This window comes from Haliaeetus leucocephalus, unplaced genomic scaffold, assembly GCF_000737465.1.
Source record: "Haliaeetus leucocephalus isolate CR32 unplaced genomic scaffold, Haliaeetus_leucocephalus-4.0 Scaffold317, whole genome shotgun sequence".
In the NCBI taxonomy this organism is placed as follows: Eukaryota; Metazoa; Chordata; class Aves; order Accipitriformes; family Accipitridae; genus Haliaeetus; species Haliaeetus leucocephalus.
In genome coordinates this window covers 1,984,234-2,128,412 of record NW_010972753.1, presented here as the reverse complement: position 1 = coordinate 2,128,412, position 144,179 = coordinate 1,984,234, and the positions used below count along the sequence as shown (strand labels likewise).

The 144,179-nt window shown below is 42.8% G+C and overlaps 1 protein-coding gene across 1 annotated transcript; it reads right to left on the bottom strand.

The window, feature by feature from the left end:
* Positions 1 to 39,293: 39,293 nt before the first annotated feature.
* On the bottom strand, positions 39,294 to 135,109 carry PHEX (phosphate regulating endopeptidase homolog, X-linked). Its single transcript, XM_010571276.1, has 22 exons — positions 134,998 to 135,109; positions 130,889 to 130,957; positions 128,206 to 128,367; positions 111,006 to 111,092; positions 109,688 to 109,914; positions 106,405 to 106,473; positions 105,278 to 105,394; positions 102,016 to 102,099; positions 101,560 to 101,705; positions 98,195 to 98,288; positions 93,797 to 93,925; positions 90,176 to 90,277; positions 72,731 to 72,808; positions 71,029 to 71,132; positions 63,711 to 63,769; positions 53,302 to 53,356; positions 50,033 to 50,100; positions 48,065 to 48,195; positions 44,991 to 45,056; positions 44,765 to 44,869; positions 42,898 to 42,974; positions 39,294 to 39,396 (listed from the first exon to the last, which is right to left on the bottom strand). Exons 1-22 carry the CDS (start codon positions 135,107 to 135,109, stop codon positions 39,294 to 39,296), a joined length of 2,244 nt encoding a protein of 747 aa, XP_010569578.1.
* Positions 135,110 to 144,179: the final 9,070 nt, after the last annotated feature.

Genomic DNA, 144,179 nt, shown 5'->3' with positions numbered 1-144,179 from the left:
TTTCCCTAGAAAGGGAATTCTCACCATCACCGCGTTTGGATAGTAACTGCTGAAAGGTAAATGACCTTCACAAGCACAAAGGACTCCCCACTGATGCCTGTGCTACTTACAGCTAAACTCACTGCCCATATATTTAGAGGGTCCGTTTGTTCCTGTGGGGGTTTCAGGACCTCCCAGGCAATCCAGAGCTGGACCCATTCAACCAGGTCTTTATTGCAAAGACTGAGTCTGGAGGTGAAAGGGAGTTCCTTGGAAGGAGCCGTATCTGCCAACATGGATAGCACGGACTATTCATATTGCAGTTTCCATCTTTATTTTAGCCTTAATAGGTGCTGGTGGATCCCTGCTTCTCATGGTGGGCTCAGATGTGAGTTGTGCAGATAGGAAGGTAGAATCACTTGAAGAAATCTCTCGAGACTTCACCTCCTCAGAGCATCTACACCACTCATTGCTAAGTCAGTCCACAGCCTGAAGATCATCTCTGACTGCCTAACATACCCGGGACCACAGTGTGAAACTGTAATTATGGCAAAAATAGTTTTTTAAAAAAATCCAAGCATCCCTCTGAAGTCCAGGAGGTCAAGACTCTTGGACTAATAGGAGCAATTATAGGATGAGTTCATAATATCATACTGTCACTTGCATTTGTATTCAAGGCGAATGATACAGTTTGACAGGAGCAATTGGTGGCCTTGGAAGAGGACCCTAGTTCTAGTGCAGAGAAAGCTCTGGCTGGATTTTGGCTCTGATACCAGCACAGAGATCCCAAGGAGCATAACCCCAATGCAGTGCACCTTGGACTAGAACACTTGCAGTGATTACCCACTGCAGTCGAAGAGCTTTGCTCTCCTGCAGGGAAAGGACAGCATCAGACTCAGGAAACAATAGACAAATAAACCCACATAGTTGGGTGAATAATCTCCCTATTCTATTTAGCACTGGGAAGATCTTGGCTGGAGTAAGTGTGACCGATATCCAGCATACATCAGTAAACCTGTGGGCTCTCTTGGGAGAATTTATTGAGCACTGGATGCGGATGCTGTACACAAGATGCTTGGGTTTATTTTTTTCAAAAAGGAGAAGGCTGCAAAGAGAGTTGATAATTATTTTTGGCTATATGATCAAGATATAGAATCAAAGCAAAAAGGAATTTTTTTCCCATCCCTAACAGGGCTAGGACAAGCAGCAGTGAGCTTAAACAGCAGCAGAGGAAATTTAGGATAGACAAGGGGTAATGTTTCCTGATGAAAAGGGCAGCTAACCATTCCACCACTGGAGGACTGTAAAGAGTAAATTAACAACCATGAAAGATCCAAGATCTTGCCAGGAAAAAAGACAGAGAGGGTAGGTAGTCTCTTCTGGCTCTGTTTTTTAAATTTCTAAGGGGTTTTGTAAAACTTTCTGTTGGACTGGCTTTGCCTGCTTGAAAATGTCTTCCTTAGTGAGCCACAAAGCAAAATTCTAGTGAAAGTGTCAACCAGCAGAGACTATTTACATGGCTGCAGAATACAGACATAGTGCTAGAAAATGCCAAAGTCTTTAGGATTTACAGCAAAGAAATGATCAACAAAATGTGTCCTAGGATTTAAAAATGTCACTTCTGAGCCTCAATTTTTCTAAATAGTACCTCAATCTTTCATTTTCTATTACATGTATGTACAACTATTACACCTAAAAAAAATGAACAAGCAAACAAAAAAAGTGCTTCTGAGCAGCAAAGAGGAATGCACTTTATAGTATTATTGTGTTTGCACTCATGGGAAATGCAGAGATGCTACAGTGATTGCAGTGCGGGATGGAAAAGGGCATTTATTCTGAAAGTACGAGACTCACCTGTCCTTGACCCTCTCTTTCCAGGAAATCAATATCGTGCCTGGCATTATGCATACCACTAGATTTTTAGCTAGCTTTGACATCTAGTTATTTTCAGCTTGAATGGATGTCCTTCATTCACTAGTTCCAGTTTTCCCGGGGTTTTTGTACAGAACCTTTTTTTTCCCCAGGTTTTCTCATAATGAAAATTGTTTGCTGATTCACCAGGTAACTTTCTGACAGCTATTGTGAAAGAACAAAAGGTGGCTTATCTCTTCCTCATTGACAACATTACCTCGACTTCAACATGTTTCCACATTGTTGTGCTTTGTTTTCTGTATGCTTTTAATTACAGCTCTTGTTCCTTTGGAAGAGTGGGGTTTGCTTCCCTCCCTCCTGGGGGCTGTCCTTTTTCCCCTAAAGCTCTCTTTTCTCTTCTCTTCTCTTCTCTTCTCTTCTCTTCTCTTCTCTTCTCTTCTCTTGCTATCTCGGTATTGACAGGATCTTCATTACTCTCTGATTATGTCATCCCTCATTCATTAAGGATGCTCTCTATCTGTCTCAGAAAAGCATTTTAGGATTAGGGCTGTCTCTATGTAGATGTTTTGGAGCAGGGTCGGTGCCATCCTCAGACCCCCACTCGCTGTGCCCTCACCGTGGTGCAGGTAAGTCCATCGTAGCCTCACTCCACACGTCAGGTGCCTCTAGAGCTGCACCAAAGACAAACAGAAGTTTGGATAACCTTAATTTAGCAATTAGTGTAGTAGTAGGGGCCAGGAACATTCCAAGGTCCTTCAGCAGCTCTAGCTGTCAGTAGGTGATATGCCTTAACTGCCAGGAGAGCAAGGACGGGCTGGAGGGTGGGGGCTTTGTCTCCCCTCATCCCCTTCCTTTTAGAAGCATTTTCTTGCCGTACTTCCTCAGAGACAATGTTAATATGTCCTTACTAAACATACAGCTACCACAGGATGATGTTTCCTAGGCAACATTCCTATGGAAAAGCAGACTACTGACCATTCTCACCTCACTCTTGTGAAGTCAAGCAATAATTTCATTTATGATTCTTCAGAAATGTGGTGGCCACTTTGGAGGTGAAAAAGAAGAAAAAGTAGCCACTGGTATTTAAGAAGAACCACAAGCTGGTCTTTACACACCGCTCTTCAAGACAGCACAGCTGGCAAAGTGCTCCGTAGGCTCATAATCATTCCTATGAAAATTAGCATCAGCTATCAGATCTAGGTGCTCCACAACTGAATAAACTACAACTAGTCTTCTTATCTAAACTAGCCGTAAACCCCACGTCAGCAGCCCCAGATGGAGGTGACGATAGTCTCCAAGCTCTGTTGCAGGAGGCTTGTGCTGACTGCTGAGGTCAAAGTAACGCACTCCAAATGCGCACAGCACCGCACAAATGCTAAGCGCTCTTACTGAAGTGCTCCCCTTTTCACCGCATCTGTCTCTAGGGCACCGTGAAATTTCTGTTTATTTTTGTAAGCTAATTCAACCCTGCCTCCCTGATAAGCATGGCTTTAAACTTAATTTTTCTTTCCTTTTTCGAGGAGGAGGAAGGAAGGAAGGAAGGAGCAAAGGAAGCATCGCGCACTGATGTAATCAAGCACGGGAGAGAAAAACAAAACCTCTCCAGCAACTGGTGGCACCTCAACAAATGGTGAACAAGGCAGTTAGTCGATATGCTGGTCCTGTGCTTCCTGGGCTGTCTTTCTCCTCAGATTCTTAACTTGACGGACCGTTGATTGCCGTTTTTTTCTCAAGAGACAGCACTAAAGCCTGTCAGAGGAACTTGCCGTGTCTATTCTTAGCCTCCAGATCTATTGCGGGAGAAGAGAGGTGGGGTTCTTCTGCTAGCTGAGACAAAAAAGATCCAGCTGCCTGCAGGCTGATAAAAGCAAAGCTGCAATTTCCATTTATTTTTCAGTTTCATATATATGGTGTTGGGCTGCTTCAGCTCCCTGTCACTGCAAGATTGGGCTTATATTAGCAAAGCTCACGCTGGGGGGAGCAGCAGTAGGTAACAGGAGAGCTACTGCCACTTTCTTTTTAGAAAAATCACTCCTAACCAAGAAATAATGCTCTCCCCGCAATCACAGCAATTGTATGCCAGAAGCATACAAAAGAATAAAACAGGTGACATGTTTTAGATGGTTCAGACACGGATGTGACACTAAACCGAGGTTGTTATTTTATACTGGGGTGATGGGGATTCCTGCTTTTCTACTTTATCCTGAACAAGCCATGGGAGAACACGGGCTGCAGAGGGCAAGGTGCTGGCCATCTGCCATCCCCAGGGGATTTTCTGCTCTGGCTCCCCCAGCCTGGCAGCATTTACCAGCACTGTAAAATTACACAACTGGCTCTAGAGCAGAGTCGATCCATGCAACCCAGAGGCACTGATGGTGCGATCCTGAGTACTTGCATGAGGGAACTTGTGGACCTCACGCAGAATGTGAGACAAAATATCGTTGTCTTTATGGGTCTTGCCTATGGCCCTATACATTCAACAATGAGGAGGAAAAACTCCCTCCCTCCCACGGTCCCGGAGGGCTGATGCAGGTCACACGTGAATGAAAGCAGCTATTTCACACTTGGCTTGCGGAGGGCACGGTGTGCATGTCTGGGGAGAGGAGGGACCGGGGGAGGAGGAGGAGGAGGAAGGAAAACAGCGCGGTGGGACTTGAATCTGTCCTTGAATCATTCACAACACTGCTGGATCTAAATGCAATTCACTGAAGAGGCTTTGTTTGGGTTGTTTGTTTGTTTTTATCTTTATAACTTGTCAAAGAAAGATTGGAGCTTTTATTACTTTGGGGGTTTTTTGGAGTTCTTACCTCGTCTTTGGTCCTCTCTCTTTGGCTCGGTGTTGTTTGAGACTGCCGAGTTTATCTCCCAGTCCTAGGAAATCCCACAGGCTGCCCTCCTAGTGCCTTTTAAAGTTTTGAGGCCACTCGTTAGATAGATACACTGGAAAGAAACAAACTAGATTCATTTAGCGATGGCCATGCAAGACATACCTGGCAGATCGAACCCAGCGCAGATTTTGAAGAGATACGCCTACTTCAGCTTATGCATGCTATCCCCGATTCTGCTTTACAGATCTTTAGGCCAGTAAATCCTAAAATTTATCCCAAGATCATCTCAGATAGCGGGGAAGTGATGAGGATAATTGTTCATGCCTCTTGGTAAGCGTGTTTACAAGCCATGATGCTTGCATGAAACCAGAGAGATGCAAAGCAGGCTGAGTAAGTGAAAACTGCCTGCTAGAGGTACTATATTTAGATACATTTGCAGCTCAGGTTCTTAAAAAATTCCAGCAAGAAACAGAAACAATGTTCAAGTCTTGCTGAGGGAACAAGTTTTGAATCAAATAATCTAAAAAAATTTCCCCCAATCATATTTTTCTGAGGAAAAAATATATTTGGAGAGGTGGAAGAATGTTCTTAAAAAGTGAGCAAGGGCAGCAAATGGATGCAGATTCATCATTTTATTCCTTTTCTGCTTTGGGCTCAAACACAGGGTTTGATATGCGTGTACTCGATAGAGAAAGGTCCCTGAATGCAGCTTTTTAAACAGGTTACGGTCACTGTCTTGAGAATTGGTCACAGAATGGTTTCCCTCACACTTTGGCACAGGAAAAAACAGCTTGGGGGTGGTAAAGTTGTTGGCACATATTTGGCATGGGTGGCACTAGGTGGGCTGATGGGTTTCTTCTCAGAACCCATCTTACACTCCTTGCAGAGGCTGGTATCCCTGCTTATATCAAGCACACCCTGACTGGGACGTGTCCCTGCAATGCTGTACTTACAGCTTAATGTATCAAAGCCAGCGCACATTAATTTTAATTCCTGTGACTATGCCAAGCTGTAAATTGAGGTGGTTCATGAATCATTCAGCTGGGGAGGCAGCTTCCAGGAGAGAGGCAAGGCAGACGGTTGTGACAGCTAAACCTCCCCAGCTATCCCAGGTTTAACTTACCCCTCTAGGGCAGTATTCTTATTATTTACTCTGCCTGCTGCAGTCCTGCAAAGACAAAATATTACCACTCCCCAGCAGCTTGTTCAGCTTTCCTCCTCGCAGGAGTTACTCAGAGCTGTCAGCTCACCCCTGTTTGTCCCTAACCAGCTCCAGACGAAATGAGAAAGGAAAGCCAAACAGCTTCAGCGGTAGCTTGCCGGTAAGAAAGCCCTGTTTGGACTGCAAGGGAGCTGAGCTTGTCTCAGCACCTCGGGCAATAATTCAGAGGGACGGGGACAAGCAAGGGCAGGGCACCGGCAGCTGAGTTTTCCCTGGGAAACCTGGCCAGAGTGCTATCAGCCAGAGGTTATCCCAGAAGCTGGGGAGGAAGGTGTTTTCTCTCCCTTTCTCAGTCAAGGAGCGGTGTACAGAAGAACTAGAACGCTCCTGGAGCCCGGAGAAACGTGGGCCAAAGATGGGATGTTGCCTCATCGTTGTATGGTGTGGCTCACACGCTAGCTCCTTGCCCCTGCAAAGGAGCAGTCCTGATGTGCCTTGTAAAGATTTTCTATTTGAGAAACCTCCCTTGAGGAGTCACCCCCGCCTCATCTCTCCGTCTCCCAAATACAAAGCTCTCCGTCTCCCAAATACAAAGCTCTCCGTCTCCCAGATACAAAGCTCTCCGTCTCCGAGAGAAGGAGGGCAGCTTCTCCCCAGGCTGTGATGCACGGTGGATGAGAAGTCAGGCAGGGCTCTTGGGGACCCCCCTGCTCCCCGGGTACGGCAGCCCTCGCCTGGCTCCTGATCCCCGAGAGGTAAAGCACAGACACCCACACAGCTACAGCTCTGGGAAACGCTTTCGCTCTGGGGGATCCAAAAGCTCGTCAGCGGTGCCAGGGTCCAGCTCTCTGGTAGTTGTCTGAAGCTCAAGTAACCCAGGGTTGTCCTTGGACTCTCCTCCATTCCTAAGGTTCAGCAAAAAGTGAGGCAGAGGTACGTACCCAAGGAGTGCCCCAAAGTGAGTGTCCGAGGAGGACGTGCTACTTCTGAATCAGCTCTGCGGTGTGACAGGAGTCTTTAAAACCAGTTAACTGAAAAGCTGAGGGAAGCCTCAGAATTTACTTAATTTGCATTGTGTCAGTTTTGTGAATACCTCAGAAGCGATATAGCCAGAAATACTGTTTCTACCATTAGATAGCACTGGCTTTGCATAGTAATGAGCAAAAAGTGAAGGAAAGGAGCAAACAATGTTCTACAGTTGTGTTATGTCTCCTGCAATTCAACCAAACAACTCCCTGTTTTGAGCTCATGAACATTTACTGTGCGTATATTTTATGGGATTTGGGTAACTCTTCTCTGTCAAAGGATCTTTTTCAGCACATATGGGCTTCCAAATGTAGTGAAACCAATTTGCTTTGAAAAGCAATATATCTGGTAAAGGGCAGTTTTATTTTCCTTTAGGTAATGCACATCTTTTATGCACAGCAGGATCCTGAAGTACAAAGCCCACTAATTGGGGGCAGGGAGAGACAGCATACTAAAACTAGTTAAAAACTTGGTGACATATTTTAAAATCTCAGAGGATCCTGACCTCAGACTTTTTATAGCAGCTATTCCCAACTATTCGAGCTCCTGCCAGCACTTGAGCAAGAATGAGCAATCACTACTTTACTATCTGTGTCTATTAAACAACAACAACAAAAATTTCATACATTTGAAGGATCATTTGTAGATATTTCACTGAGAACACTTTTGACAGTGATTAAAGCCAAGCAGGTCTGCCAGGAGGTCTGCTTAGTAAAACAACGAGACCTCTTCTGCCACATCTTATGCACTGCCCCACTCATCCCTGCCTGCCCCACGCTTCAAGCTCTGCTCTCATGAAGAGCAGAAGCTTCGTTTTTTTTCTCTTGCTGCTGTAACTCCATGAGTAAAAGCCAAAACCTGGAGTTCAGAGATATCTGGGGGTCTAGGTGCCATGTCCAGCAAGCTGAGGACAGCAGGAACCAAAAACCTACAGTCTGAGAAGGAAGTTGCCAAGAGTTTGCCAGTGGGAAACCCTAGCAGTGAGATCTCGCTGGCAGGGTGTGATACCTAAAGCTAAGCGAGGTATGTTAAGTGCCAAGATGTGAACAACATGCCCAGACCCCGACTGTGAGCAGTGGGGCATCAGGTTCCAGTTCAGGTCCCCAGCATCACCTCCTGGTGCCATCTGAGACACCAAAGGGTGGCCAAGACACCCACACAGGGCTGGCTGATGTGATGTGGAGCTTAGGGAAGAGCTCAGCCTCCCGGAGGGAGGCAGGACATAATCCCAGAATAATGCTGCATTTAAGCAACTGAACCTTGCCCCTACTCAGTCCAGTTGGCAGGGTCAAGGGGGTTCACCTACAACAGATGCCAACTTTTGGCCTGGTCAGGAGTTCTCCTGGCTCAATTAACTCTATTGACAGTATGGTCCACTGACCGTAATGGGAGCATGGCTGCCAGGTTCTTATGTAGACAGCTACATTTTGGTGTGTTAAATTGCAGCTGAATCTCACTCTAAGCATAGTAATGCATCTGAATTCCTACTCACCTCTGGAGCGTAAGTGCCTCCATCCACAGGGGAACAGAGCGGGTGTCCTCTGCAGGAGGTAGGTATAGAGCTGAATGAGGTCCAGTCTCCTTAAACAGCTGGTGAGGCTGGTAAAAGTGCTCTTCTTCTCCAAAGCGGTTGCCATGCACAGCCAAACGTGGAAAGGACATGGGACGGAAGGGTCCTGACGGTAGACGAATGTGGTGAGCGCTGCCATGGGAAAAAGGAGCTGGTTCCTGATCTGGATTGTGGGGCTTGGGGGGATTTTTGAGTTAATTTGTTCATTTTGAAGGGGGGGGGGAGGCAGTTAGCTGTGGACTGCAAAAATGCATCATCGATCCCTGTAACTGGAAGCAATGTCCGCCTCTTTTTTCTCCCCAGGTGACTGACTGAGTAAATCACAGGGCTAGAGAGCTCAGTTCCCACTTGCCTGCCCTTACCCTCTGTCATTAGTATCCCTAGCTTCATTATGCTGCAGCAGAAAAAGAAGTTTTGGAGGCTACTCCTTTCCTGGCCGTGCTGCAACCTGGTCTCATGAGTCTCACATTCACAGTTACACAGTGAGAAGGAAAAACTGAGAGAGCTCTTTGCTGCATAAGCATCCCTGTTTGAAGAGACTACCAGGGTAGAGAAGACGTATGTTTGCTGGTGAAGGGATTCCCCAGCCAAGAAGCATGAGCAGTGCCCTAGTCCATAGGCAGACACAATACTCGCTATTATAAATACAGCACAACGTGCAAACAGGGTCCATGGAGTAATATTACACCAAAATAATATCCTGCAGGGATATTCGAATATTTAAATTATTATATCCTGAGGACCTCTCTATAGGATCTGGAGAAGCTTCTTCTCCAAATAATGCATCATTCTAGGCCCCAAAGACAGCTTTTATAGCTGTGTCAAGTGCTGACAGAATGCCCCCCCCCCACCGCCTCCCCCAGTGGCTCTACAGCCAGGGCTTGTGCCACCTCCAGCCGGGACAGGTCCACCTGAATTGCTTCCAGGACATTAAAAAGCTGTTAAATTTCAGCAACAGCTCTTGTCTTCCACAGCATTTTGACCTCAACTCATTGTGGGAGAAAAGGTATTTTATTACTATTCAATAGCTGCCACAGTAAATCAAACTCCATGTATTAACAGGAGGCTCAGAGTAAGTTAAATATCAATGGATTAATAAAATATGATGGATAAAGATTTCTAGCTAATACAGGCATTTGTAATTTTATTGCATGTTTTAATAAACAGTCCTCGAATTCATTTCTGAGGTCGGTGGGTACTCTGAACGCATTCTTTCTGCCTTCCCTCGCCTGCCCCGCTGCAAAACGCATTATCTGCTGCTGGTGTGTGGTGGCGAGCAGCTCTGCATGTGGAAGCAAGTGCTCCCCGGTTATCACAGACTGACATTCAGCAGCGTTGCTGATGTGTAGATAATGTCAGCCTGGAAAGGTGGCAGGCAGCATCTTGTCCAGCCTTCCCTGTGGTAAGGAAAGATAAGCATCTCCAGCTGTCAAAAACCTTCTCCTTCCTTCTGTATGCAAAACTTACATCCCATTTGTGGCAGCTGAGAATGAGAGATATGCCCTTGGTTTAACATGCTTTGCAGTTAATCCTCTCCAAAGTGTATTCTAAAGCCAACTGCAGTAACTCAGTATATTAAGGGATTTGGTCAGTGACCATATTTTAATGGCCATCAGATTGATGGTGCCCCTCTTTATATTGTAATTCTCTTGTGATACTTATGTATGCATTGCATGTACAAGCAAAAAGGGAGGAGGGAATTTAATAAATCCTGGGGCCTGAGAGAAATGCAACCCTGGCCAGGAACGAAATGTGCAGCATTTCATTAATTTTTGTATCATTACCTATCTCGATTTGCAGAAACAGGCTGCTTATAATTGTAATGAAAAGACTGATGTATGGTGGTTAATATTTTAAGCACTTTAAATAGCACATGATGATATAAGCTGGAACTATTGTACTTGCTCTAGACAGCGGCCTGACACAATGTGATGACATGGGGTATTGCAGATCTCGCAAAAAAACCCCAACAGGCACAGGTACTATAAGATAAACTATTTTGATACTGCAAAGAAACATTTTCAATCCTTGTTTCTTGAGGTTTATGTGATTGCACTGAGTGTGTCTTTGCCTCTATTTGTCTGAAACCCTTTGAGTCAGTAGCCAATTTCAACCAACTTTGACGGAGCTTCCAAGGGCATCATCCTGCTCTTGCCACCTCTGTGAACGCTGGGTGTCTGGGTACAGTTAAGAGAGACCCATTTAATACCCTGATGAGGGAAGAGGGGGAGATAAAAAAGGAAGGGAAAACCAAAAAGGGAAAAGGAGAAAAAGTTCTCGTCTTACTAGACATCAGCACGCTTGCTGCTGGACACAGACCTTGGGGCATTCGCCGCTTGCCTTGCCCCGACACCCGGCACCACATAACCCAGCTACAAAACCCAGCACCACATAACCCAGCTAAAAAGCAGCAGCTGGGCTTTAAACCTGCCAAGCCCAGTTATACTCAACAGCAGGAGCACACCTGGAGGTTCTGCTCCGGGGTTCCCTGTGCTCCGCTCTGCTGCGTGGGCCTCCGTGGGCTGGGGGAGAAGCAAATCCATGGAAAATGAGGGAGCTGGAAGAAAACGCATCCACCTTCCCCATCTAAGAGCTGATTACTTTTGGCCGCTACTACAGCTTGAGACTGGTCTCTCCTGAGTACTTGAGTGCAGTTGGGCTACAACCAAGAGGACTCTGAGCAGCCCTCACTCGCACCCCCAGGCTATAAATCCCTTGGCGCGGAGGGAGGGACAGGTCCAAATCTCCCACAGCCTGGTGGAGAGCTTTAACTGCTGAGTTATTGCACAGCAGGACAAGCACCTGAAGGAAAATCTGCGGAACTCTGGAGTATGTTTTGCATCCCTCTTGGAGGCAGGCATTTGGCAGCAACCAAAAACCACAAAGGGGCAAGTTTTAATATCCACAGTCATCCGTGTTCTGTACAGACTACCTGTGGTAGCTCTGGTTTTGGCACTTAGGTGCCACGGATCCTTTCTGTCGTACCTTACCTCTCCTGTGCACTTCACCAAGGTCGCAGGTACCACACGCGGATTCCTCCAGCGAGTAGTGCCCGCGTGTCTCACCAGGGCTGAGCCACATCCCTCGGTCTGCTGGTGACACTGGTGACATGGGTGCCCCGTGCAGCCCAGGGTGCTGTTGGCTTTCTCTGCAGGTAGGGCACTTCTCATGTCCAACCTGGTGCCCACCAGGACCCCCTCATCCTCCTCCGCAAAGCTGCTTCTGAGCCAGTCGGCTCCCAGCATGTACTGGTGCCTGGGGCACCGAGAGGCCAGGGCAGGAATCTGGTCTATTTACTACCCTAAAAGTAAATTTACGGCTCTAGACAATTTACAGATGAACACCCAAGGTCTGAAAAGCCTCAGGTGTGCAAGCACGGAGACCATGCCCTGAGCCTTCTTTATGTAGCTCACCTTAAACTGTTAATATCTGCTTTGCAACTCCTTGTCTGAAACTGTATTTCAGCTGAACTAACTGCTGTGCAGGACCTAACCAATATTTTGTAGAGACGCATGCTTCATGCAGCAGAAACTACATTTCTACCTCCAACACAAACGCTTGCCTCCCCCATCCTTATGTTCGCTCAGGCCCAACAATAAGTCATCTGTCTTACATTGCTTTTTCTACTGGTAGCCACCAAAAATCAGTAGGGAAAGAAAGAAAAACGTGGGAAAACCTCAGAACCTGAGAATTTTAGGACAGTGCTGCTAGAAATATGGGTGTATTTTTAAGGCAGCTACATTTGGCTAGGTTCATGTAACCAAAAAGGAAGGTAAATGAAAAATATAGTTATTTTGTCGGCATTGTGACTGTCTGTTTTACCTTTCCACAAGCAATACCAGGTTCTAGATTTTGCCTGAACACATAGGATTTCAAATGTACTTTTACTGCAGGTGGAATAAACAGAAATAATGGCAGGTAAACAAAACTGCAAATGTGTCTGGGGGAAAGGTAGGGAGGATGCCGAATAAATACTCACACCTCTATCAGCCTGGCTGCTCACAGCTCGGATGGCAGGACGGTGCTCTCTAGGTATAATGGAGATCTATAAATAGCTGCATCATTATATAACCCAGCAGCAGCCTCATTCCCTTGCTAAATATAGGCTGTGCAGCAAAGGACAGTCTGGTGATGTGTTGCTACTGATAGCGATTAATAGCATGACTCACACTGCCCAGCTAATAAAAATGAAATGTGTGCCTTGGAGGTACCGCACTGGATAGGGTATATTTATAGGAGAAAAAAAAAAACAACACAAAAAAACCACATTGGGTTTGGTTTTGTAACCAGTGGAGGAGAAACGGAAATCTAAGCAATTTCATAATGCAGGGCAATATTACATTATGTTTCTCTAGTCATAATGACTTCAAAGAAATGTGAAGCTGTCATTAACAAAATGTTTAATATCTTGTGTTCTGTTCATAAAAACTTGTTTATTGCCTTTGAGTAATTACAGCAAACTCATTTCGGGGGTTTAATAACCTCACATTTCCTAGGTTAAGCTGGTTGGCATGCACGGGACAGGAGTTCAAAGGTGGGTCACGTTCACCCAGGACACACGTGCAGAGCTCCCACCATCAACCAGGGCTGCACATGCAGAAGTGAGGGACAGTTTTCTGTAATGTGCAAATAAAGAGCTTCGAGATCAATGCAGCAAATTGCAGCTAACACACACTTTGCCCTTCAAACTTTAATTATCATAAATAGTGAGGCGTGTATACACTTGTTCAGTCACGCTGCCTGCGTGCTCCCTCACACCCAGTCCGTGCAATCAATATTGCCATTTCACACACAAGGATTTTACACCTACCTTTTTGTATTTCCAGTTAGGGTGCTGTCTCTGGTGAAGCCCCTGCTGATGTCTCTAGTTCTTTATTTGGGGACGGTGAATGTCTCACCCTAAGCTGTGAATTTAACTTAGAAAGTGCTGCAGTGGAGTCCCCTTATAGCTCAGGACGTTGGTCGCTGCTCAGGAGTGAGAAACCGCCTTCTGCAGCCAAGTGCGGCATCGTTTTGTACCACTGTCTCCACCAATTTATCCAGACTGGTTAGAAACACTTTGCCTGTCTTCCAGGGGCCTCCTTGTGCAGTAAAGCAGCTCTCAACGAGAGTAAAGGTCCCGAATTGATGTAACATCTGTTACTAGAAAGAAATTACTTGGGGAATTGAAGTAACCCCCTCCCTTTGCACCCTTAGCTTGGGACGCAGTGCGGGGAGCTCAGGTCTCCCGTTTCTGTCAGTTAGGAGGTGGACGGACAGACCCCTTGGTACCCGATGTCGGGAGAGACGTCAGGTCTGGCTAAGGCACCGGTTTGGGACACTTCTGCACCCTGACACGGACACACTCCAGCCCGGAGCCTTCTCGGCATCCTTGGGCAAGCGGGGTATTTCTTGCTCACCTCTGGGACAGATGCTGCTGCTGCGGGAGGCTGAGGTTTCGTAGCTGTGAGGGCACGGGAGCATCGAACGACGCCGTCTGAAACTTAAGTCTCAACTTCCTTCTCGGATATATTTCATCCACCGCTTCTTCAGGCTCCAGCCCCACGGTTCAACAGTAGATCGGCCATTTCCCCACAGCACCGCATGGTATTTTGATGAGGAGAACCCTGTTAGGTTAGCAAGCACCAGAGAAGAGGGAGTGTTAGGATCTGTTTTGCACAACTTCTCTGACTTTTCCTAGTCTCTTGTTTCAAGCAGCTAGGTGTTCAGTTTGCACCTCCAGCAGCCACAGTGTCAGTAATTCCTAATTTAAACGATTTAGCCGAGTTTCCCACCAAAACAATATTTTTTCCTCTTTCCCTTCAGGGTGTAGAGCTCTGCTCCAGCTGCTTCTCTTTGACAGATTTACGGTAATAAAAAATAAAATTAAAAAAAAACCCCTTACTTTTGCTTTCAAACACAAATCTTTTGTGACAGATTAGACATGGAGGGATAACCTACCCAGCTGGAGGAGTCAGGTCTTTATCTGCAGGAGCGCACAGCAATATTCAGCAGAGACACGGTACCGGCAGCTCGATCTCGGTCACGTGAATAACCTTAAAACCTTCAAAACCCAGGGAAATTCTAAAGAGATGCTCAAAGGGAACTTGCACAGAAGTGACAAGCCTTGTCCATCAGGAAGGTTTCTGCACCCAAAGCCTCGCCTCCGCTGCGCAGCCCGTGACGTCCCCACCGCTTCCAGCAGCCAGCCCACGGCTGCTCCGTGCCCCGCGGGATGACTCAAATCACCAAAATATGACCCTGGGGGGGCTTCCAAGCCCACGAACTGTCGTGAAACCAAAAGCTACCATACGGTGAGGAAGAGCCAGACCCAAAGAGGAAAGCTGCCACTCTGATGAAAAGTCACATACGTAAAGATTTTTAGTGTTCCTGGGTATTTCTATCAGGCTTGAATGGGGCTGGAGAGGTGCTAACCCCGATGGACATTCAGGCAGAAGATGGCTTCCCACCAGACCCTGCTGTAAGTCTTGATCTGTAAGGCATTTTTAGAGCAAACATAAAACGTACGGACACTTTGGGGTCTATGGTAAAGTACAGTGGCACACTGCTGCTTGCATTTAAACTAGGAGGAGGCAAAGGACCACATTTTAGATACTCTGTTGGAACATGAACTTTCCATGGAAAGCCAGACTGCTTCTTCAGGGGAGCGCAGATCCCATGGGAAGGCTCTGGGACAGGCGTTCCCCAACGCACCGGGCGCATGGAACCCCACGCAGCGAGGAAATCCAGAGTAACTAGGTCTGAAGGCGCACGCAGAAGGTAGCCAGACGGCAACACGGTAATTAAGTCACCGTGCAAGCGCCAGGAGAGCAGGCATGCTGTCCTCTGCTCTGCCCTCCACCAGAAAACGCTTGCAGGTTCTCCGTCACTGGACATGAGCGAGGGCAGGCTGCCTCGCAGGCAGGATTTAAAACTCGCCCGGCTCTGGCATTTCCCCGGCGGCTGGGCACCGAGCCGGCTGCAGCTACGGCCAGCACCCTGCCCAGGCTCTTCTCTTGATCTCCTGAAGGCTCTCGGGCTCCCCTCGCCCTGCCTGCAAAACTCCCAGCCGTCTGCATCCGCATCTCGGCGAAGCCGCTGTCACTGATTTACAGTCTCTTCCCCGATTAATTATTTTGGAGTGAGTAACAAATCATTAAAGCCCAGGCCTTTTATTGATAATTTGCGAATGGGAGCGGTGGTTCGGTTCTTGGAACTGATCATTCGTCACAGCCACTTCCCCACGACTATGCAAAACATGGCATTTGTTGCTTGGATCATGTAGGTTAAAACTGCATCTAGGAAGAAAATATGCCTCCCTGTGGCATGCTGCAAAGGCATCTTGTCTTTTACAAAACAGCTGCAGGAGGAAAGGAAAAGAAGCAGTATGCTGCCTAAAAATAATGTGCTCCTGCTCCTGTGGAAAACAGAAAGGTCCTCCTTTATTAGCTGCAAGAAAAAAGGTTAAGGTGCAGGACAGCATGGTGATTCAAAGCTTACAAGCATGGGCTGGAATTTGTTGAATCTTCCAAGCTAAGACACAAACAGCTAGGCCAAAGTAAAAAGACCTACAAAGCTAAAAAATCATTTGGGGCTTAATAAAAGCTAATTTACTAAAGCTGGGAATACCCATCCCGCCCACCCCTCTGTCCTGCCGAAAGAACTGCAGCAGCCCTGCCTGTGTCCACATCTGTCTCCAGGAGCCCTCCAGATGTGAGACCCTCTCCCATCCCCTCCACTATTTTCGGCAAGATGCATCATGAGCCTGCCTCACCCAGAGAAGCCCAGACCACAGAGGGGTTTAATATGACGAAGCGCCAGACACTACAATCCGGTTACCCTTTCCTGTGGCAGAAATCCCTGACAGAGTATCTGACTGAGCAACGGAGCAGGAAAGCGTGGAAGAAAAGCAGTCAAGGGGGAAAACAAACGAGGGAGCTGGTTGTGAAGGTGTCTGAAAGGCTCTGGAAGATGGCAGGCGACGTGACGCTTTGAAAACACGTTACCTGCGTAACGTAAGCAGGTCAAAGAGTTGTCATAAGCTCTCCGTCCTGCACGCATCCTGCTGGGGTCCACTGCACCCCCCTGCTGCCGCCTCTCACCACTTGCTGCTGCTGCTCCCACGTCCCTGCGGGGGGACCGGCTGCACCGCCGCTCGCTCTGCACCCCCCTGAATTTACACTTTTGTGCATTTCTGGCTTTCTGCCTTACTTCTTCTTCGGATGTTTTCACGCTGCAGACCAGCTGCCCTTCACCCAGCATGTCCCCCTGTAACCTGCTAGTGGAGGAAAATCCCCGCCACGATCCCAGTTCCAGTGGGGTGGCAAATGGTGCTAAACACGAGGGAGACATCACATTTTCTTTCTGTGCTTAGAAATTGAATTTCTCTTTTTTGGCAATGAAAAACACCCTCCATGCTTTGCGTAGCCAAAAGTCATGCAGCAGAGACCATGTGCTAAACTGCTCTAACCAAGCAAGCAACCTTTAGAAAGGTAAAACTTGAACATTTTACCCTTCATGAGCAAAATGCCATCACAGTTCAGTCAAATGTTGGAATTATTTAAAAGGTGATGTACATTAATCCACAAGTAAGTCTAAATAGATGGCTCACTTAGCAGCTATATTCTGTGTTGAAGCCCCTGCTAAATCTAAAATAGGGTTTATTTTATTACAGTAATAACAACAAAATCAGACGCTTTAGCTTACATTTGGTGTTTGAATGTACTAATGCTATAGAAATAATACACTGTAAGATGGTCCTACGCTGTGCAGACTACGCCTTGAAGAGACAAGAAAAAAGAAACAGTTAGGCAAAGAATTATCACCTTTATTACATAGCTGAGGAACAGGGGCACTGAGTGGTTAGCTGTCTTGCTCATAACACCTTAGGAAGGCTACAGCTGAGCCTAACCAGACCTAACAGGGTCTGGTTGCCCCAGCCAATATGTTCTCACTGCACTGCCATCTTTCTTCACTGATGTAAATGGCTTATATTAAAAGTAGATTTTCATTGGCATCAACTTAGTTAACAGACACCCAAGTTCTCAGGGCTGAATCATACATGAAAGCTGAATAACCCTTCTACCACAGATGACTACTATGGACAGCTATAGTTATAGGCACTCTAGCTCTACAGTATAAGAAATACATTAAATTTAGTAAAAAAAAAAAAAAAAAAAAAAAACACTGGGGCTTCAGGACCTGAAGAGAACATTAAGAAAAGATCTTATCATCATTAACTCTACGTGTTCTTATACTGTCAGGTGACAGGTATGTGATTCTGTACAATACTGCTGTAAGAAGCACAAGATTAAAAGCATCAGCAATCTCCCTAACATACAACAGAAATATAATAACCCAGGGCACACTGTTCAAAGTCCATCTGAGTCCAGGTGACTGCGGTTAGAAGCGCACACTGTGTAAAGAGGTTGTTGTATGTTGCATTTGTTACTTGGTGTTCTCCCTTTGCTGAGGAATTTTCTTTCATTGATGTGGACAGAGCTCTCACTGCATGCTCAATTTAATTGAGCAAAATCCCTGTGATAACAGACTATAGCAGGATAAATCTTCCTTTATGCCAGCTGCTTTGTTTACATAGCCCTGTGCTAATGTTTCTAGCACTTATGTATTTTATCGGAATATTTAATTGGAAATGTAACATTGGGTGCAAAGATTACAGACAAAGTAATGGTGCATTAATTATAATTTTTTTGCCTAAGTTGCATCCGGGCTTCTAAATGATAATCTAACTAAATTGAGAGGGAGACAAGAAAATGTGACTCACTGGAGTCTTACGAGCAGCTGTTAAGGAGAGTGATGGCTGGGCACTAAGACCAAAGCGGTGGAGGAGCAGACCCGATGCTCCAGGTGGTCTGTGTTCCTACAAACCACCAAAAAGGGCAAAGCAACCGCATCTCTGCAGCTCCCCGGGAACCGACCCAGAAATACACACACTCAGACCCCGTTTTTTTTTGTTGCAAAATATTTCCGCCTGGAAAACGGCTCTCCCTGAGATTTCCTACTCTCTAAAGCTCATCCCCAGAGACTCCACAAACCACGGCTGACACCAAAGTTAGTGTCAACACTCTGCTGCTTTTCCTCGGTGCCAGATTTTCCTCCTGTGCTGCTGCTTTTGCCCCCAACGTGCTCAGAAGCTGCAGGAGCTGTATCTAGTGTTGATGCCTCACAGTTGACTGACAGCAGGTGGGCACAGTGATGGTCTCTTCTCTTCCCATTTTCACCCAACCTTTACTTTCTCACGTTAGCTAGCTACTTTATCTGTGAAATAAAATTAACGACCCTGGTGCAATCCATTCCAAGTCTTACCCAGGCAGCACTCAATCTGAGCGTCAGGGGCCCTGCTAACCAGTTTTCAGGTTCTGGTCCTCGCCAGGAGGAGCTGAGCCACTGCTGTCTTGTTATACATAGACATTGCTTCCATATTCGTTGGCAGCTAGAGACCCCAGTCAGGCAAAAAGGCATCACCTCAGGGAGAATACAGCTATGCATTCAGCAAAAAGGCACAAGTGATAGATGAAACAAATGTGGAGAGGACGAAGACAAGGCAAAGTGACAGCAGAACTCATCATTTCTTCCATTTCCCAAGCAGCTCCGAGAGCCGGCTGTGACCTCTTTGCAGCACTCATCACACTGCAAGCAGTGACTTCACTTGTGTTTAAAATAAATATTATTCAGACAAGAAAGGGTGTCATTCTTGTCCTAACTTTCCCAGCCAATCTACCTTTTGCAGCAGACATCTATGCTTTCATGAAATTGCTTTTCTTTTTCCTCTCTCACTAGTCATAACTGTAGATAAATCTTTATCACAGAAGTTTGCGACTCTAGTGAGACCACTTTCTGCAATTTAAAGAGCTGAGAAGCACATTACATTGTTAGTCAAAAGGGCAGGAGAAAAAAGATTTTAGATTTCTAACTTAACTCGAGCTGTTCTGTGCTTGTGTTGTGCGATAACGTTAAAAGTAAAGTGTGGGCGGACACTGGTTTTATAGTGCATGAACCTCCTCAGGCCCTCTTCCCCACAACACTGCAATAATTCACTTGCTGTACAAGCTACTGTGCAGAGAATGACGTTATGTTCCAAACCTGTGGAAGAAAATCTAAGCATAGTTAATAAGGAAATATGTTTTCTTCTGCGTGTGTCAAGGCTTGAAGGACAATTGATTTTTCAGAGAAGTCAAAAGTAATATGTAACTCTCCAGTGTTTTGAAATCCAGGTCCACTGACACTTTTTCTTTGTAACTGTGGCAAAAAGGCTGCTTTCAGGGTTTCCAGGACATTTTTCTCCTAGTGCAAGTCGGGTTGCTTCAATGCTTCTAATGGGGAAAAAATGATTTCTGGGGGAGTTGGGCAACTGGAGAAAGATCAGATGGCAGCATTTCTCTAAGTACAACGTAAGAAACACTCTAAGCGTTCACATTTACAGAAGGCTGGATTTTTAGATTAACATGCACATTTGGAGAGGAACACAGTGATCTTGTAGTAGGAGGGTAGAGCAGCTCCTTACAAGGTAACACAGATGAAATAGAGACAAAAACTTCCTACCCAAGCTTCTCCTCTTCAGATCTAATTTGGATTCCCCATGGTACCCGAGTCTTGCCTTTTTGTAATACACTCCAATGCTTGGGCCAAAGCCATGGTGTCTGGGTCTCTGCTAGGATAAAGCTAATGCAGATTTTTCAAGCTAGAATTCCCCGCACGGGCAGTTTGCCGTCTGCCTTTGCAGACTGCTGCCACTTTAGATCAGACTGTCAGAAGGGAGCATGTGTGAATTTTAGTCGTAGCTAAACCAGAAAATCACCTACTCGCTCTTTCAGGTGTCATGTGCATTGGACGAGTGCGCTCTGGATTTCAGAGCCTTCTGAAAGGGTGCGAATTCGGGGTGGTACTTTGGATTATCCATTTGCTCTTTAAATCTTTTCCTCTTTTCTAGCTATGTGGCATGCCAGGGCCCATAAACCTCTTAATATTCTAGCTTTACCACACAGCTTTTACAAACAAGGTCATACAGAACAGAGGAAAAACATATAATTAATAATTATCAAGACCTACTGCTGTGTGGGCTGCAAGTCCCTGCTCAGAAATTAGAACCAAATTATTTCAGACTTTAAAAAAGGTAGTTAAAATATCCAGCACATTCAAATTAACTCCTCGGAGAGAGGTACACCAGCTCCATTAGCTCCCTGCATGTGTTTTGCTCCACGCTAACACGTACCACACCTCAAATCACAGCAGCCAAGTTCCTTCCCACGGCGCTTGCCTCGCTCCCTACGCTCCCTGAAACATCGCTCCGGTTCCTCGTGCCTTGTGTCCTTCTCTCCCCCTGCGTTAATGTCAGCTGATCTGGAACAAACGCATCGATTATTAGGCGAAGCAAGTCAAAGAAGGGAAAAGGTTTCAGGCAGCTAGCTGCAAAAATAAGTAGCGTAATCGTAGTCCCTTTAGGAGTCCTCCAGGTTTGTTTCAGTCCCTGGTGGAATGAAAGGGGAACTGCCAGGCAATGCAAACCCTCATCTAGGGTATTTCTGAGCAACTTGATTTAAACAGTATATGGGGGCATTCATTACCAGGGTCTGAAAGTTAGCCAGTGAATTGTTAAGGATGTCTAGATTTTAAGACTAGGAGGCACCAGCAGGTTAACTAATCTGACCTTGCGCATAATCCTGGATGTTGAATTTGTCCCCTGTTCCCCTGGGAAATCCAGTAGTTTATTATTCTGTAAGGAATTATCTTCTAGGCAAAAGTGTTTATATAACAATTTAAGACTCGTTAATTTACCAGTGATTTCCAGAAAGAAATGTACTTTGGGTTTGGAAGCTTGAAAAATTGAGTATACATCCCCATACGGGGCATTTGGAAGGGGTGGACCAACACCCTCCTGGAGAAGCACTCCCTGAGAAGGTCTGTCCTTTTCATGGAAAGGAGCCCCCGTGTCTCCGAAGTTGTATATTCCCTCACCATACACCGTGCTTGTCCTTCGCCCAGAGACAAGCTCTGTGGTTAGTCAAATAGTACTTCAAGGACATCTACTTCCTCCTAGTAAAATAATAAATTAGTGACTCTTAAATTGTGATATAAACACTTTCACCTAGAAAATAGTCACTTATGTTCTTCTGACAAACACTAAAAGGAACTCAGATTAAGAGCATTTATTCTATAAATAAAAAGTAAGATTGTATCCAAACATCTGTCACCAAACGAAATGTTTCTGCAGCTCAAATCCATTTGTTAATTGTCTCCTCTCTGCCTGGAATGCAGCTGTTTAAGTAATTTCTGAAGCAGCATCACTGTCATTGACAGACATCTGTGCAGGATCAGTGATGTGCAGAAAAGATTCTATTTATAGAGAGGCAATCATCTCTTTCTCTTCTTCCCTCCTCCCAGCCACAGCTCTTTGCAGTGATATCAGGGGAGTCCCAATCCTGGTATTAATTTCTTTTTAGCTGAAATGCACCCATAAACTTTAGTCAAAAACAAGTAAGATCTTTTTTTTTATGCTGAGAAATATTTTTAGATGCCAGCCACGGAGATTTCCTAATGTTAGAAAAGGGCAGGATTTGCTGAAATAGAAAGAACACAAAAATAGCATTTTAACAAATAGTATAGTATCTATTATTTATCATAGCACTCTGTGGGTGAAGACCCAAAGTAAAATACGTGACTTTGAAGATGGAAGAAAAAGAGGTGGCAATTATTACAAAAACTTTTTGTGTTTTCTTTGTGAAAATGTTTTATTGAAATTGCTTTAGTTCTTTCCAAATGCTAGGGCTTTAAAAAAAAAAAAAAAAAAATCTGTATAATGTCTTATAGGTGAAAAGTATTTTGTGAAGAGACCAGTTCTACTTACCTACCTGTGGCTTTCTGTGGAGCTGGGATGCTCCCGTTCCACCACAAACACACTGCCTCAGAATCTTATCCCACAGCAGTTCTCGTGTTCCAGCCCCAGAATAGTTGGATTTGATTGAGTACTCCTCAGGAAAAAGAATAGGAAAGCTCTTGAGAAACTTTGTAATGAAACATAGGCTAATAATACTATTATTTAAGACTAAAACATTTCAAAGTATACTTTACAGTTTGAGGCACTATTCAAATATTAAAGATCATCTATTATTCACTTTTGAAGGAAATGAGTTATTACTCTAAAATGGAACATACACAGCAGGGCAGACAACTCTGTCATGACAGACTTCTTTATCACCTGCTCTCACCCCCAGGAGAATGAGTTGTGAATTTGGAGGCATTCTAGCTAGTAATTGTTTCGTTTCCAAGAAACCTGTGCTCAACAATAGGGAATGTTTCAGTAAAAAAAACTCCTATGAAATGTTTTTAACAGCAAATGACTGCTCAGGTCCAATGTGAAGGGAAGTTACTTGGGTTTCTGCTTACCATTGTCTTCAGAATACTGGTTTTGCTCAACTTTCTGCATTGCCTGAAATAAGCAAATCCCATACTCTGGCTTTCACCTCTCTGGTCAGAATAGCAAAGGATCTTAGGATGACTTTGTGGAAATCAGGGTAACTCGGTATAGCACATGGGTTCTCACGGCTTTCCTGGGCCTCAGCAAAGGACATTGCACAAAATTAGCCAATCGTTCCACGATTCAACAATTTAATTTATATCTATGTTGTTATATGCAAATTTTTCATATGTACATTCTATGCTAACAACCGCAACTTCCATTAGAAAAATTTCTAAATAATACGAGAAATTTGCAATGATCAAGAGATATAACTGCTATTTCTAAACACCTATTCTATCTTAGTTCAGTTCATATCAAGGATAGTGTTAGCAGTGTGCATAATGTAGCCTGCTAATTGAAATGAGCATCCACCGCAATTAGCTGAAGACCTTTCTGCAGCATGGGTGGGGTGATCTGTTGGGTTTTCCTTGCCTAAGAATGATATCGCAACATTTGAAAATCCTCTCCATGGAACCAGCTTGCCATTCAAGCTACACTAACAGACAGCACCGCAGCCAGCTCTTCTGTCGACTCCCTTCTTGTTATTCACGTCAAATGTTTTTGTGTCTCATGCAAACAGTCAGGCTTGGTCCTACCACTGCTTCTGATCAACAAAACATCCGAACTAGGCTTGCACTGCTAATTCCACCAAGACCCTACGTAAACCCACAAAAGAGAGTGATTCATTTTTGCAGCCCCGACAAGCCATCCAGCAGATGGATCTGTTTTCCCCCAAGATAAAAGTTCAAGAGCCCAGTGTGACTTCTTGGATGTCATATAGGCTAAGTACTAAACAGTTTAGGCGCAGCTTTGCAAAGTCTAAAGCAAAACCCTGACAAGTGCACTGTTCACGAGGACTAGTCCTCACGGGAGAGACAAACGGAGAGCCCGACCAGACACCCACCGATTTGAAAGCCCACCTGGCAGAGCAGAGCACATCACAGAGACGGTCCTGAGTCCCAAAGCAGCGCTGCTCCAGCAGAAAGACTGCCAGGAAAACATCTAGTGGAGAACAGCTGGAGGCTAAAATCTTTGTTAATTTGCTTCCCTACCTCAATCTTTTCCTTTTACTGAAGGCTTTTGCAACCACTGCGTTTGTCAATGCCAGACAGCTAAAACGCAAGGCAGCCAGGATGGAGACAGTGGAAAACCCGCCAAGGGTTGCTCCCTAGATTCAGTCAAGTCCTCGCGTCTTGGAGCACGACAGCTTAAATTTTTAAAAGCAGTTATGTAAAACTGAGACCGCATCCCTGTCGCCTGCAGCAGCGGGTCACTCTGCCCTCTGCCCTGGCCAGGAAGGCTCAACTTTCTGGCAGGGAGCAGAGAGAACATCATTTAAATGAGCTCCTTGCCTGCCCGTGAAGATCTGCTCCACAGCAGGCTGGGAAAGTGCCACACCACTTCTGAAGGCAACCCCACCTGCTCATGATGAAGGACAAAAAGTCCAGTTTAATGCATTGTCCATGTGTGTGGCTTTCTCTGGGCTTCACGTCTTTCCTCCTAAATGATGAGGCCACAGGTGTATTTGAAAGCCAGGAGGCAGATAAATGAATTTGCTGTCTCCCTTTTTTTAAGTTTGTGTCAATTTTACTTTATTTTGCCAACAATCCCGAGAAGGAGTTTACTAGATGACCTTTCTTAGATGTGTTGTTACATGTCTGGAAATAAATTACTAGAGTTATCTGTTGTCTTCTTTTTTTTGTTCCTGTAGCACTTTGAAATGTGGGGGCTGGAAAGAGATAAGTGATGCAGGTTTGCTGGACTGGCAGAAACATAACAGGGTCACAATTTATGACTCAGCTCATTCATGGTAAATTGTATGCTTTTGAGATGCTCGATGATTTATAGCTGATGTAAATTGTGATACTTACTGTGCCATTAGCAAAGTCATTATCTCTGTCGTGAGAACTTAAGATCAATATATGTCAGCAGAGACAGAAACAGTATTGTGAGCTTGCCGATACAAATGGGTTTGTGGAGAAGCATTCTAGGATGCCATTTGACACAGCCCTTTGAGAATTTTGAGAATAGCAATTTTATTAATGAAAATCCTGAAGTCAGGTAGCTATGTCCTTTCCAATTATTGGGTATGTCATAATGGCCAGAGTGCACTAGCACCCTCCCTCAGAAAAGAATTTTGCAAGTTGCAACAAATCCATTTACTTAAAAAACTAGCCTGTGATGTGACGCTGGCAGCCATTTTCTAGACAATAACTAAGAATATGTTGAGATATTATTTGTGATCATGAATATTAGTTCCCAGAATTAATTAATTTTATTCTGCAATTAAAGAAAATGCATTTTGTGGAGAAATGCAGTACTGATTAGAGCCTCCTACCAAAGAAGAGGATCAGCACCTTACATTCAGGTGACTGAACACAGACTGGGTGTCATACTGGACAGCCACATGTCTGAACTAAAGCTATGGTAAGCAAGCGACTGACTACGGTCAGCCCACAATAAATAGCCACACAAACTATTTACTCAGAGTCAGTTTAAAAATCATTATACTTCAAGCGACAAGTCTAAAGATTAACTTCACTAAATAAACCATGTTTTAAGGTTGTTCACCTTGCTATTTTCTCAGGAAGAACTATTCATACAAGAGCATACCTGAAAGCACCACCTGCCCTTTCTCGAAGGTGTTGGTTCGATCTAGAGTTGAACTTCCTTCAAAGCTCTGGAGAGTTTGATATGGCATTTTGGTCCAGCCCACTCTGAAAACAGTTATCGACCTTGAAGTGCTGATCTCTCTAACGAAGGGTGCTCAGCTTGGTAATTCGTAATTTTATGTGCATGGCATTCACAAGCATGCAACTATTCAGGATTCTCCATGAGGCTCGTAACAGCACCACAGTCACTGTGTTTGGCCCCGGCATCAGTTCCTTCCCCTACCTCTTGCAGGACTGGCTCGCCTCATCAAACAAATCCCAAAGTGCTCTCTTGCATCTACCCTTGCAATTAAAAAGTTGTCAGCATCCCCATGCCTAAACTGACTAACCAAAGCAGTTGGTCTGATGGTGGTCTCTAATCCACCATCTTCTAGTTCCACGCAGTGTTCCTGTTAGAGGACTAACACTGTCTGAGAATCACGGAGTAATTCAGGTTGGAAGAGGCCTCTGGCAGTCTCCAGTCCACCTCCTACACAAAGCAGGACCAGCTCGAGCAGGTTGCCTGTGTTGCCTCCAGTCAAGGTTTGAGTATTTGCTAGGATCAGGTTCACAGTTTCTTTAGTTTTCCTTTTGCAATTCTGTTATAAAAGCCCTTCTTCTTGTCCTTCACATCCCTTGCCAATTTAAACTCCAGCTGCTCTTCTGGTATCTCTATGTTTTCTTATATTACAGTAAATTAGTTGAATTCATCCCATTGGTAGGAAGAAAAACTCGAAGGAAGAACTCACTGGAGCCATTTACACAGGGGAACTAGCCAAATGCATCTAAAGTTTTCAAGACTTGGAAGCAGCACCCAGATGGAAATGGATAATTTCCAGATGTCAACCCTCCATGGAAGATTTCAAGTCCTCAAAGAAAACAGCTCATAGAAAATTTATCTTATAAGAGACATCAGAGAGACAGAAAATTCATTGTTCTGTTTTGCTACCGTGCATCTCGAATCCTTTCCCAAACTCTGACTCTTGCTCTATATTTTTTTATCTCACAAGGCATATTAATTACCAATTGTATTTTAACATTCTGCCAGCACATTATATCTATTTTCACTTGGAAAACTTTTGTTTTTTCCCCATGGGGCATTAAGATAAGCACTTTATTAATTAAGATGCCGAGGATTGGATTCAGATGATTGGGAGTGCTACCACTTCCATCAAGTGTGAAACATCATTGCTAGGAAAGATGAAAGACAGCTCTGGGAAAAAAAAAAAAAAGAAAATTAAAAAATCCATAGTTGAGCAGACACTCAGGGGACAAAGCACTGTGTCCTTCAAATCTGTGCTCCCTAATGCCTTCCTAGGAGAATCTTGGTGCAAACAAAATTTTCGAAAACAATAAGGGTTATATTCCCATTCATCTTCACCATGAAAGATGACAGTGTTTCCAACATGTAAATACAAAAAGAGGAGAAGATAAAATATGTTCTTGATCTTTCCTTTAAAGATTCTTGTTTGCTGCTAGGCATTAATCATCATATTTTGTGTGAACTACACTGTAGCTCATAGAGGGTTCAACACATTCACTGTCTTCACTACTGGAAATTTGTGACATTTTCTCACGAAACACATCAGGTGTGAAAATGGCAGGAAGAGAAAACAATTACTATCAAAGGAGGTGCTGCCTGGACTCCTGTCTTTTTTTCAAGTAGCTTTCCAGCCTGAGGTTGTCACTGTAAAGCTAAGAGAAGAATTCGTATCAGGGGTTCATTTTAGATCTTCCTGTATTCTTGCTGCATATTTTGACCCAAATCCCACCCAGAATCTGCTTTCTTAACCCTCTCTCCTTTTGTCCAGCTTGCAAGAACAGCTTTTAAGTCCTTGCTTTTAACTATTCACGAGCTCTGTCATAGATTCACATCTCTGTTGTGCCACGCTAAAATCGTACCGCTTGTGTGTCATCGTGACATGGAAAGCAGGGCTCTTCCAGTTCCTGTACTACATAATCATAGTTAGTTAATTCCTGCCAGAATTATCTGAAAATTATTTTTTTAAATCGCATATATCAAACCCAACTATTTTCAGGACTTACGTGCCTTTTGAATAGCTGCATTTGTTGGTGATATCCATCCTCTGCACGAGCAGAACCAAGCACGTCTTGGGCACTCTTCAGGTGCCCTCTGAACTCCTGGGAAATTTCGGATGAGGAGACATTCTGTGTTTCTGTTCTTTCATTCGGGTTCTCTCCCGAGGATGTTGCACTCAATCACCCCGAGAGAAGGACCTGGACAGAGACCTGTCACCTTCAATTCCACCTGATCTGTCTTTGTATCCTGAGCTGTTCCTTGATATAGGCAACCAGTCCAACAAACTGGTCTGGAAATGCCTTAAAACGAAAGTTTCCCCCAGCAGGCATCATGCCCAGATCAGCCCACGTCTTCACGTGTGAAAGGGTCTCTGTTCAGCTAAAACATCCCTCGTGCGCTCTCCCCGTCCTGCCAGCTGGTTAGCAGTTAGGTGCTTTGGTGCTCCTGTACCTGGTGCGGGTGCCCCGGCTGCGGAATGGGGCTGGGCAGAGGATGAACGGGATGCCTGTGGTCCCCATGCTGGAGTAGGTCTGCCCCTTGCCAAGTTAAACGGTCCTCTTCGGGCTTCCCCAGGCTTTTGGCGATGTAAGCACTTGAATAACATTGCAGGCACCAGTCTTCTGAAAGTGGGGGTCTGAAAAGTTGTGACACTGGGGAAGTGCTAAAAAAAAAAGCACTGAATTTTCTAAAAATTCCTGGCTCCATGTCATTTTGGTGGAAATGTTATTCCCTGTAGAAAACAGAAAATCTGATTTTTTTTCAGACGCATAGAATTTCATAAACAAAATGATTGCCCAAAGGATAGGAGAAGGCACAACAGGAATTCTTCTTTGGTTCATTGATTTTAAGGCCATAAGGGACCATTATGAATAACAAGTCCGAGCATCTGAATAAGTCAGGCTACAGAATTTTCCACATTAATTCCTCCATTAAGGCCGTACTTTGTAGTTGAACAAAAGGAACAGGTTTTAGACTGGCATCCAATTAGAGCCATTAGCAAATGCCACTTTTCTCTCCAATTTCCCCAAGTAATTTTTTTTTTAATAGATACACTTAAAGTAATTTGAAATATTTTTAAATGAATGTTCAACTTCCCATCAGAGCTGGACCATTTACACCTCCTGGAAGAGACCATTTGCTGTGAAGAACACAAGCGCCCAGACTTGGGAAGCAGGTAAGAGAGAGATGAGTCCTGCTGAGAAAAAAAACCCACAACCCTCACTTCCAGCTGAACACAGGGCAACCTAGGAGAGCAGAAAATAAATTAAGGAACCATTGTTTTTAGCAGAAAAGGCGATGGCAAACTTCGAACTAGAGTTCTCCATCCAACGCAGAGCAAAACAAAAATGGTGTGTAGAGGGACAGCTCTGGATCCAGACAGAAGGCACCAATTTGTGTTTACGGTCAATACTCCTATACCTATAAAGGTGGGCAGAGGGTGAGACTGGACCCGGGCAGCCCAAGGCAGCACTCGAAGCCCCACATCTCTCAAGGTTTCCGTGATCCCTTGCCGGCAGCAGTGTGGCCCAGGGCTGTTTGCTCCTGTGGTGCATCACGGGGAGGTCACCCTGCCTTTGCACCGCGGCGAAAGCTCCTGCTTGCGGGTGGTCTGCGGGACGTGCCACGGGATAACGCATGACGCAGGGCTGGAGGACGGGAGAGGAGGCAAGGCTCAGACACCCGGGTGGGATACGCAGAAGGTGGCTGCTGAGGCAGGGAAAATGCTGCTGGTGCTTTGCTTTCGGCAAAAAAAACCCACACAGCATCAGGGAGAGGGTGGAGGCAGGAGTAGGATGTTGGACAAATCCATCTAAAAGCCTTTAGGAGTGACAAGTGGCAAATTCCCACCTCGCACACACGCATACACTTTTCTTTTTTAAGGAATGGTGTAGGGTGGCCACCAGTTGCTCCCAGTGACACGGTGAGGTGGCCTTTTGCAGCAGCGCGGCTCCGCGCTCCTTCCCTTTGCTGTGCCCGCACAGCCCGACTCAAAGGATGGCACCGGAGAGTTGCTTTGCAGCAGCGACAGTAAGTACACCGGAGCAAGACGAGAACATCGGACCCTGAAATTTAGGGGAAGACTGAAGCAGAGCTGCTAATCCCACTTGAAAGGATGGGCTCATGTCCAATTACGGGGTTTTTTCCAATCCACTGGGAAAGCCATTACACTGATGGCAATCGGATCGGTGCAGCCATGGCAATCTTGAAAGCATTTAGGATATCTTTGATTAAATGATATAGTGGGCAAAGACTGAAGTTGCTTTTGTAGCAAAAACCCAGCACAGATAGTTTTTTAATTAAAATGAGCTAATATTTGTAAAATCGCATGGAAGGGGGACAATAAAACTGAGGGATACGAGAGAGGGAGAACACCCCTTTGTTTTCTCTGCTGGCTGATTATCACCACACTGTTTTAAAAATCCCTTTGCTTCCCTGTGTAATCAGGTTGATTAAAATCCTCTAAAGAAATAAAACAGCTGCACAGACTTCCAAAATCACACTCTTCTCTACTGTGTGTGCATTGTATTCTTTTCAACAGCTTTGTTTTCAAATTATTCTTCTCCCTTCATTGCCTCTGAAAGCCTATTACTGGATTTATTAAAACAAAGCCGAATAAGCACGCTGCACACAGACACAATGATTGCCTCAACACATGTTGTTCTTGCAAGGAGTACTGTGCTAGCAGGTCTGAACTGCTGGCTGTTGTGAACTGACTGCAGAACAAAGGAAAACCCAGCTGAAATAATGAAAGTGTTCACTAAAGGAAGGCTCCATGTTTTGCCCTTCTGCCACATGCCGAAGAGCTGAAATAATAATTATTAAGCTGGAGGCAGACCATGATGTTTTACTTCAGCCCGGGCTAGGAGGAGAAATGTTCCTCTATCGTCTCCAAAATGACCTGACACCATTCCACTGTCTCAGGCTGGGACCAGGTGATGCTGCTACCTGCAAGCTGTGCCTTCCAGTGGGTTAGCCTGGCTGGGGCGGCTTGGGAAGCGGCCACGCTGCTCCCTTCCCGCTCCTGCTTCTCCTTGTTTTGCCGAGCTGCGGGAGGGAGAGGGGATGAGGAGAAGCCGGTGGGCAGGCTGGAGGCAGAGCACACGTGCATTGCACGAACCCACGCTGCACATATGCACGTTACGTATATACACACGCTGCACGTATGCACGTTACGTATATACACACGTTGCACGTATGCACATTATGTATATACGCACGTTGCACATCCCTTCCCCGTTGCCGCTGCTGATGGTGACAATGGGCCAGCCAGGGGACTGGCACCTGGCCGGGAAATTTTTGGGGAGGGAGGAGGAACGCATGAAGCCTGGCAGCTGGTTCGGTGGCACGCCTGTGCTTGCACCAGTCCTTGCACTGGTGCCCGTGTGAACCAAGGTGTGCCTGACTGCTAAGACAGATCTCTCCAGGCCGAGCCCCTTCCTCCTCCCCGTTTCACTTGGCTTTTTTTGCACAGGCAGGCTTCCCTAAGGAGGCAGGAGGTTTAACCGAACTGGCTTAAACCTGATTCTGTAAGGAGGTGCATTGCACCCACTGTTGAAGTGGGAACTGGTGCTGGTGGCTCCTGTCTGGGCAGCACCGGGGTCCCCATTTTCTTACCGAGCCTCCTTCTGCGCTGCTCTCCCACTGGTGGGGGGGTTGTGGTTTTTTTTCCCTCGCTGTCGTGGTTTAACCCCAGACAGCAACCGAGCACCAGGCAGCTGCTCGCTCAGCCCCCCCCCCCAGTGGGATGGGGGAGAGAATCGGAAGGAAAAAGGTAAAACTCGTGAGCTAAGAACAGTTCAATAGAACAGAAAGGAAGAAAATAATAATGACAATAATAACAATAATATAATGACAATAATAACAATAATAAAATATCAATAACAATAATAAAAGGATTGGAATATACAAGTGATGCACAATGCAATTGCTCACCACCCACCGACTGACGCCCAGTTAGTTCCCGAGCAGCGATCCCTCCCAGCCCCACTCCCCCCAGTTTATATACTGGGCATGACATCACATGGTATGGAATACCCCTTTGGCCAGTTTGGGTCAGCTGTCCTGGCTGTGTCCCCTCCCAACTCCTTGTGCCCCTCCAGCCTTCTCGCTGGCTGGGCATGAGAAGCTGAAAAATCCTTGACTTAGTCTAAACACCACTTAGCAACAACTGGAAACATCAGTGTGTTATCAACATTCTTCTCATACTGAACCCAAAACATAACACTATAGCAGCTCCTAGGAAGAAAATTAACTCTATCCCAGCTGAAACCAGGACACTTACCCAGCCCATCCAGCCTTTTGCACCATCTCAAAACGAAGGGAAAGCCACACTTGCAGGCAGCGGCAGTTCTGCAGATGCCCACGGCTGGAGCACGCACAAGCAAGACGCCAGTGCTTTTATTACCGGCCTCAGTCAGTAGGATACCTCGAGTTTTCCCACCCTTTTGATATTCACAAGAAATCTACTTTAATTTCTTGGTCAGGACAATAGTTGTCTTTGTTTTGCTAGGCGGTATCATTTAAATGTCTTGGGTGTAGTGCAAGGGGCCCAGGGCAAGCACTTGCCCCCTTCTTGCCGAGCAACTTTTCTTGCCGGCAACAGACCACCCACCTCCTCCCCGGCCATGGGCACCGCCGGCTTTCCCCATCACTCCAGTAACACAAAACCTTTCTGTCCCATCATGGAGACAAAACCGCCTCAGTGGCACCAGTAAGCCTACGCTTAGTTTGGTAGGACATCCTGCGTTTACTTTAATGGTTGCTAGAGCCTCATCTAGGAAAGTCAAGTTGAAAAAACTACTTTGCGATTCTGAAACACTGATGAAGTAACTCTTAGAGTGTTTAAGAAAGATGAAAATGCAATACCTGCTTGATAAGAGCAGAGTCAGTCCTATGCAAATGACCGAGGAGAGGGCAGCTTTTGAAAACCCCAAAGGCTAGAAATTTTTTTCTGGCTGGAAGAAAACATGTGTCTCAAATAGTTTTAAATCATTACAGTCTATTTGCGGTTATCCAGACAGAGTAAAATGCTGGCCCCACAGATGTTAATCACCCAAGGAAGTCAGCAAGGTCAGAGTTTTATCCTGAGACTCTATTTTTTTTTAATTAATTCATGTTTCTGACGTTTTTATATACACTTACATAGCACAGACTTACAGACTTCCTGTGCCGTGCCCCATATATATATATATATAATCTTTTATAGCACTGCTTGTACTAACGCTTTTTAAAATCTTTAATGATTTACAACACTAAAGAGTTTCTAATTTCTCTTTATCATCCTATTCAGGGTCACTCTGTATGTTGCTCTCCTCTCTCCAGTGCAAAGGGCTGAAGCCCCATTCCAGCAGAATGAAATGAAAGTATTAAGCATTAAGTGTCTGGTTAAGAGCAGCCCTATTCCACAAATATGCGGGTGTTTTTAAGATGCAGTGACGCTGTATTGTTTTGCAGTATGGACCTATGAAGGCACCATTTTTTTCCTTTAAAAAGCCATGATGTGGAGATTGGTTGATTCATACGACTGTTCTGCGTGCTTGGGGGAAAAGAACAAAAAGAAGTGCATCCAACTAGAAGTCAGTGGCAGAATTGCAGGCACAGCCTTCCTGGGGGCCCTGGACACCCTAGAAAAGGCAGATAGACCCTCTGGCCCCAACAGGGTGAGCTCTGATCGGTGCTGGGACCCCCCAAAGGACTGAGCTGTAACACCCACACATTCCCCAGTGAGTTACAAATGCAGACGTGTCTCCTGCACTCAGGTTTTTCTCCCAGCAGAAATGATCTGCCAAGTTTGTGAACCATTCCCGTGGCCCAGTCTGGCAACTGCATCTTCTGCAACAGCATTTTTTTTTAATTGTGTATCATGGCATATATTCATGTTTCCCTAATTGTTGTATTAGAGAAGATGATAATTTTTTTTCCCCCTGGTTTTACCCAAATACTTTCCTGGTGTTGAAGTAAGAGGATGTGACCATACTTTTTCAGATTCCTGTACTGAAATCTCTGCTACTCACATTTCAGAAGGGAAGTATGTCATTGATATAAAATCACCAACACTGTCATTGCTCACTGCACCGCTGGTACGTTAAATAAACTCTGTGGTAGAAAATGTTTTAAAATCCCTCTTGAAGCCTTTCCCCACGCTTTGTTAAACAGGTCACTTTTTCACCACTTGGAACAGTAGTTATGGATGTGAGAAGATTTTTAGAGACATTTTAAAAAATCTGCATCTAAGTTCACACCCACATTTAATGTATTCATCTGTATATGTGTCTAACCTTGTACGTAAAACTGTTTCAGCTGTGGTGCTTAGGGATGATTAAAATTATATCATTGTATCTCTTTCTTTGATCACAAATTAGTGCAACGCATTATCTTGATTCTCAGTAAGTTCCAACTTTGATGTTATATTTAATAAAACATAATGCTGTGTTGGAGAATCCCTCAGGAATCTTTAATTTCTTTTCTTTTTTTAATATATATTACATTTTAAATGGGATTAAATTGTCTGATTAGCGAAGCAGGCTCTTGCTGTAGCAGATAAACCCTGAATTCCTCCGGGCGATCTCTAGCCATTGTTGAAGAATCTTTCCAAGATGCCGGCAAGCTCAGCAAACCCCGTGAGAGTTAGGCAAAACCATTTTCCTCGTGCCGAGGCTGGTTTCCCGTTCCAGCCCCAAACTTTGCCTTGTTCCTTCATCTTCCTCCACGCAAAACCTTTGCTTTTGCCCGCAGAAACGTCGGTAGGGCTGTGCCGTAAAGAAGGTGATGCCGGCTTTCAAGGACAAAACCTCCCTGCCACCCCAACCCCCAGGGCTGTGGGGAGAGATGCCCGCACAAAGCGACGGGCTTTGGGAGGCCATGTCACCGCAGAGCATCATTCCAAAGATGCGGCAAGGCCATCTTCAGCCGGCGTCCCCACCGGGTACGACTGCTCCTCGGTGCTCACGGGCTTCATGCTGCCTTGAGGTGGGCCAGCACCGCTCCTTGCGGGCACCCAAGCAGTGCCAGGAGACTGGTCAGAGCCCAAGAAATTGGGCGCTTAGCCCCGAAGAGCCAAGTTGGTGATGCGTAAGGCCTTGGCACTAAGGTCCCCGTGCCCAAGCAGCCCTCGAACAAGTGCTCAGTCAGGCTCGTGAAGCGCCTGGTGAGGAAGAGCAGCAAGATAAGCTACCTGCCGTCACGCCAGAGACTGGGAAGGCAGCGAAACCAGTCCTGTGTGCTGGCTGGGAAGAGACGCCACTCGCGCTCGGGCACGGCGCTAGGGTTATCCTGGTAAAAACGCTTCTGGAAAATGCTTAAACAGCAATGGAAAAGCGGGTGAGGCTACAAAGGATGGGCTGATGCAGGAATGGACCGGGGCAAGAGGAGAAGAGTGAGGCTGGTGGGTCTTCTCCCACCCCTTCTTATGCTCCGGCGGCTTCTGGTCGGGACGGCCCTGCCGCCTGCCCTGCTGCAATTGCTGCAGCATCGAGCTCATCCTGTGTTCATTTGAATTGTCTCCAGCAGATCAGTGGGGGCAAGTGGAGCTTGATAAACGCTGGCTGGAGGTGGCTAGACGACCCTCTGAGGGAGGAGGTCCTTCTTAGCCTGCCAAGCAGTAACGGTAGCCTTGAGAACCTGGAGCCATGTCATTACACTCTTTATTACATTTTATAAAGACTATATATTACAGAAGTAACATTGTAGAGTTGGACAGTGACTGGCCGAGCAGCTTTTGCCATACTGCAAGCATAGGAAAATTCTTCATCACTTTGGCTTTTATTGGCTAACACAATTGTCTTTAAAACCGCGAATCAACCTATTATGCAAGAAGAAAAATTAAAAAGTACAATAGACTGACTAGCGTAATAAAAATCTGGATTAAAAAGACATAGACACAAAAACCCTTTTAACTCACTATAGTATGGCCTCTTGAGTTGTCAGGATTTTAATATTTCTTTGGAGACAGATATATATGTATATATATATATAACATTGCTGTGAGATATACTTCTAAGCCTGTAATTTGTCGAATAATACTCAATGAAAAGCTATACATAAACCCACCTAATTATTTTATAAATAATTCAAACATTTAGCGTCATAATAGCGTTCCTACCTAAAGAATGCTGAAGTCCCCCTGCACAGGGCATGAGGCAGAGCTTTATAATGGCACTGGGTTTTTTGGTCCTTTGGCATCCAGACCCAGCTTGGACATCATTTACGTACCTAAGCAGTTTACAGAGGTAAATAGCACAGCCGCCTTTTCAGAGAGCTACTCGTGTGTAAAGCTAACTCTTTCACAATGTGATCAGCAGAACTACTACTCACAGTGTATAAGGTGGTGTTTTAGGGTTTTCAGGGTTGGGACAGAAAAAGAAGAATAGAATAGAATAGAATAGAATAGGACAGAATAGGATACAATAGGATACAATAGAATAGAATAGAATAGAATGTTTACATGTTTTCAGGACCCAAAGAAGGGGACATGGGACAGGAATAGAGGTTGTTTCTTTATGTCTACACAGTAGAAAAATATCTCTTCAAATTTAGACAGGTAAAAATGTTTCATTCATAGGTGATCCTTCTCCTCCTGATCACTAGAAGAGAAGATTACCAAGCCAACAGGAAGAAACATCTCACAATATTACTGGCAGTTAAAAAACCCAACAATTTAAAAGCTCTGGGAGAAGAATATATATAATGAAGGATCTGTTTGCATAGATGTAATAAGTGAGCCTGATAGCAGCAGAGCCAGGCATTGCCAGCATAGACCCAGGAGGCACCACGTGAAAACAAAGCAGGGTCGGGGAGTCTGATAAAAGAGGCAACGGGAAGAGCCCTCAGAAACCATCACCATGTTTTGGCTATCTTTGGTGACCGAGAGTCAAGAACGCGTTTGATTACCTTCTGCTTTGCTTTCCAACTGGTACCTAAATACCTGGCTCCAAAGTGAACTGTAAATTGCGTCATCAGCTGTTCAGTTTGAGGTGAAAAGCAGGCGGGTGAGGCAGGCCAGGAACCTCCCGCGGGCATGTACGAGACCAAGGCACTGAAAACCCGAATCAGCAGCAAAGCTTCGCCGAACGGGGATGCTACCAATGAACGTGCCAGTCAGCAGCAAGGACTTCTGGCTTTTCTGGCAGCATGTAGGTCCCATCCCAACTGGTAAAATCAGGGTACAAAACCTGGTGATGCTCTCTCTTCCTCCCTCCCAGTGCCCCCATCCCTGCTGCAGGAGATGCCCTAGCAAGGATGAAACAGTTTTGCAGTGGTTCCTGTGCTGTTGGGAATATGCATACCACAGTTCAAAAATCCTTGGTATTAAACACGAAGGGAGCAACAAGAGTGACATTTAAGGCAGCAGACATCAGGCATTTTAGAAGAAATTGCTATCCAGTACAGAGAAACAACCCCATAAACCAAAAAATGACAGAATCTGTCCCACTGGAAAATAGCCATGAGAGAGGAGCTCTTGCAAATGCATCTCTGATCTGAGAGATAAAATCAGAAAACTTAAAGATGACTGTTGTGAAACTGGCTTTGCATAGTCCAGTAATTTAGAAAGCTTAGGTAAGTGTTTGAGTTGATGTCCTGACTTTTCTGAGGACGACGACCCTATTGGTACTACCTTTAATGGGGCCAGGATGTCACCCCTGAACTTCGTGCTGTTGATCCAAAGCAGCCAACGTCAAGTCGTGTCAGTGCTCATATGAGCACAGGAATGAATTCAGTACAGTATCCCGTTTGCTAAGGAACTTTCCCATTAGCAGGCAAACGGTATCGCTTTGCTCAAGACCCATACCTGCTTGTTTGAGGAAAGTCTCTGTGAAAATACTGCCATCACAGTTTATGTGAAAAGTATCTCCAGGAAAAAAATTTAGTAGTGGCAATTCAAATGACAAACTGTAATCCATGGAACTCAGGAATAGAGCTGGCTTGAAGGAAGCAAAAGTGCTTTTCCTCTTAAGAAAACTTTGACTTTTTCAGGGAAAAATTGAAAAAAGAAAGTCCTGGTCCCACAACATATATTTTGTTTCTAAGAAGTGGCAAGAGTGCCTTGAGTTCAGGAGTGTCTGCTTCCTTCTCTCTGGAAGGCAGCTTCAGGGCCTGTTTCCTTCCATAAATTATGTTTCCATGATGTCCCCCTTCTTTATAAAGAAGCATAGGAAACTACCCTCATTTGCAAAAACTTAGCTGCAGTTGAGCCTTCCTCCACCTTGACTATTGGACAATATTTGACCAATCCTTGTAACAAAAGTTTATCTTACTAACATTTCTATACTGATAAAATAAAATTTAAGCAAATAGAAGAATTTATATATTTTTTGTATATATATATATTAAAAAGTATATACACACAGAGACATATATAGATTTGCACTAATTAAATCAGTCTAAAGAAACTCTCTCTCCATTTGAAACAATTCCACCATGTAAGAATGAATTAATGCACCAGGTATAAATAAATACCAGTTAAATATCTATCTTTCTGTTGGGGAAGAACGGGCTGGTCTGTTCTGCCCCCCCGCCCCCCCAGTAATAGTTATGTGTTAAAGTTTTTCTGCTGCAATAAAATATGTTTTTTATTAATATTGTTAGAAACCAAATGAAAAACTCACCTGGCCTGCATGCATACTGTATTTAAAAGTCCTCTACTCTTGAATCGCTCTTTTTATCCAGACAAGTCAAATGCTGCTGGTACTCTGTTTTTCAGTCACATATTTTTCTTTCCTTAAAATCACAAGTCACCCTGCCCTGTCCAGAACGTGAGGACAAACATGCACACTACTTACATTCTCCTGTAAGACCCAGGCACTAAGAAATCCCTAAATTAAAATTGGTATAGTATTTCAGGCTTAAAAATAGAGGTAGGTGAAGCTACCTTCAGCACAAGGTAAAAATCACCCCCCTTGGGAAAAAAACTGCCCACACTGTAAACAGGAATAAGTGTCGTAATACTGTGGCTGCTGGGAATTCCCTCTGCAAGCCTCTGATTTTCACCATACATAGATTTTTATCATAAGCTGTTCTAAAATTAGAAGAGGCCATGATCTGACAAGTATCCTTTCTGTTTAGTCCTAGCAGATGGAAACCATGAGGTGCTTTCTCAGCTTGAAACTGTTCCAAAACCTGAGGCACTAATCTGACATATTAAACCGAATTTATATAAAGTCTTGTGTCTTTACATCATGCAACATCATTTATGGCATGCTGGGCAGTGACAGTTTAAGCTATGAAAAAGCTGTATCACACAGCAGATCAGAGCTGGCTTTATAGCAGGTGTCATGAATTTCTTCATCCAGAAAGAATAAATTTTGTGGGGGAGCATTCTGCATAGCACCCCTGCAGAGCAATAGATTAAAACTGGATTTTAGCATTTACCTCTTGCTCAACTATAAATCAGGAATTAGAATTGATAATGGCACGTATCCATCAACAGCAGTACAACTGCAGATGAGCAGGAGCAGTTCTATGGATAAAAGGAGTTCCTTTTCTGTTACTATTGTTAAAGAAAACCTATTCTCTTCTATTTCGAATGTTTCTAGGCTCTGAGTAGAGAGTGATTAGATCCATGCGGGTCATCAGCATGGGTGAGGAAGATGCATTTGAAGTGACACCCCTCCAGGTTGCAGAACGTTGCTCCAAACTCTAGCGGTGGGCGTGAGCTCGGGCGCAGCAGTCCGTATTGCAGACCCCTCTGGACGGAAGACCTGGAAGGGACGTCTACCACAGCCGGCAGGATTCTGCCCCTCGGTTCATCGTCGTGTTCGTTGGGCAATTGAACGCTTTACGGAACTCTTCAAAGTTGCTCATGGCACCGATAACTCTGCAAAGAGAAAAACGATCAACATGCAGCTTGTCTTCTGTTAAACACTACAGACCTGTAAGCGTTTCGGTGTGTTCACTTCAGGTTGAGTTTTCAGGCTCTCCCTGTCATTTTTCCACAAATAAAACCAAAAAGTTCAGGAGAACCACTCCCATTTAAAGTTAACGTGAAGACAATCTTGTTTCATTCAGTGCTTTGAGAAGCATCTTTGCTAGAAACTCAGCGAAAAACCACCGCATTTTGTGGCTCCTATGTCATTTAGAACACCTTTCTAAACCGACCCTTGGCAGCCAAGGGGGGAGATCAGCGGTAGCCTGGCGTGGTGGAATCCTTCTTCCAGCCCCTGCCAACCCGCTGCAGCCCATCCAGCGGTTGGGAGGATGGAGGAACCCATCCCGGCTGTGCTGGAAGTGGGTTGTTTTGGCTCATTCCAGCCAGATTCTTCGAACACCCCCCTCTGCCCACCCACGTACACACACACGTGTGCAAGTGGGCTCCTGGGGGCTTCGCAGCCTGAAGCGGGGGGGAGGACCCCAGGCAGAGCTTCTCTCACCGGCCACCTCTGCCTTACACCTGCGAGCATCTCATCTCCTCTGATCTGTTGGAAATAGCTCGCTCTTTGTATGCAGTCATCCTTGACTCCTGCTTCCATGTCTGTATTATTTCATGCTGTCAGAAATTATTATTTTACCATTGCTAGACTGGGACTGTGTTGTCTGCTGATTTTTCCTATGCTTTTAAGCATCTTGGAATTTACTAACCTGAAATTTGCAATGGTATTGAAGTAAACAGCATCCTGAGTTAAAAGCAGAAAAGTATCTACTGAGATATTAACTGTATGCCTTTCCTCCCTCTTTGTTATGCAGTGGGAAGGCATTTTTCTCCATTACAGACAATCAGCTTCTCAGCATAGCTCAGCGTGGTAGAAAACATTCTTATTACATTGATTAGACTTTCTGTGGGTAAGAAAATTTGCACTCAGCTGGCGCAAAAATGTCTAAAGGTCAGTTTTGTAGGGAGAAATACAAAATGAGGTTAGGCTTCAAGTAAGATATACAGCTTTACCTTAAAAACATTGCAAATATACATTCAGGGACTGAACAGCAAGAGCTGGTCATGCAGAACTGCTGCTGAAGTTGGTGGGAGTTCTGCCTGCCATGCCAGGGATTTCACTCTGAAACCAGCATTCAGAAATAGCAAAGACACATGCTAATACTGAAAATCTGCCAATTAAAAATAAATAAAACCAGAACCTAGCCAGTGAAAGATCTTTATGTGTCCATGCACGTGACTTTCTACCCATGGTTTGATATTGCCACACATTAACTGTGGAATCAGAGTGGGCTGTCTGGATTTCATCCCATTGAACTACAGGAGAGACACCTTCATCTGAACAGGTCACCCTGGGCTCCCTTGGCAGTCAATAGAAAGATGTATTTGCAGAATCTAAGTCATCTAAATTTATTATTTACAGAAGGATATTTTATACATACACACACACACACACTTTCAAAATGCCTATTTTTCTTTGTGAAGAGAACCCGAGGTGACTAACTCAGATACACACACCTATGCTCAGGATGTGTGTTGCTCATTTCTATCTTCTTTTATAGTTACTTTTTATAATTACTTTTAAAAAGGCTGTTTGGGCTTTTTGGATAGCAAGAGCTGTCAATGTTGAAACTAGGTGTACTGCTGTTATACTCATAATGGTCTTGGGACATAAAGGAAGCAAAGTTGGGAGAAATAGATAATATAATTTGTTAGCCCAGTTGATATGATTTGCAAGAAGAGATAACCACCACAGTTTCTCTTTAGGTCTGAAACAGAAGCCTGTTCTGAATATCTCAGATAAAAGCTAAGAAAAAGTTTTGTCTGTATTTTCTAGACCCCAAATTCCTCTAATCTTCTCTGGAATTTTCTTTCTTAGCCTGATTCCTTCATGAGTTTTCCTCATGAATACACTATCCCCAGGCTTCCCTGTACATTTTGGGATTTGCACCATCTCATGGGAATGTAGCTATGTAATGATTCAGAATATATAAATATACATATAGGTATATAAATCTGAGGACTTTAGAAGTCAAGAGATGGTTATTTTACCAAAATCTTAACAAGGGTAGGAATTATAAAAAAAATCACTCTATAGGCTGAAGATCAGCCTGACAGTCCTGTCCTCATCGCCATGATGTATTTTCAATTGTTAAAAGGCATGCAGATTTGCATGCTGCACTAGTTTTACCCTCGCTAGCTGGTGTAACAGGTATTGCAAAGGTCGAGTAGCGCAGATTTCAATCCAGAGTATAGAAGCCTACCAAGACCAAGCAGACACATCTGCAACGCTAGCTTATATTCAGTTTGTGTCATCCTGTTTCCAGCTCCATTATTTCTTAACCCATTCTGGTTATAAGTAGCCCAAGGTGTGTTAATGCATGCCATGTTTGTATCTTCAGCTTTGGCGTGGCTGCGTCCAGGGAACATGTCCGAGTGTCTGTGAAGGAACACCACAGCTCCCCTGGGAAGCCAGCGTTGCTATTTTTCACTTCACCCAGAGAGAACTGAGGCAAAGGGGGCTCATATCACCTCAATTTGGCCATGGAGAAGGTGAGATCCCAGCTTCCTCTTTAGTCAAAAGAAAGCGGTAGGAATCTCCAGAAGGCAACTAATCCAGTGTATCGGAGACACCTCCACTATGAATCAGCTTGTGGAGTTAACATCCTTCCCCCAAGTATAGAGGTAATGTAGCACTTGACTGAGGACAAACACACAATTCTTAGCGAAGTAAATGCAACCGACGTGAATCCCAACAGAAACAACTTGCTCTTGGTCACACAAACTCTGTGGAGAAGCAGAGAAATAAACTCTGGCTTCCTAATTCTTAGGTAGTCTTTAAATTTCCCCCCTTCTCCAGCTTCTCCTTCTTGGGGTTCATGGGTGTCTGTGGTTAGGGGAGCCTGGGGGACACCTTTTGGGCACAGACACAAACACTCTGTTACGGCGGGACTACCACAGCTCCTTCGAGCAAAGTGTTTCTTGAAGGCCAACTGTAGAGTTTAATCTCAAACTGAACCTACAGGGCATGTTTTGCTTTGTGTTATCAATATAATTCAAGGTACTCACTTTAAAGCTTTTAATGACCTCAGGAAGATTAAATCAAGGAGCCTCCTAATAGTCACTGTTTTCTAAACTAGAATTGCATAGGGGAAAAAAAAAGTGGTAGATGAGGCATTTTAGATACTCAGGCCATGATTACAGGACATCACAGGGATCAGAGTGTGTTCTGGTTCAGCCGCTTTGAAGGTAGAGGCAAACCCCTTGTTTTTACAGAAGAGCATTTGTAAGAGCGAAAGGTAAGCTAATAAAACCAGTTCAATTTCAATCCAAGCCAAGAGCACAGTCCAATTTTCTGTTTGCTCTGAAACCCCTCTTAACATGCTAAATTTCTGCACTTGTGTGCTGCAGTGATTGATGTATACTGAGTAAATACATTATTTGCACTACCTGAACTGAGGAGGGCTGTGAGCTCCAATATATATTTGCTCTCTCGCAGATTCTGGTCTAAAGGAGTTGCATCTTACCTAATAAAAGATAAAAAGCAGAAATAGGCACGTTATCTGGGATGACTTCATAAGTAAAGCAGCATGTAATGTCACTGTTCTTAGGATGCCTATTACTTACAGAATTCACAAAATGGAAAGATGCAGCAAACTCCTCTTTTGTTTCACCTTTGCTAACTTGCAGTTTTTTGTTGGTATATTCTCTTGTTTTTCAAATGCTTTAATGGATCCAGTCTCCACCCACTGTTACTCTCCACCCACTCATTCCCATCATCTAATCATAACCACTTTACTAGTTCTTTTTTTGAAGTTCTCTATGATGGTAGCTTGCTTTTCAGCTTGTGCTGCAGCATCTCACGCCTTAATACTTACCAAGCATACTTCTTGGTTTCAAAGCTAAGTAATGTGTATAAAAGGTACATGTAATGATGCTTATCATCTGTAGAATTGCAGCTATATTACCTGACATATTTTTTCCATGTTGGAATGATTATTTCTTTTGAAATGACACAGCTATCAAGTTTCCATCAGTGGTCCCCAATTCACTATTCCTAATATGATACTCAACCCAGTTGTAACTGACCACAAAACAGGGTAGAGAAAAATATTTGCACAGCTGAATAATCCCTCTTATGCTGCATCCATTGCATGAAAAATCTCATTTAAGCAGCCTCTACCTTGCCTAACTCCTGTGTTGAATGTTTCCTATTGACAAAATCCTTTAAGCCAGACTGCCCATAGGATATGTGGACTGTAGTGCAAGTTTGTCCAGCTGAAGACAGCCCTGGCAGTTTGAATGAGTCTGTTGAGTGTCTTGAGCTCTGTGGAAATAGGCTGAACTCACGGGTACCTGGCATACACTGCTCTCACTGTGCCTGTGCCTCCCCTCAGAGGGTCCACTGGACACACGATTCCTGCAGCGGTCCTGTAAGACCCCCAGATCTTCCCTACGGCTTCAAAGCTTTCTTGGACAAAAACCATCACAGCGTGAAACTCAACTCAGCATAAATGACCAAAGTGGAGTCTTTTCCTTAGTCAATACTGTCAAACTGAAATGGCCATTGACCCATATGCTGCTACACCGATTCTCAGTAGAGAAATGATTTTCAGCCAGGGTTGGTTGCGTTGGATCCTGTTTCTTCAGTTTTAGATGATTCATTCCTTCAGCTGGTGGGCAAAGTTTTATAGCCCAACTTTTACTTCTCATATGGGGAGTTTGTCCCAACTCTTTTAACCAAATAAATAATTTCTGATTCTCTCCCTTGTTCTACATGTTTTTCTAAAAAACTCACATCCCCTAACAAAGTTTTGCTACAGCTTATTTAGTGTACAGCAAAGAAAGATAGGAAAAAATAAACAAAGATTTTCTTCACTGCTGCCTGGTTTCCTTGAACACGCTTGGTAACAAATTGTGGTGGTACCTCTGCAACAGGAGTCTGTGGTGGAAGCAGTCAGAAACTGCTGCGTATTGCAAGGACCAGAAATCTAGGAAGCTAAAATGGAAAGAAGCTAAGGAATCAATACATGCAAGAAGACCCTCGTAGTGGAGGGAAGCAGCAAGAGGAAAGTAAGCTGCTGTGACAACACTGCAGAACCAAGAATAATTTCAGCAGTTCTGGCACCATGGACAGATGAGGACAAAGAGGAAAACAGAAAAAAAATTAATAGTCCTGGGAGAAGAAGTTTCTGCTTATACCCTGAAAAGTCTGGGTTTGGCTGGTGTAGATTGTTGAAACAAAGCAGTCTCATCTCTGCACCGCACGTTGTGCAGGTTAACAGATGTGGGCTTGAAACACATTTGTACTACTCACGTGGGCATAACTCAGAAAGAAAAGCTGGTTGTGTGTGAACTCAAGGCCTGGCAGTAAAGGCTCTTCTTCTCCTCCCCTCTTTTCTGTAATCCATCTCCTGTATGCCTGATAAGAAAGAGATACTAAGTGCCTTTCAGCAACACGGAGCCTGATCACAGCTATTTCTTGTCTTTTCTTTTTTTTTTTTTTAATAATACTACATTTCAGATATTTTTCATCTACTTACCCTGAAAGCCTCTCGCAAACCTCCATTATCTGCAATGTTTTCTGCCAAAGTCCTCTTGCCTTTCACCTGGCAGAATGAAAGAACATCAGTCATTTGATCCATTTCTGAACTTCCTTCTTGATCAACTTCAAGAAACAGGGGGAAAAATAAAACAAGGTGACAATGACCTCAGCCAATTTCAAGCATCATATCTCTGGTTAAGAAAACTGTTTTTCAATGTGAAAACTTTCAGTAAACAATTCTCCGTGATAAGTTATCCTGGCTCTTGTCCTAGATCTCTGTAGCACAAAATATAGTAGATAAAATGCACTCAAGAATCCAGTCCCTGATCTTTGATCTAAGCCTCAATAATTTTCCCCTGAAGACTGTTTTTATCTGGTTACATGTGAGATCCAGTAGCCCCTTTCTTAAACTTTTATCTAAAAGGTTACATTTGTTTCTGTACATAACTCTTAATATACTCCTGGGATGCAAAAATAACTTTTAAGTGATAACATAAACCAGCGTAATTAAAAACAACTGTCAGAGACAGAATTGAAATTGATAGCATATTCAGTGCTCTAAAAATACCTGCAAAGGAGATTCACGTTGCTTTTCCCCGGTATCGATTCCAAGAGCAAGAGCAACAAGAACATATTGCGAGAAGCAGCGCTATCTAAACTTTGTGAAAAAGCCAGTCTCCTGGTATTACCAAGTGCAATATCATTGTGAAGAAATCCTCATTTCTGCAAGTGCAGCATTATCGCTGATCGCCCAGCCTGCTAAGGTCTTAGTGTTCCCAAACTGTATTTGTAATTAAGCGGTTTTGCTCCCTACGCTTCGAATAAGCAAGGTAATCGAGGACAGTTTTGAGCAGGGCCCTGAAGGTCAATGCTGACCTGCGGATCCTCCAGCGACGGGCTCTTCCGTGCCACGGGGATGAGTGCGTCATCTCACCTTCTTTTCAGGACAGTAAAAGAGGGGGAAATGGGGGAGAAGAGGTAAAAGGACCTCAGGGATACCCAGGTACCTGCAGACAGCCCCACCACTCAGTGCAGACGAGCACCCCGACTGGACTCGGGGCATCTTGCTTGATGCCTTGGGTCCAAAGTTACACCCGAGGGTGTAAAAAAGGAGAAACGGGAGCAGCAGAGGAAGGCGCAGCCCTTTCCTTCCAGCCCTCCCTCCCCTCTGGAGGCTGGAGACGGAGGTGGGGGAGAGGCTTTTAGGAGAAAAGGTGCTGGGACGCCAGGGAACATGCACACGCACCGGCTGCCTGGTTTTTCTGGTCTACCTACTCATACATTTTTATTGCAGTGGGCTGGCGAAGTAGACTGATTTAGAGCATAAGATGAGAGTAACCTAGCAGGGCACTTGGGCCATAGGTCATTTTAATAAGTGGAAGAAGTCTTTCCACTGATCACAGGCAGCTCCGGTCAGGGATCTGAGACTAGTCTGTGCAGACAGTTCGTGACGGGGCTCAGGGACCACGATAAGCCCTTTATTTGATCAGATGACTTTATGTGATTACCACACTTTGAAGCTACTTCTCTATCCACTTTTTCTTTCATTACACTTCTTTTCTGGAGACATTTTTATTGTAAACCAGACGAGAAAGAAGAAGAGTAAATAGGCTTCTCGATCCACGAAAAATATTCATACAGGGTAAAAAACCTGCAGAATATTGATGTAAATGACAGGCAAAATAAAGCTCTTTTTGCATGCATAGCTCTTCATACATAGGCTATAAAATATGGCAGAAAATATGAAGATTCTTCTTCTATCATCTAAAAAGTGCTTTAAGTCATCCCACGGAAATAGGAGGAAAAAGCCTTGTGGATGACAAGGCTGTGAGTACCAGGATCTCTCCAGTAAGCCCATCCACAGACTTCAAAGGCAGTAGTTACACCGGAGGGAAAATTTCAGCTCTACCCCATGTCAAGAGACACCACAGAAGATAAAAGGGATGGCCGAGACAATGGCAGGAGCATGGGAAGGGCACAGCCACATCCTTGGGGAAGGTTTTAATGACCTTCTTTAAGTGTTATTTTTGTATTGACAGTTTTTGTCCTACAGATATTCAGGAATGAGCCTGAGAATTTTTATTTGTAAAATAGCTTAGATGAAGGACTTCAAGTCTGAGTTGTTGGACTTCAGACTGGACTACAATATGGCTTTTTTATCTCTAAGATGAATACAAACAGCCTGGGGAAAGTGTTAAAGTTATTTCTAAGCATTCAATGTGATGTCTCTGTTCTTAAAAGACAAAGACATAATTGCATTTCTGATTCTAAAATATAAGTAGAGGTGCTAGAATTGAGTAGGGGCTGGGTTATGTATTTTATCCTGAAAATTAAGATTAAAATCATGTCCCAGCCAACGTTACTGGAATTTTAGCTATTGATTTCTGAAGGTCTGGGATTTATCCTATTTATCCTTCATTTTGGACACTTACATAATGTGCACGTTTTCAGGGAAGCTCATAGCTCTGATAAATGATGAAACAGAAACCATTCCCTTGCACTTTCTTTCTCAATCCTTTTCCATGAGCTACTGCTATCATACTCCCTTCATTTGAGATACAAATTGGGTCTGTGTGCACACATGGAAGAAATAGCAAGAGTTGAATCTGAAATAAAGTAGGGTTTATGCATCCATTTTATAGCTGTAATAAATAACAGGTGGAATTGCTAAAGGAATCTATAAAACATGCTATTATATTCTTCTTTTTAAAAAGAGTGACTGCTCAGTTTCCATTAGGGAGCTCATCTTCAGAAGACATTTAACATGCTCACAGTAATTAGACCAGCCCTGCTGTGTGGCTTCATCCTCTTCCCCTGATTCCAAAATGATGTGATGAGGAGAAGTAGTTTAACCCCATCACCAAGGTGTGGGTACTGGTATTTGACTGGACTAATCAAATCTGACAGACAATTTTTATCACAATTATTCACTTCAAAAAATGATTTGTTGTGAGAAATGAAGTTGGTAGCCTAATATCCCAATATGTTGGGATTTATAAAAAGACAACTCTAAAAAAAAACCCCCAAAACTCCTAATGCACCACTGCTTTCAATCACTGGTGATTTACATACATGTAAGCCAGCTCTCTTCCAGTAGTAATTGCTGTATTGATTAATCATGCATTTTGTTTTCTCTTTAAATTTTTCTTCAGAGTCAGTTGTCCACCAAGGGTCTAAATTTCCATTTTTGTCATATTTCCGACCTTAAAAAAGAAAGAAAACAAATGTTTATGTAGGAGAAAACCCCACACTTTTTCAGTTTTGGAATCTAATCACCTGCACAGAAATGAGAGGTGAATGTACTCATACAAGCGTGTGTATAAAATGGATAAGATCAGTGAGCGAAATCTTGACCCCGCTCAAGTCAGTGGTGAAAAGCTGGCATTCTATTTATTGTCATAATTTCCATTTTCAGAAAAAAATAGTAACGACTAATGAGTTCTATAGTACATTTTATAATTACGTAGTGCAAGAGGCATATGAGATTTCTTGTAAGAATAATTATGAGTATTTTTCATCCTCAGCCTATATGTCTTTGATTCTGCAGACATGATGGTAACTAATTTATTATTAATTAATTATATGCTTGACCAGAAAGAAAAAAATCCATTTCATGGAAACTTCTGAAGTTTCCATTTTTCGCCTTGGAGCACAACCAGAACATTTGAACCCTATTCATGGAAGCAAGGAGAATACATTCATCCCATTCCCCAGGCTGACGGTTGCAGCAACGGCTGGTGGAAGATTCAGCCTCAGGTCCCTGCTCCACCTCATCTGTAGGAGAGCGTCTAATCTCCATCACGTCTCCAGCCAGTCAGACACAAGACGTGTTAGGGCTTTTTTTGAGAGCAGGTTTAGCTGCCCATGGGGATGCAGCCTTGCTCTGTGATTTGATTCTTCATTACGCCTGCAGGAAAGAGGTAGGGAGCAACCAGGAGACACAATACCAAGTACTGCAGATGTTTTCTTTCATCTTTTTATTTCTTTATATTTTCCCTGTGTGTTGTCTTGTTCAAGATGACAAATTCCCTAGAGAGGTACTGATTTCTATATTTGGAAGGTAAGAGCCTGGGCAAGAGGTAGTGGTCTGCTTCGGGAATGAAATCTTAGGTTCCTCTCTGACTGCCTGCAGACATGATGGAGATTAGATACTCTCCGAAAAATGAGATGGGAGTTTGTGAAGAAAAGCTTCTCCATTCCGGAGTGTTTGCTGACACAAAATGTTGCAGAGCAGTGCCAACAGAATACAAGGTTTTCCTTTTATTTTTTAAAAGGTATTCAAAGTAACGCAACATAAGCAACCTAACTTCAGTTAGGCAGTGAGCCAGAAGCTTGCTTTTCCTTCAACATTCTGTATTTTCAGTGGAAAAAGGTTTCTCTAGACAGTGAGTCAGAGCGGGAGGTCAGTCAGATGCTCAGAATTGCTCCCTGGAGGAAGAGTTTCATGTTTCTCACTGTCTTGCCCCTCACTGCTTTTCTCTCTCAGGAGCCTGATTTTAAAAAGCACTTTACTGAGATGGCCAAGTGAGATGGTGGTAATGCCCATCTCCACCCAGTTTTTCAGGACAGTTGGTTTGACATTCTCAGACCATTTCTTTCTTCTTTTTTTTTTTTAATATTTTGCAATAAGTTTTCTGTTCCAGTGTTGTATTTTAGTATTTGTAAGTAATTGTCTTTTGAAAAAAGTCAAAACTGAAATGAAAAGTTTTCTTGGAAGTCATTTTTATCAATCAGAAGTTATCCCTTTGCCCTTCCCACTCCCTCCCAGCCAGGACTTTCTGAATCTGTTGCTGATTTAGTTTCCATTCAAAAACCAGAAAGCGTCAAACTTGTGGCATTCCTTACCAAAAAAATTCTGGTTCAGACAAGCAAGATTGCATGTAAATAAATTAAAAAATGGAACTTTATAATTTTTTTCATGCAATTCAGCATTGTTAAAACCCAAACCAATAGAAAAGCTAAAGCGCATACAAGTCAGCTTTCTAATCTGTCAACTCTGTTAAAAAAAGAAAAGTTATCAACCTATAGAAGAATACTCACCATTGCTATCAAATCCATGAGTAAACTCATGCCCAACAATTACTCCTATGGCACCGTAGCTTAATGACCTGCAACACAAAGAAGCAGTTTCCTTAGAAAGTCTCCACACTCATGAACATTAAAGGACTGAAGACCTCAAGAAAGATCATTATTTATTTAAACTGGGGGGGGGAATGGCTCTAAAAATCATACCTGCACAATTTTGACTTAAAGTTGTTGGAAGTCTGAATGTTAAACTCCTATTTGTTTAAAAGCAACCTTTCATATAAAACTTTAGAAAGCATTGTGATGGTTCACTCTTCTAACCAAATCCCTTATTAGCATAGGAGCTCCAGAATGTCTCCTTCAGCTGACTGCGTTGTGTATATTCTAACTGCAAACGGGACAAAGTTATAGGTGAAATTATTCTCTTAGAGTCATCATGAAAAAAGGATAGATGAAAGGTTGCAATGGGCTTCCGTAATGCCAGCTTCAATCATTCTTCACTGGCATGCAACAAACAGACTTGCGAATGACTGACTCTCATTTGAAAAGCATTAAACAGATCTCCCTTCTGTTTTAAAAAAGAGGTCATACAATTGCCTTGCACTTGCCCAGGCATAGGACATGATCTACAGTCAGATCTAATGCACTGGAGAAACAGATTAGAAAGAAATATTTCATATTCCTGATTGACAACTAATTGTATTTTCCTCATTATATCCAAATAAACAAAATGCATCTGGGAGAAATAGGGATGAAAGAGGAAAAGGTTCAGGGCTTTTTATATCAAATGCAGTGGATATCGGGGGGGGGAGGGGGAAGTGATCTACTAAATGCATCTTTCATTCATTAAGTTGTTCTTTGTGATTTTAATTATTTCAGTTATTGAGATGCCATACTTCAAAGTAGCTTATAGTATTTCTAACACATTGTATTGAAATAGGAGAAAGGCAGAGGTTTGAAGTAACATGTTATTACTGGACCTAATGATCCATAGCACACTAATTGCTCATCTCAGTTATGCCCAAAAAGTATTATATCATTTAATTCCCCCTGCTCCCATGACAATTCTTCACTTTGTTTTTTTCTTTCCTGAAAGGTAATTTGCATATGATAAAATCTTCCCTACTGTTTTTCCCCCCCAAGTACTATTGCAAACCTTCACTAAAAAACACTGGTTAAAATTATACATTTCTGCAATGGAAATATCATCCTTTGGTGTGACAAATTTGTAATCTTGTGTAGCACACAGTGATAATTACCCATACTAAATGTACTATATTAGACTTGTTTTCCACATCTGAAGTAAAGGGGTTATACAGGATTTTTTTGCGGCTGGAGAAGTATAAAAAGAATGGCACAAAACATGTAAAGAGATCAAGAGGAACCAATAAGCCCTATTACTAAATACATCTTATTTTTCCTCTAAGGTTCTTGATCACCATGAGTGGCAGGGACAAAGAACAGGCTGGTGCCTGGGCACTCCTAGGGCCTTCCCCAGCTCCAAAAGAGGAGATGAAGTTTGGGGTGAATTTTGGCCCTTGCTTCTGTAAACCCCCTTCAGCATTTTGTCCAGCTCAACAATAATTTTGCCAGAAATGCTCCCAGCTCTTCACTTCTGGGGCACAGCTGGATGGAGATGGAGGGCATTAGGTGCAGCCCAAAGGGTACCAGATTAAAGGGGAACATTCTGGGACTGGGGAGGCTCAGAGGACTGTAAGGAAGCCACCAACTCAGGTAGTCTGAAGTCTCTATTTCAATATATCTGGCACTGAAGACTCGTAACAATGAATGGTGCTATTTGAATGGTATTTTATTTCTCGTACTGAGATGTGAAGTGATAATTTAGCTTCCCTTCATGCAAATAGATGCAACTGTTCTGTAGTGGTTATGCTGGAACTGGACACTAAAACGCCACTAAATGTTAAATATTTGCTAAATCAGTTTTCCAGCAAGTGCTGATGACTTTTTGATGATTTTTCTGTTTCAGTGCCATGTACTGTTTCTTTTAAGCAGACAGAAGACAGATCCAGAATATTTCAAGGACAAAAGCAATCTGTTGTCTGATATAAACCAGCTACATTTGTTTACTAAATTTCATTTTGATACGTACTCAAGCAAAACCAATTTAAGCTAAGGTAACCTTTAAAGAAGAGAAATGAGCAAAGTATAATTCTTTGAAAGAGCCACAATTTTATCGCTATGGCAGAAGGTCAGGGTACAGAGAAATCTCTTCAGAAAGCAAAGCTGGAAACAGGTCTGCAATAACCACAGCAGAAAATAAGTTCACCTTAACAAGAAAGGACTTTCTTCTATCCCGAATTACCACTTAGAAAGTCACTTGGCTCATAAGAATTCTCTTTGAATGCAAATTTATTTGTTCCTAAATTGAATGTGTCTCTCTACATGTATTGCCAAATTTCCTGTTACGAGGACACATCCAGATTGGAAGATGGCAAACCCAAAATATTCAAAAAGTTTGATTTTTTTTTTTTAACAAAGATTTATTAAGGATATCTTTCATCTGTAACTGGCTTTATATAACTGCAAAATAACTTTCAGAAACTGCTGTCAGAAACTTTTCACGGTCTTACCCTGCCCTAAAATAGAAAGATATTGAATTGCACAAAAGCAGTGATTTTTCAAAATTAAATATATGTGACCTATAATTACTCTTCCTCAGCTACAGCAGCACATGGGCCTGCTCAGGCAATCATTTATGCATATGGAGATACTCTCAAGCACCTCAACAGGCACAGGCAAAGGCCCACTGTTAATCTTAGATATTAGCAGAAAGTGAACAATAAACTGATAATAAATGGCTTCTCAGGGTATTCACTTCTGTTCAGGAAGTGTTAGCTACCTGATTTACAATTCCTTTTAATACCTGCCATGTGCACACTGCTGCATCTGCATGCTACAGCATTGAAACTCTTCCACTCAGGTGCACTTAATTAGCAATTCCTGTGAGAAATCAGTCATCAGTTTAAGACGAGAGCAACACATACAGCTCCCAAGGGTAAGAAAAGTTATTGCACAAAGCAGCACTTTTCAAAGTCTGTTTTTCCAATAGTAAAAGCAGGACGCAGCAGAGAAGAACACACAACCCAAGGGCCAAGGTTTCCCTACAGAAGGACAACACAGTATTCCTCTGCACTACCTGTTGGTCATCTTCAGCAGCGTAGACTTCTTCTCCATGCCCTCGTCTTTGTCTATATGTCTTTCCAATACCTTTCCCTGTTATTCCTCATTTCCAGGTGTACGGGGTTCCCTGGTGCAGTACTTACCTAGGATACTCTGCTCCCCAAAAGAAAGGCTTTTGCAGTTCTCCTGCTGGGAATCCTGCAAAAGCAGAAACAGTAGTAGTGAGGTCCCTAGCTCAATGCAGCTGAATAACAATCACAAGGCCCAAGGGTTTGGATTTTATGACCTTTTTTGTTTAGTTTCAGAAGATTTTTGCTAAAGGAGCTTTCCCTCAGGTGGTAGTTTCAGAATGCAGTAGAGGATCTTTGGAGAAGCAGAGATCCTCCCTCCTTCAGGACCACAATCGCAACAAGATGCTCCACTGCAAGAACTTCATTTCATTCCATGGCTACACACGTCTGTGTGTGTAAGTGCATGTGTTCCTGTGAAAAAATGCCTAGCGTTTCCTGTGAAGAAAACTACTGGATTGCCCTCAGATGTGTTGACAGATCAACGGACAATATATAGGTAAGATGCAACAAGGACTCAGAAGGTGTTAGCTTAGTGAGGCTTCAGTGCAGCAAGAGGCATATGAAAGTGCTAAAATGTAAGCCTAATTCTATATAGTGTCTGAAAATCAAAGGTAAACGAACATTCTTAGGCACTTTGGTAACGGAGAGCTGTAGACTATTAAGGCTGTAGAGTCAGTCTAGCTACAGGAATTACCTGGCTCCTTCTGGTAGACTAACTAGTCACCAAAACCCTGTCAATGGAGACGCTCTAGTGAGTGATGATCTACTGATGTTGCACATAGGAACCAAAATTGTTCCTCAATTTTGTCACAGGTCTATTTCTAGTTCCTGGATGACCTTTCAGTGCCACAATTCTGAAGACAGTGGGGCTGAACATGGTAACAGTTTAACAACCCAAAGAACTACTAAATAAAGCAGATGCCTATGGTCAAAGTTTTTCTATGCTGGTGAAGTGTCATCCTTCCAGACCCAAATGTGGAATTTGCTGTCTCATGTCAGGAATTCCCATCTATGAAGCAGGGGCTTGCACCTACTTTGAAGATTACCCCACACGGACATCACCTTGTCAAGGAAGAACCAGTTTCCTCAGGTGATTCTCTTGCTTTCCCAGGAACGTCTGCTTCAGCTTATGGGTCTCTCTTCAAGAAATCACCTGGCCACTCACATCAAAACAAAAACCACATTCACTTGGTTCTAACCTTATTCAGTTTTTTGTTAACGTATAGGACATGGATTTCTTTATATCCGAGATAAATTGTCAGGCAAGATTTTTGTCCTTTCCTTACAAAGTCTTTAAAGATAATATGCTGAGTGTAATTCATGTCAAATGATGTGCTAAGTGGCATGTCCTCATGGCCTGCCCATCTGCTTTTTTCCCCTGGTCCTCCTTGGCTGCCTTGACTACCTATTTGCAATCAGCTTACAAAAAGTGTGTTTTTCAAACTTATTTTCTAAGTGCTTTTTCTCTTACTTCTCCAGATGCTGTTTTCTTGTTTCAAGCATGTTATCATTTGCTTTTCCAGTACTACAAAACACAATTGTACCAATGTCAAGGACAAAGTTTCCCTGATCTAGCTCTCTTTGCCTCCCAGCACACACGGAAGAGTATTTACCCGGTATGTTTTTAAACATCTCACAGCAATGGTACGCTCCCGCAACCTGATGAAAATTGCTTGCTAGTACACTAAGTTAAGAGCTGGAAATCTAGTCCGAACTACATTTCCTGGTTCCTTCCAAATACTGAACCTCAGGAAAGGGTTTTGGACATGCCAAAGAGACCATTTAATAAAGGAATCATTAAGGTCCACTCACCCTGAATGATCCTCTCCCCACAACAGCAGATGAGAGGAACTGTGGCCAAAAAGAACAAATGAGCCCATACTGAAGGTAGCACAGTCACCCCACAAATCACGTTTAGGGATCACACCGTCCTGTGCGCGGTCACCACACCAAGACGCTATCAAGATCTCGTAAGGAGCTGCAACTATTTTGTCCATGTATAGACTTGTGTAGCGAATTTGCACTTGTCTGTGTGCCAGGTAGAGGTAATGTAAGTTATTTACAGTAAACTAGGTGCAAACCTTCACTCAGGCTCATCCATCTAAGAAATATAATCTAAAGGTGTCTTCACAGCACGTTGCTGAAACAGTCAGATGTGAGTTAAGCCATGAGATAAAGTTTTCACTGAACAAGGCATGTGAATGAACGGGAAGAAGCTCCAATCCTGAATCCATACAACAGGTCGATAATTATTTTACTCCAAGTCAGGATCCATTTTAGGTAAGACATGCCTGAGCATAGAGCTTGTTGAAGGAGTGATTTCTGCTTCTGGGCAGCTGTGTGAAACACCTTTGTAGTTTGATTGCACTAAAGGAAGCTTAGGAAGTATTTTTCAGGCCAAAGCAGCGTCAAAGGCCACTAGAATGTAACACACATTTAAGAAAAACTCAGGGAACTGGAATGTATTACCTACAATAGGATTTTTTTTTCCTTTTTAAGAAAAAAAATTATCTAGTTTTGAAAGTGATTCTTGGGCAGCTAGTAAAGCAAAGGTGTCCTGTTCTCCAGAGATTAGTAGCACTAAATGAGGGAGAGTGCTTGTCTACTATTGCAACACTACAATGAACAGATTCAGACTTGGCAACACAGGGAATCCCTCTGTATGCAATGTGTCCCTCAGGCAAGCATCAACCAGATCATCCTTGGAGGGAACAAGGGTAACAATGTCCTAGACCTCGAATCTCCTTTAAATTATAACAGGAGATGGATCACCTGACAGTTTCTTATTTTGTGCTGTTCAGAATGCCTCAGTTTAGGCAATTCCCTTGTGAAGACTGTTTCTTGCTTGCTTGGCATATTGTACCTAAAAGAATTAATGACAAAACTCAGAGAGCTCATAGTAGGCTGCAGAAGCAATAAATGTTAATGGGATTATTTATATGCCACTGGAGTTCAAGCAAGCAAAGGACTGATCTGGAGGAGTAAGTCAGCCAGACTTCAGAGAATTTCACATCTTAAGGAATGGATACAGGCACTGGGAAGATACTTTAAGCTAACACTTCCCCATAAATTTAGCCTGTAGTGCAGCTTTTCATGCTTCCTTCCTCCACACAGCCCCAGAAGAGGGATACGGGCAGAAAGCCTCTCTGTACACTTTATTGCTAGTGCAGGCTCAGAGCCTACGCTCAAGGCCATTACTCACCAACAGCATACAGAAAGAAAACTGTGTTGCCTTAGCGCAGACCCCACACAAACCTATCTGCCACATGTAGGACCTGGACTTGCAGAATCTGCCTTGCCTACCTTCCTACAACCTACCGACTTCTGGAGCAACGTCATAGGACCGCAGCATCGTTCTGAGACAGACACTCATGGCTCACATGCCGTAAGAGCACTGGACGTCTGTGGACAGCTGAGTTCAAGCTGTCCCAGGACAGCACTGATGCCCTGTGCCCATGCATCTTAGAGATGGCAAGGTGGGACAGCCAGGCTAGATCGTCCTCCAGACGGACTTTGTGCCACTGATCACAAGACTTTAGAGCCCAGCAGTTCCAATCAGAGCCCTTTAAGCCCAGCAGTTCAACCAGTTTTCAGTCTACCTGACTTTCTATTTGTCTAGCTCATTCTCAGCAGCTTGTAGTTGTGAATGTTAGGGGAGACAGTGCTGAAAATCTTGCTAAAGTCAAGATGAATCATATTCACGGCTCTCCCCTCATCCACCGAGCTAGTCATCTCATCATAGAAGGCTGGTCAAGGAAACTGTTTCCAGGATTTACTCCATCATGTACGCAGGGACTGAGGCGAGGCTGACCAGCTTGTAGTTCCCTGGATCCTCCTTCTTGAAGATAGGAGTGACATTTGCTTTCTTCTAGTTCTCAGGAACCTCCCCCAGACACCACAACCTTTCAAAAGATAATCAAGAGTGGTCTCACAAGGACATCAGCCAGCTCCTTCAGCACTCGTAGGTGCACCCCGTCAGAGCCCGCGTTGTGTCTGCCCACTCTGTTTAAATATTCCCTAACCTTCTCCTCCTCCACTGAGGGTAAGCCTTGCTCCAGACTTCCCCTCTGGTCTCAAAGGCCTGGGATTCCTGAAAGCCAGTCTTACCAGTAAGGACCGAGGCAATGAAGGCACCAAGTACCTTGGCCTTTTCCATGTCATTTGTCACCAGGTCCCTGCCACCATTCCGCAGCGGGACCACATTTTCCCTAGACTTTCTGCTGCTGCCACTACACTTGCGGAAAGGTTTCTGGTTGCCCTTCACGTCCCTCACCAAATCCATCTCCAGGTAGGCTTTGGCTTTCCTAGCCCCTGTGTCGGGATCCTTGGGCAGTGACTCTTTGCTGAACTTTCCTCTTACTCCCCTTACTGCTCTGGTCAGTCCTGTGGAGGTAAAGACTGCTGTCAGAGCTTCAAGATCAGCATAAATTCAGAGTGATATATTTGAAGTAAACCAGACGTACTCCACTGCTTGAAATGCCCCTGCGTTCCAGACAAAGAAGATAGAAAACATAAATTGTGTAAGGATAGAAAAAATAAACTGTGTAAGGCACAGTAGCTGTTTCCTGCTATACATGTATACAAAGCTTAACTTTCCGAGGAGTAGTGAATAAATACATTAACAGATAAAGAGAAGCGATGGTCTTAATGCAGAGGACTCAGCAGCCTCTGGTTCAACTCTTGGCTCAGTCTCTGCTTCACCTGACAAGAGGCTCTTCGCTGCTCATGAAAAGAGAGAAGCCAGAATTTCCCAACCTCAGTGGGGCAACATGAGGAGAACCGTGAGATGGTTTGCGAGGGGCCAAGGAATACTGTGTCCTAAGGGACTAGGAAACCTGTGAAAACACCTGTTTTTACAAGGAACTTTAATCTTTATTGTCTAAAGGAAAAAACTCACTAAATTCCCCAGAAAAAAAGAACAAAGAAAAAGTTATCGTATTTTATACATTTATAGATAAAAATTTTAGGAAGAAGAAATAAAGAATGGATGTAAGGATCATGCATCATCTCACCTGTGACCGTAGTTAAATAAAAGAGAATACTAGTCATTAGTAAATAGGAAAAACTGAAAATGAGGGCTCACTTAAGAACACTTAAAGCTTACTTAATAACGGGGCTCGGAAAGTGTTCAGTCCAAATCTGTTATGATCGTTAACCTCCTGGAAACTAATGGCGCACTTGAAACTACTTCATCAATAACCTTCTAATTAGTCTAGTTCTTAAGGGAAGAGAAAGCGCCCCTACGCGCAGCCCGCTTGCCCTCCCCCGGCCGCAGCACCGGGTGCCGTTTGCCAGCGCTTCCCCGGCTCCTGGCAAGGGAAGAATTCTCCTGTGCAGTCACAGCACCAGCGAGCCGCCAGAATCAATACCCACATGCCACTTTCTATAAAGATGATACTCGTTGGGTAATAGGAGTTCTCATCTGTGGTTTCCTCTATGGATGCTAATTCGAACGCAATTTTAAAATTCTGGTGTAGATTGTATCTTCTTCCTGTAACATGTAATGAAGCCGCTCTCTAAAGAGGCCTCTTGACTTTCACTAGAGAACTGCAGTACAGGCACGAATGACTTGGAAGAAGCATGGGTATAAACTTACAGAGATAATATCAACAGTAGTTAATTATCCAATACGGCTATTCAAGCTTACGCCTCATGAGTGTGTTGCTTATATTTGCCTCAGTTCGCTGTAAATCTCCCTTTCATTACTGTTCACAACCCACAAACATTACTTTTTTTGATATATTCTAGAGGCATATATATTTACACTTGGAAAGAAAATTAAATACACCAAATGTCTAATGAGCAGTTCCCCTCTATCCTTAACATATTCAAGGGCCGATATTTTAGTGCTCTAAAGACATAAAATCTTTTCTGCAATAGAAGTATGCTAGCATACTTTGATCACCGCTTGTATCTATTTTCAGCACATATTTGTTGACTGCTCTAGGGCTCATTAAAATAAACAGAGCCTTTCGGAAAGTGTTTTTGTGTTCCAATGATGATAATTAAAAAGATAGTATTCATGCTGCTTAGATTATATGAAGTGTACTTAGACACCTTTTCAGAATCTAAAGGCAATGACATGTACCTGTTGTCCTCGTTAAGTACCTATAATTGAGGGGAAATTGATGAGCAAACGCAAAGAAAATTGAAAAATGATCCACACTAGGATGGAAGAATGATTAACAACCATTATAAACATGCATGGTTGCTAATCTAAGGCACTTTGAGTTACAGAAAAAGAGGAAATAAATAAATAAATAGAACTTATGCAGAGAACATCAGGAGTAAACTTGTATAATAATAAGATAAATTATTTGTACCACATTTTTTAAGTCTGCTCTTTGCAGCACATCTTACCTTGATATATCTACTTATTTCTCCTTTGGAGATATTAGCAGAATTGTTGGCCATTCAAGTTATCAATAGTTTAGTAATGAAAATGAAATGAAGCAATAGCAAACATAAGGATGTTTGTACTGAAGTGCAGCAAAATTTGTTACAATCTACTGCATATGCAAGTTTTGCTGTATTCTCCCAAATCTAATAATTTTCTAAATCATCTAGTTTCTACTGTCTATTAATTTTCATTTTTAGTGAAGAAAGACCTTTTCTTTCAAGTAATTGAGTAGTCAAGTTAGAAACACAAACAGATTGCCCGTGTATGAAGATTGCATGGACTTGTATGGAGATCACAGTGATTTCTTGTTTAATGCCTATGTCAGTGATACAGGCTACGGAGACAGAAGAATTTGTAATCCTTCCATCAGGAGTGTGCCAGAGACCTCCCTGTGCTCTGAGCACAGAAAGCAAAAGCATCTTCCTAAATTTCAGAAGTGATCAGGACCTTCAAGTTCTCCCCCACTTCTGCAGGTATCTGATCATGGCTGCTTTTCAGAAACCATGGTTCAAGGCACTGATGTTCCTTTTACTCTAAAGTCTTTCATGAAGCCTTCAGTGACTAATCAAGTTTGGGGTTGCTGTGGTTATGCTGATAACATCACACAGTACATTTCCATTTCCAATCTGAGCGGTCTTAATTTTTAGAATCAACTTTGGAACTAAGTATTTTCCTGTTAATGTAGAGGCTGCTTTCCAGAAGCAATTTCTATTATGCATTTTAAAATTATCATTTCTTAAATTCTCCTTCTTAGTAAACTCATTTAGCAAAAGCAAAAATAGATGGGCCTTGAACACACTAAAACCCAGTTTGCTCACTGAAGAGCAGGGGCACTCAAGCAGATGAAGAGCCTGTCTGGTTCATTCTCCGATTTCCAGCAGTAATCAGTAGTAGATGTGTAGGGAAAGAGCATCGGGCACCTATCTGTGAGGTAATTCTTCTATTAGTACATCTTTCTACCTTCCAGCAATCAGTAGCAGAGGGACCTGTCCTCCCGGACTGAGTTTCTATCTGTCTGTTCTTTTGTTCAGAACAGAACACCCTCTTTTCCAGATCATCTGCTAATACAGTGACCAGCACAGATCCTCATAACACACTCCTCCCACTATTTTGAAAACAAGCCATTTGTTCCTACCTCCTTTTCTTATCTCTAATCAGTCATTAATTTATGAAAGAACCTTCTGTCTTGTCCCATGACAACTTCCAGTTAACAGCATTGGGAAAGAAACTCATCAAAAGTGTTCTACGGAAATGAATATAGTATATCAAGCATACTTACTCGCTTCTGAATTTCAAAAAAAATCTAACAGGCTAAGAAAGCATGATTTTCTTCTAAAAGAAAAAGCAAAAGCCAAGTCACGTTGACTCTTCCCCATTATATCATATGCTTATTCTTTATCTCTTATTCATTCATGTTGTGGTCATGAACAGTTTCCTTCACACAGGGGCTAGAATGACTTTTTATGCAGATCCCTCTGGATTCTCTTTTTAAAAAAAAAAAAAGGATCTGACACTTGCCACACCTATTCTTCCTGTGCTAAGGCCACTATAAGTGATAAGCTATATGTCAAAGCTGGTTGTTTGGCAATTTCTTGTCTAAGCTCCTTTGAAATACCTGGGAGAATATTATCTGGTCCTTATATTTGTCACAGTTCATTTTATGAATTTCTTCTAAAGTACCTTCTGTTGACACTAAATTTGAAAGACTTCCTGGGGCTTACCTCCCATAAGAAAAAGCTCCAGGATAAGAACTTCCCAAACTCTTCCAATGCAAAGAATCATCTTATTTTTATGCCTTAGAGACTCTCCTCTTTCGGTGTATTCGAAAAAAGGTTTTATTATTAGTTCTTATGCTCTCAGAAAGTTGGCCCTCAAAATCTTTGTGGGCTTGCTATATCACAACTTTACATTTAACTTGCTGGAGTTCATGCTTATTTCTTATTCTCAAATAACTCTCGTTTGTAGAACTTTTTTTCTGTTGTTTAACTAGGCCTTTAAAAAGGCCACAGTTTTTGTGGTGTATCACCAGCCCCTACAGAACTTTGTATGGATAACTACTGAAAACGGCTGCAAAGCAGTAAGGTAACAACTGTGGGGCACAGATTTGCGCAGCAGACACATCACACAGTAGGAGTACACATAGGCTCGCAGGCTTCAGCCTCCCGCAGGGCAGATCTCCCTGCAGCATTAATGGGAACTCAGTAGTGATGTGTCCAATATTTCTATCAGCAACTTTGGACCTGAACGTGTTCCTCCCACACCTCGTGGGGCCTCTTCCCCTGCAAATCACGCCAGCCAGCAGTGGAAGGCTGTTTGCACTGTGCCTTTCTTTGAATCTTCCCTCCTATTGCGCATCGTTTTTAGGGCATGATTACGTTTCTACCTCTCTCTCAGGTAGGAGAGGTTCAGAAAGAGCCACCTAAATCCTGTTCCTCTTAGGAACAGCCCTAAAAGGACAGTGAGCAGCACTACCCGAACTTCAAGGTCAGATGCCAGCAGCACAAGAAGGTCAGCCGTTATGATAGAAAATACAATTGCCTTTACACCCATGACTGATTATTTACGTCTGACAGCTCTCTGCTTCGTGACACCGTTAGACACAGCCAGTGTGAAATTTAGCTTCAGTGACTCCAGCCTCTCGGTAGAGCTTTCTCTAACGTGCCACGGCAGAGAGGCCGAGAGCTGGATGCCCCTGAAACTTGAAAGGACCCGATATTAAAGAACACATAACTGCGATGGTTCTTGTTTCGTTAAGCAGCAGCGGTGGCCGGTGCCGAGTTCAGCAGCAGAGCGGCTCCACAGGTACCTCAGCGCCGGGACGGGCTCGGGGCAGTCTGTCTTCACCGCTCCCTCAGATGGTCAACAGAAATGTCGAAAATGCTTAATGATGGCAGCCCTCTAATTAAGGGACAGCTGTCTAGGCCTAGAACTAATTTTAAACAAAAGAACTGCCTAATTATCACACACGACTTTACAAATGAGCTCACTTAAATAGAAAAGAATTTGAGTGGTTTGAAGGCAAAAACTGTTTACAGAAATCGGTAGAACAGATACCAGCAGACCCAGACTGCCAGTCCTCTGCTGTAACCTCTTTGGTGTGATACATTCATTTTGTGCCTTTCAAAACCTGCTTCTCTCTGTGACCAAAAGAGATTCAGGAGAAAAAGGGGGAGTCACTCGGGGATTTTTGACACGCCTGGCCTTGAGGACTGAGACCACAGAGGTTATGGCAGCCACCTTCCAGACCCTGAGGGCACAGAAAAAGAAGGCTGATTTAACTTGCGAAGCTAATAAGAGCGAAGAGACGTGTTAGGGTAAAGATCACACTGTTGTATGCAGAAACGCTGGTATGGATTTTTAAAGCCAGTGAGAAATTTTCTACGCAAAGTCCCATTAAAGCAAATGGAAATGAACATCCAATTCTATACACATCTTTAGAAAGACTCAGCTCTTTAACTTCACATGCTTCCAAACCAGGATTTATGCTCTCTAAAAACAACCAGTAACTAAAATTAGCATAAGACAGGTAGTTCATCAAACTATACAGGTAAGAATTTTAAGTTAACTACAGGTACCACTCCTTGTCCTTGAAGGTATTGAACAAATCCACTGGACACCACTTCTTAGGTTTTCTGGTCTGTATCACAGTCTACTCTAGTCACATTCATTGCTAAATATTTATAAATGCTAGAGGACTGAGTTGCTACCACTTAAAGAGTTACTGTATATTTATGGAGGTATGTGTACACAGGGTTTTGCTACAGAAAACAGGAGACAGAAACATAAAGCTTTAATAAAAGTGGTTTAGCTGACATTTGCAAAGGCAGAGTACACACACAAGCAGTCACTGCAACTCAGCTGACACAGGGTAACTCATTAAGCACCAGTAATCCAAATTTGTGGGAGCGCTTGGTTTTCCAGAACTGTCCTCTCACTTAAGACATCTCACGGCTGGATTACCAGGTTTGAGCTTTTGATTTTCAGCCACAAACGCACAAACTGTACAGATATTATCTGAAGCTCGATACATACATTTCCCAAACAGGCACTTTATAAGGAGGCTCAGAAGTCAGATACTCACTGATCTGGTTGGTAGATGCGCTATAAAAAGCATTTACAGTAGTTGGGCTTGTAAACCACCTGTAGTAAGAGCAAAAGAGAGCGGCTGTCAGTACACTTACACATCTTTATGAATAGAATGAGCAAAGACAAAAAGTGAACGCAGTGGAAGGAAGCACAAATGTTAAAGACCTAGGATACATTAAATATTTCTCCATTTCAACACATGCTGCCTACGCTTTCCAGAACACTGAAATCTGTTGTTTAACAGCTTTATTTTAAGTGCATACAGTCAACGAATGTTCAGCAGGAGCGATTGTTAAGGTTTCTGTTAGCTCATCTCTTTTATTTCTAAGTGACCGTTGTGCTCGTGAGGTCTGTCGTGCTGACAAAGTGAAGTTCACCCCACAGAGGCTGCAGCACTGACACAGCTGTGAAAACTCTCTTAGGTGTCTTTCAACCACGTGTGGAGAAAATCCCTCTTGAAATGAGAGGAGAGCATTTTGAAACGAGTGAAGTGGCTTCAGATGCTCTGCTGAACGACTACTTGAACAACTAGGATGATGCCAGCAACATGGGCAGGTGCTTTCTGGGAACCTAAATTCAAAATAAACAGCTTCACATTCTGTAGCCTACACAATGAACGTGGCCATCAGTGTGCTCATAAACAAACAGACCTCTTGCAAGGCAAAACAAATTTAAAAAGGAATATTAGTATTTCTTCTCATAGATTTCTCATACATACTGGAGGGAAACCTAGATTTGAATAGCAAATAGGATTTATGAATCTCCTTAGCCTAAGCTCATCTATATTGACAGTGGTTTCACCCATGTGCGTGGAAAATCTCCACTGGCTTCAGCAAGATCCAAATCCCCTCTGATGAAACTCTGAGTTCAGCAAGTCCAAGTTTTCACTTTATGATTTTATAAGGAAGAACAGAGATAAAAGAAAAGTAATAAAGATGATGAAAATTAGTATTTAATTCATAATAAATTAGAAGCAACTCTAGTAAATGTCCAAACAGGAACATCCTGATGTCTTTAGCAATGCATCACTCAGAAATTTTGTAAAGCCAAATGAACGCAATGCAATTGCTTTGGAAAATTTCTTTCAAAGAGGAGAGACGGGAGCTGCAAAACAAAGAGTAAGACAAAGGAAGATCTATCAGAACATGGAAAATGTGTGATGCGTGTCAGTGACGTTCGCATACACTATCTGTGCTTTAAAATAGCACCATCAAATGAATGAGTTATCTGCAGATCCTGACTGTTTTTCTGGCGACTGATGTCCTCACATAAACCATGCAACAAAGGGGAGAGTTTTCGAATGGCAGCGTTCTGTCTTTTATCAATAAATTTATCTGCTTCTCTCATCTTCAAAGCTGAGCAGCTTATTCTACAATGCAGCAATTAGAAAAACTAACCAAGGAAAGCACAGGGTGATGTCATGTAAATATCTTCGCCATCCATTGCACTATGGGCTCTAATTGCCATAGATAACTCTGCCGGGTTTGTTTACTGGGAGATTCTGAAGGGGAGGAGCAGGGGGAGGTTGCTTTCTGGTGTTTTCTGTTTCCTCTATAATAAAGAAATTAAATTTTAAAGGTAATGTAGTGAGATAATGGAAAATAGGAGAAAGAGTGCTTACAGTGAGGGGATAAAGAAAAAATTAGGGGGCTTAATTAACTACATTTCAATGTCATGTTTGTTCACAGCAGCAATCAGTCAAACTGTTTTGAAGGATGCAAGCCAGCCACTTGCTCTCCAGGCTTAGCAGTAGCTCTGGAGGACTCTGTCCCTTTTTTGACAAGGAGACGACCCACCTGAAAGGGACCCATCCGAAACACTCAAGACTTTAATTTCGATGTTACTGTAAGTTTGAACAAAGACACACAGCGTTGTGACTTCCACCTCACCCTGTTGGCTTGTTCTACTTACAGCAGCCTTTCTGTTCTCCCAAACAGCAACTTTTAAGCATGAAAAAGGCTTCCAGGACAACAAATCCTCCCTTCTCGCAAATCCTTCTTAGAGAGAGTGTCTTACAGGGCCTCTCATTTCTAGTCACAGGATCAAGGGCCTGAGACAGATAACAGCTACTTCAGAACAGACTAATGTGCTTTGCGCTTCTCCCCGTCCTCTCCGCTGCCGCAGCCAAAGGCCGTGCTTTTGTACCCGTGAGCTCCTAGACTCGTAGCTCATAGACCAGCTGCTAAGGCTCATCACAACATCCCCATCCGGAGGCGGCTTCTTCCCTCACCACCTCCCACCGCAATAACAGCGCCCGTCCCGTTTCCTGAGCTCAGGCTGAGCCAAAGACGGAGAGCAGCCTCGATTTCCTCCCTGTAAAACTGAACTGAGCTACTTCCAAGTCGCTCTTTCATAATGAGCCCTCAAGAATGACCCCATATGGCGTTTGTTACGTTTTTAAGCAGCTAGGAAGAGGAGACTTAGCAGCTGTACCGAGGAGTCAGGAAGAACAAGAGTTCTCTAGTGACAATCAGAGTATACTGCCGAATTTCATACTTGATGTTCAGACACTCGGCAAGGAGCATATTTACACTCCAGCATTTTGTTGTACCGTTCTGAGCCACTCGCAGAAAGATTTAGGAAGCATTTTCCTCAAAAGAGCAGAAATAACCGAGACTGCTTCCATTCAGACTAGCAGAACTTCACCTCTCATATGTCATCCTCTTTCAGTAAGCTCCTGGAAATGACTGAACCTTCAGTGACAGACCTTAACTAATAACACATCAAATTACTATATGAAGGTCTGTAATAAATAGCTGTTGCTGATAAATTTTAAGGCAAAGCAAAATTTGAAATAGGTGTCATTCCTGTTTGAAGTCAGGTTGCCTGGGCATTTGCTCTAGGTCTGGTTAGAATTTCAGTGCATTTGATCTGTTAGCAGAAGGATAGAAAAAAAAAAAAAAAAAGACAGGCATAACAAACTCTAAGCTCTTACTAATTACAAACTAAATAAATAAAAAAAAATCCAGAATTGTTTACACTGTTTCCATTTGCTATTAGCATGTGGAAAAGGGACGGCTTTGAATGATGTCCTGTAACATTACCTACCAACCCCTGCAGCAGCCAAAACCCAATGCTGCAGACTTGACACTTGTATGTTTGAGATGTCCCTTGTAGAAATAAAATCTGAAACCTGCACTGAGATGGCAAGTGGGGCAGACACTCTCTTAGGTCTGTGTTTCTTTAGGCTACAGTTTTCTCCATGATATCTTCCTTTCTGAGTTAAGAGTATAGTGTGCTGCATTGCCAGTCATGAAGAGGGGCGACTGGAACATTCGCAATACAGGGAAAACTTATGAATTAATTTAATTCTCTGTAAAGCACAAACTGAATTTGCAATTTGTTCTCTCAACTTTTTGAGTTAGAAGAAATCACTCAGGTGGAGCAGAATTTGGTGTTCAACATTGCAAGTAAGAACTTAAAAAAAAAAACATATAAGAAAATGAACTTGTGAATGTAAAACGCACTTAAGCTGGTTAGAAGTGAAAGGCTGTACAAACCTGCTAATGAAGCTGGAATCTGGAAAATCTCTTCCCAAGAAAGGACTATAAAGAAAAACTTCTAAGAGGAGGCAATCTTCAGGGTGACTTTCCAAAGAGTATTTCCTATTCTCATTGTTAGTCCGTTTTATACATTTTCTCGTGTAGAAAACAGAGGATTAGCCTCCCAGGTCAGGCTGCCATCTGTGTCCCCTGGGGCTGGGCAAGAAATTGGGACGGTAAGGCTGTGCCCAGCCCCCAGTGCCACATCGCTGCTTAAAACGAGTTTCAAAGACCAGGAGAAGGCTCCAGGAGGCTCCTTCCCAGCCTCTCCTCTCCAGGACAGGTCCACCCACAGGATTTCTGAGCTCTCCAGCAGCGTCTCTCCAACAAACCACAGCCTGCCCGGTGTCTTTCACAGCTGCTTTTCCCTGTTTGCAGAAGGAGTTTTTACACTGTCCTTAATGGCATCCAACCTCTCAGAGCTGCCCTCCCCTGCGGCAAACCAAAAGCCAGGGCTTATGAACAACAGTGTGTGGTCAAGAAACTGTAATAGGTCCTGGAGGAGACCCGGGAATCTTCTCGTAGTACATCTCCTCTGCATCCTCTTATAGGGATACTAGACGCCTGCATCTCCAGCACTGAGAGTTGAGCGAAAAGTGAAGAGAGATTTGCCCAGGTCTAAAAATCTTAGAGGAGGTCTCCTGATTTCGAAGGAGAAAGATTAATAATAATGAAGTGGTACGCCCAAGAAGTCCTCTGGTGCCTTGCTACTTGCAAGTGTGATATCAGGGTTAAGAAGGATAGATTCAATCACTGTTAAAAAGTTGCGGGCGTGTGTTTATGTGTACATACACATGTGTATGCATATTTGTATGTATGAATGTATATGACTCCGTGGATGAATAAGCAAACGCCACTAAAACCCTGATTCTCCTTTATCTCTCCCTTCCACATGGCTATCACTTCCCCACACGCTGCCTTTCGCCTCCCTCTGCCCTAGTCATCTCTCACCTGGGTTATTATAATTGTCTTCACGCCTGGTCCCCTTCCTCCCACGCTCACCCTCCCAGCCCCACCTTCTCCATCCAGCCCCCTCGATCCCACCCGCGCCGTTTCGTGCACCACGCTCCTCAGCTCCTGCCACAAATCCCTCGCGTACGTCTCCCTCCTGACACCCGAGCACTTCTTCTCGGTCGATAGAGCCAGCTGTGAAGACGACAGCCATCTCCCCAGCCAGCTGTTAGGATTGCAGCTGGCATCCAAAGCGGGTGCTGAGGACAGCAAGTTGGGGTGAAGACACCCCAACGCCTTGTCACATCCTCTGGGTACCAGTTGGGTACATCCCCTCGTCTTGGCACCAGCTGGGCCGGGTACCTCTCCCCATCCATGCCCTGAGCAATGCCTGACTCGCTCCGTGCTCCTTTTTCCCGTAAGGCAGATAACTGCTACAGAGGGAGGGACCAGAAGAGAGGACAAAGATCTTGATAACTACTCCTGCTTTGGGGGACTTTTTTCCTCTTTTTAGACTTCAAAACTGTTGAATTTCCCAAATAACTTATTTCCCCTTCGATATCCATGTTCCCCCTTGCTTTATCAAACTCCTTTGTCAAACTTCCAGCTCCTCTGTCTGTGCCCTGCTGGTGTTTCCCTGGTGCTTTGAGTAAGCCATTATTTTGATTTTCTGTTCAGTTAACTACGCTGAGGAAAGTGAGTCCAGTTTGAAATAATATTGCTGAAAAATCTGCACTGTCTGCTAAATGAATATAGCATTTTACCTTTTGGAGGTAATTTTACGAGCTAGTAACCTATCTCCTTAAACACTCATTTTCTTATTTATCTTTTTCAGTCCACAACTTGGACCATCTTATAATGTCTATCTCTAAATATAAATGCTATGCTAAAAGCTACCGAACTAGGGAAAAGAAGAAATGAAGCAAACAGAAACAAAACCCCAAGAGTAATTCTCTACTAACACAGTGCCAAGCTTCAGTGTAGACCAAAGATCTGTGGACTTCTATGAAATATAAAAGCTTAAAGAAACAAAAACAGAAAAAGAAAAGAAAGAAAAAAGAGAAGTAAAAGCATCAGAAAGCAGTAGAGTCCAATAGTTAAAATGTGGCAAGTGCAGATATTTTTTAAGGCCAGATTTGACATGCCTCAGACTGGTGGGTGGGCGTTAATGGTTATTTACAATAAATTAAATTTATTGTAAATAAATTATTAATTTGTAAAATAAAAAAAAAAATTACTGGAGGTGGCAATGACTCTCTGTGCCTTGGTACCCCTCAGCAGACACAGCAAAAGCGGACAGCGTGACACTGCTTTCAGAGCCCTTCTCCATCACCAAGCAGGTGCAAAGGCAGAATAATCTCCCAGTGGTAATCCGGGGGGATTACCCCCAGCCCCGCAGAAGGCAGAGCATATCGCTGTGCTGGCAAAGGTGAGAGACCCAAAATCAAACCGGGATCCTCCGGGCCAGGGTGTGCCTCGCGGGATGACAAGAAAAGCAAGACAAAGGTGATGAGGGGGCTGCTGTTAACTGCTCCTTGAAATAAGGTGGTAAAGGCAAGCATGAGAAAGTGTTCCACCTTGTAGTGGGCAATTGGGTAAAAACTTCATTTTTTTAAGCATGCCTATGCGACAGTTCTCAGGCCACAGCCCTTGAAGTGTACAGACAGTATTACCTGCCGATTAATTTCCTTACAGGGGCGATTTTCCCGTCGTGCCAAGAACCTACGTGCTCTGCGTTAGTGCTGCCCCGATGCTGGAGATGAGGAGGAGGCTGCTAATCACCATTGCTATGGAGAGGCAAGCGTTATTTCCCTGCTCGCATGGAAGCTGTTGGTCTGAAGAGAACACGCTGTCGCGATCTAGCCCTGGCAGCCAGGGCTGCGGGAAAGCCCGTAAAAACATCCCCTGAGATTAACCATCGCAATGTCAGAGAAAGGTGGGACAGGAAGGTAAAATTCACAATTAAAATTAAGCTATAAACAACCCCTCGAAAATATGGGGCCAAATCACAACACTCCAGTGAGGAAGAGCCTGTGCTTGTCCTGCCGACAGCCTCTACCTGCCCCACGGGCAGCACAGAGCTACCCCCGAAACAAGGTACGGTGCCGCTTGAGTAGGAATTTCTGGAGCCCTAAGGAAATACCATCACAGGAGCCAAGCAGCAGCACTGATTTCAAAGTCACTGCGAAGAAGGAGTCATTTTTAAGTAGCATGATTAGGCTAATTAAGTTCTGTTTAGGTTTTAATTTGCATTTTAAGGATTTGATTACCCACCAGTAAGAAAAGAGACTGATTCTCTCATGTATTTTATGACAGTATGTGACACAATCTGCACTCTCGTGTTTACAAATTAATAAAAATAATCTATGTAAATTAAATTATGTTTTATTCCATATCATTGCTATCAACGGCAGGTAACTAACAATGCTGATTGCTATTACTAATAATAACATTATCTCTTACTAATGGTTCCATTCTTAGAAAAATTATTTCATAAATCCCTGCCGTACCATTCCAAATTCTAACTGTGACCAAGAGACATAATCCATTTTTAATTGCGATTCAATTACCCCTTTTTTCATTAAACTAAGTTTAAGCTGCAAGCATATGACTACTGTGCATTAGAACAGGGATACCTAGCACTTACAAAAAAAATATCCGCAGGAGTTTCTGAATAAATGGGGGGTTTGCCCATAGGCTTTTTGTATCATAATACATAGCTGTGTATATAATTCTATTAAAACATAAATTGTATAAAGTAAATAATAGAAATTAAAATATTCTTAGAACATTGTGCGTGTTTCCCTTTGGTCTACTCACTCTGTTTTTGGAACTTCTTTTCTAAGCCAGTAGAAATCAGACTGGGCTGTGTATTTGCGAGTTTGCAACACGTTCCCAAAATAGTCACTTTCTGTAAACTTCAGCTGTACGGACAAAGCACAGATATTTTTAAAGCATGTCCAAGGAAACAGAAGATGACATAAAACAATCAGAACTTTTATTTTAACAAGATAACCACCTAATTTCTTAGCCATTATCAAAGCAAGTAAAATTTTCACACTTGGTAGGAAGAACAAGTATTTTGTGAGCTTAGTTAAAAAACAGTGGCTGGACAGATCTACGCAAGGGACTGGAACGTGGGAAAAGCTCTTCCCTGCGCAGAGAGGAGCTGAGGAAATCTGAAGTACCCAGGGAAGAATTGCAGACTGCACGTTCCTATGGCTGTGATTAAGACAGCCTCTTTTCCAGAAGGAAATAGGTCTACTTTTATTTTTAGAAGTGCATTTCAAAACCACTTTCAAAAACATAACAAAGCCCTCCCTTTTCAGTTTGTTTTGCATTTTATTACAAATACTTCATGCTATGTGCCCTACAAGGGTTCTGCTGCTGCTTTCTTACTGTTTCTCACATTAAATGTTTACAGACATAGGGCTCCACGCTTCCATAAGCCTCCAAATCTAACAGCAACTAACCATGCAAAAAAAAGTTAATGTTTTATAACTCCAGATGATATCCCTGTCGCCAGTTTCAAGCAATCCTAAGACTTGTGAGGGAGTTGCACTTCAGACGTAAACTACGGTTTTGCAACTGTGATTAGCAAACATTTTTCTCTAGACATTGCAACTTATCTGGACAAATAATTCCATATGCTGAGTGATAAAGTTGGTTACATCCTCCATTTCATTACACTGCCTTCACAGCACCATCGCGTCCTACTCGTTCCAGGAACAAGGACTAGGCCGGCAGAGTTGGTTCTTCAAAGTTTTCCCAAGAAATTAAGCATATGTTTAGTGTTTGTTCATGTTCCCTGGCAAAGATGACTATCACTCTTGTATTTTACCGGTTCAGGATTGAATTTGTGGTTGTACTTTGCCTGTGCTGTGACTTTCAGTAATACAATTCATCACATGCATGCCACCCTTTGGAAAATGGTAAAATCTATTATTCTTCATCATCTGCCTTCCTGCCTTAGTTAGGCTGAACAGATACTGGGTCAGGAAGGCGTCCCCCCCCAGTATCCTTGTCCAGCAGCCGGCACAGTAGGCCTATACATTGGTTATACATGATTATAAGCAACAATCATAAATAAAATTCATAGCCTGGAGAGATGAGGAGAGCCTATATAGGGCATCATAAATTGTGATATTCTGAGGAAAAACGCATTCGTATTTTTGAAGACCATTACCTTGAGGAGAAATGCTTTTGTTTTGTTTCATTTTTATAACTAAATGCAATGACAGTGTATGTTTAACCTTTAAAATCCTTAATAGCAGGAAGGTTCTTGGCACCCAGGAATATTTTACTCCCAGCAGGCCTCATGGTCATCTCGCTTAGCCACACCGGCATTGACAATTTAGACATGAGAGCTAGCATACTTAATTCAACATCTAAAAATAACCAGGCAAGCAGAACTCCAGATGCGTGCCAAACAAAAGAGGAGCTTTGATTTTAGACAGCAGCGAAACAGAGCAAAGAATGGCTGCAATATGTAAAAGAAGAAAGCTGCAAGTCTGACACTTACTGTTTTGATGTCTTCATTAATATATGTGTCATTCATTACAAACTGAGGGTAACCCACTTTTGCCATAACTGCTTTTGCCTTTGAAAAAAGAAAAAAAGAAAAAAGCGTTGGCAGATATAACCATTTCTCAGTGTGTGGCTTCCCCCCCCCGCCCATTTTATTTCCACTTTTTGCCATTATGCCTCTCTGAAGGCATCCTGATTTAACTTCAAACCAACTTGCCTACAAGGTAAACTCGGTGCCGCAAATGAGCTTCGCATCACGACGTGAGGGTCCACTTTCTGTTGTCAGATTATCACAGTGGGTCTGTTGTTGCCTGCAGAGCTTTTGCAGACTTACAGCAATGTGTTTGAGTGCAAAATCTTAACAGCTGATTTCTCCTACCTTTTTTCTGTGTTAATCAGATGGTCAAATGCCTGGTTTTACAGTGTTTTCCAAAAGACCCCAGAAAACGGCCCGTTTCGCAATAGCACAGTAGCTGGTACACATCCAACTATTACAATGGATTTGACACATGGATATGGAAGAATCTGGGTCCCAGCAAGTGCAGACTGACTGGTGTGCCTCCACTGAGGGTCACTTCCATTTATACCTAAGGATGGGTGCACACTTTTCTGAAGGACACTGTACTTTCCTAAAACCGCAGGGCTAATCTTTGTTCCGTTCTCCACTTTCACCCCTCTACTTTGCAATCTTTGCCCTCTCCCTAATGTCAGTAAAGGTGTTAAAATAAGATGCTTCACTTTTTGTTAACTTTGGGGTTTTCCCTCTTTCATTCATGACTTGGTCCCAGTGTTTATGCACAATCTGTGTAAACACTCTTGTGTGAAGTGATAGTAGCTGTAGATGAGTATTCCCATTTGGTAAATCATGCTCTAAGTATATAAACAGCCTTAATAATGTCCTCATAAAAACACAAGCAGGCCATCCAGCATCTCCGTGGAAACAACACGTTTCCAGAAGAAAAGCAGAAGGATACAAATGGATAAGTGGCATACCAAGAAGTGAAATATGACAAGTCCATAGAATAAATTAAAGCCATAGTGGACTAGGGTAGCACAAAGCTTTCACTTTGTATATTTTCAGAATGCTGAACATAATTTCTCCTTAAGCCTTTGGAATTCCCTCCACCCCTCAAAAAACGCTTTTCTGGAAATTTGGTCTTCAAACTCGGATGTCTAAACTCAAATGAATATTGCAAGATATGAAGTGCAATAAATGGATTGGCCTTGAAACCAACTGCAGCCATACCAACCCTGCATTCTGCTCTCTGCGAGCAGAGCCGGGACCTCTCTGGGGTCCACTGACCTCGATTTCCCTCTTGCTGCAGCGGGTGACTGTTCAAGGGAAGATTCCACCTCCTCCCCAATGAAATCCTTGCCCCCTTCTCCCCCTCCACAGTGTCTCAATACAACAGGGCCTCCTATAACAGTAAGAATTAGAAACATCTGTTCCACGACTGTAAGAAGGAAGCTGATGGAGGACTGCCTCCATTTAACCAAAATTATTTTGTCTGCTCTTCCACTTTTCAAGAAGAAAGGCCTCTTTGCTTCTTCAAATTCCTTCCATTTCTCAATCTCATTTCCAACCTAAAGTCATAATCCTCCATTTGTGACATCACACTTAATTGTGTTTGAGATAATTAAGATGTCACAAACAGAAGATTACAACTTCAGGTAGGAAATTAGCAGCAGGAGCAGATGATCTCTTAAGCAAGAAAGATCCTATTGTCATGCAAATATACCTAGTGATAAAAAAAAAAAAAAAAAAATCAATGGAAGACAAATGCTGAAGAGGAAATATGAAATGAGCCAAATTAACTCTTAGCAGAATTTCTTCTCAGTTTTCCAGAAGGTAGAGCAGCCTTTCAAGATATTTTAAATGCCTGGAGGGGGACAAAAAGCGGTGGGGGGGAGCACAATTCATCTGCAAGTTTGTATATAATCAAGAGCATCTATGTTTTTTTCCTGGTGGTGTTGTCAGGTCCAGCTAACTGAACTTTGCAAGGAACTGGAAAATTTTCTTTTCCATTCCCAGTGTTTTAATCCTAGTTGAAACTAGTCTAAAGAAAGCAAAGAGCAAAACTCACCAGTTTTAGTTTCTACTATGTCAGCTGCTTAAACAAGTTCAGTGATTCTCAAATGTTCTGCACGTGTTCCAGAGTACCCATCTGAATCACTTACAATAGCCTCTGTGTTGGATCTACTTAATTGAGCCCCTGAGCATTTTGATTAAAGAGATTTAATTTAAAAACTAACTTATATGATGAAGAGTAAACCCTTTAAGAACAATTTATAGTGCAACCTGCAAAAAATCAAGTGGCTTTTAAAGAAAAAGTAAGGATTAACTGTGTCAGTACAACATCATTTCACTAATGATTTAGCCAGTACAACGTTGATCAAAAATTGTTGATCTTGTTTTGGCACATAAAAGAACATTTTTGGGTTTGAGCTATATTATATCCTTTAAAAACACTCTTAATTTCTAGACTGTCTTCCAAATAAAAGCAACCAAATTCACGCCTCATTGGCTGTAAACGCAGAGGACTATGAAGCCAGCCTAGATCTAGCAGCACTTTGCTGAAAGAAGCAGAGATGGGCCCTGCCCTCAAACCCATGGCGCTAGTTGTCTGGTTGTGACCACGGTATGTCCATCTCCACTTCACCGCATGGACATTCTGGGGTCTTTGTGGAATATCTGCCACATCCACCTCAGTCTCTTCTTCCAGAGGAGCCCACTGAGAGCAGCGGCTTGGAACTGCCAGGGTTTGGCCCTATTAGACCCCACTCCTTAACCGAACATCTCTAAGGGTGAGGATGATTCCTCCAGGCTCCTTAATAGCAGGTCTAACATAGGCTACCAAATATCATAGATAATCATATAATATCATAAATAATCATATGATTAATATTTAACATTAATTTTTTATTTTAGTGACACTTAAACTCTTGTCATGGCCCTGCCGCATGAGCAAAGGAAGATGGGAAGAGTTCTCTCAACCAGACCACCCCAGGAGGGCTGGGCTCACTTGTCAGGTCACACGTACTCTTGCTTTGTGACTTTCACGATTGATGTCGTGAGATTAAGATTTCCAAGCACGAGGAAAAAATGGTCGGACACTACTGAGATATATAAAACCCTAGTAAATAACAGAGTTTGTCTCAAAGATATTTTTGAAAGTAAACTCAAAGGTAATGCTGTTCCTAGTACTTTGATGTTTTATCAATGGCTAAAGCTGTCTGTATTTTGTGAGACAGTACATGTATATAAGGGGAAAAGGTTATTTTATTGCATTTGTTACCGAAAAGTTCTTACCACAATATGTGTGGTTTAGAAGACTGAGCAAATAAGACAGACAACTATATACTACTCTGTAATGACTAAACTCAAAGGTAGACCTTACTAGCACTGTAATTCTGATGACTTCTTAAATGTTCCACCAGTCACATAGGATAACAAAAATTCAGAAAAGTACACACATTGTTACTACACCACCAAGTTACTTTGCTATTAGGAAATGTAAGTACATGTTTAAACCCCATTACAAAGCTTCTAGACTAGCTAAAATGACCAATGAACAACATCCTTTAGGAGCCTTTTTGAGAACATCTAGAGCAAGAGCTGATGGAGAGCAAACAGGTACAAGGTTGCCACATGCAATCCACGCCTCGCTATACAGGTTCTCCCAGAAAAGGGATGTGTCTCAAACTGGTTCTAATGGTGTCTATAAGTTCCCTGATGCCGCCAGTGAAGGACACGTGGCTCGGTTTCCTACAGCCAAAGCAAAACCTGTGAGCGGACATCAGAAGCCCTCGCAAGTCCCTGGGAGTCCCTCCAGCTGGGATTCCTCCCAGGGGCTCTGCAGCAGGTCCAAGCCTGTCCAGCTGAGCCCAGCACACAGCCCAGCTTATTTACACAACAGGCAAGTTAGAAAGCAGGTTTCTGAATTTCCGTTTTGGAATTCTCTTGCTTCCTCGGCTTTCTTTTCTGTTCACTTGAGTAATATTTAACAGCAGTTTGAAGACTCCTTATTCATACAGCACAGGAAAGTGGAAAACTCTTCTGTGACTGGTTTGCTCTTTGATAATGAAGTCAGTATTTTCCCCTTGATAAGATAAAAAGTATGTTTAAGAGACCAGCCTTCCAGGAGGCATGCACACACATACGGAGAAAGCAAATTAAATGTGACAAATGTACAGGAACCAGCCATGTGGTAATTGCACATGAATCCGCGGTAAACGCACCATGCACAACTTCTTATGGTTTAAAAGCTCATCTAATTCCTTTCTCTAATTTGCATATTAAATAACCACGCACACAGGAAGAAAAGGGGCAACGGGGTATTTCCCCCAGCTATCGTTATGTACTCAGCCTACCTTAGGCTGTTCGGTAAATTAAGAAAAGTCATCACCGCAGGCTCCCTCTCCTGCCACTGAAAACAAGAGGCTCTCGTAGGGGGTGACGCAGAGAAGCAGCAGGCTTTAGAGTAAATCGTGATAACTGTTTTCTATCCCAGCAGGCTCTGAGGCAGAGGACCCGGGCTGGGACTACTCCCGCCGCCACCAGTTACGCATGGAAGTTTCCCCACTGACTTCAACACAGTCGGGATTTTATCATTGGTGTCTCTTTCTGTCATGATGAGAGCGTTGTAAGTTAGTTTACTACAGAGACAAAATAATAAACGACCTTTCACTCTTGACTTAACAACTTGCCAACGTGGGAACGTGCACACACGTTTCAATGCTACAAAGCATCCCAGTTTCCAGTCTAGTCAAATTCTCACTTGACAACCAAACTTGGCACATGAACCTTCTGAGAGCCTTTTTTGCCCATCAGAGTACGCTTTGGATATTTCGTAGGCCTGCTAGCAACACCAAGTACCGACATATTGTACTTACTGTAAAAAAACCAAAACAAAACACATATCTCACCCTTGACAAAGTTTTATGAGACTGACACAGATCTGTATATCAACTTGACTCACAACAACTTTGTGGAGATCTTTTTCAAGCTTCTAAAAATATAAAAAATTAATACAATTACAGTTCACTGAAAAATTAGCATGAAATACATTCTGAAAGCTAAAATCATTCACGGCAAAGTAATGTTCCATTTAATTAAAAAGATTAATTCAGCTTTTATGTACGTGTCTGGTCTTTTCATCTTTCATTGAAAACAGATGATTCAGGAGCCATCTGGTAAAACTGCTGCATAAATATCACTGCATCTATCCAGGTTTTACTTACAGAAAAACTAGGAAAATAGAATGATGGATCTTGGTAAAACACAGAAAAGTTCCATCACAGGGCTAAAGCCCAATCCTACAGGTATCAGCAGGAAGCAACCCCCTGATTTGAGTGGGAGAGGGACTGGGCCCACCTTAATGATGTATATTATTTACTGTGCAGGGGTCACATGAAATGTCCGGGATTTGCACATCATCATCTGCAATCAAAAGCAAAGTGGCAACTCAAACACAATCACTTGGCCTGAAATGATAATTTTTCAGAGTACTTGATCTGCAGTGAACTGGCTGTAATCCACATTCCAGAATGTAGCTAATCATCAAACTATTTATTTTTAAACTTTGGCTTTAACTTTCCTCTTATACTTGCATATCACAACAATACAAACTGTGTAGACTTTTCAAGATTTTCGGAGCTAGTGTTTCATTTAATAACAACTCACATACCACCACCTCACACTGCACCATAACCCTCCGCTCCATATTTCAAGAATTGTTTTTAATGTTCTAAATTAATTGATTATGAAATGGAAAATACAGCTATTGTTCCATTCTTGTAATAGCTTGAGGACAGGGGGGTTAAAAAAAAAAAAGAAAAAGTTACTTACGTGAATAATCACACCCATCAAGTACACATAAAATTTTTGCCCGTACCCGCAGCCTCCAAAGGCGGCCTCAGCTCCTTGCCACATTTTTCTGGGACACTGCTTTGCTCACTAACATAGCAGAAATCTATCCAAGTTTTTCCCTGCCTAATTTTCCGCCAGATCAGTGAGCTGAACCACTCGCTACACAGAGGGACCCAGCAAGCGCTGGAATGAGCACAAGACAAGTGCTGGAACACATAACGTGGCAAAGTGGAGAAGGAACAGCGAAGGGGTTAGGTGTTACATCGGTTGACCTCTTCCTCTGAATCGTCTTTTGAAACCTCACTCAAAGAAAACGTCCTGATGAGAAAATATTACCTAGTACACTTAGAAATACCACGCCATACATTACCATCCTAGGAAACGGAGGGGAAAAGGGACACAAAATTTTCTAAGCAAACTGTTGGTTGGTATTATACATTCAGTCTTAATATCCACCATCTAGCAAGACAATATCATTATTACTAATCATAAAGCTGCAAGCACCTAAAAGTTTAGTAGGATTGCCATGCACAGAAGAGTCAGAAAAAACAACAATAATACATCAGAGTGCACTCTTTCCTGTCCCAAATCCCTTTTGCTTCTGGCTCTCTGGAAGACAAAGACTCAGTCATTGGTTCAAGCACTGTGATGATAATTTCACTGGAATTAAATTTTTGGTTTTAACTAATCCTGCATTAAATTTATTTATTTTTTTAGCAATAGAACAGAACTAAATCACAGAAAACATGAAAGAGTTTTACTTCTATAAAAATACAAATTCACTGTGATATTTTCACAAGCCTAACTCCTTAGTTTAATGCAGCAGTATAATTAATAGACCTACTCATATTTTCTCCTACCAGCTTGGTTCCAAACTCATTCTGCTGCCAGCTTTGCTTTAATTTTGCTAAGAAAAAGAATGCCTTTGTGCATTTTATTTTAATTCCATTTTCCATTTGTAGCCTCTGTGTGACAACTACCACGATTGCATTATTTTATACATAGAATATTATATATGACAGACATAAATGCTGTCTTTCACGAACAGAACCACAGCTCTGTAAATTAAATACATTTCTTTGTGGCACACAGCAAATATCTTCCTCTCTGATTATACGATACATAAATGCACTTATACAGCAGACCAGCACAACTGAGTACCTGGCAAAAGAGAAGCCAGAAGCAAGTGTTGTGGTCTGAAGGCACAGACCGTCATTAGGATCATGCCGGTATGTATGTGCCCCATGGTATATGCTGCTAAACTGCCTTTGCCAGGGCTCTAATAACTCATGCACCTGAGTTAAGCCTGGACACATCCTTAGCACTGTAGAAGACTGTACCTCCTCATGCCTTTATTTTCAGGCTATGCTCTATGTTTCCCAATACAACTGTCTCTTAAAACAAAAAACAAACCCCCAAAACCCCAAACACACACCCCCCAACTCAAAATTCTGTTTATCTGTCTTTCTGAAATTACATTAGGTGCCCTGACCAAACAAATTTTGCATAGAATCCTAAGGATTTGCAATGACACAAAGAGAAAAACAGCTTTGACCGGGCTTTGGCACATTAGTGAGCTGCAGAAATTATTACATTGCATTTTTTGTAGAAACCCCTTCCTGGACTCATTTCGCTGCTCACCGCCGGAGCTCCTCATCAGTCAACCCGCGCTTACAGTGCCATGCCACCTCTTGCTAGAAACACACCCACCTTGCTGCAAAATCTTTTCTTCTGTTTTTGGTTTAGCTCTGGGAAAACAGCAGGTTTAACAAAACCACTGTGCTGACAAAATAAAAGCCCCCAAGGACCCAAAAAGCCCAGTGTGCCGAAGAGATCTCGGGCATCGACCACTGGGAGCTGGGCAGCCCCAGGGACCGGGAGGGGGCAAGGAAGCTCCCTCCCCATCACAGCAGTATGGGATCTGAGTTACCACAGCATTTCTTTCGGCAGTTTTATGCAAAACTCTGAATAACCTGTTCCAGAGAGGGACAACTTCTGACCTTAGCCTCTGCTTGCATCAGTTTATATTCATTTAACATTTTCAAGGTTATCTTTGCTTCAGCAAAGGTTGCAGAGCAACTTTTTTTTTTTTTTTAATGAATAGGATGTGAAAATTCTCTTTTCATTTCTAGCCACAAGTGAGCACCAGACCCAGTCAAGATACAGCGGAGACCAGACATGGCAGAGACTTCTTCTTGCACTACTCTAAAACTGAAATGGGACAGAGGACCTGAACACAAGCATCGCTCAGCTCAGGACTTCTCTGGGGAGAAATTCCTTTTGCTTGAACAGGGACCCCGACCAGCGGTGTACCAGTAAGCATGTCACCGTCAGTTGTCCCATAATATATGGGAGGAAAGCAGATGCATACACAGACAAAAACATAGGCTGCAGAATATAGAAAAACCATATGCACGAAACACTCTATTCTCTGCTCAAGACCAAATCCCCCTCTCTTCCAAATATTTACATATTTTCATTTTAAAATACATTTTATGTACATATTTATTTTCACATTGATGGAACTCACCACTTACCCAGAAAACTGAGCGCAAGAGACCTCACAGCTCCCTCACGAACGAGGGCAGCTGAGGAAGCCTTTACCCTTAGGCATAGCGTCCTGCCTTCCGAAAGGCTACCAAATTAGCAAATTCCCGAGTCTGACGACCTCCTTGTGGCAAAGCTCCTCTAAAAGCAAACTCCAGCAATACCAGTAGCTGAAGCCATTTAAATATTTCACAGCTTTGCTTCGGGCCTCCATGACTAGTACAATACCTGAGCAAGTAGATGCCTGAGGATGCCCACGCAGGGAGTGGGTGTCCCGTACCGCAATATCTGTTACTGTTGAGCTGGGGGACCACAACGTCTTTGTAACCGTGCCTTCTACAGAAGGCAGTTTTACTTGGTAAAACAGCAAAGATAAAGAAAGTTAAAGCTGAAACTGTCCGAGGCTTCCAGGGGTGGTGGAGGACTTTCTGCCCTTTGGAAGAATTAATCTGTCTTTTAGCATACCAACGCTTTGATGCTGCATTTCTGCCACAAAAGCTTCAGATTGACCCTGGGCCCTGAGCATCTGCAGGTGTGTCCATCCATCTGTCTCCCTCTTTCCATTTGAAGCATGACATTTGTCACAAATGTTTTGATGTCACGCACCCATTCTGGCCTTATGGATTCATGGTGGAGCCTGAAAAATGACAGCTGTGAGATCAGGGTTAAATACAATTTCCTCTCCCTTCACCTGTTTTCCACTATCTGTTTGCACGGTGCTCAGGTTATTAATGGAACTGACATCCCTGCACAACTGAGTGAGCAGTAGCAGCAGCCAGATAACAAGGGAGAAGCTGACAGCAGCGATCTAACCCAGAGATAAGAGATAAGCAAACATGCCATGGCTATTAGTTTCAACTCTGGCCAATGGAGAAGAACGTCTCCTGTGGTTACCGAACAGGAAAGCCCGGTCCTCCTAAGAAGGTTAAATTAAATTCAGGATGTGAGAGAGATTACTCTTTGAGTTCAAAAATTAAAGTTTGTGATGAGAAATAAACATTTGACTTTAACAACACTTTTTTTTTTTTTTACCTGATGGAAAGTGAAGACCTATTTTTATTCAGAAGAAAGCGTGGAACACTTCTACACTAGAAGGAGAGTACCTTGCATTTTCTCTGCCTTCCAGGTGAAAAACATTACTCTAAACATTAGCATTTTCCAAACAGCTATATCAGGGATGGTGCGGGAGTGGTAGCCTCAATGTCCGGACCAAATTCCAAACTAGGTAAGTAGAGCAGACTTTTCAAATCCCCTACATCATTTCGGAGCTGCGCAGCATCTACTTCACTTGGTGCTTCCTACCAAGTTCTCTTCACATGTCCACACACACGGTAGGATAAAGATGAGTTACACCGCAAAGATAAGCTCCTGGTGATATATTTAATGCCCGCGGGAACTGTAGACATGTTGGGAAAGAGTTAAAACTTGACTCTTCTGAAGTCCAACCCACGTTTCAACTTTATCAGGAGACTTGCTCATTGCTCCTTGCAATGCAACTGCTGCAATACAGGCCAGACCTTAAATTTTTGCATCCAGAGACCACCCTCATTTCAGAAAGTTCACTTCCACAAAGGAAAAGTGTGGCCAAGGTTCAATTGGCACTAAGCAGAAGTACGCTTTCCAGTTTAGAAACAACAAGGTTGTTTCAAGAAGATCTGAAGCAAACTTTCTAGTAGAACCAGTACATTTGGAAGTCTGCAGTCACGCCATTGGCTTTTGAACAGGAATGAAGTGCCTAAAGGCAATTACAGCCTTTGGAAATTCCTTCCTCTTTTCCTAGTTCTTCTGAAGGGAGGATGGCAGCTTCTGTTAGTGCTCTGAAGCAGTCTTAACACTTTGTGAAGTTCTCCGAGATCCTCAAAACAAAGATACCAAGTCATCTTAAAAGAACCTGTAAAAGGTGTCTGGGGACCTTTGGTTTTGAAACTCCATCCCCCTCTTTTACCAAGTGTTGTTCTGCCAGCCTTGTGCTGGCCTTCATTCCAGAAAAAGCCCACTTGAGGTACAGGAGGTCCTGAGACTCACGGCTGGTTCCTCTGTCATATTTTTGCATTATTTTACATAGGATGGGTCCACAGACCCCACGAGGCACAAAAGGCATTTTTTCTTTTTGCAGAGCGCCCAGTGACCACTCTCAAGATTGGATGATTTGTCATCTTTGTGCAAAATTAGCATGGCATTAAGCAAGATTAATTTCAGCTCCTGAAGCTGTGGCGTCTGGCCTTTCTGTCTGGGTATGCCTCAGACCTTAATAAAAAGTTATTTTTCAGAACTCTGCCTAGTGCACACCCTGGACCGTCTATGTGAACGAACTCAGGAGGCTCCATACTCCCTGGTGTATTGCTGTGCCAGGGTTATACAGAAGAAGAGTCGGCAGAAGAAAAGAACAGGCAAGGGTGATTCGGTGGTTTCCCCACTACAATAATGCAGGGGGAGAAGTGACATTTTCCAGACAAGCAAAAGGAGATGCCTTCTCACACAGAGCACAGGGAGGCAGTGGAACTCACTGCCTCGCGAAGTTGCCGATGATAAAAATTGTCGTGAGTTCAAAAAGTCATTAGACAAACTCACAGCAGAAAAATAGGAATAAACGCAAAGACACCGCTTCTGGCTCTGGAAGGGACTGAGCTGCAGGCTGTCAGAGGCCAGGAGAGGATAGCGGGAACGCGTCCCTTTATGCTTGCCCTGTCCTTATGCTCGTCTCTAAACATCTGCTACTGTTTGGCCACTGTCCGAGCCAGACATTGGACCTCTGGTCTGAGCAGTGTGGCTGTCATGTTCGTAGTGAAATCACCCAAATGGGAGGAGAGAGGGACCACGGAGAACCGGGAAAGGCGGCAGGGGCTCAGCTAATGGACTGGAGAGCTGGGTACAGCCAGTAAGTTCCAGCTGAGGAGCGAATGGCTTCAGTGGGATAACCCATGGACACCTACCTCATCTAAAGTACCTATAATTTGTTAAATCGGGGCTTGTACAGATGGCTCTTGATTTCCTAAGGGCTATTGGCCTAAGTTCCACTGCGTTATCGAGGGAGGTTTGCTGCAGCTCTCTGAAGCAGCGGAACAAACCCTGTAGGCTAAACGAAGGTACCTAACACTGCCTGAGAGAGACACCTATAGCTAGGCACTGTCCTTATATCTTGCCTGTAGTCATCTCGCCTCAGCCTTCAGACTCAGGGAGCTGCAAAGAAAACAAATGTTGCGTATACGACTTCCTTAGAGAGAAATAAAGCCAAGCAGCAGGCAAGTTCAGTAGGCAAAAAATGATTGCACAGTGACCTTGGGATTTGTGCTCCATGACCTAAAGAGGTTAATAATGTTACAGAAAAATCTTATTAGAGGAAAACCAAGCTTTTTTTGGCTTACCATCCATGCTTTAAAAACAGTATTGCAAAGCAAAAAAATAACTTCCTACAACACAGGCTATTTTACAGGAGATTTGCAAACTTTCAGAGAACAGGCTTTCGTGTAAAAGTCTCTTTTTCAAACCTCCAGTTAAAGCCAAGCACAAAGGGAATTTCTGGAAGGAAAAATAGTGATTAATAAAATAATGGCTCCTGCCCAGGAAGGGGAATAATTTTACATCTCGGCGATGATCTTCCACTGAATTATCCTTTGAAGAGCAGCAGCAACAAATTACCATTTTAAAAATGAGAGCCCCGATCACACAAGTCACGCCAACGGAGTTTCAGTGGTGGGTTCTCCCCTTCCCCTGTGGCCCACCGTTCCAAAACACAGCCGTCCACACCATTTGGCTGCCGTAGCGGGCTGCAATCTGCACCTTCGTTGTGAGGGAAACAAAAGGCTCTCCTCTCTCCCCCCTCTCCTCATCTGCCATCCTTCTCAGAGGCTGCAAGGGGGCCCGGAGCTCACCAGGTGCCCGGGCAGCCGACGAGGGATTTTTTGGCACAGCTTCTGTAACTCGCAGACCACGTACGTGAAGACCGTTGCCAGACACACCCCTGGAGCTGCAGCCATTTGACTAATTTCTCTGTTATTCAAATGAGGGCAAAATTTAATGGCCCTTACAAAAGGGAGAGGCTAAAAGGGAAGAAGAGGAACGTTTTGCCTTTTTTTTTTGCTTGCTTTTTTTTTTTTTAATCAGAAACCTCCATTGAAAATTCGGGAGGTTAACAGGCATAGTTTAAGCAAATTTCAGATGATAGTCAAAATAGAGCAATAAAGCAAGGCTTGCATAAAGCAGAGGAGGAAGGACAGGGCAGAAAACAGAGAGCATCACCGCACAGAGCTGAATCCTTCTCTGGGATTCGGAGCTCCTTTGGAAGCAGCGTGAGCTCCATCCAGAGAGCTAGGCGAGAACTGCGGGTGGAGACAGAGCGACTCACCGAACCCTCGTTAAAAGCTTTCTTTGCAACACTGGCTCTCCGATGGTCTGGTTTAAATCCATGTTTCGATCACAGAAAGAGAGGAATGGAGGGAGGATAGAAGGAAATTATTAGATGTTATCTCGTTATGTTGTTTTGTTACAGAGGGAAAGTCAAACCGCAACTCCAAAGTATACAAGGGCTAAAAGGGTGATTCTCAGAAATCAAGGCTGCAAGACCATTGCTCCCTGTGTCACATGGACTAGTTGATTTGATCCTTTTAATACGGTTTGGGCTCATCAAATTAGTCGTGTCCCCTCTGAGTGACTTAAAACAAAACGGACACAAAGAGAGTCACAGACGGAGAAACATTTCAGTGATTAGATGAAGCTGACAGGCTGCCTAAAGCAAAATTCAAGTATTGATTCTACCAGAGGGCCTTTTGTAAGTCCTTCAGAGGTCGATGGCCCCTTTGATTGCAAAGCATCGGGCTGACAGCAAGGTATACAAGTTTGGCTTCAGCCAAGTGCACAAGAAAGGTGGGCATCGCTCAGAAAAGGGGCAGCAGAAAACATGCAAAACAGTGAGCACCCGAATCACGGAGAGGATTTGCAGTTAATTCTCTTTAAAGCCTGCCAAGTTATTTGCACTACAGTCTTGTCATTTAAAGATACAATCACCAGAAGGAACAGAAGAATAGTCTAAGATGTTTTTTCTAGGAAGGCTTTCCACGCTCACAGTCCAGACATCCAGATGCCACATCAACCTTATTCTTCTTTCAGGAAATGATTAAAAATTTTGTTAATGACCCAAATATGCCTGAGGTTAAAGAAAAGGCTAAGGACAAATTGAATGGATCACATGGGAGCATGCCCAGTAAACAAAAACTACCAGGTTCCTTTTCTTCCAGAGCCTTCAAAGAATTCAAGAACACAATAAGATTAAAAATACAGAGGAAAAGCAAAATATATGAATCACAGTCATTTCCATGTAGCATATGATTCTGCCATAGAACTTCAGGCAGGAGCTCTACTCTGCATTGCTGTAAGGGACAATGTGACAGCTACTGATGAAAACATAAAGACCAAGACACTCTTTACTTAACTAAAAACTTCTTTTCTTTACTTAATTGATAACAAGAATAGAATAGAATATATGAGTTGGAAGGGACCTACAATGATCATCCAGTCCAACTGCCTGACCAATTTAGGGCTGACCAAAAGTTAAAGCACGTTATTAAGGGCTTTGTCCAAATGTCTCTTAATCACTGACAGGCTTGGGGCATCGACCACCTCCCCAGGAAGCCTGTTCCAGTGTTTGACCACCCTCTCAGCAAAGAAATGCTTCCTCATGTCCAGTCTGAACCTCCCCTGGCGCAGCTTTGAACCATTCCCTCGCATCCTATCACTGGATCCCAGGGAGAAGAGCTCAGCACCTCCGTCTCCACATCCCTCCTCAGGAAGCTGCAGAGAGCCACGAGGTCAAGTCCTTCTCTCAGCCTCCTTCTCGCCAACCTAGACAAGCCCAAAGTCCCCAGCCGCTCCTCAGAGGACATGCCTTCCAGCCCTGTCACCATCTCTGTCGCCTTCTTCTGGACACGTCCAGGGACCTTCACGTCCTTCTGAAACGGTGGGGCCCAGAACTGCACACACTGGCTGGCCGTGCTGTGTTTGATGCCCCCCAGGATGGGATTTGCCCTCCGGGCTGCCAGGGCACACAGCTGATGTACTGAGCCTGCTGTCGGCCAGCCCCCCCAAATTCCTTTCTGCAGGGCTGCTTGCCAGCCACTCCTCTCCCTGTTTATGCTTGTGCCCAGCATTACTCCGTCCAAGGTGCAGAATCTGGCACTTCAACTTGTTAAATTTCATCCCATTAATCATCACCTAATGCTCCAACCTATCTAGATCCCTCTGCAAGGCTTCTTGTCCCTTCAGAGAGTCAACTGCACCTCCCAGCTTGGTATTGTCGGCAAATTTGTTAATGGTGCATTCAACTCCTGCATCCAGATCATTGATAGATATATTGAACAGAACTGGCCCTCAGATTGAGCCCTGAGGCACAGGCAGAATATCCTACCCTAATAAATAAATTCCACAGAGGTGTTAGTAACCACAGAGAACTAGAACAGTTGTTTTAGGTGTTATTTGGCTCAGCCCAGCAATGATTGGCTAAAATACTACACTTTGCCTATACAGAAGATCAAAGCAGAGAGTTCTTTCTGGCCTTCGTCTGAAGGAAGGTACCTTCAGCATCCCAGCACTCTGTCATAACACTAGCCTATTTTGATAGTGATCCAAAACGAAGAGTAAACCTGAGAAGACCCCCAGGACAATACAACTTGCTCTTCAATTCAAGAACAAATGAAGCTCCTTCCTGAATTGTGAAATCCACAGCACTTGCACTATCCTCACAGATGTGGGTGACACTTATGGATGAGGAAATGTCACTTTTACAGACCTATATAATAAAGTAATAACGTAATACTCTTTTTTTTTTTTAACAACCAAACAATCCCTACTCTAGAATTCCTGTTGTCTGTACTGCTTTATTAAAGTGTAAATATTAACAAAGTGACAGCATAATGTGCCGGGCTCATGAGATTTAACTGGAACAGGGTAACAGATTTTGAAGGTTCTGTTGCATTACGAATCTTAAATTTCCCCAGTGAGTTATCTGACCATACATGTAATGAAGCTGTTTCTTGAATTAAAAACATGCCCATCCAAATGTCCCAGGACAAATCCAATCCCTATCATTAGCAATAAATAGTATTTAATAAACACACACAACCTCCATTTCTGGAAATCTACCAAAATGTCTCTCTAGACTCTTTCCTTCTAGCCAAGTAGCCATTTCTGTGAATCTGAACTTAAACTTACAGTCGTAAGTCCTACTGCATAATTGTTGCTGCAGTTTCTAAGTCACTACATAATACTTGTGTCTTACAAGCTTGACCTTGTTCCTATATCTGTAAACTGTAAAATTGTTGTTCAAGTCAGTGAGAATGGATTTAAACCATTTGCTATTCATAGTACTATGGCTTGTAGCATTCTTTTTATTGTACTGCTTGAATTTAGTTTGTCATGCATTGTTTGGCCCAGACTCGCCCCATTAACTTCAGAAACTTAAATGAGATGCCTAAATTGGGAGCAAAGTGCCATAAGCTTCCTAAGTGTGTCAACAGAGGGAAACAGGCAAATCCACCTATGAAAGATCTAACCTACCTTCTGAACAAAATTCTCCCTAAATTGGAAAAGGGAGAGCTTTTTAGGGAGTTTAGTAGTTTGCGGCAATGCTTGTACTGTTTCTCTGCTGAAAGGCAGGTCGCAAATTTGGAACAAAATGGTTAAGCAGATTGTTTGCTAGAAAAATCAACATCAGACTTGCATACACCTGTAAAGGTATATAGAAATATCTCTATTAAGGAAATAATTAGAAAACCTTCCTGCTCTTATTTTGCACCAAATTTGTCAAATATCTAAATTACAGATCATTATAGTTCTAATGGTATTGCTAGTAAAAAAACAAGCATAACAGCCAGTAAGAAGCAAGACTGCAGTCCATTTACCATCAGGTTAGCAGGAAATAAATGGCATCTTACTATTGTTCTCTTGCATTTATGCAGCTCTATTTCATTTGCACATCTGTGAAGAGCACTGCTGTATAAAATGTAAATGAGCTGTATAAAGAATTTAAAACTTTCCAATGATAAAATGTCTCAACAGCCTTTTCATCAGATTTACCAACAAACTTTGAAGTCCGTGTTTGTTTTTAAATCAAAACACCACTATTCTTATTTAAGCACAGCGAGCAGGAACAGTTCAGCTGCACTTGCATGTCGGTTTATTCAGAGAGGGTATTTACTAATTCACTGATATCCCATTGCCTCAACAAATAAGGAGACAGTCCTACACGTCACCCTCCACTCTTCTTTGTTCATGCCTCTTCCAACTGCTGCTCTGGGGGCAGAGCTCTGCAGTTGGACGAGCTCCCTCTCCACTTATCACTTGCTCTAAACATGGGAACGGAGTGAAAAGGGAGCTTTGAGTACCTCTTCCCTCCCTCACCTTTACCTCCTGCATTTTATTGTCACTCCATCTGAGAGGAACCAGGACCAGTAATGCCATCCTTGTTCATAACACTTCATAACTGGCATTATTCTACTAGGAGATGGGCGTTCAGCTGAGATAGTCGTTGCACTTCTGGAAGATGGCTTTCAAGATAGGCCTCCCACCATGACATTGGAGAAGGTATGAGAACTGGACTATTCTCATATCCCCTTCCAGGCTGGATCCTCCGTCCTCACAACAAACACCTTCAGCTGTCCCAGATGTTTTAGACACCGTTTTCTGTTTGTAGGCTGGTGTGACCCTGACATCCCAATCAAGATGAAGACCTTGTCAAGAAAAGCCACTGTACAAGCAAATCTGAAATAAACTCACAGCCTACATCAGCCAGAGCCAGACGGGGAAAAGTGGAGGCAAGGGATGAAGACCAGGGTAACAAAAATAACTTCAGCAGAGAAGCAGGAGCTCAGATGGCTCAGCTTCTAGCAAAACAAATGTGGCACATGTCCCTTCACAAACAAAACGATGGGTAAGTAACTGGAACTGCGAGCACAGTCCATGACATTCTGTTCTCGCTCAAGTCAAATCTTCACCGTAACAGGATTTTACGCGTTCAACATTTATATTTGTTACCTTCTCATAAGCTTTTCTTTTTGTTTCGGAGTCCATCCAGTCATTTTCCTTTTCCAACATGTCAATAAAAGCCCAGCGAATTCCTTCAGTCAACTCCTCCATCTGCAAAACATTTAGCAAACCCCTCCCCAGTAAAACATGTCATGGCAGAATCATTATAAGACAAGGTTTGGTGCATGCAGGAGCGATGGATTTGGGTAGACCATAAATGATTCCAAATCAGACAGTATCTGCTGTTCTTTCTTGAAGGCTAATGTCTTCTGTCTCCAGTCCTCAGACACTTCTTCTGAAAATAAGTTTCTTTCCATTTTCTTTTCCTTCAGGTGTACCACACAACCTGCTCATTGCTGATCCTTTCACATCACAATTGTGAAAATGTCTGTCTTGAAATCATAAAAAATACTGGGAGATTTTCAGTGATTTGGGGAGATTTCTGACACTTTGGTTCTAGATCACTAGCCCATGCAGAAGAAGGAGCCAGCTGCAAGGCATTTGCACACATAAAGCCCCTTCTGCAGAGAGAGCATCCGTAGCCTCGTTTGGTTTATGTCCGACTGCGACATGCCTTATTGATGCTGCCAAAGGACTGAAGTGGGGCTGACAGCATCATGATCCAAATACAAAGCAGTATCCAAATATTTAGCCTGCATTTAGCTGTGTTTGTGAAGTCCTCCTACCCTTTACTTCTTGCAGGGATAGAGGCCATGGCTCACAACACTGAGCAGCCCTTACTGCTTCTGGGGTCTCGGACCACCAGTGACAGCGTGCATCTGTGCAGAGCTAGGAAAACCCACAACCATTGTAGCTTGGCTGCTTCTTCAGACACCTATACAAAGCCATACGTATGACACAAGCAAGTAAAAAAAAAAAAAAAAAAGGAGCATTTAGTCAGTATGCACACTAAGAAAACCCTGAAATGACAGAAAACAAGAACTCTAATGGCTAAGAGATGCACTGTATCAGTCTAAAGAGCAGAAATGTCCTCATGCCTATGCATGCATCTGGCAGCCTAGCCCAGAGGTGTACACCATCACCTGCTTCTGTTTACGTCAATAGATGAACCTCATGACAGATAGACACTGAGAATACTGCGAGAGTGAGGCAATTCGGGGGATCCAGCCATTGCTTGAGTCCTTTAGCACAGACCAGAGTTGAGATAGCACAAGACATGACAGATAATCATTACAGGAAGACTTACTGGATCTTTGTGGTATCAGTTATGTTACATTTAAAAATAATGAAAATGTCAGTACCAGAGACTTATACAATTTTATTCTATAGATCTAGTAGCTCTGAAATGTCATTAAAAGTGGGGACTAAACCCTGGAAAGTAACGTTACCTTTAGCTAAATTGTCATTTATGTATCAGATGTATATTTTAATCTGGAACTGTTCTTTATCTGTGGTGGAGCCAGACAAAACATAGCAAAGCTCCTTTGATTATTCATTTTTTCCTACCCTTTTCAAAAAACATTTTCTTCTTTTTAGAGACAATATGGGACAACTGGAACAGGTCTAGCATTAAATATGACTAAACAGTCAACATTCACCGTAAACTGCATCCCAGGGAATAGGGTAACTTAAAGATATTGATGACAGAGCACTGACTCAATTAACTTGGTGCACTAATGAGGTGAACTCCCTGTATTTGGAGGTTAGGAGTTCAAACTCAAGCTCTGCAGCTGGGCCCTGGTGTATACTTAGGCTTTATGCACCAGCTGTAGCTGCAGGGGGCAGGGGGAGAAACCTATTTCTGCTATCAAAGTTATTACTGAAACTGCTCAGGCATAGCTGTAAGAAACACTGCAGGCACTCTGGCTTAGAAACAGTGCTATATTTAGACACAAATAATGTCTGTCTTGATAAAAGGAGAGAAGTATCTAAGGTATGAAACATCAGTGACAAAACATGGGGGGAAAAGAATCCATATTATCCATAACGCAGGATTTGCTTATCATAGACAGATATATGCCATGAGCCAGGAAAAAAAAAAAAAGAAAAAAAAATCTGTGCAAACAAGAGTGCTTTTCTCAAGTACTTTCTTACTGCTTAAGAAAGAGAAATAGAACTGAAAACCAGTGAAATGAAAATTATACCACCACAAATGATTAACTTGAAAAGCACACTTCTAAATGGATTGCAACAAATTTCGCCTGATCTAATTTTATCTCCATGGGCAGTTCACTATAAGTCTGAATCTTGTGATCTACACTATACACTTTATATGCATTTCTTCCTATGGATGCTACTGTGAATTCAGATTTGACGATTTTTCAAAGATTTGGTCTGAAAGGAATGTACATGCTAAGAAATATTTTAATTAGGTCACATTTCAACAGAAAACCATTCTCTATCAGCTTCCCATAATTTTCCCTCACACATACAAACATGAAAAAGTGTCCATCCCCTCCCTAAAGTATACATTTCTTACAGTCCTTCTCTTCCCATTTATCCTGCACAGAGGTCACACTGTGTATCCCTGAAGTATTTTTGCCACTTTACTGCCAAACAGCACATTACAAACTCGATCAAGAAGCAGGGGAGTGAAAAGCTGGATCTCAGGGAGGAAAGTCCAGCTGAAGGCAAGCAGCAAAAGAGAGGGAAACACACATCATAATGATTTGGACAAGCCAAATCGGAGTGTTGGTCTGTCTAAAATGGAGTCCTTCTCTGAGAAAACAGTCAAACTAGATAAAGTCAAAGAGACAAACTCAGGCTACTGAGCCAGGCAGCGCAGGACTATTGCAGAGCTGTCGCTCCCAGCGCGGGATGCTGTTTCACAGGTTTCCTAAACGGTTTTGCCTCTCCTGCACCGAGAGCTACGTTCCATGACTAAATTAGTTAATTTTAAACCGATTATTGTTGGAAAATCAGTGGCTGGAAAAGCAGATATTGGAATGCCTTATGAGAAAAATACGAACTGAAAATAAGTCATAGATTATTGTGAAGGGTAATCAATCATTTTAATATGTTTTTAAGAGAAGTGATAATGTAGCTATGTTTGAAGTGTTAGAATGAGGATGAACATCCAGCTAAAAGCTATTCTCTGGACTCAGCAGCGGGGAAGAGTACTTTCCTTCTCCGTTGAGCAAAAAAGATTTGAATCACAAATATAAATTCTCACTATGTGGCTCTAAGCTTCCCTTAATTTGGGCCAGACAGCAGTTACACTTTTCTTGCTTAGATTGCAGGCGTAGCACAGTCAGCTTTAAAAGGGCCACCCTGAAGCAGAGAAATCTTGACCAGTCTTTTAACTAGTCAGTAAAAACTTTACTATAATGAGTTACACTAGCTACACTAAGCCATTTCTCATCAATACCCCTCACTCTGTTCCTGCACAGCCTGGCTGTCATTATTTACACTGATTAATGGTGTTCAGCCTGGTTTTGATCTGGCTACATATTTGTCTGAAGGGCTGCAGATGGAAAGAACAGGCAGTGCCCAGATGGACAGAAAGGTGACGTTTCTTCAAATTTGTTCCATTTTCTCCTTGCCTTTTTTTTTTTTTTTTAATTAAAGCATTTTGAAGAATCGCATCTCTTTTGGTCTAACATCAGAGGCAATTTGTAAGGAGGAAGCCACTAATTAAAAGTTTCTAGACAGAGATCTCGGAGGACTCACCATCTCTTTCTTGTCTTCTTGAAAATGGGCACTCACAAACATTTTACCCACAACGTAAGGGAGAGCGCTTTCAACGAGGTCCACACATTTATCCCACTGAGGCAGCAAAGTTGTGGTTCCGTGGATCACCTGTTGGCAGGTGCATGTAGTAGGTTATAACATCATACTGTTTAAGAAGAACAAGTCTGCATCCACATACAGTATAGTCTAAAGTGTATTTGTCAAATAGCTACCAAAAGGAAACAACAATGAGGCTTTATAGTTACTTCTGTTTTCGTCAAGTGCTATGACAAATCTTCTGAACTCCACAAAATATCTGTAGGATTTTACACTTAGAAACAGTACAATGGTAATGACTTAGGCTAGGCTTGGAGGGTTAGTTATGGGAAGACATTCCCAAGTGCCAACTTTAGGCTAATCTTGGTAGTCTTTCTGTGTTAAGTGGAGAGACACTTTCCCTTAGAAAATCCCTGCTCTGAGATATCGCTTGAAAAAGTTTCTCTCTCTCCATTGACTAAGTGAGAAGCCCAGGGAGATCATCCTCATGAAAATGAGGTCAGTCCTTATGAAACACCTCCTACAGAGCCCTCCACTGCCATGAACTTATCTGTGCTACCTAATGATGTCTAACATTGGTAGGTACGTGTCCACACCTTTTTGCCATTTACCTGTCCAGCTACTCTTCCCACAGCCTGTGTAAAATAAATAGTTGCTTTCAGCCCCTTTCCCAAACAGAGTATTTTCAGGAGAAAACAGGTTTGAATCATCAAGAACACTGAATACATGTTTGTCCCCCCAAAATCTCACTCCATGTTGTGGTAGAAAGATGTTGGTAGAAGAGCTCGCATATTTTACTGAAGGAATGGTGGGTAAATACACACTTCCAGGCTCTGACGATGTCCCTGCAACACCATACATGAGCCTCAAAAGACACATAGTCAAGAATGGTCAACACACCAATGAACAAGGCAAAATAGAGCTCAAGCTCATGGCTGCCTTGGTTTCGGTCTCTCATGGGAAGCACATTGTTACTGTGGATGCTTACCTAGTTAACATTACATTTCCTCATCAAAGTAGAAGTTCATTTTTAAAAAGTACACACAACAAAATACAAGATGGGTCCACGTAAGCAGTAGCAGCACTGATTTAAGAAACTTTTGTGTTTTCAAGGTTCAAAGATTTCCCTTTTACTTAAGGAACTACTTAAGCTTTTTCACAGAGAACAAGCAAAATCCCAGTCCAGTAGTTAACACTGAAAAAAGCAGAGTACAGTCAACACCAGACCAGGTCAGGGGGATAGGGATTTTGGCCTCTCACAGATTGTACAAGCCTCTTAAGCACTGATCTAGCAGTGTCTGAGCCTCTTCTTTTCCCCGTCTTTTCCTCCTTTGAGCCCAAGATTAAATTTCTAGCAAAACTGTAGGGTTTGGATTTATTTTTTTCCAATAGGAAAAGATTTCATTGGAAAATTCCAGAGTAGCTTAACCCTCAGCTATTGAAGGTCAGATATTTTGGTAGTTCAAAGACTGATTTTCTCCATCATATTGTCTGTAATTAAGCTTAATCAATGACTCAAACACACCAGTGAATTGCATTTTCAAATGCTTTTTATTAATACTGTATGTGTACTAATAGATTTTCAATGACAGAGGGAACACTGCTCCTATAAGAAAGCCACATTAGCCAAACCAATACATAAGGTAATAGTTTCCTAAACAGAGCCAAATTTGAAAATAAACTCCGTTTCCAAATTCTTCAACCCTCATATATAACACAGCACTCAAGGAAAAAAAAAAAAAAAAAAAAAAAAAAAAAAAAAAAAAAAGAAAAAAATTTCTCCAGGGTGCAAGCATAACCACAATGGAGCTTTCTCCTGATGCAGGGGAAGAAGGGGAGTCATGGCATTAGTCATCAGAGCTTGAAATTCTTTCCAAAAACTCTGACTACGCATCAGCCGCAGGAGGAGTCAGGAGGCAGAGCTGGCTTTTAGACTGTGACATATTATTATTACAACATAATAATTATCATTATTTTGAGGGAGGCTTGACTGTAAGGAGGACAGAAAGGCAGGCTGTGAGACCAATAAAAACAGAGCTGAGAGGAATACATTATATCCCACAGCTGGTTTATTGATATTTATGTTACAACAGCCAACTACAACTCCCTCAAAATGGTCCTCCTAATATTAATGGACCACTCTAAAGCACGGTACTCCAGGTAGTAACAGTGACTATAAATAGCAGGTTTCCAGCCCTCCCAGTCAATTCAGAGCTCCACAAGACAATTAACCAATCTCTTCCCCGGGTGCCACTGCACATCCGCGAGGACTCGAAGCACCACTGCAGAGGAGATGCTGATAGCTGCTGACGTGGCAATCCCAGCACTTTCTCTAGAGTCAGCAGGTTTGTGCTATTTCTCAACCTGAAGTACTTTGAAGTTTCATCGTGTCTTTCTCCCCCTCTTTGCAAAGAGTTTAAGTGTCTTGACGGCAAGATTTCTATGTGTAAGATGTAAAAGCCACCAACAGAAAATGAGAACCTGGTGAAAAAAAATACTATGCTTACGGTGGGTGAGGATGACTGACAGACTGACTGACTAAGAGATATCTTTTGCTTTAAGGGTCACTGGTTCATCTCATGGTCATGCCTTTTTAGCAGTCATTCAATGTTTTCTTCACTTACCCAGCAAGGGGTTGGTGGGTCCTTTTTAAGATCCCAGAGGACCTGCGTGCCTTTACCCCTCCAGCTGCCGACTGGAGAAATGTTCAACAAAGCCTTTGCCTTGGACTCCATTTCTCATGTCCTTTCTGCTGACCTGTGAAGTCTGCTCCCCTGAGCTGTTTACTGCGCTTAACTTTAGCTATTAACTATTGAGCTATTGCTGTTTACTCCACTTAACTAACTCTCCACCTCCGAGTCCCAGGGGCAGGTAATGGGAATGAGCCGCTGACTCACTGCCCTTACTGTGCTGTTCTTAAGTTTTCACAACCACTTACATGAAACCCTTGATAACGTTGTTAATAAGCATCGAATCAACTTGAATGAGATTTCTCCCTAAACTTCTGGAGAAAATACCCAGAGAAGTGACAGCAGGTAGTTACTATATCAAAACACACAGTATCCAAAGCTTAAAGTTTCCTTCCAGGATTTTTTCTGGCCATAATATAACTCAATATAACTCAGTATTATGTTGCAGACTGGCTGATGGCCAGCATTAATTTATTTTACCTGGCTAGCAAGGAATGTCCCGGGGGGGACACACTTACAAACTTGTTGTTGTGGTTCTGACAGCCAATTTCTCACATTTTTCCATGAAGAAAAATGGCATCTTTAACAAGACTGATTTGAATATGATTTCAGAAGTATAAGAGACGGCCTTTCCTGTGTAACTTCCATCAAGCTATTGGAGTTTATTTTTAGATATTTGATCAACTCAGAACTATTCCAGTACTACTCAAGGAAAGACATTATGGGTGCTTCAATTAGCCACCCACATGCCTCACCGGGGAGAACAGAGCACCCACACCTCCTGTACCACACCACTGCCAGTATTATGCCAGCCTCCTGTCGTCATGATGTCACCAAGCAGCTAATTTTCTTAATGACAAACAAAAAGTTCACCATCTACGCTAAAGTGACATGGAAACAAGCCAAAGCACCTTTCTGTTTCAGTTTCACCCTTGGTTTTCTTGAAGAGCCCTCACACTGCCCACAGGATTATCAGGGTGGCTTTCTATTCAGGGTTCACTTAATCAAATATATGTGTTTTACATAAATGCCCATATTACTTGATAGATAATTAGCTCTGCTCTCGCATCTTGGCACAGTGATTAACGCCTTCTGGGGCTTCTGCAGCCCCAAGCTGGAAGGCACCTGATTGACTTCTCTGTGGAAATGGCTGGTGTATGGATGTGCTGGAGCTCATGTAAAGCTGGCACTAGAGCATGACAGAGGTTTAGGCAAGCTTAGAAAAGCTGAAATCTTAGACTTCTGTTTCACCAGAGCTATATTCACACATGCATAAACAGTAAGGTTTTTTTCAAAAGCTTAGGTTTTTTGGCCAAACAGGTTTGGCCTGCAAGAATAGCACAGGTCACAGCCCTGGCACGTTACTAAAAAACTTTCCAGCTTTCAAGTTTCTGCATAAGACTAAGGTTTTTAAAGGGGAGGTCTCGAAAACTCCTTAACATAATCTAAAAGACATTTTTCTTTAGTGTCATATACAAGAATATGTGCGCCTTAATTGTTTTAGAGAGAGTCTTCAACAAAAAAAGTTTATTCAATAAATTTATCCCGCATGGAAAACATTTCATGTTTTGCAAAGGTATAAGCAACCATAAGGGAAATCAATAACGTCGACGCTAGTACCATTGTAAATGCTATAAAAACTCTAACTTACCCGAGAAAATTCCAGCCACCGATACTGAAAACGTCTACTGAGGTTAAATAACCTTGAATAAACCATCCTCCACACCAGATAGTTGGCAAGAGTCCTGTTAAATCAGACATATTTTTATCAGACATCGAAATGCATATGATGTACCACAAAGCACTTACAGAAATAGCTCTACAAACATCTCAACTGAATGGTGGAAATTTCACCTTGAAAATTAATGAATGATGACCAAATTGATAAATCCCTATTACACAGAAGAATCTGTGTGATTGCAGCCAGTTAATATGTAATTGCACCATGATAACCATCTTCTAGGGGATATTTATAAAGAGTCCATCTCCTAGCATGTCATTTTTAGGTAATGCTTTTTTCAAAAGGCAGTTTTCATTTTCCATAGAAGTGGCAAGAACCGTGTCATAATAATAGCTGCATAAAAGTTCTATCCGGAGATAAGAAAATAACTGATTTTTCTTTTGTAAATCAAAGTGAATGTTATCTCTCTGCATTAGTAGGGCATATAAATCATAACTATGAAACAGAATAGATAACAGTTCATCCCATATATACTATCATTATCTCATATTTGTCTCTTTCATTAGAAGTTATCAATATGCTTTTAAAAGTTCTTACTACCCACAGAGTTATTAAAGTATTACCACTCTTATTTTGCAGATGGATAATTGAAATACCAAAAAGGAGAAGTCTCAGTAACAAGAATCTCGTAAGAACAGAGGCTGAGACACCCAGGAAGAACTTGTTTAAAATACCCAGGAGACCTGACGTCCATGCCCCTTTTCTAAAACTTCAAGCACTTGACTGGAGGATTTATCTAGTCTAGACTGAGCTCTCTCCACGCTCAGCAGTGGCTGTATGAGGTAAAGGTGCAACGTGAAATACGCAATTCAACTTCAAACAGCCTCAAAACAAGTCCAAGAATGGCCTACACGTATTATTCTCATCTTGTCTTATAAATGACGTATTTTTCAAGGATAGTTATTGCCCTAAAGCCATGGGTAGCCAAATGTTTGCTCTTCACTGGGATACACATAACATTTTGGGCAGGCCACAGACTTCTCCATAGGGAGGAAAATTGCTCCTCTGCAACCTCAGGTGCTGTTATGGACCAACTGAACAACTCTCCCATCTCTAATAATCCCATTTCTGCCATCTCCCGTTGCCACAGGTGTGGAGCAGCATAGGTGTTGCAACAGCATCACTCCATCAGCTTCATTCATGGACACATCCCATACTGTCCCCTCCCCTGAATCATAACGGGTTATAAACACACTTTGTGGGCACGTTGCCTTCACAGCAGCATTCGCCTGAGCCGTAACTTGAGTTTTCCCTCTAAGCAAGCTCCAGTCCACCCACACAAAGCCTCCAGCTCAAGATAAGTTGCTGCTGGAGGCTTACACTCTTGGTCACTCAGCTGGAGAGGTGATAAAGAGGTGAGAACGGAGAACCCGTTTTACTCATCAGTTCAGTCTGCAGATACTTATAGGTCAGAAATAGGGTCAACTCGTTTCACGCAGGAAAACTTGAGGGTGCAATCTCAAGGCAATGGTCACCTCAAAGGCCTGATGCTCACTAGTCTTTGTGGCCAGTGGCAATTTCTACAGGGGAGCAGAGAGTTGCTGGGATGCCTAAGTCCTGCCTTTTATACTTCTCATCTCTCACACTGGGCATATTCCCTCTTTTAGTATACAGATATATAGTACACATAAATCCCCACAATAATTGTAAAACCTAACTGAAAAATCTCTTTAGCATGAATAATGTACATTTATAACACAACACATGTTACAAAAGCCAAAACAGGTAGCTCTGCTTAGATAATCCAACCATTTTGAGATGATGCTTAGGGTCATTAAAAATTCATTCCAACCTGTGAAATACCAGACAGTATATAGTTTCTCCTTAACACATTTCTGACAATGTGGAATTTCCTCACTCAATGGCAACTGAAGCACCCTAAAAATGCTCAGCTCTCACTGGTTTTGTAAATGACTTGAACTCCACAAGCCTCACAACTATCTGCCTCAGGTATTTCAGCAGAGCTGAACGGTATCCATGGTCCAGCAGTAACTACTCTGTGGATCTAAGACAGTATTTATGCAAGTCCTACATTTTATGGTACAAATTTCTTAGGGTAAGACTGAGCAGAAAATGCCTAAACCATTACCAGCTATAAGATATGCAGCATGAATATACTGGAAATCGGACACTGCTTTTGGCTGGGGGGCGTCAGGAAGCTGGTCTCAGGCTCCGCTGAAGATGGGCATTGAAATTCTTTCTGGTCATTACTCCGGCCTCCCTCTGCCATGACACACAGGCTGGCTTAACTCTTCTTGAATACTCTGATTTTCCCTGAATAAGACCCTAACAGAAAAAGTCTCCAGGTATTTACTCTGCGGTTATAGAATGTATTTGTGTGTAAGTGCATCCGTACACAGGGAATAACTAATTCTCTGTTGTCTTGCTACATGTGCATCCTCTAAATCACTGCTTTATCCCCACTGACATGACTAACTTTGAGATACAAAGCATGGACAGCCCAAACAGTTTAGAAGACTTTCTTCAGTAGATTAAGATTGGTGGTACGCTAACGATATTTCTCTGAATTTTGTAAAGAAAGGATGTTTGATGATCTGTAGGCAGATCAATCATTTTTATTTTTATTATTGTTTGATCTGTGTGTTATTTTTACAGGTACTATGAATTAATGTAAGCATTCTGTCACTGGAGACATAGACCAACAATGTAAGAATAATGCTTCTGAATTAGCCTTTTTTTCTGAAATGTAAATTTAGTTGTAGCCATACTGTACAATCAGCAAAGAATGATTTTTGGCGATGACAGCCTAACAATATTTTTTTAAAAGTTCAGCAACATGCCTCAGCAGAGAGCAAATTATCACAGAAATCACTTAAATGTCATCAATAATGTTTCAAAATGGGATGTCATCTTCACAAACTTTTTCATCACACTGCCCAAAGCTGTCTTGCTTCCCTGTGCAAAGCACATCTACTGTGTTTAATATGAGCTACCTGCATTTTACAACTATATTCTACAGGTGTAAATGATTTCACAAAATGCAAGACCCTATACAAGTAAGAGATGTTGAATGCATCTGGAAAGAGCAACTTCACTGCAACCTGTGTTTTCCATAAAAAAAGAAAGGTGTTGAAACTGCAAATTCTCCTGCTACACACAAGCTGATATCTATATCCTCATTCAGACAAAACCACACAGACCTTTTGCCTAGAGGCTTGATTCCAAGAATATCTGAAACATCTGAAAAACCCAGGAGAAGCCCAGCATTTGATGTCCCTTCATAAGTGTGGGTGAAACCATCATAGGATCCTTACTTTTTCCTTTCATTTTCTAGTATCCTGAATAAATCTTTGAAGTATTGGGGAACACGGACAATCACATTTTCTGAAGGATCTATATCTTTGAGCTCAGGATAGAGTCTGGTGTCAATCACCTTCTTGATGTATCCCAGCCAGTCAAACTGCAATGACAAAGAGAAGGCTGGTTAAAGCAGATTATGAAGAGAGATGGTTTATTAACTAAGTTGCACCTGTGAGACTAATGGTTTCAAAGATTTACTTACTAAAAATCCAGAAATTATTGCACTTTGTCATCACATGTGTTTTCAAACCTCAGTAAAGTCATAACTATATTTAAAAGAACATATATTGTAATTGAGTACGCACATTCCTAGCGATATTCCTTTAACATGCTGCTCTGTATATTAAAGGCAATTTTAATTATATAGGTCAGATGCTAAAAGAATAATTTTGCAATTATCCTCAACCAACCTGTGGAATCATGGCGCTAAGCTCTGATATGTTCATTTTATTGTACATCACCTCACTTGTGCGATTTTCATATGGAATCATGATCTGGGGGAAAAAAAAAAACCAAACATCAAAACAAGGATTATCTTGCAGGGACCTGCTCTTACATCATTACTGTCCATCATAATCCCAGTGCAGAAATATCTCACCACCTGTTTTCCAAGCATTCATGGCATTAACTTCCCTCTCTGAGGATGGCATTTAACCAGGAGAAATGGAACACAGTTCATTGTCAGTTTAACTCATTACTGGGGAATTTAATGAGCTGCATGTCTTCTTTGAACATATTGGACCAATTTTTACTCTGATTATACTAAGGAAATGCATGTTGATTCATAAGAGATAAAAGCACACCTAGACCATTAATACTTATTCATCCCATCATGTCAGATAGAAGCCAGCTCCAAACTATATGGCTTAAAAGGTCAAATCTGAAATAGGTATGCTGGAAGTGCATCTCATCTCTTGGATTTGAACACGTTCTTGCTATGGCCTGACTCCGTGTGAGGGAAGAGCCAGATACACACAAGTTTCTCCTTATTTTACCCCACCATCCTGATTTCCATAGCAGGAAACCTGGGTATATAGGCCAGACATGAATTAAAGCATTCTCCAGCCAGGACTCTCATCCGGGTGACCCAGAGGAGCCAGACCTCAGGATCCTCTGTAGTGTCACAGTCGAAGGACAGAGCAAAAGAATTCCTAAATAGAAAACAAGTCCTTTCATAACTGACAAGGGACATTCAGATTCCAGGATGGCAGTATGGTTCATAACAGAAAAACAAACCAAGTACAAGATATAGCTCAAAATTTTCTCAGGGTTCAAGAGGAACAAGAATTCCTGATGGCAATTCCAGCCCTGCTCTAAGGTAAATCCTATATAACAGGCTGTACACTGTGCAATTTAAAGAGGACAGAGATTGACGCCAGACTAACCAGACAGCTGGCAGTTCTCCAATCAAAATTCTCCAGTAAGGGTCTGCGGTTTTACTATTGCTCAAGCCACACAGAAAAAAAATTATTTTCTTCTCCCTTTCTGCAAATTTCATTTATCTGACAAATCTTTAAACTCTTCTTGAACCCGTTTGCTCCCTTCCTCCCAAAACTTTCCCTCTTCCTCCAGTAATTCAAACCTAATTGAAATCTTCCTTGTACACAAGCAGCTCTCTCGAAGCATGCCACTCCTTCCTATATCCAAAGTATCCTCCCTTTATTCTTGCTGTCTCCCCCTGAGTGCACAAGTTCTCCGTTATATACTTTCACTTAAAATGAATGCAGAGGAACACAGGATACAGTAAAAGCCTAAGTAACAAACAGGACTATCTCCTTTTGAAATCATGGTAAAATGTTTACATAAATCATTATGCTCATTAGGAATTATGCAACAATCCATGTCCCTGGATTCATGCCTAATATCTGGATACATATTAGGAGGATTGTTCACACTAAAGGGAAATTAGGTAACCATGAGCAAATATGGCTTGTTGCACTAGGGAATGCATTACTGATCCTGAGGGTTGTTACATGATCCATGTCATCTTCTACGGCAACTTCACCTATGTACTTTGTGGATTAAAGCTCTGCAAGACATTCATTAAGTAAAGCATTAGAGCTACCAGAGGTAGCGATGCTGCTTCTTATCACACCACTGATAAACAGAAGAAACATTTTCTGTTTTTCAAGTCTACTGGGTCACAATGAAGTATCTTCTCATTAGTCCACCCACATTAGGTATCTGAAGCTGAACATTGGGCTTTATTTAGAGGTTTGACAAAATTTCATCTCTTCCAGCAGAGAGATGGAAACACTGATTTACTACTATTGTGGATGGCCCTCAATTCTCCACACACACCCCATTAAGAAGCATCACTGCCTTTCCTCCTGTAGACTGCAACAGCAGAGCCCAGGGAAAAGTCACCTGCTGCATCACCTGCCCCGTGCAACAGGCTTCTCTGTTAACAGGAGACCCAGCATTTCCTAGGGGACAGCTGCTTTCCTTGGCGATAGGAAGAAATACTCAGCTCGGCTGGCAGTTCTGCAAATCAGGGTCAAGTTTGTAGCCCTAACTTTTGGTGTTTTCCAGCATCGAGGCTAACTCTTCTCTCTAGCTTTAGAAGAAGTGGAAACGATAATGGACTTGCAGCTCCCGGGAGCAGGATTCCTGTGCTGGCCATACTGAAACAGGGATACGGGGAAGCAGAAACACTCTTTCAGCTTCCAACAGTCTTAATGCATAAATTAAACTCCACAAGAGGGGAAAAATGTCGCCAAGTAAATCAGTCAGAACCAAGTACCAGATTTAAATCTGCTTAGCTTTCCTAAAGTCACTGGGTCCCTTTAAAACTCATGGAGTTTCTCATCCCCTCTCCCAGAGTGCCCCAGGAAAGCAGCTCAGGAGCTAACTGCGGTGCTGCTGTAACCAGCACCCTCTCATTACCAAACGCCAATATCCCACCTCAGTCTTGCACTGCTTTTAGACTGTTCTGCAGAGCACCAGCCTAGTCTGCTTCCTGAATACATGGTAATGTATTCTCAACATAGCTGCACAGCAGGGACTCAAATTCTGCCCAAGTTCAAAATTACAGAATCATAGAATCAAAGAATCATTTAGGTTGGAAGAGACCTTTTAGATCATTGAGTCTAACTGTAAGCCTAACACTGCCAAGTCCACCACTAAACCATGTCCCTAAGTTTCACATCTACATGTCCTTTAAATACCCCCAGGGATGGTGACTCCACCACTTCCCTGGGCAGCCTGTTCCAATGCTTGACAACCCTTTTGGTGAAGAAATTGTTCCTAATATCCACCCTAAACCTCCCCTGGAGCAACTTGAGGCCATTTCCTCTCATCCCATGACTTGTTCCTTGGGAGAAGAGACCGATCCCCACCTCACTACACCCTCCTTTCAGGTAGTTGTAGGGATCGATAAGGTCTCCCCTCAGCCTCCTTTTCTCCAGGCTAAACCCCAGTTCCTTCAGCCGTTCCTCATAGGACTTGTGCTCCAGGCCCCTCTCCACGTTCATTGCTCTTTTTTGGACACGCTCCAGCACCTCAAGGTCTTTCTTGTCGTGAGGGGCCCAAAACTGAACACAGGATTCGAGGTGCAGCCTCACCAGTGCCGAGTACAGGTCGCTTCCCTGCTCCTGCTGCCCATGCTACTTCTGATACAGGCCAGGGTTTTTTTTGTAAAAGCTAGCTTCAACCCCACATTAGATTACCAACCTCAGCTATTTTAACTTCCAGTCTTAGAACCGACTTCATATCAGATTCAGCTCGTGAAGCGTTTGCGCCCAGCAGCACTGCTGTATCAACCATGAACTGCAAAAAGGCATCTCGGTACTGTAAACAAAGAAAAAGAGTGAAATCACATCGGATTTGCTCTTGAGCACAGCTGTAGCAGTAGACCAGAAATGCCCAGTTATAGCAAGGAGTATAATACTTTGGACTTTCATGCCCTAGCAACCAAAATTGTGCCTTCCTTACCTTGAATGCCTGCTGTCATCAAGGAAAAAAAGGATAACACTGTAAACGTACTGTGCTTGACAGACAGAGATACCTACTGTGGTTCACAAAGTATATATCTCAGGAAATGCAAGTGACACTTCTGGATTAGACTGACAACACTTACAGCTCTTACAATGGGATTAGACAATGTGTGCGAGTGTACACCAATATTTTACACCAATTCATACAGTAATCAGAGCAGGACTGAAGAAGCACCTGTATACAAGTGCAAGCTTAGCAGCTGAGAAGATAGGGAGATAAAGGGATGCTCCACTGAGCTCTCTCCTCTATTCCTGCCACGGCACTGCAACACGTGTACCTGCCACAGTGCTCTGCTCTGCTCTCCCCAGGCTATCCTAATAAAGCACATTTTAGTCTCAGTGTGTATACACAAATTTTAGCAGAGTACACTGTATGTAATGATAGTGCAGTGATTTCTGTGCTACACCCCCCCCCCCCCCCAGCATAATCCTTCAGAGATTTTGGAAGGATCATCAGATTGCTCCTCATCAACTTGTACCAACCCGCAGTCCAAGAAAGGCAAAAACATACCCCAACGCATTTCCACCTTAAAACTTTAAGTAGATACAAGCCTTTGTATCCTGGCATCATCTGGTCTGATAGATGCGGCTAAAATACTGACTAACCTCTCAGGGAACTCAAAAGGGAAGCTTGTGGTAGTGGTGCTTGTAGTGGTGGTGTTTTCTGATAGAAGATACCCTGAAAAATCCAAATCCAAGCAAACCACAACCTTTTCTTAGTTTGGAACTCAACAAAACAAAACAAACAATGAAAAAAACTGAGGGGAGAAATGGTCACTCTGATTTCCAGTTAATAGTACTTACAGATTTGGCTTCTGTGGTGTTTTCTAGGTAATCCTCTCGAGATGCAAGAGAGAGGCTTGCTTGGTCGAGCTGTTAAAAATAACAAGCAGCAGCATTTAATAGGCAAATTCATCAGAATGCAAAGGCAGCCCTATAAGCAACCTTTGAAGGGTTCAAGTTTTTCTGGCCATTATGGTAGACGTGTGTAAATATCTAATACATAATACCCTGCACCAGCCTGAGTTCCACAGGATTTCAAAACAACAGAAAAATGCTATACTGTGCTGACAGACATTACCTAAATCACATTACTGTGATCTAGGGAGCCTCAGATGTCCCCTGCAATATCTGAGCCACCTACTACAGCAAAGAATCACCTACGTGATTTCTGTGTTTCTGGCTCCATTAGCGAGTAGGTAATGCAATAGGACTGGGTCTACAGGACCAAACAGGTGGTGCTGACGGCCAGTCCAAACATATTTCAGGGGCACAAGAGTCAGCCTGAGACAAACGCTAGTCTAGTGTGCGGACCAAATGCCCATTAGGCGCTGGAGCACGTTAGCTGCTGTGTATCTGGAAAGCATTGCTAGCCGCCTTTGACTGAAATTGAGGTTACATTTTTAACCTTCACCCTAGACCAGCACTGAGTGCTGTATTTGTCTTTTTGAACAGATGTACTGAAACAGCTGGATACCAGCCGCAGAAATGATTGCATGCATGCACGGGAAATTGTTATGCCTCCAGTACATCAGCTAAAGATGTCTGGTAGGTTCAGGTGGATCTTTGACTTTCACTTATCTTTTTGATCTAAATTTGTTGGCCTACATTCACTCTAATATTGGAATAAGGTCCTCAAAGTAATTTCTAAACCAGTCCTGAAATTTCATTGAGACCTGCGCTTAGTCTTTTGAGGAAAGGACTACACGGGAGTATTTGCATATAGTTTCAAGTTCCTAGCCAGAAAAAAACTTACAGTGCAGCATAGATCTTAAAATTACTACTGGAAACTGAGATTTCCCAAAACACTTAACGTGATCAGGTTAGGTTAAGGTATGGAAGCCGAAGCTGAAAATATGATTCAGCCAGCTTCTAAACTGAGTAAGATACTGACTGGAGCAGAAACAACAGTTTCGATATTCTAAAATTATTATTCTGATGCTGTATTTGTTTTTAAAAAGCAAGTCTAGTGAAGAGAGAGTGTATTTATTCACACAACTTCACTTAAGTCTTTTTTAATCTAAGTCCCGCACCACTGATATTTCACATTTTGTACATTTATAAAAATGACCTAAATAAATACAACTTAGAATCTAAAATGAATGAGTAAATGTCATCTTTTCCTCTACTGGCTGATGTTCTCAACCTTTAAAATATACCATAAACAAATAAAGCAAACCATCCACTAAAAGGAGAGTAGCTGTAATGCTTAGTGCAACTCTGATTCTTTGAAAAACAGTATCACTTTCTTTTTTCAGCATATTGAAGCAAAAAGAATATACTCTTATGCTTTGCATATGTGTGTCCTGGTAATAGTTAACTTCAGATGATTTGGCCTATTTCAATTATGTGACTGTTGCGTGAATTGCTCATCCAAATTTTCCTGGCTTAAGAGTTAGATCTGACAACCCATTAAAACCAAGAGAGCACAAATATGAGAAACAAACAAAAAAAAATAACTTCTTCAGCCCTCAAGAAAAAAAGATCATGTTGAATGTTGAACAAAGTTTCTACTTTTTTCTGATCCATTCATGATTTTGCAACGCTGAACAAAAAGAATTTTGCAATAGAGCCGTTTTCACAAGCAGATTGAAATACACCATGATACATCTGCACCCCTGGGAATTTGTTAAAACACGGACAAAGTAGAATACTGGCTGATGTATTCTGCAGATCAAGTTCTTAATCAAATTAAAAACAACAGAATACCCTATGGAATAATATGTTATTCATAGTCTGTAGTGCTTCAGTTATTTAGATACCTAATTCTCAGGTGCCACTAAGCATACTGAGTGAAGACACTGCTAGGCATCATTCGTTGCCAATAGGCCAGCAATAAGGATGTAACTGCCCAGCCCTTTGCTGACAGGTGACTTGCACTGAAATATTATGACAGGAAATATCTAAATATCTCTCCTGATTCTACTGTTTTAGTTCTTTTAAACAAATCTCCAGACAAAGCAATCCTGACAGGGTCTGAACAGCATCTTAGCAGAATGACATCTTTAATAGAGCAAACTGTTGATCTGCTGTTGACTATTCAGGAAAATGTCCTCGAGATGGGGAAAAGTTACCCTTCAATTTTATACCAGTTAAATGCCTCAGTCAAAAGTCATTTTAAAGAACTGTCTCAGAATCCACATCCACTCCAGTATGACCACAGTTAACTGTTGCTTGATCCCTAAATACAGTGTATTCATGGCTACATTCCTACAGCTGGCCAAGATGCTAGCAACATAAGGATCATAGATCCTATTTTGCTGTGATGAATGGCATCATAACTTTCTTCTTTGTCCCTTTTCTCTTGCCTTCATAAACTATTTTCTTGTAGCTGGGGAGGGCTGGTCTACGCTGGCTCCTCATCTCTACTTCTTAAACAACAATGCATTTGGCCCAGACACTCAGTCTTGCCATGGTGACATCTCACAGTAATACAATTCTCTCCGGAGTTCTTCAGACTACAGTGAGGCAACATTTCTTGGGTCTTTTTCTCACTAATCTAAATTGTTGTGTAATGCCATGCACTGTTAACAAACTGGTAATGCTTTGGTCCAAAAGCAATAGCATTTCAGCAAAAAGGTAAATTCTGTGCTTCAGGCTTAGAAGTGTTTGGGATACATCTGTGTTGTAAGGTGCTGTATAAGCACAAGATAATGTGTTGCCATCTCAAGAAAAATAGCTCAAGCTCAAAATATCTGCTACTGATGCACCATTTCTCATCTTCCCACACAAAAAACATTCTTCGTGCAACTGATGAGCCACAAGCAGCACCCAGAACACCCCTAGGACTAGATATCCACCTCTCATTTTCATGCACATAAACCCTGGACATTGCTCCACTGGGAACATATTTTACCCTTTTTTGCCATTTGAAAGGAGAAAATATCCTGTACAGAAATATTTTTCAATAGCATGTGGTTCCCAGCGGCTTCTACATTCCTATAAATTGGCACCTATGTACATCTGTAAGTCAGTAGATGATAGCAACAATAATCAAGTGCAAACCTGTGGCATGTAAACATGCTTTTAAAAAAATGAGACCACAAAATACCATGCAAAGTAACCCATTAGATATGCTATATGGTACCTTCATGATATACCGATTGGAGATTTTGTCATCAGCAGCCACATATAAACGGATGAAGACAGAGTTACTGTATTGACCACGAAGAGTTGCCAAGGTTTGGACTAAGCTAAACCTCCTTTCTGACCACAGCCCTTCAGGTCCAATGTTGGATTCCAGCACAGGCCAGCGGAAAGGTGAATGCCTCAGTATACTTAACAGGGGCTTCACGTCGGCTTTTTCGATTTTATCTGAAACGTCAAAGTATGACAACAATTACATTCCAGAGAATTCAAATCCAGCAGCAGCCACGTGAGACACAAAGATTTATTGGCGTTGACCATTTTCTAGGCAAGACAAAACACAATAGTTGAAAGCCAAAGCCTCTGCTCTGCCTGTGAGCACAGGAGCGCGGGAGTCCAACCTAGTTTATCTGCATCAAGTATAAGAGGTAAATCAATGCCTTTCGAAAAAGGCAAGGGCTGGAATCAAGTCAATTAAAAAAACATTCCTCGCTTAGGAACTAGCATAGAAACTTCACTGTTTCTGAGAGGGGGTTATTGTACATAATCAAAGGCAGAGGGGTCAGCATCTCAGCACGGAGGCTGCAGGGCAGGCTGTCTCAGTTGCTGACAGTCAGTCTCAGGCCACGCTGGAAGAAAAGTGCACAGGAAAAAAAGCCTGAAAGAGCCAGAAGGACAAAGGGCACTTTGAAGGACAAAATCCACTCCCTCCCAACTCATCTTTCACCCGTGCAGCTATTTACAGCTAGTGATGTGTCCAAACCCAGCGTACATCACCTTACAGCAACATTTAGAAGCTCAGGAAAAGCACTCCGCAAAGGTGGCTATAGGGCTCTGCATCCAAACTTGCTTGACGTGCAGATAACTCGAAGCTAAAGAGTCCAGGGCTGTCTATACCCAGCCCTGTGGAAGTGTTTTGATTAAATGGATTTGGAGAAAGGTAGAAGGTGCTGAGCAAAAGGCTCTTGAAAGTGTCAGTATGAGAATTTCATCAGAGGGCTCCTCTGATTTCCCAGGCACTACCCCCACACCCCTGGGGCACGGTTTTGGCATCCTTTTGCACCAATAAATATTCCTTCACAGTTCCCTGACAAGCAGAGGTAAGTCAGTAAGACTGACTTCTTGTGCCTTGGTGTACCATAGTCTTGATAGCCAGCTTCAGAAATGGGTAGATGACCCTCTGCATTCAATTGAATCTAAATCAGCGAAACCTGTGCATCTGCACAAAGCTTCACAGAGCTCAGCACTCAGCAAAAAAGCCTGCCTTTTTAAGCATAGTAACACATACGTGTCCCTCTCAAATCAGGCCGCTTACTTACTCTCATTCATGCAGGATGCATAAAGGGTCTTGGCTTTCTGTACAGCTTCACTGTCTCGTCTTTTGCTGATGGGTTTCTCAAGCAATGCTGAAAAGACAAATGAAATTTTTTTTCAATACATCAGAAAACGTAGGAACTGTCTGTTTGCCTGTCTCAGCACTTGCTTTAATCATAGCATTTGTTTAATTAAGGATGAGGTTCCACATGTATTTTCTTAAGCACTAACACAGACATAATTGCACTTTTTTCGATCCACAACAGAGAAGGATTTTTTTTTTTTAATTTACTTTTAAGAGGACTGATTTAAAGCCAGTTGACAGATGCTGCTTATTACTCGTCCTCACAAACAGCCACCCTCAGCAAACTGAGGGGACAGGGAATCGCGGGGCGAGGGTGGGAACCAGTGCACAGGGCAGGGAGTCAGGAATTCCTTCAGGTGGCTCAGCCTCTGGTGCTGGTACATTATGAAACTGGGGTATAACGGAGGAGGTGGCAGGATCCCAGGAGCAAGACTGCTGGTGTTCACTCTTGCCAGCTCTGCTGCTGAAAGCAAGCAGCAGAGAACTGCCCCGTTGTCTGTCAAACGCACACAATCTCAGTCTTGTAAATGACACGGAAGGCCAAGTGTCCAACTACTACGTGAGAAGCTGCACTATATAGCTCCCTCATACTATAGGTGTCAACCTCCTTGGTGCCTGAAAGCCAAACCAGTTTTTCTAAGCTGTCATCTCTCTACATTCCTGGCATTCCTCACATTATGTCGTGGAAGTGAACTAGCATGAAAAGCGCATCTGAATCTCAGCAGTCCACTCTCAGCTGCCTCGAGCCATTTTATCCAAGTTGTAAATCAGCCATGATGCAGCTGCAGATGCACACATTATGGCTAAATGCAGAGGCAGCTTAGCTTCAGGGAGATCTATCAGCTCAGGTGCAGCACAGCACGAGCATTTCCACGGCCGAGAGAAGCAGGGTAGTACTTAAGCACAGCACAGAAGTGGGGCTAGCAAACCCTGTTGGACCTCACCCGGTTTTGTAAGACCCAAACAGGTCCTGCACAGCGTTACCTAATTGTTACTGGGACCACTGGAGAGAGTGGTTTTGCTGGAACTATCCCAAGTGCCTCCTGTGGTATGCTCAGCCAGAGCTAAAAAGCCTTGAAAAATTCCAGAGTGCCTCCTGTGTACCATACTCCCCAGTGCTCTGGGTTTCAAACGAGCAAAGGCCCTGCGCTGAGAAGCACGTCCTGCGCAAAAGGGGGAACAAACTGCAACACAAGAGTCCCAGTGACCTGCCAAAGCAGAAGATCACTGGGACTTCATAACACCAGCCATGGCAAAGCCAAACCGCTTCCACCCGGGACTGAATCAGGTGTCGATGCAACGCTATTCTCCTCTGCCAGCGCCGGTGGGGTGAGGCAGAGGACCAAAGAGGTGGTGGTGCTGCCATCCAAAACAGCACCCTCCTGCAAACGGGCGGCAGTGGCTCGCTTTCCAGCCCCTGCCCTTTCCAGCAGCTCGCCAGAGTCCCCTCGCCAGGGTCCCCTCTCCTGGGAGGCTCAAGTCCAGCTGGGTCGTACGACTGGATTCTGTAGCTGAGAACAGTCTGGTTTGTGCTGCGCCGCTGCGTTTCAGGGGCTCACGGCCGGAGGTAGGGTTCGAAGACACTGATTTCCTGGGATTTCCCTAGCACCTTGAAGAACTTGCCATGCCGCACCTCTCAGATATATCGTACTGCTGACCTCAAACTCTTTAGTAGTCAAAGAATACCCTAGTGATGAGTAGATGCCACTTGTTCTCTCCCTCCAATCCCTATTCTCCTTAAAAACAAACAAACAAAACAAACAAACAAAAACCCAACCCATTTGCTTGGATCCTTGAGAGACCTAATGAGATCATTCCCTTTTAGTTATAAATAAGATTTTCCCTAAAAGTACTGCTGGACAGGACTGCCAATAGCTTTGGTTTCAAATCCTCAAATTGTTAATATTTCTCGTCTTGTTAAATACAATATAATGCCAATCATTGACACGTATCTTCAGCGTGCACGGTTCTTAGCAGAATAATCAGACCTGTTCATGTTTTAAGAATGGCATTTTTGGAGAAAAAAAAACCCCACAACTATAAATGAAACCTCCATAAAAGTAAGGATGAAAAAATACACTCCTATTAAAGCCATTGCAATAACTTCTGTTCCTTGCCAGTGAGCTGCACAGCCATGAAATTTTGAAGCTAATAAAATTCAATGGCTAAAGCCCAGCTAAAGCTCAGGAGAGATACAGAGGATGAAAGCTAATAAAATAAAATCAACTCTAGGAATACACCTGCATAAAACCCTGTTAAAATCAGACTTGGTGTTTTCCCATCAAACCATCTCGTTATGCGGCAGAACGAAGCTGTAACACTCCCTGCACTATTGCAAAGAATGAGGTCGGGTAGACGCTACCGATTTGCTCAGCATTCATTTATGAAGAAAATTCTTGGTTCTAATGATGTAAAATCCAGTGATCAAACATGAAAGCCTTAATAAGATGGTTGAATCCTGTGGACCCTGAAATAGGGGACAGGATCCATGAGTGCTCTTTAGGCTACAGAGGTTCCTCAGCCTTAGCCTTAAGCTTTCAGAAAGATTTAGAAGCTCAGAGCTGGAGCACTGACCACATCCACTTGATTTCTGCATTAGCTAGCGTAAAATCCAAACACAAGGTTTAGAAATTTGCTTCTTATTTAACTCACAAATACATATGGATTTTACACGTCCTTGAATATTTAAATTCTTCTTAAAGAAGAGTAAGAAAAGGCAAGAAGCCATGCATACTAATCAAAAATATGGGTAATCAATTAGTCTATCTACAGGTTGCTGTATCCATGGAAAGAAAGTCACTACGGTGATTGAAATCAATGCAGACACATCGAGCTATTTTTTAAATTAGTGATGGCAGGTACTGCGAGTAGCCTGGCCACAGCAGCAGGCTGCGACAGCCCCCCTCCTACCCGGGTACATCCAGTTGTGGGGGTCGGCGCTGAGCTCCGCAGCGCAGCGGCACTCCATCTCGTGACGTGCGACATGGCATTTCGGGCTCTGGTCTGCGCTAGGGGAAATGCCAGCCGGTGACCCACGGAGAGCAAATCCAGCCCCTCTGAAAAAATTCAACTCCTAACTATAGCTGGCTGGGAAGACTGTCTTTCCACCTTGAAAAATTGTAATGGTTCCAGGCACTTTCTGTTTGGACACCAGGACGAAAGCAAAACCTGTAAGGTCTTCCAAGGAGTAGGAAGAGAAGGAGCACCGCCGGTCTGGTGGTGTTCAGCCTCAGGAGATGCCCACAGACCTGCTGTGCAGTTCCTGCTCTGCCTTTCCAAGGACCTGCTCTCACCCCTCACGAGGAGATTGTGAGTATTTGTACCAATCCACTGAGAAGTCCAGTCTAGTAGGCTTTTCTGAAGTCCAGTAGCCGGAATTAAAAACTGTGGCCAAGTTAGGGAGACCAGGGTTACCAGCATTTTGATTAAAGCAGCTCGCTCAACACTGAGAAGGACATTGAGTTTGTTCTTGCAGCTTTCTTGGTTTTTTTAAACACAGTTTTCTTGTTTCAAAATGAAAAGCTCCAATTCCCTAAAGCAATCTTTCATTTTAGGACTCCAAACATTAACTGAATTCAACTTGAATCTATAGACAGTTTCAATAGACCAAAAAAATAATCCTTTACCACATTAATTGACTGTGAAAGATATTTTATCCATCTTTGATCAGCACCTTTTAGCTTCATCTTTAAATAAGAATTTTTAGGAACAAATAGCTTTAACCAGACTAGGAAACACACAGCACTCCAATGATATTGAAAAAAACAACCCTTGAAACAATAGTTCATTTGTTAGCTCCCAGTTAAATGTTACAGTGCTAGAGATGGAAGAGGGATCTAGCTGCTGAGATTAAAAAACCCCTACAATATAAGCTGATTTACAACCGTCTGAAAGAGCACAGAAACATTATTAACAGCAACCACAATTTAACACCTTATTGCTACTACTGATTTACAACAGTAGGCTGCCGCAAATGCGAAGCGGATCATCATAGCCAAAAATCACCGGGACAAGCAAAGTGAACCAGCATAGCTTAAGCCACCTTGAATATGAAGTCTGCGATCATGTTTCCCTAGCCAGATATAAATACGCGTTTGAATGGCTGTTCTAGCAAAGCAGTTCTTCAGTCATGTCTTTTACTTCCTTCACTTTCAAATTAATTCCAAAGTCATTTTCTTCAGGGTAAAAGGGATCTTGGCCTGCACTCCTGATCTCAGCACCTCGTTGTTCCTGTTTCCGTCTGCATGGGAAGCCCAGATGCACGATTTATGTTTCCCTTCATACAAAACTTACTTATGGCAAGTGTCAAAACCTAATGGTAATTCTGCTCTGCAGCACCGAAATAACGTAACTCATCTCAATTAGCAACTACCACTTGCACAGTCAGAAACTGGCTAAAGGCGTTCACGATACCCTAAACTTTCGGAGGCTGCAAATTGCTTCATCATTCATTTTCCTCTACCAAGGGGCCGAGGGCAGGGAGGTTCCCACTGCAAATCAAAGTTCTTGTACTTCTGGCAGCCCAGGTCGGGCGGGTTTGCATCGTTGCTCTCCCTGGCTCTTGTACAAAACACAAAAGGCTCAGCCCCGCCAACAAAAACCACTCCATAGCTGGGAACGATCCTCGGTTGTCCGAATTGTAGATGCTCGGATAGATGGTCAAGGAAAGAAAGCCACAGCTGGGGGCGGGGGGGGGAACTGGGGTTGGGAAGGGAAGGAAGGAGGTTTGTACCGAGTCGCCTTCAGACAGTTCTTTTCCAGGGCAAGAGGGCTAAAAAAGGCCAGCTTCCTGCGGTTCACTGCCCTACAGTAAATAGCAATCATCTGCTGTTAAAAGTGAGAGCAAGGCTCTTTACAAAGTAAGCTCTGCTAGGGTGTCTGGGTGTTTATTTAACTGCATGCTATTCTGAAGCTGCTAAGGATAGTCTTGTGGCTAAGTGTTACCTTTAACCTTACTTTCCAATTCTAGCCCTTGTTGACTTTCCAGCCTACTGTCTTACACAGCTTCACGTTGGTTTTCAACCACCGTATTTTATTTATGGCACTGAAAAGTCCTGCACCTTTCCCTCTTCTGACTCGGAGTGCATGAAAAAGGGATTGCACAGCCAGATTTGCAGAGAAAAGAAACATGCGTACCACTTATTCCGATTAGAGATACTGATTCAATTTATCAGTGTCCTGATCTACAGACTGTATATATTCTGTATGCTATCAGACAGTTTTCTACATATACAGTTGAGTTGTGTTCCTGAGAGACACTATGTGATTTGCTAAGCTTATTTCTTATTCTAGAGAGAAAAATAAAGTTTTCTCTGTACTTTCCATCCTAGATATGGAGAATACATTGTGCTAGTAAAGATTGTAGCAAATTTTGTCCATTCATTTTTGTCCTTATCCTTTTACAAACATTTGCTGTATGTGGAAAATACAAACTGAAGTGTTTGCACAGTGATATCTGATGATGATCTGAAATATATTATAATGCTTTGTATCTTGAAGAAAAACAACTGCATGTGCAGATATCCCAGTGGGAATATGCTCGGACTTTAAACAGAAAAAAAAAAAAAAAAGCTATACAATGACCCCAAGGGGACATCCCATTTCCTGGAAAGTTGTAACCCTGGAAGAGTGAAAAGCTAGAAGCGGACAAGTAATTCAGCATGAATTCCCAGGGCAATGCTAGAGCAAGCAGCAGTCTTGGACTGCAAAACCAGAGGTGTATCAAAGCGGGGAGGTGATCTTACTGTTGTACGCAGGCTGGTAAGACAGACTGGAACATTACCTGCCCTTCAGCTCTCCGTATTTTAACAACAACGTTGGACAGCTGGACAGGGTGCAGAAAAACATCACAACCATTTGGGTTTTTCTCTGGGTGGAGCGGCTTGAGAAATAGAAGCGGGGGGGAAGCGATGCAGTGAAGGAGCATGATTTGTCTCACAAGAGATGGTGGAAGGGTGATGGGATTACAGCATGAAAGTACTCCACCGTTAGAAAATGCTTGGTGCTAAAGGGGTCTTTAGTCTATTGAAAAAAGGCACGAAGAAAGCCAACAGTTGGAAGATGAAGACAAATTCAGCAGTGACAGTGATTAACCACTGGAGCCAAGCAACCAGAGGAGATAGTGGCTTCTCTGCCCCTTAACATCTTCAAGACTTGATGCTTTTTGGGAAGATAAGCTTTAGCCCAATGTGAATTATGTTTTATCCCAGTGGAAGCTACTGAGCTGCATTACCTGGGTAATGTAATTGTCTGCGATACAAGAAAGGTCATAGAAGATAATCTAATGGTTAGTCCTGGCATTGCACTCTATACATTTAGGATAAGGATCTCAAAGCACTCTTAGACATGCGGGACCAAGGAGATATGGCCATTATCCATTGTTGCAGATAAGGAAAGTGAGCCACAGAGGATTAATTCCTCCTTATCTAACTCCTGTCAGAGTCCTACTGATGGGAACAGTGCTCCTTTATGAGCATAAACTTGCTGAACTTGATCCAAACACTCAAGGAGCTTGATCCTTTGGAGATGGCGAATGGCCCTCAGTCCCTTTAACATCAGTGACAGTGGGAGTTGCTCAGCATTGCCCAGATGATGCTCTGTACTACAACTGAAAGCAACTTGTAATGCACTGTTTTCAGGAGCAGATCCAGAAAGCGGCCCAAGGGCTTCTCAGAAACCCATGCCTACTCGTTCACTGGGCCAAAGGCAGAAGACGCGCTCTCCTCAGCCATGTCCACAGCAGGGCCCTATCAACAACAACAGCGTGCTCTCCCTTTGGTTTGGGTAGAAGGAGCTACCAACCAGATATTTGTTCCATATTGCATGTTTACGAGCTTTAGTTTCTTAGACCAAAATGCAGGAACTCTGCTTGTGGAAAGGGAGTTTCTCTGCAAATACCTGATGACAGAGAAAGTAGATTTCTCTTTCAATTCTTGAGCTACAGAGGTCAGGTTTCTAAACTGATGAGAAGAATAATTAAAAGAGCTGTTCACCCATCTCCAGCTATCAGTCACAAGCTTTGTTTCCTTCCTGGGTTAGCACTACTATGTGCTACCTCTGTGAAGAGGCAAAACCCAAGTTATCTTTTGGAAATTTGCAGGAGATCCTTGATGCCAGCAGCAGGATGTTTTAAGGATGTCCTGTCAGAAATTTCAGCTTAAAAGTAGAGAAAAATGTACTCAAACCTCGGTTTGGGTTTGGCAATCAAACCAGACCAAACACACAACACTTGTATGCAGAACATCATTGCCTGAGGTCCCTAAGCCATAAGATAATTATGATTAATCTAGTCTTCAAGAATGTCTAACCTTTAAAATCCCATATTTTCTTCACAGTAAAGAGCTATGGCAAAAGAGGTCCTGAAAAGCAACCGTAAGCCCTAAAAAACAGGTAGCCAGCTGCACTTGTACCACTAAGGGTATCTAAGGACTCCAATGGTGTCATGAAGGTACTGCTCTTTCTTCAAACTCCCAGTGCACTGGATTTAAGAAGTCAAGTTCAGTACAGTTCACGGAGCAATGATTTGGCCAGGATGCCAAAGGGCACAGAAAAAAAAAAACTTCAGAACCACGTTGCTGTTACGGAAATCACAGCTAGACAAATATACAGTCTTAATTACAGTAATGTGAGCTTACATGTTCCAAAAATGATTATTTCAGAACGGTTTGGGGTCAGCTGACATTCATTTAGAGTATCTGGTTTCCAATTCCATTTTTTCAGAGCCCGAAGTTAAGCGAAGGAGTTCTGGCAGTGGTAAGTTTTATGGATGAAGGCCTATGAGGGGCACAATGTTCCACCTCAAAATAAAAGCACTGGCCACAGCATCTAAAATTATACACAAGACTCTTGTGATCACTTGACCAATGGTAACTTCCCTGTCTTGCTATGTGAAAATCTCAATTTAACAGACTGCGACACAACCAGCCCGGGTTACAAGATCGTCAAAGAAGAAAATCTGATATATATGTTTTTATTCTCATCAGTTTGGAAACCTGACCCCTACAGCTGGAAAGGGGTATAGAGGGGAGGGTGAAGAATTTATATATATATGTGTGTGTGTGTATATATATATATTTATGTATGTTCAAAAAGGAAGTGACAGACTTAACTGACATATTTCAAAGCTATACATGTTTCTTGGGAACAAGACAAGTACAAGTCAAGACAAGATTATTCTTAGAATTAAATCTGTTCTCTCAGAGCACTGTCCTGAAAATGAGATGGACATGGTTTGCTGTAGGATACAACATTTAATGTTTCAGTACAACTTTATCCCTCTTAGCAGGTTTATTAGCACAGGTCAAACTCCCACACTAATGCTCCTGCCCAGCTTCTGTTTCCGAGCTGCTTTGCATCTGGAAGTGTCGGAAGAAGAGCAGAGCAAGGTCTCGCCTGCCTGGAAAACACCACGGAGACAAACCTCAGTGGAGGGTGCAGAAGCCTACTTACAGCTCTCTTCTGACACCAGTGTAAGCCAACTTCAAATATATAATTTCAAGGCCTGATTAAATTCCTCTAAGCCTTTAAAACACAAGTTCTTCTGAGAATTTCTCTTGCTATGCAACTTTAGTGTACAGTACAACCCATTTCCTCTATTAACAATTGATAGCAATATTTGGTTTTTGAGGCTTCCCTAAAATTCAACTAACCTAAATTTATTTATTTTTGTAAACTACAAGTTCTGCTAATTGTTCTGCAGTGCTTCTTGCTAGTTCAGGTGTCTGGTGCACAGTCCAAAATGTCCAGTCTAGAGTCTTTATCCCCACCAGACACTTTACAAAAAGTTAGCTGCAAATGATTGGTTTTTAAATAAAAGGTTGTTTCCAGGATTCCAAAATAAGAAAATACACTGTTTAAAGATGCCATTTTCACTCCCTTGCAACTAAAAAGACAAACAATGAAAACTTCTCACCACTGCAGTTAAATAATTTTTTAAAATACCAGCACCTTACTGACATTAAGGCTTTTCTTCCTTTTTTTTTTTTCTTGGTGGCTGTAAATATTGCTCAGTTTCAGACGACTGGAAGGGAAGCAGTCAGAGCCTAATGCACTATAAAAATTATTTAAATGCATTTTATAAACACCTATTTTGAATTTCTAATGCATTATGGTCCAGATCTCTCTACTGTTTGCTAAATATATATATGGAAAAACAAACTAGCATCAAAGGCTTGCAAAAATCTTTCTCCATATACTTAAAACTATCCTTGCCTAAATAAAGCTTTTCCCTTTGAGTCCAAAATAAAATAAAATAGCAAGTCAATACACTTTTCTGGTGCTTATAATGTAGTTTTTAAATTTTACCAAAGTATATATTATTTCCACTTTCACGTATTTTGTGTTCCCTCCTTAATCAGCCTTCCGCTGCTTCCTTACCTGTTCTCTCAGTGCCCCATTGTAAATAGTCAGGTCACCAGAATCATCGTACTGGAGTACTTGACTCGAAATAATCACTCCAAGCAACTTTCACAAAGGCAAACTCCTTGTTCACGCAGGAATATGAAATCATACAAGTACAAGACACAACTCAGATTGTCCTACCACCTGCCATATTATATATTCCCACCTCCTTGGAAGGCAGAAGCATCCAGGATGCCAGTGAGGAGGTATTGGTCCCTTTTGCAGGGCCTTACATTGGTTTACACAGCCTCAGATATACCTTAAATATAACAGTTTCTGTATTTTCAAACAATTAAAAAAAAAAAAAACACAACAAAAAACAAACCCAAAACTACCAGTATATTCTACAGCTGCAGGAGCTCATTCCTCAGAATTATCTTTGTGGAGCTGATGCCTTAATCTAGGCCTGCCTTGTTTTGATAAACTGTGTCTCCCCCACCCCTAGTTTTATTTTGTGGGTTTGGGGGGAGAAGGCAGTTTGGTTGGTTGGTTGGTTTTTTTAAAAAAGGCATTTAATGATGATCAACACACCATTAATCAATTCAGGCAAACGTGTTTCGTATTTGATACAATTAATGTCCATCAGCCTATATAGCGTCCATCTCACCACGGTTAGACTAGTGACTCTTGAAAATAACCAGCCCATCATTATTAATTCTTCTGACATTCTGATAGAACATTTAATCATTATAAATTAATTTTGCATTAATGAGGCTGTAATTAATATGCATTTCCACAGGAATTTATGAAGATTTAGTAATTAATTCATCCATATAGGTTCTAATTCCCAAGGAACATAAATCAAGTAAATCGAACAAATGTTCCCAAACACCAATTTTGTTGTGTGAAAGGATGCTGTATTTACACAAATAAACCCAACTAATATACTGACATTTTAGGGTTCCCCCTCACCCCTTGGAAGAAATTCCGCAACCCTTTTCTTGAATATCCATTTTGGCAGTTTGGGAGTTCTCATGGAAATGGCATTCAAACAGCTGTGCTTACATAAATGCTTCCTAATTCTGCTCAGTGCCCCGATATACAGCACATTTCCTAAATGACAGTGCTGTTTGTTTCCAGTTTCAGCATTTTATAAATTCTCTGAGTTTGTATATGAAAAGATAGGCACATCATGTGAGTGCCTCCAAAAGTCAACTAACACAACTGTACGTAAACTGTAACAAAACCAAAAATCATCTTATGGAATGCGAGAGCCTCTGTTCATAAATCTAATTTCAATAATAAATCTTAATCTTTTAAGCAATAATCCCTCCTCCCCTGCCCCTCTAGCCTCCCAGTATTATGCTGCAGGGGATATCACATTTCATTATATTTGGCACGAGAGTTTAAACTGCATTTAAACCAGAAGACTGCAAGATCCCCAATTGTTCCAGTGTAGGTGGACCTCCATACTAACTGGAAGCATTAAGCTTTACTCCATTATATTAATACTTTCAACACGTACTTGCATAATTTTTTTTGTTAGTCAGTGCTATGGGTTTGTGTGGCGGGGGTTTTGGTAGCAGGAGACGGGGCTGCAGGGCCGGCTCCTGTGAGAAGCTGCTAGAAGCTTCCTCAGCAATAAGCAGGACCCACCTCTGGCCCAGGCCGAGCCCATCAGGGACAGTGGTAACACCTGTGGAGGACAGATTTAAGAGGGGAAACCTGCAGTGAGTAGGGGACTGGAATGTGAGAGGAACCCCTCTGTGGGTGCTGAGGTCAGTGAGGAAGGAGGGGAGGAGGTGTGCTGGAGGAGGGGATGCCCCCCCCCCAGCCTGTGAGGGGAGTGGAGGCCCCCCAAGATGGCCGTGACTCCGTGGGAAAGCCCACGCTGGAGCAGTCTGTGCCTGAAGGACTGCAGCCTGCGGAAAGGACTCACGTTGGAGAAGTTTGTGAAGGGCTGTCTCCCGTGGGAGGGACCCCACGGTGGGGCAGGGGACAAGTGAGGAGGAGTCCTCCTCCCCCCGGAGGAGGAAGGAGCAGCAGAGATGAGGTGTGAGGAACCGACCCCAGCCCCGTCCCCTGTTCCTCTGGGGAGAGAGAACCGGGAGCGGGGCTGAGGCGGGAGGGCTGGCTGTTCTCCGGTTTGGTTTTACTTCCTAATATCCTCGTTTTGATTTGATCGGTAGTAAGTTAAATCGATTTTGTTTCTTCCCCAAGTTGAGCCTGTCTTTTGCCCATGACCACAAGTGGGGAGTGATCTCTCCCTGCCCTTGTCCCGACCCACGAGCCTGCCTTTATATTTTCTCCTCACCCCACCGTGTTCGAGGGTGTCAGTGAGTGAGCAGCTGCGTGGTGCTTTATTACCGGCTGGGCTGAAACCACGACAGTCAGAAAACGGGAGATCAGATGTCACGGATTGCTATGCCTTCCAAGGTATGAATCCTCTTTCTGCAAAATTACCAGTCCAAAGTACAGTCATACGGCAATTTTGAAATTCAGTATCTGCAGATATGAACATATCATCCTTCTACAGGTAACAGCCAAAACAGAGTCTCACTGTATACCCAGGGGGAATGTTGTGCCGCATGTGGAATGGCAGCGTGCCGTAAGCCCCGCTCCCGTTCCAGCGCAGGGCTCGCAGGATGATGCCACTCTGCTCTCCCAGACAGAGAGATGCTGTGGGAATCCTGTGGCTCAGTTACTGTGCTGCCTTAAAACCTCATTTAGGAACCAAAATTATCTCCTTTCTGTACTCATGGTTTCCCAAAATCACCCATTACAAATACAACTTCCATTTTGAGCAGCCACAAAGCCTGGAAAAAGTCCCGGCTTTTCCACCTTTGACTCAGGTACTTCATTTTACCAAAAAGCTATTAACTCGCCCAGAGAGATTTATCTGACTTGTGCCACTTAAGTGTTTTCTTATATTTAGATGGATAAGCCATTACAGGGAAGATCCGGACCACTGAAAAAAAAATCTCTGCATCATTGAAGAGAGATCCATTTATAGTAGAAAAGACCAAGGAAAACAACGTTAAGCACTGTTGCCGTTTGCTGCTATCTTGTTATCCAACAAGAAGATATTGGAGGCAATAACATAAATACCCTCCGAGGGTTTTTTAAATTACTGCTGGTGTTCTCCCTCTTACTTGGGACAGCTCTCAGCCAGCTACCTCTGCAGGAAGAAATCACAAAAAACGGGTCAGCTAATACAGAAACCTAGGGATGAGCGTCAGCACCTACATTATGGATTTCATGGGCCACATCCAAGGCATCCCAGTGGTCCCAGCGGAGCACCTGCTGAATGGTGGGAGAAGAGAAACCAGCCCCAAAGAGCCCTGTGGCACAGGGTCCTCAACACCGACAGGACTCTCCTATGGTCAAATAGTACAAATTTCCATACTGAGATATTTTTACCTTACTGGTTTTACATAAAAACCATTTTCTAAAGAAAGCCATTGCAGATTATCTTGGGAAAAGTTGCCTATGCTGCCAAGTTATTTTGTTTGCTGTCTGTCTCGTGTTCTTTAAAAGCCCTCCTAAAAGGCCTCCATTTCTTTCTCTTTGCCACATTGGAAATTCCTCACTTCAAATTCACTGGCATTCAGAAAATAGCCACACTAGAAAGCTTAGCACAGCAAATTAGTCTGAAGTAGGTGCCTCACTGGGCCAGGATCAGTATGGAGACTTAATCTGTAAACTGGTTTCCACAGACATAAATTAAATTTAAAAGGCCTGGAAGACATGTTCACAAATGATTCACATAATTTAAATCACTCCTTTGCAGTGCTGAGATTTAGGAATATTTGTGTAGTTTTGTTTTGGGGTGGGTTTTTTTTTTTTTAATTTATTGCTTCCTGCATAGTCACTTGGAAAAAAAACCCACAAAACAACCCAGCTGTATATCATTGTTCTGCAGACTTAAGAGAAAGGAAAAGAAACTGCTTGGTTCACAATCAGCATTCACCACAGGTAACAGGCACTGATTTACTTGCCTCAGACTTCCAGTTCTGAATTATTCACAAAAAGCCACTTGCCATTTCAATGGTAAGACAACAGTGCTCCTAAAATCTTAATTAAGGTCACCAATCAAAATGGAAAAATTCAGCAGGAACACAAATAGCTTTGCAGAAAATGTTATGGTAAGTGAAAAACATTTATTAACTCAGAGACATTGCAATCTTGACCTGACATAAGGCTGAAACAGTTGCGGTTTGATAGCTTTTGTTAATACAACAGGTGCCACAATCGAACCAGTTTTTCCATTTTGAAGGACTCCAAGAGCTTCCTCGGAGGCCCATTGGCACTAAAAGTGTTTGTTCTTAACCAACGAGAGACACTTTTTGATGTGCCTGCAGTGTATCTGCAAATCAAACGCTGGCTTCAAGTCAGCGACAGTCTGGTCCAGCCAGGAATAGGTAACTGGAAGTAAGAGTACCTCGGTCCTCCCCAGGACAGCTCTACAGGGAACCAAGAAATTTTAACCCAAATATTAGATGTCCATTACCTGGATCTAGGTCATAACCAAACCCAGAAGTCTCTGCTTTTGACATAACTTTGGCTATCTACGATTGTCTTCTGTACGTTCCTCCACAACGCACGAAATCCTGCTGTTGCTGACATCCAAGGAAAGACCTACCCCTGCTTTCACCAGGCTAGGATTTTATCCCTTTTGTATAGCCAGGAGATCAAGTGAGTTCCACATGTGGTTTGTGGATTCCTCTGAGAGCGGAAAAAGAAATCCAAGTGACACTCAAACAAAGGATGGAAAAGAAATTAAAGGGGAAATATGATGATATAATTTTAGTTTAAATCCATCCTAAGACAGCTAGAGAAAGCCATGGGAGCATTATATATATATATATACACACACACACACACATATATATTCCTACCCCATTATAAACCCAAAGCTTACAAAAAATAGAATTAACTACCACATTAAGTTTTGCAAATCTGGAAGAACCCTGAAATGAATGTTTCTTCTTGTCCTGTTCCTTCAACCAACCAGAGATATGTAGGCAAAAAAATCTACCACCCAGTAGTTCTCAGCTATTTTCCATTGGCCCATTGCCATTCCTCTCCTTGGAATTCCCCATTAAAGCACCAAACCCCTTCATCAATACAGAAAATGATCTACCCTTTTTGAAGCTGACACCTGCAAAGTCATATGCTCTTGTGTGTCTGCAACCTCAAAAAAAAAAAATAAAAAGGACAAAAACCCCCCAAGCTTTGCTCTCAAACCCAGTAATACTTAATGCAGGGTTCAGTACATTATACCGCTACATCTACCACTTTTTGGTAAGGCAAAACTAATTCTTACACTTGCTACCCATTATCAACTGGAATGTCTTCTCCCATAGCAATTGCCCCAAATAAAAAATGAACCTTCCAGGAGACTGAAGATACCCTTGTATAACCAAGGCCATACACAGATCTTTGCACAAATACCCAAACCCCCTTTCTGCCTAAGGCTCAGGAACATTCAGGCACCAGAAAACAGATTAGATGTTCAAATAATTTATTTTAAGTAACATCATTTTTTAATATATTGCCTGAATAAATACTTCCATTTATATCACACCATCAAAGAATATCAAATATGAAAAATGTGGCTTTCTGGCCAAGCCATGTTATCACTTTAAGATTAATAGTTTTCTTTAATATGATAAATGTTTCAGAACATAGAACTTGCATAATAATGAGCTCTTTAAAGACTGGGGCTTTTTTAATCTACTGAGTGTCAAACAGGGACATTTACAATGAAGTACAAAGTTCTACCAAGAGTTCTTTAGGAAGGAGAGCTTAAATTGGCTTCTGAGGTCTGGTCAGCCACATATATATGTTTCTCTATGCAAGAGTTCTTCATCTTGCTAAAACTTGTGATAGTAAGGTTGTGGTCATCCACAAATGAATAACTCAGTGTCGAGCTAATTTATTGAAGTAACTCGAGTTAAAACGCAAACACACATAGAGGCTGAAGTTATGCCTTGTTATTTCAGCTACCAATGCTGACATCCAACACCTTTTTTTTTTCCTTTTCCTTTTTTAATTGCCAAGAGTATTTTGGAAAGCCTATTAAGTAGACAGTTAAGAAGTTAAGGAGGAGATGACAGATGTTATATTAAATCAGCTCCTCTATACCACCCAATGTTTCACATCTTTGTCCCTGTACCATGCCAAGGAACAGTGTAGGCCTCCTATTAAAGTAGTTATCAGGCACTTCATTACACCCTTTTTTTGATATGGAGTTTCCATTAAGCAAATACTTCTCACTTAGATGTTTCTTTATTTGTCTTGTATTTTCCTAGCTGTGGATTAGCAACTTCTAAAGGGACTGCAGTAAAAAAAAACATCTAAAAATGTGGCTTAGCATGATGTCCTTGATTAGGCTTTGTAAAAAGAGGAAATTAGGGATGAGAGTCACAGCTTGCTACTCTATATTCAATTAGGACTGACTTCTTTGTGGCTGTGGTTCATGCAGGATGTGCAGTTATCTAATACAGCCCGATTCTGGCAGCAGAACAATTAGAATGCAAAGCATAACGTAAAACAGGCCCTGGCAATATTTTTTCCCTTTGGTTGTGACATCTTCAGCAGACTTAAACCATCAGTCATCAGATTGTGTCCTACGCTGAAATTCCAAACTCATATTCTGAAACCGAAGGCAGCTTTTAAAATACTTAACGATGCCAAAATTGAAGACGATAGGACTGAAGAAAGCAAGCGGAGAAGGGCTTTGATGCCTACGCACGCACATATGTACAAAATCTAAGAGAAAAATAAACGCTGTACTTAAGCGCATCCTAAAACTGACCTCTGTCCTGTGGCGAGCTCAGAGCAGGCTCTTACGTCGACTGATAGATCATTAACGCGCTCAAGGCGTGCAACGCTCAAGCACGCCGCCACCAATAACAAATCTTGCACATCTCCCTTCTTTTGCAGGACCCGCTTTTAGCGAAGATTCGAAGGCTCTGGCAGGGTTTTCCTGCCTCACAATAACCATCGATCGCCCTTTCTCCCCAGCTGGTCTGCACAGCTTCCTGATGAGGTGGCCTTGCTGCAGAGTATAGCGCAAAGTCAAGTCGCAGGCAGACTAAAATACCTTTCTTCCTACACGTTTCCACCCCGGGGCTATTTTTTCCTCCAGACACACAATCTTAAGCAGCCTTCTGTTTCACTGATGATAGTTCAGGTACCTCAATGGCAGCTTGGACGGCAACGAGAAGGAAACACAATAAATACCCAAACAACCTCCGTCTCCGGAAGCCCATAAATTGCCATCCGCCAAGAGCTGGGTAAGTCTACTGGAAAATATCACTCTGGTTTTGCCTTATTATGTTCTTTCCCAGCTATTGGCCACTGTTAGAGACAGAGTGCTGTCCTAGACTGATGTTTGTCTGGATCTGGGACATTCTTAAATGTGCATGCTGTGCTCCTGCATGCTGGTCTACCCATCAACTGCAAGGGGGAAAGAGTTCAAATCCTCTCGCTTTTTCCTTTGGTATGAGGAATACGCTTTGGTCCCTCCATTCTTAACTGGTAGAGTTCCCAGGAGTTGTATTCTTCCTCCCAAATTCTGTTATAATTCACTATTTCTCAATGTTATTTTCATTAAAAACCAAGAAAAATACACTTAAAAGGGAACATCAAGTTGGGCTGTTGGGTATTATTCAATGATCAGAAAGAAGCGTGGAATATTTATTCATTTCAAAACCAGCCAGTTAACAAGGTATCGTGACAAGCCACCCAAACACCTTCAGAAATGACATACTTACCCTTTAGTTTGAGGTCCACGTTGTGTCGCAGCCAAGGATAAACACCATAGTTTGACATGTCTTCAGGAATAGGGTGATTATATATCCAGCCATCACAGGCAAATCGATAAAAGTTCTCACACGGATCTATGGATTGATTTATCTTGCTTAGGATGCCAGCAGCTGTAAAAAAGACACCACATAGATTTTGTGGAACACTTTTTCCTAAACAGAGAATTAAATGAGGCCACAGTCTAGAAATTGTGATTAACTTTCACCAGTCTCTGCAACGTGAAGCTGGCCTCACTTGCAAGCTAAGCCTTGCTGTTCTAGGACTGATGTGTGCCCTGATCTCTGCCATTTTTTAAAAAGCAGCAAGAGTACCACCCAGCTTCTCTAGCATCTAACAGTGGCTACATAAGAAGAAAAAAAAAAAGAAAAAAAGACAAAATATCTGCAGTGAATGTTCTTGAGTGCTGTGCAGCAATGACCACTGAACCTAGCACTACAGGAACATGAACTGCTGGAGCCAGACACCCAAAGACAGGCTCTCCATTGTTGCCATGATAATAGAATTAAGTGCCTGAGGAATTTAGTAGCAATACATATGAGCAGACTGTAATTAGCATTCCAGAAATTATGCACTGTTTACCTTCAGCTGAATAGCTGCACAGGAAAACAAATCAAGTTCAGATCTACCATTCACTGGAAAAGGTAATTGTATTATTTTCAGCTCCGTTTTGTGACTGCATCCCCCCAGTTGCTATTGTGGGTGAGACTGGTAAGAGAGAGATCAGTCTGACAAGCCAGAGACTTAATAGCTTTTGAGTATCTAATCATAGAACCACAGAATAGTTTGTGTTGGAAGGGACCTTTAAACATCATCTAGTCCAACCCCCCTGCCATGAGCAAGGACATTTTCAACCGGATCAGGTTGCTCAGAGCCCCGTCCAGCCTGACCGGGAATGTTTCCAGGGATGGGGCATTGACCACCTCTCTGGGAAACCTGGGCCAGGGTTTCACCACCCTCAGCATAAAAAAGTTCTTCCTTAGATCTAGTCTGAATCTGCCCTCTTTTAGTTTAAAACCATTACCCATTCCATGCATTATAGTGATGGTGGCATAAATCTACATAGGTCAAGTAACACAGAATATGTGGATACTGGACATTTTTTGGCTAAATGATCACGTGTTTTGAGGCTTATCCAAATAACTGATTAAAAATCCTAGCAGGAAATCTGATAATTTTACAGACTTTATGATACTATTTCTAGCATCCAGTAACTCTTCTTCATCCACTAAGAAATGTCATAGGAAGAGTCACTCTGTGTCTCGCCCGTAATTCTCTCTCTCACGTTAGAAACTCTCAAACCGACTACACTGAAGACATTTTGGTCCTTGGCAATTTTCTATCACTCCTGAAAAGCTGTTCAGCAAGGCAGGGCTCGGGTCTTGAGACATTACGTAGTCACTGCCCAGAGCACTCTGAACTAAAACAGTCAGGTCATTTAGGTGTCCAAGTCTGCCTTGGTGCAAAATCCCAGCTTCTGCTGAGCTTATAAAAAAATCCATGTTATTTTGTGTGCATGTGAGAAGAAGAAAGCCAATTCAGATTCAAACTTCTTCAGTGACTTTTTTTTTTGTTCTGAAGCTCAAAATGAAGCACCCACACCTTTTTTTTTTTTTTTTTTGGTTGGGGTTTTGGGGGTGGTGGTGTTTTGTTTAGTTGTCCCACCTTGCTTACATATTTGCAGTCATTCAAGAATCGGCTCCGGAGGGTGATGCCCAGGGCGGCCAGGAGCACTGTCAGTGCCACACAGGGCAGAAGCAGAATGGCAAGAAACGTCCTGGGAATGTTGAGATCTGCAAACTTCTTGCTTTACGGAGCCCCACAGAACTTGTCAGGATTTCAAACCACTAGCCAAACACCTCACAGTACCAGCTTAATATGGTTCAGAATGGAAATAAATACTCATATAAGTTCACACAATGTCCACTTTGTTTCCAGTAAAACAGCTCTAGGGGCAGATTTCCAGATGTGGGAACTATTGTTTGATCTTTGCTCTCGAGACGCTCAATGACAAAACTCTCATTGACGTAGCGCAAGCAAAACTCTGTCAGAACTGACCAGTGCAAAATGGGTGTCTCTCCAGTCCCACCAAGCCCGGTCCCTTTAGCTCACATTTAATATTAATAGATGTTCGAGCTCTACAAGGGTTACCACATGTATCTCTGCATGGGGAAAAGGGCCTGCCAATATGGAAGTAGCTGCAGATTTTGAGTTTTAGTCACCACATTACCATTGTGCAAGTCTGTGCAAGATCTGGCCCTAAAGCATCTCTGTGCCTTAACAAATCACTTGCTGGTTTTCTGACTACTGGGAAGGAAACAACAAAATACACCTGAAGGTCAAGTCACCCAACATTTTGTTTCTTATTAAAAAAATAAACAATCCCTATGGGAAACTTTGAGTTAACCTGGGTAGAGTTAAACCGATTTAAAACATGATTTTTAATGGTAGAAAATAAACAGATCTGCAGCAACTTAAACAGTGACTTTTAAAAAAGTTTGGGGTTTTTTTTTTCCCTCATTGTTAATGAAGCTTTCTGACTAAATTGTATCATGGAAAAAATTTAAGCAGTATAAATACCTCATTAACATACTATAATCACAATATAATAGAGAAGATAAAATTGTTGCTTACCAGCTTCAATACATTCTGAGGTCAAACAGTACCGTTGCTTCGGATGAAACTTTATAAGACCTTGGCTAACTGCAAAATGGAAAACCATAATGAGATCATTTGTAATGAATTTTGACCATTGCAGCCAAATGTTGCGTACTTGATCATTCAAATGTCAGCGCAAGCTCTGGCCCTAATGCATCTCTGCCGACATCGATTTAAACCAGTTAGAATGTATATTAAGTAAACACCGTGGCTCGTAACAAATAATTTTCCCCTCCTGTGCCTGCTTTCTCCTTCCTCTGCCTTTGCTCGTAGGCAGCACGGAGCAAGGGCTGTCTCAGAGGACGTTTGCGCAGCGCCGGGAGTGCCACCACTTCAGCCTGGCGGCGAGCATCACCGCGATCAATTAATCGTCGTTGCCATCATCCTCCAGAGATGCACCTTTCACAGCTGGCAACACAACGCGGAGGTACCCGGCCACCTTCGGCAGGGTTCCCCCAGCTCCTGCCCAGCCGCGGGGATGGCGCTGCGCTGCCGAACCCTGCGCCGGCACGACCCAGCGCCAACGGGACGCCTCCAGGGTCCCCTCGTTCCAGCCTGGAATAAACCAGGGAGCAACAGGCACAGGGAGAGACGTGCTTCATAAGGCACAGCGCAGTTTCTGTCCGAACCGGCTTCCAAAAGTATTGCAATTGTATTTGCTTCTAAAAACCTTGGCGGCAAAAACGAGGCGATTGTCAGTTAATGCTGCTCATCTTGTAAAAATGTGTATTACAGCTGCCACTGAAACTTAAGCATAGGAATTGCTAATTTCAGATACTGCTGTCAGGCAGCAAATATGCAGATAATTGATACTTGGGATGAGGATGGGAGAGTCCCAAGGGGTAGATGAAATAAGACTCAGTAGATGTGCTCAGTAGACATAAAGAAATGTCTCGTTATATCCATTATCTTAATAACTCAGGCCATGGCAAGAATACAAAAGAAAAAAAAAAACCCCCAAACAAAAAAACCCAACAATCGACTATATTAAGGTATCGTAGCTGTACCAGTACTGACAGTTATAAAGCAATTTCTCCTGTAGTTATCTATTATTCAAAAGGGATAGAAAAACGTGAAATGGTATTTCAGCACAGGAAAAATTTACTATAAAAACCCTAAAGCTATAATTGAATATAAAGCTGTTTCATCTCTTCCAACCTCATAGCTTTAATGACAATTAATGACAGAAATGGCTGGATTTCAATCAAATTTTCTTCAAAACTGAGAACGTGAAACTATTTCTGGACAACTTTACCAAAGCTTGCATTGACTCAGTGAAACACAACCCCTCAACAACCTTTGTAAATTAGCCAAGAACTACACAAGATTGAGGCATATAAAGATTGTAACTGAAATATTGAAGAACAGCAGAAAATAGAGAAGTGGAGGTCTCCAGAACATGATTTTGAGCCACATGAAATACAAATAATGGATAATCTGCCTATTAATTGAGTGTTGCACTCCTCCCAACTCACCTCTTTCCCCGCTTTAAAGTTAGCTTTTTCGAACCTGTCCAGGTCTTGAAAGTTTGCTAGATTTTTTTTCTTAACAAAGCAGAGAAAGGAGGGAAAATCCCAGACACCATTTATTTCTTTTGCACTTGATGGAAAATGAGGGAAAATGAAAAAGAATCAGTAAAGAATCTGAAATAGTCCTCGTAGTTTTGATACTTGTAAACAAAAGCACAATACCCTTTTGACTAGTTTTGTTCTGTTTACAACTTCATCATGAGAGCAAATGAAAAAAAGTCTTTGGCGGTAACATTTCCCTTTTAATTAACAGCTAATTTTGATGGGAAAACTTTTCTTGGTTTTGTTCTCTTACCTTGTTGTTGTTAGAGAACTAACCATGAGATTATTACCTATAGTTGTGGTTGTAACACTTAGTGTCCCAGCTTCTTCCTTTATAAGCCTGTTCCCAGATTCTTAAGCAAATACCCACTGTAATTAAGGTCCCCATAAAAATCCAAAAGGGGAAAAAGCCTACAAATATGCAGACGCAAATAATGCGGATGTTCCTCTAACCTGAGAAGTCCAAAGGGCTACCAAGTCAGGAGGAGAGGCTACCAAATCGAGGTTCAAAGCTGCCTGACTTCTTGCCCAAGGGAACTGGAGAGCCACCCGAGGTGATGCCAAGTGACTTCTCCGGTAGCTCCCCCCTGAAGCCACGGTGTGGCTACAGCCAGTACGGGCAAGTAACGGTAAATAAAAATATGTGATTCTCCCAGATTCCTCTTAGAGTTGTAGGGGCTCTGAGAAGAAGGAGGAGAAGGCTACGTTTCACTCCTCAGGCTGGAAAATTGAAGGGAAATTGTTTCAGGTCTACCAGAAACTGCAAGTTTTGCAGATTAAATGAAGACTAAAGAAAAAAGGTGATCTTGAGGTGCCTGAAATGTTTCACACAACCAGAAAGAACGGTCTCCTTTCCTACAGTTTAACAAAACTAAAAAAAGAGTTAAACTCAAACTTACAAACAAAACACAGTGTCACAATGAAACATAGAAACATTGCATTGACACAACATTAAACCAAAACAATTTAACTTTTTTCCCTCACTCTTTCAGTCAAAAACCTCAGACAATTTCCAAACAAATCCTAAAAACCTCTCGGTTGACCCAAGGCCAGCATTTTTATTTTCTTAGCAGTTATGCCAATGAAAATTTTGACACTGAATCCCTGGCTATGGAACAGGCCTCAGCACACTTAGAAAACCACCTCCAAGAATTAATGTATTTGCTTGAATTTTCACGTCTGGTCTATGGACAAAGCACTCCTATCTCCGACAAGCTATGGTGGTAAACATCTATTGCTTTTTACAAGCAATAAACTATCTAGTGCTAAAAAAAAGAAATAAGGTCTCTCCATTACTCCCTGGTGTTTGATATTGTATCCTTTAAGTGAAAAACATTATTTTTCATCTAGAAACAGTATTCTGCACTAACAAGTTGAAGATTAAATCCTGCTCACGTTTATAGAGTTTTGTTGAACTGAGGGGGATTACTCGCATACACAAAAGTTACTTGCCTGCAAATGTTTGTAGAATTTGCTCTAGGGCAGAAAAACACTAGCCGAGTACGAGCCTCGTGCTTTAAATATTCTATAGAAAGCCTGGCATAATTTTCTCTGTTGTGATTATAAACGAAGCAAACCTTTCAAACAAGATTGCAAGATCATAAATGATCGGAGGGAAGCAAAAGATATGCTTAGAGGCTAAGTTCCCTCCAGTCCAGGGAAATCTGTGTTGGTCTAAAGAAATGAAAAGTTGGGCTGAATCAGTCCAAAAGACGATCTGTCTCTGCAAGTTCCTACAGGGTACAGCACTGCTTTCTCTTCTCTGCTTGGTGGTTTTGGGTACATTTATATTTCTTCACATCATTTTATAGGTGTAGGCATATGCTTCCATGCGATATTCCAAAAAAACCAATCTACAGATGATTCCAAATCCCAGAGAGGTAAAACTAATTCCTCCTCTACTGTGTCCAGTTACAGCTTATAAATGTGATCAAAACATTTTAATTTCATCCCAGATGTGCTCTTTATTATTTTTGCAAAGATGACTTTGCAATTCATCGTAGAAGAACAGAAAGATCTAAAAAAATGTGCAAGCATATGCACTATTGAAGCCTTCTACAGGAATTCTAGTCAAGCCCTAAATGAAAACCAAATGAAGGAAAACCCAAAAGATTCCATAAAATGTGTGCACTACAGATTCATTTTTAGGAGACAGAAAATACCAGTCCACATCGGTGACAATCTGTGAGTTCGTAATCAGCATTAGTGACATGCATAATCTCACCCGTTTCTCCCCGTTCTGCAAAAGGACCCAGTTCTGGCTAGAACACGTTCAAATTAGTATCCAAATTCAAATCCAGCATTCAGAAAGTTACACGAGCTCACGTTGCACTTTCCAGCTCTAGCGCTCCCGCAACAAATCCCTTTCCTGGCACATTTCCATTTCGGGATAAATACAAAACAGGGGGGGAAAGAAGAAGAGATCGAGCTTTTCACCAAACCACGGGCAACAAACCACCCGGCAGACGGGCTGGGGAGGGTTGCGTTCGGGTGAGCCTCGACCTTTTCGCTTACCCAAGAAAAGCGCGGTGCCGAGCACGACGGTGCCGCTGACGAAGACGCCGAGGGCGATCCGCGTGGCTCTGCCGGCCGCTCTCCCGGCCTCGGGTACCGTCTCTCCTTCCATCGGGATGGCTTGGGACGGGCTCGCTCCGGCAGAAGTCCGGTTTTCCTCTGCTGCGGTGGTGTCAGTATTTCAACTCTTCATGAGCTGCACCCATGAGCTCTCCTCCTCCTCCTCACAACGCCAGGTTTCTGTCGTGAACCATTGCCTAGGCGCCTCCTGCTCTCTCCCTCTCCAAGGAAAACCGTGTGTAAAAGAGGAGCCGTCTCCCACGTTTTCCTCCGACCAGGAGGAGGAAAGGCGAGCGGTGACCGCTGTCTGCGCAGCCCTCGCTGCCGGTAGAGCCTCTCCGAGCCAAGAGCTCGGCAGTCCCCCTTATCAGGGGTTCCGAACACGAGGATTTCACAACGTTGCCGAACAGATGTTTTAGCTATCCAAACATATAGCCATAAACCCTTTACAATCAAAGCAGGGCTGCTGACAACTTTTACAAACACGAGACCGACGGAAGGTTTTCTTTTTTCTCCTTGCGCTTATTTAAAAAGACTAATTATCTGCTGACTAAAGTTTCCTCCTCTTAAACCATTCCTGCTGCATCATTTCGCTTCACCAGAAGAGATACCCACTCAGTGGACAAATCCCTTTTTAAAGCTTCCTAAGAGCTCTTAGAATATCATGTAGCATTTTATTTTGGGAATCTGGTATGTGACACTGCGTGCCAAAAATCACAGTCATGCAGCACAAAGCAATAATCAGCACAACCTACAGAATAGTGCTGCTTTAAAAGCTAGATTTTTTTTATTTTTTTTTTTTTTTTCCAGGCAAGGTATTTCAGTCCTTGCTGATATGCAATGAATCTTAGGAGATGATCCTATGCTTCTAAGTACTACTATGAGCTTAGTGGAAAGTATCTACTTGGGACTTCAAGTTGGTGGGGGATAAAAAAAAAAATTAGAAAGCCTTATTTATATGGATTTCTCAGTTTCTGGCTTAGACTTGATAATCCTCTCTCCAGGTGGCAAGGTTTCCCCATTCATCAAATAACAAAATTAATCACTTCAGGGTGAATTCTCTGAGCTGCCTGTGACATTCAGCTCTCCGAGGAGCTCTCGCTTGCTCCAGAGCTGGACTTTCATGCAAAACCTAGGGATGCAGGGAGAGGCAGTGCCATGCTCATGCTCCCAACAGAAGTTTATGTGTCTGAGTTACTTCTATGCGGATTTAGGAGTTCTCACGCCAGCCCCCACCCATCCTGATAAAAAACTGCGCAAGTAGAGAGAAGAAAGGCTTATGTCACAAGGTTAGGGCACATATATCACAACGGCAAAGTTATCGGTTTGGAGACTGAACTGTTTTCCCTGTGAGCACCTGCACACAAGTTGTCCTGGATGCCAGATGGGCATAAAGGGAAAACCTGCTCCATCCAGAAGAAGACTTAGGAGTTTGAAGGCCCAGAAACCCTCGCTCCTCAAGCCCCTCTACAGCCTGGCTGGGGTCCTCCAAACAAAATGCCTTCATTTCTTATTCCTGTCCCTCTTTGCCAGCAAGCTCCAAGGAGGGCATTCCCATCTCTGCTTGGCACGGAACAGGAAAAAAGCATTTGTTCCTTTTCACCCGCCTACTTTTCCCACATTTAACCCATGATTTTTAACATCCATCAGCTGAGGAAGAAGAGGGAGGAGATGTCACAGAACCAGGAGGCCCACGAATGTCCCAGACAAGTGTTCCCATTCACACACGAATGGCTCCACGGGTGTGAGCAGATCCCTGGTTATAAACAATCCCCAGCACAAGCCTGGCAGCAGCACAGGTTTGAGAAGGTATTCAGGCGACGTTGGCGCTATTGAGACTCCTAGTGATTTCTGATATGAGGACTCAAAGGGGCTGCCAAAAGGGCAGAAAACGCATGGACGTGCTGTGATCTCAACACTTAAATCAACTTTGCCCATGATCCAAATGCTGAGTAAGTCTCATAAGGACCCTTTGACAAGCATTTGGTATTGGTTGCCTGATGGTTTTCCTTCTATGTCAGCATTGAACCACCGACAATACAAATGCTGAACAGTTATTAGACCTATGCATACTGCCCATCAGCTTTTTATCCCACCAACCAACATTAAATGATCACATCTCTGCTCAAATTCCCCCCTACTTTATAACTTTAAAGGTTTGCTCCCCAGAGAAGTACTAGCATGTACTAAATATCACATTCTATTAGTGTTTCATTAACAGCATTTTGCCTTCAAGGTATGATCTCTTTCTAGGAAAACATCAGGCCAGAAACCAAGAACAGCTTTCAACAGTGCAAAGCAGCAACCAGTTGTTCGTCTTAGGAAAATTGTGAGAGGAAGTGGGAAAAGGGAAATAGGGAAGCTGATAAGAGGGAGAGGCTGGACAATTCAGTCCACCCTCCCGAACAGGCAAATAGAAGGTGAGGGCTATGGGAACATGCAGATATCCCAACAAGAACCAGCAAGCTCCAACTACAGGAGATCTCCTCTGGAGAGTCAGCCCCAAGCAGCACATGAACCTTATGGCAAGGAAATCACAGATCAGCTGCCAGCAACAGAATGACTTCTCCAAGTTTGGGAGAAGTTTGCAGGCTTATTTACACCGTGGCACCGTGTAAGTGTCCTTCCCTCTGGCTGTAGAGCCTGGTTGTAGTCAGTAACTCATCTTGGTCTCTCCAGCACATACAGAACTATGAAATTAGGGCTAAACCACAAACAGCTGCAGGCAACAGCTGCAGAGGTCCATCTCTGGCAGTGTTTGAAAAGGTGTGCGGAGTACATGTGAATCAGCTTCTGATACTGCTGATCAGTTACAGAAGTTTGTGGAATTTGATATGCGTTCCTGATGAGTGTGCTTGGATTTGGTTGCTTTGCTCACCATAACTCCAGTAGCTCTTTGGCAGGTATGAGATACAAGTTCCACGCTTACTGCTGGAACTGCTAACACCACTCCTGGCTATTATAGCCCAATAAGGCACTTAATGAGGCTGTGCAAAGACTCTGTTAAACATTCGTAAAACATTGAATAGACATCAGGGGAAAAAAAGTAATAATTAAATGCAACATGCTCTAAATCACTCTTCATTCACTCAGAATTGCCTCCACCCAAGATCTCAAACAATGGGATCGCTCTGGCCCTTATAACAATGCCAGGACCAGGCACAAACGTTTCCACCCAAACCCATATGCAAGAGCTGGCAAACCCGCTGGAACACGCTCCGGGCTGAACCCCAGCAAGAGTGCCCCAGCTTCTAGAAGTCTGTCTACATATGCAAGCGTGCGTGCATGCACATGAACGTACGCCCCCACATACAAGCACACGCGTGTTACCTTGCTCTTTCAAAGCAGACACAATTCTCACTTCCACCCGTTATGCCAGAGTCAGGCACGTGTGCTTGCTCAGAGCTAAGATCAATAGTACTATGTCAACTTCTCCCCACATAGCTTAGTTCAAGGAAGTTCCCATTTGCTTGAGGTTTGATTATTCAAAAGGCACACAAAACCCCACGTTTTGCCTAGTTTTTGCTGGCCACTGTCAAAACCAGAGTCACATAGGTGGCACTGGACGTCTGGAACAACAAAACCGCCTGAGGTCAGCACACGTTCAGCCCAAGCGTGCTGGAAGACCTGCCTGCAATGAGTCTGAGCCCTGCAAAACATTTTGTCGTTCTTGCATTTAGGAACTTTAAAGTGTATTAAAACAATTACTGATACTTTTAATGCAGACAGAAACTACAGTTCAGCATTAAGCGTAAGAACCAAAATAACGCATGTTAAACATACTAGGTGGCACCAATGCATTAGTTACAGAAGACGTTTCCTCAGAAGACGCTGTCCTCGTGGCGCACGTTAAAGACTTGCCTTATCGGGAGGCAACTGACAGGTTACCTTTAGAGGAATGAGTTAAGCTTGACAGAAGCAGCTCTCAATCAAAGCGTCACAGCTTTGATGACGTCCTGTCGAGCATTTTTAGCTCACGGTGAAAGGAAGAACGTAGCCGCTACCACACCATTGGAGGCAGAGCCACCAGGTATAGCTTGAGTAGCTTCAGCACAAAAGCAGAGGTATATGCTGGCTGCATTAAAAGGGATTAATTAGTGCGGGTCAGAGTAAAGGCCGTATTCCATTTCATTTCAAGTGTTCCACAACGGAGCCTTGAACTGTTTTTTCAAACTATGCAGCCGTCGTAGCCAGAACTGGCCAACTGGGCTTTCCGTACACACGACGTGCTTGAGAAACACCCAACACATTGCATTTGAAGACAGCTTGAATATTTGTCCTCAGATCTTGGAATCTTATAAGGGATATTCTCTTGGCTACAACACCTCCCCCCCCCCCAGTTTCCATGCTGCAGCCAACAGCAACCACACTCTGGCACAAATTCACATCTTTTATTCATGTGACAGATACAGCTGCAACTAAATAACCCCATTGTTTTCCACTGGTACAGCCACATCACGGAAGGTCTTGGTGCAGCTGGGAGAATGCGGGTCATTTATTAAGGGCCAATTCAGAGCCAACAGGCCTTGCAGGGCTCTGAACATTGCTGGTGGCAAGCTTTTCCACTAACTATAACCCCAACTGTGCAGAGAAGACCCTGCAAAGCAGAAAACTTTGTTCTCCAACACTTAATTCTCCAAATCAAATTTTTTTTTTCTTTTTTAATTCCAAGTAGGCTAAGCTATTCTCATTACTCCAAGAAAAACTTGTCCCTGCTGCTGGAAACATAGCATTCTCTGACCAAAAAGTGCTTGTATCTAACCCAAACAGCAACTCACTCTGAAAACCAACATCTGGGATCATTAAAGTTAAACCACTCAAGTTCACAAGCTTTTTTAGAGCCGCTTTTGAAACAGCACTTTAATGAAAAAATGCATATGTTCTCGAGCAGAAAGAAGAACTGCTTGAGGTCTTGTGGCAATTTTTCTTCAAGAAGCAGATTAAGTTATAGCTAAACAAAACACTGCTTCTAAAGGCCACATTCACACTATAACAAGAGTGTGTTTACATACAGCCATCACATGTGCACACTCCTCATCTGTCATCCCGCTGTATAGATTAAACCTGGAGTATGTGTCCAGTGTACATGTTGACATGGACTGTAGAAAGGCATGTTAGTTGGGGATTAAGAAATATATAAAGTGCTCTGGAGTAACTCAGAGCACATTTTTTGCCTTTTTCATGTGATCTAACTGTGAACATGAGCTGAAAAGGCACTGAAAAAACCAATGCTGGGAAAAGTGACATTTCCAGTGGCCACAGCAGTAGGTACAAGGGTGTAGACAGGACACAGCTATCTGCCGTTTCTTTAAAATATTGCATCAGGACCACCAGAGCTTCACCTGCTTATTTTACTCTGTCCAGATGTTCGCTCACAGCTGTCAGACTATTTATAAGAGCAGTGGATGCAAGGGAGCTTAGTTTCTGACGAGTTTGTGTCTCCTGGGTGAATTTTCAGGTGTGTAAGGAGAGATATATTTGCCGACATCTGAAATCAAAAGCAGAGGAGAGCCAGCAGACCCGCACGTGGCTGCTTGCAGCATGGACCAAGGAGACGTCTGCGCTGTGCCCTCCCGTCTCTCGGAGCAGCACAACGGCCTCTGCCGCAGCAACGGCTCCTGCCGGCTCTCACACCTGAAAGAGCGGAGCAAAAACTCCTCCAAGCGCATTACTAACCCACGGCAGGAGAGCTCAGCAGTCCCGTGAGGTACCAGCTCTGGTGAAAGCTCTTCTTGCACAAGGGCCATTCGGTCACATCCCTCTGCGCGACAAATTCTCCTGTGCCTACCAAGGGCTACAGTCACACTGAAATGTTTGCCGCAGAAACAAGAGACCTTTTCACCCAGGCAAAAAATTGTCAGAATTTAATATCTTTGAGCCCAAATCCCCTCTGTCAAATTTGGTTGAAGTTGGCTGACAGGGTCCAGCGTTACTGAGCAAGGCTGGGCAGGAGGGAGGGGGGACAGAGCAAGGGAAAGGACAACTGCACGACCTCTGTTTTCAGAGGAAAACAGGCTGGCCAAAAAAAACCCAACCCAAACCGAAAAAGAAACCCCACCCCAAACAAAAAAACCCTCCAACCCTGCTCTTCCAGGGTATTGATACAAGCAGGTCAGGATCTTCCTGAGGCTAGTTTTATTTTAATGCATTCTACTCGAGTGGATTCTTTTTCTTCTCCCTCATCTCAAAGTGAGATTACAATTAACTTTGCACACAGCTAAAAGCCAGAAAAATCCCACGTTAAATATGATGTCCTAAATAAAATGCCCCAGGACAACACACAATTTTGTCTCTCTCATTCAGTGGAGGTATTTCTAGCTATCGTCTGTTCTTGTCCCAGTCTTCGTGTTACTCCAGTGATTATGCCCATGTCTAAAAACGGCATACAGCACAGCCCCTCAGGAGGGTTTAAATGCATTTGGTCAAGTTCTCAGGAAAGGGGAGGTCAGAGTCAGATCAGGTTGAAACCACAGCGTGAGGGTCCATGGACAGCATCATCAAGACGAAACATTTGCTTTCCTGAAGTCACAGAAATCCTCAAGAACCAGTTAGGCACTAAATATAATTATCTTTACAAACCAAATTGCTATGTCTGACAGCCCTTCCCTGAAGTTCCCAACATCTCTATTTAAAATAAAACGTTGGTTTTTTTCCTATTGACATAAGGCTATTAAAACATACACAGATTCATCACTGCCTTACATTTTTATGGAATTATAACCAAACCTGATTAAAAACAAAACTTTGAGCTAAACCTGTGGATGCTCACATGGACTATTTGCTGTACTTATATGTATTTCTCAAAGTCAGCACTTCAGATTTTCACTAAATTTGAAATGAAGAATATACCAGCTTCAAGCTTATTGCAATGCGTGGGTAGAGGATTTATCTAGGACCAAAGAAAAACATGTAGCGATTTTCTTCTTTTGTGACTTATCTGCATACACTGGCATAGGAAAGTAGGAGTTATGGATTACTTGGTTTCAATTTCTAGTATCGCAAAAAATTTGCATGAGGAGAGCACACATCTGAAAGGGGCTTAAGCAGAAGTGTCAAATATCGTTTCTGCTCTGAGCAGAATAATTTAAGAAAAACACTCATACCCCTGTAAAAGGCAAAAAAGGAACAGAAACTTAGGAGTAAAGTTAAAATAGCATCAGAAAAGGTGGTTGCAGCTTGTAAGGGGATCCATAGACTCAGGGATGGTACAGTGCTGGAGACATCCACAGCTTTGCCTTCTTAGCCATTACAGGCCAAAAGAAGAATAAATGGAATAATGAAAGTTTGAAGGGAAGCTCTGACAAAGAAAGGTGTGAGTCTGCAGCTGCTGAGAGGCTGCAGGATGAAAAAATCAGTGGCAATACACCGCCACTCTCTTTATCTACCCCCAAGGAAAGAAGCGAAAGGCAAAACAAGCATCAGAATGAAGATTTTGGTACTGAGCTTTGTGTCAAATGCACCCCAACGAGTTGTTAGGTATCAAAAGGTGGATCATTATGTGATGTTGCTGCCGATGAGTTTTCACTAAAACCTGAGAACAAGTAGCTGGACTAGGGACCCTCTGATAAAAGGACCTCAGTAAGGCTCTAGCGAGCTACTCTTAGATATTAAGAACTGCATAAAGAACTTAGCAATACTATTCACAAAGCTAGTAAGGATGACAAAAGCAGTCACAATCAAGCATCTTTACATGGAAGGAAAATCATGTTGACCTTTTCTAAAGCTTGCAGAAATGATCACACTTTTCTGAAAAAGCTTCCTTAGCTTCTTCAACATGCACTTCTCCAGCAAGTGACAGAATCTTAGTCTACTAAAAGATGCTGGTGAATTCACAGGTCTTTAACCATTTGATGCTATTTCTGCTCATAGTTCTTTGAAATTACTGCTAATGTGACCAGCCTCTTCCTTGGCTGAACTGGTTGGCTGAAATGGGAGATTCATTACCCAATTTTACAATACTACTCAAATTTTCAAGAAGATTGTGCTTGTAATCAAAAGTGATAGTCTTGACAAGCATTTTGCAATTTGGACTATGAACAGAAATAAGATTGGCTAGAACATACTCATAGCATCTGCTTTACCTAGGCAAAACTCTACAGCCAGGCAATAAGTTTCCAAAAGTGATCTAGGAGTATCACGGCCCTTGAAGCGGCGATTAATGAGAGAAGATACAAGCCTGTAGGGCCATGTTCCATCTCCCCCACCCAGAGAGAAAGCACTCGCGCCCAGACCGCATCTGGACTAAGCCACACACGAGAATCTCCCACTGGCTTCCCAAACGTGACTTGGCTCTGCGCCTGGGCACAACCCGCGCCCACGCTGGGGTGCCAGGGACAGCAGAACACCGATACAAGACCTCGATGAGAATCGCAGCGTGTTGGGGCAACAGGGCGATCGAGATCCCAGGCTGTGCTGTAGCCAGCCAGGATGCGGTCACGTAGCCCAGGCCATCAACTATTTTAAGTGGAAGACCTCCATCTCCTCGCAGGTCTTTCTTACACAGGCACTTCCTAACTTTAGCTGGTACCAAATCTTACTCCGGAAAAGTAGCCCGAGAAAATGCAGTGCCACGTTCCAGCTTTCTACCAGGCTGCTGACCTTTGCTAGAGTTAATTCATTCCCTTTACAGTCACTACTCACACCTTTCAGAGCGCCGGCACAGGTTATCAGGAATGATGCAAACAGCTCATTTCTTTCTGGGTCAATCGGATAAACTCGCAGTCCTGTCCGAGCTTTCCTGCTGTGATGCCGTGACTGCATTTTCTTAGGGCATTGCAGCCTTCGTGTTCGGAAAACATGCTCTTAAGAGGAATCATGTTTTCAACTTAATTTCATAAAATCATTTATGGCTTGCTGTTTTGATTTTACCATCTATTTTTCTTCACTATATCTGGGGATAAAAGCAACTATAAAGCACTATTTTAAGTTGCATAAAAAACTGAATGAAACGCATCCACTGTTGCGTCAATCTAGAAGCACTATGAAACATTTAAAGCTATTAAAATGTATTTTGATAGGCATGACTTAAAAATGTATTTTTGTGTGGCTGAAGTTCAGATGTATTAGAGTGTCATTTGTTCAGTACAGAGAAGCACTTCTACTAGATGAAGGAAATCACCTCG

What these genes read in the sequence shown, in the direction of transcription:
- PHEX (XM_010571276.1), bottom strand. Translation starts at nt 135,109, where the DNA reads ATGGAAGGAGAGACGGTACCCGAGGCCGGGAGAGCGGCCGGCAGAGCC. An exon ending in TGGAAGTTAAAATAGCTGAG is followed by an intron (nt 102,100 to 105,277) that starts GTTGGTAATCTA and finishes TTTTTCCCCCAG; the next exon opens with ATCATGATTCCATATGAAAA. An exon ending in TCTTTCTGAGTTATGCCCAC is followed by an intron (nt 42,975 to 44,764) that starts GTGAGTAGTACA and finishes ATCTTTTATTAG; the next exon opens with GTAAGATGCAACTCCTTTAG.